Here is a 144,179-nt window from a genome sequence, read left to right as displayed (position 1 = left end):
GCAAAAAATGTTACTAATGTATTGAGTATACAAAAAGATTTATATAGGTATCTGGAATAACAAATGATGCTCTATAATCCATTCAAATTATCTGAAGGAGGTTCAGGGTTCAAGAGTTAGGAGCCATCCCATGTGTCATGAAAAATATCATTGGAGTAGTGTCACTTTTGAAATTCACAATGATTGTCATTATAATTTTAAAAAGTTTAAAGACACCTGTAGGATATTTGGCATAATTCTAACACCTCTCTGGGTGTGTTAACTTTGCATAATGAGATTATGAATTTAAAGAATGCTGCTGTGTTGACCTTTGATGCTGCAGATAATCCTGATAAAATTATCTATGGCCTGAGCTCAGTATTTCCATTTTGGACAAACCTCAGGAATGGCATATTGATTAAGCTAGCCCTTCTTGTCCTGGGAATACTTTTATTCCTGCCCATTGTGTTAAAGCTTGTCTTTAACAATATCAACATGTTGGCAGCAAAAGTACATGGCTTAAACCTGAAAATAGACCCCTAGACAAAGTTATTAAATTAACAGGCTGGCAAGCAAAGGATGGGTAAGATTCTGTACAGAGCCTTCCAATCTAAGACAGAAGTACATTGCCTTTGACAATGTATATTCCATGACAGGTAAGGAAGGCATTCTTGTCAGAACGACAGGCTCAGTCTTGTTAACAAAATAAAAAAAAAGGGGGAGAGGTGGAGAGCCTTTGGGGCTGCTTGGCAAGAAGCTGACATGGGCCAAGGACAAGGAAAGGGGCTGTTTGATAGGAATATGGCACTGACCAAGCACAAGAAGTAGGCTTCAAGCAGGAATCTGACATTAGACTAGACCAAAGAAGTAATTTCAAGTAGGAGTCTAAATCGTAGGCTACAACAAAGAAGTAATCTCAGGCAAGAATCTAATCATGTAACTGGTTTAATGCCTTGCTTTTTCTTTGACTATTTGTGTTTATTGTATTGCTTGTTCCTTGACTATTTGCATCTATTGTATTGCTGGACCCTCAACCTAGAACTGACCTCATTACATGCATGTAATCAAAATGGCATAAAAACATAAAGGAAGAGGGGGTATAGGATAGGGAGTTCTAGGGAGGGAAAATGAGGAAAGGGGATGACATCTGTACTGTAAATAAATAAAATATCTAATAAAAAAAGCAACAAAAACAAAAATCCAACAGAACAAGTAATCAAAGAGTACCAGGTGTCCCTAACTGCTCTGAGCCTCTACAATCAGAGTCATAATATCCCTATTAACACTTTATTCATTTTAACAGAAAAATAGCAAATCCCAGGAAACCATATCTACCCCTCATCCGAGATGATCATGCGGGTGTCAGAAAAGATTCAGTAGATTGCAGAAGTCTGTTTGAATTTCGGTTTCTGGGGTCTCTGTGGGTTCTGAAAAGATCAGGGATGTATCAGGGGAAGACATTGGTAAAAGCACATGGTTTTGTGGGCTGGATAGATGACTCTGTGTTTGACATTGCATTGCTCATGCAGGGAGACTCTAGTCTGTTTCCCAGCACCCACAGTGACTACTCACAACCAACTGTAGCTTGCACTCCAGGAGGATCCAGTACTCTGAGAGCACCTGCACACACATGTCCATGCTCCCCGCATCCCCACATAGACACAGTTAAAAATAAATATTTTTAAACTTGTAATTCTTAGCCCCACCATTTAAAAAACAAAACAAAACAAAAAACCTCTGCTAAAATAAATCCCGAAAAGACCTGGTGACCTGTATTCAAAACAAGAAACTTCCCCCAGAGAATTCTTGGAATTAGCCATGACTAGGAAGTATATCTGCATATTGCAACACTGTGGTCTCCGAGGGTCATCTGCGCACATGTGATATTTAGATGACAAGCACTAATAATAGGAGACTTGGTTGTGTTATAAAGAATATGCTTGGCTTCCTATGGAGCAGCAGATGCTTGGCTGCCTTCAATGCTAATGAGAAGGCTCTTGATTCCATTTGTCTTCTTGATTGGATGGCAGTGGACTATTAAATACAGCAGTTGTTTTGAAATAAGCACCTTTATGCCCTATGAAGGTCAACCCTTTTTCTTGATGTACTTAACTAACCATGTAAAATATTACATCAGCAAGCCTACAAGGCACTTAGAGATATATTCACATTTGCATAATGTCCTCTGTAAGTTAGTCTTTGGTCCTTAAGGGTGTTTAGAATAACTGCATGCAAGAATATACTTAATCCAATCTCATTTCAGCTTTTGCTCTTTTAAGATTTCAAAATTAATAAATCCTCCTGATACTCCAATTACCATGAGCTTTTATAAGCATAACTTTGTAACTTTAACCCATTTATGAACATACCCCACAGGCAAATGTACTAATGAATAGGGAATAACATTAGAAGTTTAAAAGATGGCCTCTTTAGGAAGTAATGTAAGAAAATCCTGTTAGCTGGATCAAGTACAAAAGTGCGATTTCTTAAAAAATAGAAAACCCATTGCAAAATTACATGTAATTACAATAACCAAAGGATAAAAAGTAAGAATAGTTGGAGTACCATGCATTATTTAACTTAGTACATGTTATCACTTGCTTGCATATGGATGAAAGCAGGAAAAAGGAACCGACATGAACTTTCTGCCTGTGGCTAAAGAAATGGTGGCGTTTTGTGCCTGAGTTCCTTGATGCAAATTCCTGACCAAACCTATTGACAAACCTTGATAGGTAGATGATGCTTCTGGCCTTAGTCATTGCCTCCCACAGTCACCTTTACACACACACACACACACACACACACACACACACACACTCACTCACACACACACACACCATTGCCTTTTATTCTAAAGTTTCATTACAGAATAAAGTAAGTATTGGCTGTCACCCCCCAGAGCAGAAGGTAATGCTAAGGTCAGCCTGACAAACAAATGAGATTTCCTCTTTAACCAAGTCAACACTCTAGTCACACAGTATCAACCTAGGCATACTTGTAGATGACTTTCTTTCAACTGAATTATTTTACAGTGATTTCATTCAGTGTGTCACTCTTTTTTGTTTTGTTTTGTTTTTTCAAGACAGGGTTTCTCTGTATAGCCTTGGCTGTCCTGGAACTCACTCTGTAGACCAGGCTGGACTTGAACTCAGAAATCTGCCTGCCTCTGCCTCCCAAGTGCTGGGATTAAAGGTGTGTGCCACCACTGCCCGGCTCAGTGTGTCACTATTAAAAACTGCATTGCAAGGAGGCTTGTTATATACATCTCTGGTTTTCTGGTTAGGATCCTGAGACACAGAGGAGACTCATCACTTATCCAGTCACACAACATCTGCCTAAGCAAAATACAGAATTCAGATTAATGGACAGCGCAGTCTTACATAGTTCACAGAGATCATTATCCCCGTCTTTCCCTCACACACAGAAACACATATACAAACACTCACAAATATACAGTCATTCAGTATATACATACTCACACATATGCACATATACACACATGCACACACTCATGCACACATTCACACTCATACACATTCTCTCTCACACACAAAATACACATATTCACAATTACACACTCACACTTATACTTGAGTATTCACATGCATGCATACTCATACACATGCATTAACCCACATTTACACAATAAATTCACACTGACAAATATATACTCATAGGCTCACAGACATACATGCACACTCCCTCACATAAATTCACATATCCTCATACTCACACACTCACACTCTTAGACACACACACACACGTGTGTGCGCACGCACGCGCACGTGAAATGCAAGAGTTGCCATAAAGAATTCGGAGGGAGAAAAACTGTAAAAAGTAAGAAATGATAGTATTTGACAAGCCGGGTGCACAGAGCAAGAGTTCAGTGTAAAGGTGATTGAGTCCTATGATAGTGAATGTCCGAGCATCAGATGTGTGGCTGAGATCTGTGCTGGCACCCTCTTGTGACCTGCGCAGACACTTGTATACACACATACTGTGATCAGTTAGATGTTTCCAGGAGCCAGGCAGTGGTGGTGCACACCTTTAATCCCAGCACTTGGGAGGCAGAGGCAGGAGGATTTCTGAGTTCCAGGATAGCCTGGTCTACAGAGTGAGTTCCAGGACAGCCAGGGCTACACAGAGAAACCCTGTCTCGAAAAACAAAACAAAACAAAACAAAACAAAACAAAACAAAACAAAACAAAACAAAACACAAAAAAAAAAAAAAAAAAGAAAGAAAGAAAGAAAGAAAGAAAGAAAGAAAGAAAAAAGATGTTTCCAGGTGGAAATAGAGGCTCACTTCTGCACATTGCTCTTGCAGTGGGTGTCAGTTAACATCACTGACAACTGTCTCTGGATGCTCCGTGACAATCAGAAGCTTATACTTTTCCTGTTTGAAGGCAACAGAAATGAGGACAAAATTTTACATTCGGACACCAACTGTAGGGCTGGAGAGATGGCTCAGCAGTTAAGAACCCTGGCTGCTCTTCCAGAGGACCCAGGCTCCATTCCCAGCATCCACATGGTGTTTCACAGCTGTCTGTAACTCCAGTTCTAGGAGATTCTATGTTCTCTTCTGGTCTCCATGCTCTCACACATGTGGTACACAGACATACATGCAGGCACCCTCTTGTGACCTGCGCAGACACTTGTATACACACATACACATTATAAATGTGTATATACACAAAAAATGAATAACTCCTCTAAAAAAGCTAACTGAATATGTGTGTGCATATAGTAAAAAACTAGAAATGGTATAAATGTTCAATAACTGGAAACTTTAGGCAAGAGACAGTGTGCATGTGGTTACATATTTAAAGTCATAGGTAACAGTATGTTTGCATGTGTTTGCTATCTCACATGAAAAAAGAAAGAAAATAAATTTATTAATTAAAATATCTCTAACTCAGAAAGGCTGAGGGAGCTGAAGGGGTTTTCAAACCATAGGAAGACCAACAATATCAACCAACCAGATCCCCCAGAGCTCCCAGGGACTAAACTACCAAACAAAGAGTGTACATGGAGGGACTCATGGCTCCAGCAGTATGTGAAGTAGAGAATGGCCTTGTCAGATATTAATGGGAGGAGAGGCCTTTGGTCCTGGGAAAGCTCGATTCCCCAGTGTAGGGGAATGCCAGGGTAGAGAGGCAGGAGTGGGTAGGTGGATGGGTAGGTGAGCTCCCTCATAGAAGTAGGAGGAGGGAGGTTGGGATAGGGAGTTTTCAAAGGGGAAACCGAGAAAGGGGATAACATTTGAAATGTAAATAAATAAAATATCAAATAAAAAATGCCAAAAAATTTCCTAACTCAATACATTAAATTATAAGCAATGGTTTTGACTTTGAATTACTGTAAAGTTATCATAGAATTAAGCATTTTAATTTCTGATATTTTTCAAATTCTTTGCAACAGGTATATTTCTTGCATAATCAGAAACACTTAAAATTGTCACGCAGATGCTCTTACGCCATTGATGGAGAGATAAAACAGTGGCCAGCATCATCTAGTAAGTGAAGATACAGGCTATGTAAGGCCTCTCATCATAGCATTTTTTTTTAGAGAAAGTAAAAATTTAGAAAGAAAAAAAAACCCACATAGCTATCAGTAGGGGAGTAAATGGATAAATTAGCAATTGTGACAAATCTTATAATAACAATAATAACAACAATAATAGTTGTTATCAAATCACTTATGTGCTTTGAACCTTACATAATAGATAGATCCACTTCAGAGCACTTCAAGCTTGGTAACTTTTCAAGCATCATCATAACTCTTTGAAGTTCTATTTGTGTCAGTCAGGGCTCTCCAGAGCTGCAGAACAAACTCGTATTTGAGAGGACTGGTGAGATCGTCTTAGCTGACCACCCAGGCAGACTGCAGGCTGGGTAGTCAGAGCCCAGTGCTGGGAAGATCAAAATGGAGTGAAGAGGCAGCTGCTCTAGACAGCCATTGGTGCCAGTCCACATTGAACTGCTCAAGAAACTTAGAATCCTGCTCAAAGAAAGTGGACCATCCCTGCTCTTGAATTTACACCTTCCTGTCTGTTTACTAGCTTGCCCTCAGACTGTTGAACAGCACCACCAGTGCCAAGGGGCTGTGTTTCCCGACTTAGCTACCTGACCTAGCCACCAGACACCTTTGGAAACACCCTCGTAGGCACACCTAGCAGTGTGCTTTACTAATTTTCTAGGCATCTCTCAATCCAGGCAAGTTGACTGGATTCACTGTTACAATACTGTTTCCAGCAGAGCAATTGCACACAGGTAATGCTCACTGCATTCGGCTTTTAATTATTTTGCATCAGTGTATTTGCTGGCTGTGTTCATCTTGCTTGTTTTTATAATCAGCGTTTAAAGAGTGAGGTGTTCTGCTGTGGTGATATGGAACCTGTGGTATCCTGTGACACAAGCAAAGCAAAACCACAAGGAGGATGTTAAGAAAAGTCATGATTTGTGCATGTTTAGAAATGTGCTAAGGATCGGGATAAAACTCCCTGGCAGAGCACTTGCCAAGCATGGATAAGGCCTTATTCAATGGCCAGTACTCTGGAAAAATGCTTTAAAGCCACATGTGGTGGACATAGCCTGCAATTCCAGAATTTGAATGACTGAGGCCGTAGGATCTCAAGTTTGAGGCTATCCTGGGCTACATATTGAGTTTTAGGCCAGCCTGGGCTATATAAAAAGATCATGTCTCAGAAAAAAAAAATGCTTACAAAAGCCTTTACAGCTTTTGTGGTGATGCACACCTTTTATCCCAGAGGCAGGTGGATCTCTGTGAGTTCGAGGCCAGCCTGGTCCAGTTTTAGAACATCCAGGGCTTCACAGAGAAACCCTGTCTCAAAAAAAAAAAAAAAAAAAAAAACCCAAAAAACAAAAATCCCCAAAAAACAAAAACACAAACAGCCTTTGCGAATGTGTATACATAGAAAAAAGAGATAAAACCAGTTAACCAAAATTTTGGTCAGGGAGATGAGGGTTGAAATGATACAGAGAAATAAGTTTCACATTTTCCTTTATATACTTTTATAGACTTGAGTAATTAAAATATTATTTTGATGAAATTGTGAGAAACAAAATTAGCTTATCTTTGTGTAAGAATATAAAATATAACTAACCTAGAGAAAGATCATTAAAACGTTTGTTATGATGTCATTTTCCCAACAGTTGCATGAATAATACTCTATTATGTAGATGGGCCACATCATTCTTACCCATTCTTTAGTTGAGGGACATATACGTTGTTTCCAGCTTCTGGCTGTTATGAGTGAAGCTGCTATGAACACAGTTGAGCAAGTGTCCCTGTGGTAGGGTGGAATGTCCTCGAGAAATATGCCCAGAGTGTTATGGCTGGGTCTTGAGGTAGATTGATTCCTAATTTTCTGAGAATCTGTTACATTCATTTCAAAGTGGCTCCCAGTAAAGGGGGACATAGAGCCTGAACTGGCCATCCTCTGTGACCAGACAAGGCCTCAGGTAGAGAAACTGGGACACCAACCCAGCCACAAAACCTCCAACCTCCAGTTTGCCATGCCTGCAGGATGTACTGGGACAAGAGCCTAGCATAATTCTCATCAGAGACACTTCGCCCAGGAACTGATGAGGGCAGACGCAGAGTCCCACAGCCAAATATTAGGTGGAGCTTGGAGGAGTCCTGCAGAGCCAGAGGGATCAGGACACCACAAGAACGTGGCCTACAGAGTCAACTGACAGGACTCATGAGGACTCACAGAGATCAAGGAGCCTGTGTGGGTCTGACCTAGGTCCTCTTCATATATGTTATTGTTTTGTGGAAGCAGGGGCTGACTCTGACTCTTCTGTCTGCCTTTGGGGCCATTTTCCTCCCGCTGGGTTGCTTCATCCAGCCTTGATGTGAGAATTTTACCTGCTCTTTTTGTAGCTTGTTATGCCATATTTGGTTGATGTCCCTGGAAGGCCTGCTCTTTTCTGAGGGGAGGGGAAGTGGGGGTGGATCTGGGGGTAAGGGAGATGGGGAGAGAGGCTGGGGGGAAGGGAGAGCAGAGAAACTGCAGTCAGGATGTAACATATAAAAAAAAGAATAAATATAAAGAAAAAATCTTCCTTGTAAAAGCAAAAATAAAATAAAATAAAATAAAATAAAATAAAATAAAATAAAATAAAATGTTCTTCTAGCTCAGTAAGTGTAGGCACACAATACCAAACCTGATACCTGAGTTTGATATCAGGAGCCCACAGAGTAAAAGGAAAAAACCTACTCCTGGAATGTGTCCTCTGGTCTCTACTCAATAGCACACACTGTATATTCAACATAAACAATTGCAAGGCTTTAGTCTAAAAAACTTTTGTCTAAATAAGTTTGCTTTGAAATGCTGATATTCAACATTTTATGTATTTTAACTATGCAATATACATATAATTTTTGGAGGGTGATTTTTGAAGATACACTGAGTGTAACTTTCATGTTTATTCATTTTGAAGGGCTGGGGAGGTAATTAATTGATAGCGTGCTTGTCTTGTATGCACACAGCTCTGGGCTCAATCCACAGCACCGAGGAATGGTAAAGGCTTGTAATCCCAGCACTCAGGATGTAAAGGTCATCCTCAGTTACATAGAACATGAGACCAGCCTGTGCTACATAACATTTTGTCTCAAAACTTTTTTAATGTTTAGTTTTACTTTGTTACATTTTGCTGAAAATGTGTTCAATTTTCATTATTGAATACAAAAACATTTTATTTTCTAATCTTTAAAATTGCTGTTGTTAAGAGACACAAACACCCATAAACACACACACACACACACACACACACACACACACAAAGATATACATACAGATACACACATAGGCATACATATGTCCACATACATGTGCAAGCGCACACACACATACATGCATGCACACACCTTTATTGCTCACCAACCCACTAACAAAGCATGCAGACATATGCAATTGTGATTAAAGTCAGCTGTCTTTAACATTTTGCCAACTTTCAGTCCCCTGTGAACCATGACTTTGCCCAGACTTTGTGTCATGTTGTATGTATGTATGTATATATGTATGTATGTTATTCTAATGTATTATTTTTCAAGGCAAAAAAGACTGTAATTTATTCAGTAGTTTAATAGGCTTGAATTCTTGCAACAGTGCAATTTTTAGGCTGCAAGTCCTGTGAACCACCACCCTTTTCTCTCCTTTTTGCTTCATCCTCTTAAGGGATACAGACAGCTCTGGATTCAAGAGACATCCAATAGAAGGATCTACTTAGTACATTTGGGATGAGGAGAAAAGAAATGGAAACGATAAGGATAACAACGATCATGGATCTGGTGGCTCTCCCGACTGGAGGGATCTTGGGAGAAGGCGTCTTGTCCTCTCCTCCTGTACAAAACCAGATAGCCATGAGTCACTCTGCTAACCATAAGCCTAAAGGAAATACACATTGAGAATCATCACCATTGTGATTGGAATCTCAGCAAGAAAAGCCCTTGCTTTGATGGTCCCAACAAGCTAGACTCAGCCAGCTGTCATAATACTCCAACTAAAGAGAAAAGTAATGATGAAAGGCAGTAATGAGACAGGAGATTTAATTAATGTGCAGCCTGGGAAGAGGAGCTGATAAAGTGTATGCAAATCTATCTTTAGGTCTTAAACAGAAGGAGAACTGGGGCAAGGAGCAAGAAGTTGAAGTCAAAGTGTGGTCTGGTTGAGCACCATCTCAGATCTTCTTCAGTTCGGTCCTGTGGCCCTTATTGTCTGGAAAGGCAAGCTGCCACTTGGGGAGGGTTGCTCCTTTCCAATCACAGCCTTGTCCTCATTTGAGTGGGTGGAGGAAATTATTTGTTCTGCAACGATCTGCTATCTCTGGAATTTAAAGTGTCTGTAGGTTCTGGAGACCTTTTGGTTCCTTTGGGAGATCTAGAACAGGCCACTGTAAAAACTGACTCTTAACTTTTTGCCTTTGGTCTTGAAGTGGGGAAATGAGCCTGGAGTCCTAGTTTGCTTTTGTTGCTGTGATAGTATACTGATAAAATCAACTTTGGGGTAAAGAATTTATTTGATGTATATAATACAGTACATCACCAAAGGAAGACAAGGCAGAAACTCAAGGCAGGGACCTGGTGACAGGAACTGAAGTAGAGACCACAGAGGAATGCTACTGGTTTGCAGCTAGACTCACATTCAGCTACCTTTTCTTTACAGTACAGGCCTGCAGATTGGCTGCAAAGCATGGAAGAGGCAAGGAGTGTAGGAATCGTTGTCACTGAATAGGAAGTATGTCCCCAGAGTGTCCTGGGAGTGATGCAGGTAAGAACTGGAATTCCTTTCATTGCTATAGTTACCAGACTTGGTATGGTAAGTTGGCATGGTATAAGAATGTGGTATGACACTGAAGGTAGGTAGGTCACTTAGGCCTATGTTTGTATTCATTCCATAATGATGCAAGTGTCTGGTTGTAGTATCAAGTTCCTCCTGATGTTGCAAAGGGCCAGGTTCTCCAGATAGGGAACGGAAAAGAGGATACAGAACATATAAGTCATCCTAGAAAGGCCCCTTCCACCTTCAACATTTCCCGTGGGGTTTTTTCTTTCTTTCATTCTTCTTGGGAGTCTGTCCAGAGCTTGTATTAAATATTTTCTTAGTGGATAAACAGAATTTCAGAATGGCGATCTTTCTAGCCTCTAAAAATTCTAAACCGAAATTTTTTTTTATAGGAATATGTTACATTTTGGATGTGGCATGTCCTTCAGAGATTTTTATGTTAAGGCTTGGTCTTCAGTTTCTGGTACTACTGAAGGCTTCAGGCCCCATCCCTTCCTACTCCATCCTTCTACTTCCTACACATGAAGGAACCCACTTTATTCTACCATACTCCCACCACCATGGTGCTCTGCCTCACCACAGGCCCAGGGGTGACAGAACCAAGGGACCATAGACTAAAACCATGAGCCCAAATAAACATTTCCTTCTTTTAAGTTGACTTCCTCAGGCATTTTGTCATAGCAACAGAAAATCGACTAACACAAAACATTTATAACCTTTCACTTCCCACCCTAGAGGTAGATCTGCAAATCAGTGGTGGATTTTATGGCAGATCAGTGAATCTAGTATTTTATTTATTGTGATTTTTTCTATTATATGTGTATATTTCACATTAAGAATTATTGAAAACATCTCTTTTTACTGCCAAATTGTTTTGTTGGCAACCAAGTCTCAGTTTGGAAGCAGCTGGTTTTTCCCATGCACTAATTCTCTCACCTAGTTAAGAACATCCAAAAAAAAAAAAAAAAAAAAAAAAAAAAGAATGACTCTTTGCATATGTATAACTTAGGAAAACCCTAAAAATGATCTACCAAATATTACTCAGCCTTCCTTGTTTCATTTTACTATTGAAAATGCAAATTTGCATTTCAACCATATCATGGTCTGGATATTTGCCTACAAGTCTATGGGGCTACTCACTGCTCCCATGTTCCAGAGAGGGTGAGATCAAATTCCAAAGCAAAGGCCCTGACACAGACCAAGACCTTGTCATTTTCCATGAGGATATAACCCAACTCTAGAGGTAGCCATGGCTTAATATGCCAGGTTTGAGGATAAGCTTTTTTTCTAAGGTACTGAAGTTTTAATCAACCATTTTCTAGCTCGTAGGCTCCCATATGGCATGGGGTCATTCTGAACATGGGAATGTTTTGACATTGCATATCACTTTTGTTTCTTCCCACAAAGTAAAGCCACAGTGTTCTGTTTGGGAAGCTGCTTTCTGTGGAAGCTACTCCCAAGAGCCTGCTGCTATCTGCTGGCAAAGTGAGCTGAGCCAGTCATGCGTGAGATGTCTCCTGCCTAATGTTTTGGCATGTCATGATCATGCATCGCTAAGTCTTCTGTCAGGAACAAACCAGTTGCCAACATTTGTTGTTTAGGCCTGTTGTTATTAATTGTCCCTCTTCCCCACCCCCAATAGCAATCACCCTGTTGTAAATGGTAAGGGAACCCCAGCATGTCTCTCTTCCCCTTTACTTGCAAGAGTGAAAACAGAAGAGATGTGGACGATGGAAAGTAGGGTGTATGAGACCACTTCCAAAAAAAGTTCATTGACATGAATTCATGCACTTAGAGCTGCTATAGTCTACTCTGGCCCTTTGCAATAAATGGGCAAATAATTTGCAATAAATGAGCAATAAATGGGAAATACTGAGAAAGACTGTACTAGTGGCTTTTCTCCCTGCTTAAGTGTGTCTGGAGACTACCTGAAATATCAAGAAATTTTTAAGTTTCCCCCAGGAGATGTTGATGTGGAATCTAAATTAAGAACCTCTGTCTATAGTTGACATAACATTCCTGCAAAGATCTGCAGTATGTGTGTGTGTTACATATGTGTTCTCTCTCTCTCCCTCTCTCTCTACATATACACATATATGTGTGAGATATATATATGTGTGTGTGTGTGTGTGTGTGTGTATGCTATTTGTGTGTGTGTTTGTGTATGCTTTTATCCTAGTGCTTGAGAGGCAGAGGCAGGAGAATTTCTGTGAATTCAAGGCCAGCCTGATCTACCTAGTGACTTCCTGGACAGCCAGAGCTACCAGTAAGACCCCATCTCAAATATAAATATGAATATAAATAACATAACACACACACACACACACACACACACACACACACACACACACACACACATATATATATATATATATATATTGGTCACATATGGAGGTTGAAGGACAATTAGCAAGAGTCTCTCCTTCCATCCAGGGATCAAACTCAAGACATCAGGCTTGGTAGTAAGTGCCTTTACCCACCAAGTCATCTCACTGGCCCCAAGATCCAAATTTTAATCATGCCCTATTTTTTTTTACTTGGACTCATTGAGCTGTCCCTTCTTAAACATAGTGGGATCATACGACACCACAGCAAACCAGAGCCTCTTAGGTCAGTGGTTCTTATGAGATAGTAAGCTACTCATGTGGTCTCTGCCGATTGCTTTTTTATGTTTCTGGGGGAAATTTTGTGACTACTCCCAAGATGTCCACCTCAGTTCCCAACAAGGCACAGTAGTAACTCAGTATATAGGTCTGTCTTGTTTCTGTTTGTTTCCATGGGTTGTCACACTCAGGGGGGTAAAAGGGTTTCCCAGCATTCTCTCTTTTATGCCAGATGTTGTCCTCACTGTTCTTATTCGAGTCTCCTTGGTTTTAATTGCCCCAAGTGAGAACACGTTATTCTAACTCTAGCCCTTGCTTATCTCTCACCCTACTTTCTCCATCACCATATAAACAAACACAGAAACTTGGCTCAAGAGGACCTATATTACAGGAGCAATTAGAACTATTAACACTGCTCAGGATATCTAAGGTTGGGGATTCCCACCAGATCTCAGATCTTCCTCAGTCTTTCCCAGTGATTCAAAAGGGCGGTGGTGGAATACAACGTTTTTAGACGCAGGAATTCATTACAATGATTTGTTGTTGCTGTTGCAAGGAGGCATTCTGTCTACATTACCTCTGCTATCTCTTCCATCAGCCAAATGGAAAAATTCCACCAGAGATTAATCTTGCCTACACAGCACTTTAAAGATTAAAATGGGCTACATTAAAAGAACCAAAGCTGAGGCATGAGTACGCTCAGGCTGCAGAAGAGGCTCGCCTCGAGTGTCCTCCGCTGTGGTAAAAAGGAGGTCTGGTTGGATTCCAATGAGACCGATGAAACCATTAACTCCTGTCAGCAGATCAGGAAGCTGATCAAAGATGGGCTGATCATCCGGAAGCCCGTGACTGTCCATTCCCGGGCTCGCTGCCGGAAAAACACTTTGGCCCCGACGGAAGGGCAGGCATATGGGCATAGGGAAGAGGAAGGGTACTGCCAATGCTCGGATGCCCCAGAAGGTGACCTGGATGAGAAGGATGAGGATCTATGCCGGCTTCTCAGGAGACAGCAGGAATCTAAGAAGATTGACCGCCCTATGTATCACAGCCTGTACCTGAAGGTCAAAGGGAATGTATTAAAAAACAAGCGGATTCTCATGGAATATATCCACAAACTGAAGGCAGACAAGGCCCGCAAGAAGCTACTGGCTGACCAGGCTGGAGAAGCGCCTCTAGGCCAAGAAGGAAGAGATCATCAAGACTCTGTCCAAGGAGGAAAAGACCAAGAAATAAAGCTAATAAATCGTCCCTCGTGTCTGTACATAGTGGCCCGGCTGTAGCCTCTCAGGGATCAGTCAGTCATTAAAATAAAACAAGCCTGAAAAAAGAGAGAGGAACCAAAGATTTAGATGCAATGAAGAACAGGAAAACTACTAAGAGAAGAGGTGACTGTACCAGAAGGCAAGTATGCTTTGCTAAAAATGAGCGACACAATTACTATAAACTTGACCCCTTGAATATCTATAGCCCACCTGATTTTGAGACTTAACTAAAAATAAAAATTTCAGGCAAAGCTTCTGTGTTCATATGGGACTAGTTTATTTTTTAAAATGAGAAAATTCAAGGTAAGTTAGTCCTTAGGTGACACAGGTGACATATCAGGAGCTCTCTGTCTGTCTCTCTTACACACATACACACACACACACACATACACACACACACATACACAGAGAGAGAGAGAGAAGAGAGAGAGAGAGAAAGAGAGAGAAGAGAGAGAGAGAGAGAGAGAGAGAGAGAGAGAGAGACTAATATTCACATTTAAATATGGCACAGTTGATAATCACACAGAGAAACCAGTCAACATCTGCTTGGGAAGAGAAGACTTTTTCCCCACTTTGGCCTCCACCTTCAGAATGGTTAACAAGTTCAAAGAAAACACTGTCCATAGAAGCATGGATTTTGGACCCTTAGTGACATTTGCAAAGATTCTCAAGTTCTCCAGGACAATCTTGTTTGAGTCAAAAAGCAAGTTTGGGTCAAATTGCAAAGTTAGAGAGAGGGATAGTCTTGAGTTGGCATCATAGTTTGTCTTTCCTGAAATGACTTTTCTATTCTTCAGGGCAACCAAATCTCAATGTTTTGTTAAAGCCTAAGGTTAGAGTCTTCCAAGAAAGCTTTGCTGCTACAATTTATAATGAACAACTCCCCTCTTTTTTAAGTTCTTTGTCTTTCTTTTGGTTTTGGTTTTTGGTTTGTTTGTTTGTCTCCTAACTGTCTTGAAACACACTATGTAGGCCAGGCTGCCTCAAACTCAGAGATCTACCTGCATCTCCTTCTCAAGTACTGAGATTAAATGCATGTGCCACCACACTTGGACTCCCTCTATGTTTGTAAAATTTTAAATAACAAAAATATTTTTAAAAGTTTGTTTGTTTATTATCAATCACAAGTGTAGTTCTTAAAGATAGTAGTTGGTGAAAAAGATGTGCTTGACTGAGGGAGGGAACCAATGCAAGGAGCATCATCAAAGGCAGGAAACACAGAGGCTGGCCCCAACTCCAATAGTATTGGGATGTAACTCATTAGCTAACCAATGCCAATCATTAGGAGATCCCTGAAACTCACCACATTTTCCCTGGAGATGAGTCATCTACAGTTTATGTCTGTCCCTCCCAATGTCTATCCCTCCCAATGTCTACGGGACAGAGATGAGGCGTTGATACTTAAGGACTCCCAGTTCTATTGTTCAAGCTATAATACAGGATGGGGTATCTCAATATTTATTATATTATTATTATTATTATTATTATTATTATTATTATTATTATTCATGCATACATGTAGTGATCACAGGACAAATCTGTAGAATTGACTCTCTCCTCCCAATATTATGTGGGGTCAAGGGATCAGACTCAGGTCTTTAGGATATTGCTGCAAGTACTTTGCCCACAGGATGACCTCTCAGGCATAAAATCAATGTCTTCAGCTCCCTACCTTGGAACAGACAAGCCCAGACAGCTCCCTCCTCCCCTCCCCCCAAACGCCCCTCCTATCAGAAGACTCTCATACAGGGTAATATCATTCATCAGACTTCCAAGATGCAAGCAATGTACTCCTTTCTCAGAGTAGTAAACGAAGAAACAACAAAAACCTTATCAAAACCATCTTTGCATTTCCATTGTTTGGTTATTTGCATAGCTTTCTACTTTTTCTGATTGTTTTCTGCTCAAATTTATCCTTATTTTTTCCTCTTAATGCTAAAGGCTTGAGAAAACACACACACACACACACACACACACACACACACACACACAGTGCCCTTCTCAGGAGACACCACCAGCATAAAAGTTGGAATGTGCTTGGCTTTGCAACCATCCCAGCAAGGCCTTAGAAGACAGGATTTAGTGTTGTGCATCCACAGATATGAAATTAGGCCGACAGAGTCTGGAACTGGGCCTCACTCCACACTGCTAACTTGTAGAGTGCCGGTAGCCAAAAGGGTTTGGAAGAGTTGGCTCTCTCTGCAGATGCTGCCATTCATTTCTGTGGAAACAGGACCACTTAAATCTAATTATGGTTTCTGCTTAAATTAGCAGGACAGATATGACAGCGGTAACTTCTTCAGAGTAACTGGTGGGAGACCTTTAGCTGACACAGCTCACAAAGTAGCTGGCTTGCAGCAAAGTAATGTCAATTTTTAAAAGTAATTTAGAATTCATCTGACTCCATCCACCCACCATTTATGACAGCCAGAGGAAAATATTTAGGGTGAGGAGTGGGGAGGTGGGGTGGGCAGGCGAGTGCCTGCAGTATTCTAGAAGAAATAATAGATTATCTTCTAAAGTGATTTTTATAGAGATTAGGTCGTTTTACATAGTGCCATTACATAGTCACAAATGAGATAGCAGGCATTTGTACCTGGCAGATGAACTTCAAAGCCCTGGCTCTCAACTTTGGCTGCCTGCGAGGATTTTCAATTAACTTTTACCTCGTGTTGGAAACACTGCTGATAGACACTTAAAGAATAGTCTTTAAATTTCACACTGGCATGGTGGCAGTTTTACTGACCCTCCTGGGCAGTCTACTTTATGCCATGGGAACCAAGGTGAGTTGACCATGCTGCAGATGCCCAGAATAGGTCACTGTACAATGCACAGAATTTAATCAGTGCGCGAGGCTGCTTGCAATTGGGAAGTGGGGTCAGATGGCCTTTGGAAGGGGCATCCTGACAAGTGTGAAGTCCAAGGTTTGCAGACTTCACCTCTGAGCTACTCTCTTGTCTGCTACATAGCTCGTGGCTTGTTCTCTTTCAGTTCATCAAATGTCTCCCTTCCACTTACCAAACCCATCAAGATGACAGTCTCAGATTCCATCCCTTGTCTTCACTGCCTGGGCTCCATGACCTTCCCTCTGTTGTGTTCTATTAGCCTGACAGACAGTCCCTCTGATGAAGGCAGTCAGAGGGCCATACATCCCTCCCTGCTCCCATGGCTCACGCTCACCTAGGATAAACCAACTTTGAACTGCAAACAGATACAGCATGGACCTGGGATGACTGTTTCCACTGAACAAAGAGCAATCAGCTTTATTATTTGTGAAAGTAACAACTGAGAATGAAGTTTGGCTATTGAATTTCATAGTATACATTTGATTCTTTACATCATTGGGTTTTATGTATGTGGAGTTATCCAACTTAGAAAAATACCTGAGATACGTGAGGGCTGGTTCTAAAGCTTAGTGGTAAAGTGCTTGCCTAGAGTACATGAGGCCTTGGGTTCAATCACACACACACACACACACACACACACACACACACACACACGTATGTGTGTGTGTGCCTTTAATTTAATATGTGGGTGTTTTGTTATTATTTATAAAATATTATAGTATAACAAATATTTATATTTCTATGAACACTTTATGTAAGGTAGAGATGATGTAAGGCATGAAGAAGGCTGTACTAGGTTATGTGCAAACACTGCTCCTTCATAGAAGAGACCTGAGCAGCCACATTTGGAAGCAATCCTCATGGGACCATACCATGGCTACAGAAGCATACTTAGTTTAGAGTTACAGATACACCATATTCAGAAACCATGTTCATGTTGTATATATTTTTCCCTGAGGAACATATCTCATTTAAAAATTGTGCTTTAGAACAAGGCCCTACAAGTCCCCCCACTAACGCACCCGGGATTCCCAATTGAAAGAAGAAGAAACGGTTTTTCAAAGCATGATTCGAGACATGGAGCCACATGAGGGGGCACCATGGGTGAGAGCTCCTTATGTCCAGATGACTGCCTCCTCCCCTGTTTTCTGTGATTAACGTCCCCATCTGCTCACTGCAGTAAATTTATTTCAAGAAGCTTTCAGACAAGAAGTCAGCAAACCATGGCCCACATGGCTGTCTTTGTAAATAAAGTTTTATTGGAACAGAGCCATGTATGCTCATGTGTGTGTGTGTGTGTGTGTGTGTGTGTGTGTGTGTGTGTACACAAGTTATCTACAGCTCCTGATACAGCACATGAGCTGAGCTGAGTACTTTGGCAGATGCTATGGTTTGAGAAACATATTCCATTTACCATCTGACCTTAGAACACAGCTGCAGGTCCCATTTTAGCTAAATAATATGGACCACAGCTTGCAGTGTGGCCTTTTTTTCTTTTCATGTGTATGAATGTTCATACTTGTGTACATGCACATGTGAAGGCCAGAGGTTGATGTGAGGGATCATCCTCCATCACTCTCTGCCTTAATTTTTGGGGTTCCTCCCCCGTGTAAATTTATTGCAAACCCAATGCACATCTGACCCTGCCCTATGAGTAGAGAAGCCTCTAATTGGGACTTAGCTCTCTCTTCTTAATTTGCATCAGGGTGATAATAAAACCAGGGAAGAACCTTGCCACATGAGAAACTCATTTTTTTTTTCTCAGTGAGTGTCTTAGTTACAAGTTTGGAGAGTTCTGTCTCTATGGTCCGAGTCCTACACTGGCTATTTAAGATTGAAAGTTAGCTCTCTCTGGGAGCAAGAGTCTTCCTGGCGGTTGGAGCTAAAATGTTTATTTACTTATTTTTTTAAGGAGAGAGCCTCATTTGATAAAGACAAGTTCTTGGCTCAGGCAAATTAACTCAATAGTCACCTGTGTCCCCTGACAGTTGCTATCAAACAATGCCATACCTGGGACCTTTTGATGTGGCACATGCATATCTTTATCCACCCAGGGTGAGCCAGTGGCAGTCTCAGTAACAAGCCCCACAATCCTCCTTACTCTTTGAGGCAAGGTCTCCCAGGCAAACCTAGGTAATGTCAACTTGGCTATTCTTGCTAGCAAGTTAATTCCAGGACACCCCTGTCTCTGACTTCTGGAGCTAAAATTCTAGGTGAGCGGCCACATCCTTCCTTGCTTCTGCACCATAGCTACTGTAGTTCCTAAAAGAAGCATGCATTCAGATCTTCCCAGAAGCTGGGAAAGAGAACACATGTGCCGTAAAAAATGCTGAGTAACCCTCTTACCACAGGCCACTTCCTGCAAACATCCTTCATGGTTCTATCATGGAAAGAAACCTTGAACTTAAATGCCAAGACATGTTTACCAGTTAACTTTCCCCAGCAGATACTGAAGTCATGAGATGAAAACATCATTCTTTACTCCCCTCATCTTAGACCAGCCTGAATATGTGTCCACCTGGTTGATTTCAATGAAGACTAATAGGGGGGAAGTAACTCATAGGGTGAATGACAGCACAGTCTCTATTTCTGTGGGGGCAGGGATAAGTGAGTTGGGGAAGACATATCATTAAGAATTCCTTTATCCTTATTGAATCTAGGGATAGAAAGTGACTGACAGAATGCTTGATCAGCATGCTTGAAACTCCGGGTTCAAATCCAGAATTGCTAAGCTGTGTGTGTGTGTGTGTGTGTGTGTGTGTGTGTGTGTGTGTGCGCGCGCGCTACATTCATAATCTTAGCACAAGGCAAGTGGAGGGAGGAGCATTGCATCTTTAATGTCTGCTACATATTGAGTTCAGGGCCATGTGAGATTTAATTTCAAGAAAAAAATGTTATGTGTCTTCAGAGGAAAAATACACTGTGAATTTAAGCAATTGCTTATTTAAATAGCATTTGGCTGGATAATGAGAGAAATCTAAAAGTGGTTTCTGCTTCTCTAAATACAGACAGAAATTAATTTCAAAATATGCACCACTACTCATGAGTTTAAGGAGGATACACAAGTGAACTTCCTGGGCCACACTATACCAACACTGAACCATAGCTTGGAAAGCTAATAAAGAAAGTACCTGGTCCATTCCTATGAGTAAAACTGCTGCTAGCACTGGAGCAATGTAAAGGATCTGTCTTCTTGTGAGTCCTGGTGTCATTTTGCTTATTTTCATTCTCTTTTTGAAAGGTGTCTCTGTTTTTTATTAATGTTAGATGCTTTTCTATGTGGCTGAGGATTGGACCTAGTACTTCATTCATGGCAGGCAAGGGATCCGATCTACCAACCGAGCTACAATTCCTAGACTGCTATTTCTGCACTGGTGCCGGGGAAGGAGAATGAGGCTCCAAGCATCTCTGAATGGAACTGACACACCACCTGGCCATTAGTGCTTCCGGGGACAGAAAAAAACAGTTTTGGGCTGGGCATCCTAACTTGCAACGAGACCTCGTATCTACTGCTGTTGCATTGTGTGATCTCAGGCAAATCATTGACCTCTCTGTGCCTCTATCTTTCATTAGAGAACACACACACACACACACACACACACACACACACACACACGGCCCAATGTATCATGATGTGAAAGCTTCACTGATAAAATGAGGCTGAGGATAATGGTAAAAAAAATTAATTAAAATTAGCATTTTTCTCTTAGGGTATGTGTGCCACTTCTGTTTTATTTAATTAATCAAATATAGATGGAGTATTGTCCTACTCTGAGTGTAGAAGCAGGCTCATTACAGAATGCCCCCAATAATCTAGAGATATCAAGACTGGAAATCCTTTCCCCAGCTTGGTTCTCTGGTGGAGCTGGGGGTAAGGGGGCAAGACTTCAGGAGAAACACTGGGATGCAGAGGGAACTTCCCACATCCCGTCTCTTCCCAGCTGCCTGTCTTCATTGGGTCAAAGAGAGGGCAGGCAATTATCGGGGGAAATTTTGGAATTACTGTTATTGGAGAATAAGCAAGGTGGGCAAAAGGATGGGTGTGGGCTACTCATTTCCCACCCCCCGTGGCTGGGAACAAGCTTGTGGTGCTCGATTTCTTACAGTCTGTGACTCATATCTTAGCCAGTTAGTATTTAAGGCTGCTATGCTGTCATTTTTTAATATCTTGTCTCATTTTAATTTTATTACAATCTTTAACATTTTTCATTGTCTATTCTCATGGTGCAGTGTTACATAAGGACAGTTTCACACAAGCATATCTTGCACATTGAGCAATGGTCTCCTCTTGTATTCCCCACTTTGCCCCACCCCACCCTGCCCCCTTTCATTAATTCCCTTTGTTTCCCTAAACGGTTTCGGTTCTGTTTCATGCCATATGTACATACATGGTCTTTATATACTCGTTTTCACATATGAGAGATGGCATAGTCTCTCTGAGACTCGATGCCATTATTCCCAAGCACATTCATCTTCTTGCAAATGACCTGACTTCATTCTTTATGACAACCTTTCAATTTCTTCAACCCCCAGCATCTAGATTAAGAAAGACTTCCGATGTGGGGGACCATTACTGTCTTCCTGCAAAGTCGTCTGTGGTAAGGAGGCACCAGCGCCATTCCCTTGGAAGGGCTTACTGCCTTGAAGTAGAGCAACTAAACATAGGATGAGCTTAAGAGGAGTTCTTTAGTCCTGGATTTACACAATCCCAGAGTTGAGGAATGTCAAGAAAACAGTTTTTGGCTCATAGGCCTGTGAGTCTCCCATCTTTATCCATTAGAACCTAAGGCATCATCTTTTCAGGTTCAGAATCAACAAAAGGTAAGGACAATGTGCTTTCTGTGCTTCTGTATGTGACTTCTCAGATATTAATATCATAATGGTGATCCTATGGGAAACAAGCCAGGATTAATTACAGTTGGTTCGGAAGTGCTGGCCTGCACAGCTCTCCTGTACAATTCGGAAGCAGAAAGCCACACAACCCACTTAGAGAACATGACCAACAGTTCAGATAGCCACGCCAGTGATAGAAATGGAAATTTCAGCCCTCAGCCCACGGGTGCTGCCCTCCTTCGGGCCACCAATAAGCGTTATGATCAAAGGAGAGGCAATTTAAATTTGTTGGGTAGAATTTTTTTCCTCCAGCCCATGGGCAAGGCTGTTTTATTTGCTTGGCCCTCTCTAGTCCTAAAACTATTTATGGTCAGATATTACCAAATGTGGGGAGAGCTACAGAAAAAATTACATTTCTTTTAACCAAGGGTAGGGGAAATAAGTTAATTTCATGCTATTTCTTGAGGTCAGATAACAAAATGCACATTTACCCAGGAAGAGAAATCACAAGCTTTTCTTTCCAAGGTTGTGAGTCTTGAAAGTAAAAGCCACAGAGTCCAGGTGCTGGGTGAAGCCAAGCTCCAAGAGACCCACAGTTTGAGGGAGAAGCCCAAGGCAGCTATTTCCGCCCTCAGCGCACAAGGCCCAGGCCAGTGAAACTCTTCCTGGCTATTTGGGCTCCCGTAGTCATGCTCGACTGAGGGCTGCTGTGGTGAAACCAACCCTGGGAGACACAAGGTGCTGGGGAAGGCTCTGTTCCACTCTATAGAGAACACTGTTCCTTTCGAGAGAAATGATGGCTGTGAGGTCAGGTGGCACGTGACGGTTAGGAAGGAGCACGTAACTCTTGGGATGGGAGGTCAATTTAGGAGTTTTTATGACGTCAGTTTATGAGAGTCCTAAAGAATCATGTCGTCACCTTACAATGCCCCCCCCCCTCTATTTTTATGCTCATGGGAACAAGATGCTTTACTTGCCCAAGACATAGCAAGTTGGTGGTGAGGTGGGACTGAATAAAAGGTCACCCACCCACCCGAGGTCAGTTCTCTTTTACCTGAACTGCACCCTCTGGTTCAGGAAGGGAAGAAACGAAGTGGCGTTCAGACTAGACATGAGTTTAGTATGTTCGCAGCCATCATCCTGGAGTCCATTTTACCTATGGACTATAGAATTCCAAAGGCTGCCTCATTTTTTTCTACAAATCTTGTCTCTTTTTTCCTCATTAATACCGACAAGGCCAAGAGTTTTGCCCTAAATTCATTAACTTAGAGGCAGACTCTAAGATGAAACCAGGCTTGTGAGTGCAAACAGTTTAAACTTTCTTCAGTACAGTTGATAGTAACCAATGCATACCAAATAAAGCCCTCTTCCCACAAGGGATGACTATACTGACAATGCCTCAAAGAAGTGTCTGAAGGTCATCTCTTCTCCTTCTCCTTCTTCTCCTTCTTCTCCTTCTTCTCCTTCTTCTCCTTCTTCTCCTTCTTCTCCTTCTCCTCCTCCTCCTCTTCCTCCTCCTCCTCCTCCTCCTCCTCCTCCTCCTCCTCTTCCTCCTCCTCTTCCTCCTCCTCCTCCTCTTCCTCCTCTCTCCCTCTCTCTCTCTCTCTCTCTCTCTCTCTCTCTCTCTCTCTCTCTCTCTCTTTCTCTCGTGTGTGTGTGGTGTTGGAGATTGAATTCATAGCTTTGTATACTGTCAAGAATGCATGCCTCCATTGGGGCACCCCAGCCTTTATCATCTGTATTTCTTGTGGAGCCAAAGGAAACTGGTGAGCATGGCTTTCTGGGTAGTTTCCTTGTGAAATAATGATTCTCCCATGTTAGGAACGTCACAATTTCCTGGAAGGCTTGCTCAAGGCAAACTGCTAGGCCCTAGCTCCAGAGCTTCTGGTTCAAGAGTTCTAGGGTGTAGCTACTGGTGACTTAGCATTTAAACAACTTCCCTTGGTGACGTTGATGCCTATGCTGCTGGTCTGAAGATCCCACTCTGAGAACCACTGTCCTGGATGAAGAGTACAAGAGTAGGTTAGTCTTGGGGCAGGAGACAATGAAGAAACATGTTCCCTATTCAGTGTTTCTTTCTTTTTACAGGTTAGAATCCTCACACAATTCTCACAGACAACCGTAAACCCATCAATGGAGCTCTGGTTTACCCAGATGTTGCATTGATTGTATGCACTGGGAGATTCTCACATCCCCAAAGAGCAAGGGATCAAGAAACTGTTCCCTAAGGGCTGAGAGATAGGTGGACCTACAGTTACAATGATGATCCCGAGAGGGAACTCTGGTCTGATACCCAAGGATGGAGACACAAACTCAGCAATCCATCATTTCAATCTGCCTGCTCCAGACCTTGACGCAGAACATCCAATGAAAGGTGTTCCCAGGCGCCAAGATGATGACCTTGAGCTGTGACCTCAGTTGGGCCTCAGGTCAGATCAGCACATCTATTTTAAAGTGGTGCACAAGCCAAGAGCAACTTATACCATCTCCAAATAACCTTTCATTGTCATGCTGCTAACACTGACAAAGCAATTTTACGTGTGTCGCTACTGAAATCTCAGGTCTGTGTTAGAAGCGATATGGTTCCCATTTTACAGATGGGACCCCTGATGTCTCAGGTCTGTGTTAGAAGTGATATGGTTCCCATTTTACAGATGGGACCACTGATGTCTCAGGTCTGTGTTAGAAGTGATATGGTTCCCATTTTACAGATGGGACCACTGATGTCTCAGGTCTGTGTTAGAATCGATATGGTTCCCATTTTACAGATGGGGCATGGACATCGAGTGAGTTTCGTCCCAGGTAGGGAGCTGGCTTCCAAACTAGGCTGAGCTCAATGCACAATGCCACAGTGCCTCTCAGAGGTGGCAGAGCAGAGGTACAGTGAAGCTCTGAGACAGCTCATCAACATTCTTGCCAAATGAAACAACAGAAAAACAGGGGCAAGCTGTTCCCACTAACATGGAGGAGCAAACAAAACAATATAAAGAAAACAAATTTTTTTTAAAAAACAACCATTTGTCCAGTGATTTCCCAGTAACACAGTGAAATGTATTTCCTACGTAAACCATCCCACAGGATCTGTAAGCAGACACCTCGTTCACCAGGACCCATAGATAGACTTTAATCCTCACTTTGGCTGAAGTTTTACTTTAGGGTTAAGGCAGAAAGAACCATTTACTGCAGGAACTAAAATGGCTTTGTTAAAGGTGGTCAGCTTCCAAGACCCAGTGGCGTTAAGAATGCTGGGAGAGAGCTTTAAATATGTATTTATGAAGATGCGTGTCCCTCCTAAGCTCAGTCTCCTCCTTGCCTCTTATCTCCCTCACGTCCTGGGTCAGAGCCAGCCCTAGGCAAAGCTGACAAATAGTTTATTTTCAGCACCTCCCCATCCTAATCTGCACTCCCCCCACTTCCCTATAACCACCCCAGGTGCTTCTCCCTGCTTCCCTTTAGCCAAACTCCATTTTCTGGCCTTTCCAATCAAAACTTGCCCTCCAGAAAGGAGATGATCAAATTTTTCACACTCAAACCGATGGAGCACAACTTGAGCCGCACATTAAAGACACCTTTCATTTAAAAATACACACACACACACACACACACACACACACACACACACGCTCACGCATGCATGCCTGGGTCCAACCCCACCCCCATCCTTGACCAGCTGCCTGAGTCTCTGACAGTGGGTATAGGTATGTAGAGAACAAACCCAACAGAGCAGTACTCCCTGCGTTTCCAACCTGCAGCCGGGGCCGAAAGTCATAGTATGTCCATTTATGGACAGGCTCATTATGCTACCCTTTCTGGAAATACTTGCATTTTAAAAAAAATACCATGATGAAGCCTTAGGCAGGTTATGAGCTTGATGCAGCATAACGGAAGCAGTAAAGCAAGGAATGACCCTTGCATTGAACTTGCTCCCTGGGGAGGGAGATTCCTTTTGCAGGGCTTGGAGGTACTAGCCCGAGTAGCTTTGCCTCAGACTTGTTGTGTAGCTGAAAGTGACTTTGAACTCCTGATCCTCCTGCCTCGGTGATGATGCTGATGACGATGACAATGACTACGATGACCACCACCACCACCACCACCACCACCGTCACCATCATCACCACCACCACCATCACCGTCACCATCACCATCACCATCACCATCACCATCATCATCATCATCAATGAGTTCTGTGGCCCGATTATTGGAACATTCTTCAGACCCTGAATTTGACTTTATCCTAGCCCTCTGTGGCTGGCTTCCCACACACAAAGCGTTGTCTGGCACTTCTGTTGCTAGCACTCATTCCTCTAGTCATTCTGGTTTGACTTTCCTGTTGTCAGACTGTTTTTCTTGAGACCTGACTTAGACAGCTGTCCATGACTTTCAGCCTTTCACTAAGGGAATAAGGGGCCCTGGTGGGGGTTCCAGGGAGTTAGGGAGAAGCTGGTTCTCCCTTTCAGAATGGACCTCAGGGTAGCAGTTTAGTAAATAGATTCAAAGCTGAGGCTGAGGGTTGCTATGATATGTGACTCGTCTTGTGCTGGTGATATCTGTCAGTACTTTTATAATAATATCACTTCACATAGGGGCAGCTACAAGGCAGAAAACGTACACACATGCCTGTGGCACAAGGACATTAGAAACAGTCAAACTGTGGACAGTCTTTCAGATAAAATCTACTCATTTGTTTAAATCTATTTATTCATTTATTTACCTACTTACTTATCTACTTTTATTTTATTTTGAGACAGGGTCACACTGTGTGTCTCTGGCTATCCAGGCTGACCTTGAACTCAAAGAGATCCACCTGCTTCTGTCTCCCGGGTGCTGGGTTTAAAGACATGCACCACCACATCTGGCTTCAGAGAAAATTTAAAAGGAAGAAGAAATTAGCATCCTTGCAAGATTGATCCATTCCTACTAAGTAGATATTAAACTTCTCGTTTCAGCAACCTTTCCAACCAATCCCCTATATAAATCAGGTTTTTACTGATGTCATTAGGGTTGGTTGCTTCTGGGCAGGCTAATATATATATTAGCTTGTGAGTGTGTGTGTGTATCTGTGTGTGTATTGTGAGTATGTGTGTATGTGTGTTATATATGTGTGAGTGCGTATACACACACACACACACACACACACACACACACACGCACACGCCAATAGCATCACTCTTTGTTGGCATTTCCAACATCTAGCACTTACATTCACCCATTCATTCATATAATGCCTGTGAGCTTCTGCTAGAGAAAGAGCAGTGCCTGGTTTTGGTAAACACATGGGTTTAGAATGAGACGGTTTAAGTTTGAATGCCTGCCCTGTGGGTACTGATCATGTGTCTTTAGACAAGTGCTTATTTTTTCCAAGCTTCCGAGTTGCTGCTTCTGTAAAATGTGGATAAAAGTAAGGTCACCGTAAGCAAGAAATTCATTAGAACCCAGAACACAAACGTGGTGAGTCTTCAGCAGGAGCAGGAAAGGTGTGAGATTGTTACTTCTCCGGCAAGTACTATGTGCTAGATGAGTGCTGGGTTCTGACTCCTTCGTGCTTTTATCTCATTAAGACACTCCATTCCTTTATTTATCCATCTGGTTAGCGACTCACTTAGTCAGTAGATCATTTTCTAACATGTGCTAGACTGTGACAGCTCACAGGTGAGAGGAAGGGCAGGCAGTAAGCAAACACTGAAAGTGGAGGTGATGACAGCTGAAGGGGTGCTTGTGAGTGTGTGTGTGTGTGTGTGTGTGCCTATCTGTGTGTGTGTGTATGTGTGAGTGTGTGTGTGTGGTGTGTATGTGTGTTATGTATGTGTGAGTGTGTATGAGTGTGTTGTGTCTGTGTTATGTGTGTGTGTTGTATGCAGAGGGAAATGTTATGAATTTGGAGGATTCAGTGGCTACAGCTTGCAGGCAAAGGTGACACTTAAGACATCTTCAAGGAAGATGATGTGAGAATGTAAGGCAGGGGGAGAGAGTATATCCTTTGGGCAAAGGAAAAGCCATGTGTCTAGTCTGGTTCCTAGTATAAAGGCCATCATTGACTTTTCCCTGGCAGTCTAAGGAGTCTGGATTTAATCCTTGAGCTTAGATTTAGTTCCACCTATCACAGGTCTCAGAAATTCTCATTAAGATTTGATGACTTTTCTACGCAGTTCTTATGAATCAATTGGCCAGAGCTGAGGTAAGTAGCAATTTATAATAGTTAGTCAGCCATTCATGAAAAGGGCCTGAAAGTCTAAAGGCCAAAAGGATATGGACTGATAGCTGGTTTCCAGCAGATATTCTGACATGATTTTCCTGTCAATTGGATTTTTTATATTAGCCTTTAAATAACAAACACACAATTCCCTAAACACCTCCCCACTGCCCGAAGAGCCTTTGGAAATCTTAACAGAAAGCAGCACTGTAAACATTTACTGATCATGTTAGAATAGATTCTAAACAAAAAAGGGTCCGCCGCTTGCTTTTTATAACAGAAAGTTTTGCTCACACAATTGCAAAATACAAAGCAAGCCCGTGGCTCTTTGTCTCACCCAGGTCTTCACTCCAGAGGCTTCCACACAGCTCCCAGAAGCTTCGATGCCTCCTGGGAAGTGTCTTAGCCCTGAAGTCCAGAACCTTGAGATGAAACAAGACAAATATAACAAAGACTGTGTCTGCCACAAGGGCTGCTGTGAACCAGGGATGGCAGCGTTCTCTCTGTTTTAATAGTTTCCAAATGTTCCTGAGATGAATGTGTTCTACTTTAAGAATTTCCCAATTAGAAACCTCAGAATGCAGACAAAACTTTGTCACTCGGGCTTTTCGATACCTCCTCTCATTTCTAAGGCCAGTTTGTTTTATTCAGAAGGATTGAAGAAAGGATAACAAGGACAGTGCAAGGGACTCCAAGAACCATGTCCCTTTCCTACCGTAGAGGGCACCCCTCACTTTGATCTCTCTGCTTGTTTATACCTTAGTTTTGGACTTCTTGATTCTGAGATGACAGTTTAATCATGTGGGCCTTTTAATAAGAGTATTGTCACAGCCGATGAAAACAATAGGCGTACAATGGCTGCACAGTGATCTAGTCTCCAGAAAAGCTTCAGTGGAGATCTCCAGAGGGAACAAAAGGCTTGGGGGCTGTTCAGTAAAATGTCTCAAATGTGCTTCCAACAAACTGCACAAAGGCATCAGTGACAATATTTCAGCCATCAGTAAACAGAATAGTTAAGGTTACATTTTGATAATTATATTAGAAAATCTGACAAACTGCTTCTTTTCTGGTTTAGAAAAAAAATTAAATCACAGGGGGAAAACGTCACTTCCTGGTCACACTCTACACAGCAAGGACCATTTTAATTGTAAATGTGCCTTTCAAGACCTTTAAATTTCAAAAAGACGAGGAGGCCGGATTCTGTGTGCTTACTAATCTGTAAATAGAGCACAGGCCAAGAATCAATTCTGAAATGCGGCATCAATTGCATAGGCTTCCACTTAGTTTTAGTGGAATAAAAGCCCTACTAGATACACAAATAACATCAAACTTACTGGATTAAAGAGCGGCCCCTCATACTCTAAATCATGATTGTCAATCATCACCCGGGATTAAGGGATATATTTTAAAAACCTAAAAGCAAGCGCTTCCTTTTAACTTCTGCCTACTGCGCATTTTGGATTACCGCCCAGAAATAGTATTACTTGAAACAAGACTGCCTCCCTCCTACCATCCATGAGAAGTGCATTGTTCCCAGCTGCGGCGGCCCATCAGCCCGGCACGCGGCTTAACGTGCGTGCTAGCAGAGCCCTTAGGACGCTGCCTGTGTTTAGAACGCAGCTTCCCGTTTCCTAAACCGAGCTGATTTCCAGTTTCGTCGGGGTTTTCCTCAGCATTGCTATGCCTCTACCAGAAAGAAGCAAATTAGTCCGAGAACTAAGACAACCACAAGTTGTAAAGTGGGAGCATCCTTTAAACCCCCGCGGTGGCCAATGAAGCTAGTCTAGATTTATTTAGGTGAATAATTGCCCCGTTTCAGATTTGCTCATTAGCGTTTATCCACTTGGGCTTCTTGTCTTTCAGTAATGGTCTTAGAAAATAGTCTTAGAAAAGTCACGTGCTATAATTAACTCTTCGAATATATAACTATCCAAGGACCTTGGAAAGTTTAAGTTTTTTTCAAATCACAGGAGCTTGGGGGTGGGGGTAGGGGTGGGGAGAGTTAAAACAGGTCCAGTAACTTGTAGGTTGCTTGGATTTCCAGGTGAGAGAAGTCAATTTTTACAAATCAAATCTCTGAATGATCCACAAGACTGGTAACAGATTTCTTCAGTTAGAGGTTGGGGAGGACTCCAAGTCTGGGGGTGTTAGAGCCTTTGCTAGTCTGTGCCATTTTGGTGTTATTTTTAACAAGTAAACATGTTAACATTTGAAGCATAGTAAACATTTGGGGGGATATACTTAGTAATGTAGCTATTTACAATGGGGGGGGGTGTTTGGAGAAAATATCTACTGGTTCTTTAAATAGAAAAAAAAAATCACATTCCAGAACTAATCTCATGAAGAAATAACCTCTTAATAAGATTACTGCAAAAAGTGTTAATCTACGAAAAGTTCAGCACTCTTTTAATTGCAAACAAAACACTGAGTCTCAACCCAACAGGTTGCTTCATTGAATTCATTCTTCCACGCCTGGCAAAGACATTCCAAATTTGAACTTAATTAATATTCCTTCTCTTGGTTTCCATAGTTTCTTTTTAAACAGGAGTAGCAGCAAAAACTGGCAGTAACTTTACCCATATTCTCAATAAGAACCCCCTCTGGCTATCAATATGGGTGAAAAGGGAAATTTTTTCCATATGCAGAGGAGCCTCCATTTTTCGTGTCTTTTGTTTAAAAGCTATGCTGGTGAGATATTTTCCTCTTTCTGACTTAACTCTTTCCTGGATTGTGGTTCCCTCAGGGCTTAGGTGGAGAAGGAATGTTCCAGTATAAATTCCCATTCCTGGATCCAAACAATAGCTTCCTACCCCCTCCCCACAAACCAAATAAAGAGCAGGGGGTCTTCTCTGCTGAGCCTGACAGACCTTCGTCCTGATAGGAACTCAGTGTCACTCGCAAGTCAGTGGCACAGAAGTTCCTTTGTTTGTTTTAACAATGAATGTACATTTCCTTGGTCACTGTAAAAAGGAAATGAATTGGTAAGGGACACGTACGTGAGCAAATGATGTTAGGTCCACTAACGTGGTCAGGTTAGGCAGGCACAGCTAATTCAGCACACTCAATGTATTTCCCCTGAGGATAAGGACTCCTCATGCAGAGTGTATAGAGCCACAGTCACATTGCTGAGCTGAACACCCTCCACAAGCCACAGTGTCTCCAGCAGAATGCTGAAGGATCGTAGCATCATAAACATTTCTGTGCTCACCCCATTTCAGTCCAGAATTCTGTCCATGTCTTTCAGTCATCAAGTTATTGCTCTGATTATTATTATTACCAATAATTAAAACTTCATTGTAGCCTGGAGGTAGTGGTGATTGCCTTTTATCCCAGCACTTGGAAGGCAGAAGCAGGTGGATTTCTGAGTTCAAGGTCAGCCTGGTCTACAGAGTGAGTTCTAGGCTATCCAGGGCTAAATGGAAAAACCTCATCTCAAACAAAACAAAACAAAACAAAACAAACCAACCAACCAACCAACCAAAGGAAAGATCAAAACAACAATCCAAAAAACTTTACTGTAAAGAACATTCAGGTAGAAAACATGAGCCCTGAATGGGAGTTGTAGAGAGTTGTTAGCCACCGTTGTTTTTTATTTTTTTATTTTTTAAGGGTTTATTTATTTATTTATTTATTATATGTAAGTACAGTGTAGCTGTCTTCAGGCACCTCAGAAGAGGGCATCAGATTTCATTACAGATGGTTGTGAGCCACCATGTGGTTGCTGAGATTTGAACTCAGGACCTCCAGAAGAGCAGTCAGTGCTCTTAACCACTGAGCCACCTCACCAGCCCTGTTTTTTATTTTTTAAGTTAGTATTTGAAGCATTGGATTTCATTGTGACATCTTCATGTACGTGTGCATTTCACTCTGTTGTTCTTAGTTTTCATCTAGGGTCTCCATCTCTGGACATCGGCATGTTTCATACTGCTGTTTGGAAGTTGTATGTTCTGACTTACTATATCAATTGTAAGTAAGAGTTCTAAGCTTAGATTTGGCATGAGATACATTTCCTCTGGTTTGCACAAGTCAGGAAAAGAGCACCCACCCCACCGGCTCTCGCAGCCCTTGTTTGGGCTGTTATTTGCATTCATTCCTTACTGGCCCATTGGAAAGTCCACAAGGTCAATGCCCTCTCTGGTTACTTCTCACTGGTTTGGCTGCCATCCAGTCAGGACAATCTGTCATGACCAATGTTGACCTTGTCCAGTGCTACTTTTTATTTAAAATCTCAATAAACTTAGCCAGACACTCATGGTGTGAGTACTGCCTCTGTCTGAATGTGTGTTCCTGTTCTGGCTTTAGAAACACAAGTTCAAGGCATAGCTTATGGAGAATTTCAATACAATGTCTACAGAATACTGAACCAAGTGTAGGCTCTTTTGAGAGCAGGTCCAGGGCAGCCGTGCAGCTCTAATGCACACAGACTCAGTGTGCCATGCCGAGCCCTGGGTTTTAAACCGAAGCCCTTCCTCACTAACTCTCCTTTCTCCCTATGGTCAGATCTAGGATTTTCCTGTGTCTCTTATCATCTTTTTTAAAATATATATTATTTAAAGAGATGTATTTATTTATCTCATGTATGTGAGTACACTGTCACTGTTTTCAGACACACCAGAAGAGGGCATTGGATCCCCATGTCAGATGGTTGTGAGCCACCATGTGGTCGCTGGGAATTGAACTCATGACCTCTGGAAGAGCAGTCAGTGCTCCTCACCACTGAGCCATCTCTCCAGTCCCTCTTATTATCTTTTAATGTATTGCAGAATTTGTTTACTAATTCCATTGCTTTAAGTGGCTGGAACGAAAGCTCAACAGTGTGGCCTACAATGCTTGCTACTTACTAGGTGCCTATTGTTTTTGATGACTGAGAAGATAAAGCCTTCAATTCTGCTTGGGCCTCTACCTGGGGCTCAAACTCCATGGGGTAGAATCTGTAGGGGCTCTTCCCTGGAATTATGCTGCTCTGTCCTCTAAAAAGCGCACAGCAGACACTGGGAGACTTGCCAGTCTGGAATTTGTATTGTTGCCACTTACTGGCTCAGATAATTGGGCACACAGAACCTATAGACAGACTCATATTATCTTCATTGCTCATCGGTGAACCTAAATCAAGCTTTGCAATCTAGTAGCCTATTACTGCAAACTCTGCAGCAGGCTGTGGGGTTGGCCTGGCCCAGCACTCAGGCAACATTAGCATCAACTAACTCTTGAATGTTTTACCTATTTGTTCAGAATTACAGAGCAGCAACACTACCTAAGTGTGACATGTTCGTGTAGGCGTTTTCAGTCTTTACTCAGGCAGTGAAAGGGCCATATTGGTGATGTTCTCTGCTGCACAAGTAAGCATGAAAGGCAGAGATTATTTGAGATCAAACAAATTGAAGTTATGCTAATAAAAACCTGCAGCTGGTTTATATGCAGGGGTTTTGATCTGAGGGGTAGATTGAAATTTTTTTTTTTCATTCTTGCAGGTTTCTGGTGTGTTTGATGAAATGATCTGTTTCTTAGCGGGTGGGGGGATGGTAGATAATTTGGGTTCCTGACAACAGATGATTTCATTACATTTTCAGGCATTTCCTTATGGAGAAAATAACACTGAAGGAGGCTCTAACAGTTCTACTGATCCTGGGAGTGTAAAGTAATCCAAAAGTACAAATCCAGATCATATAATCTGAGCAGCTGGTTTTTTGTTTGCTTGTTTGTTTGTTTGATTGTTTTTGTGTTTGTTTGTTTGTTAAGAAAGGTACCATGGGTACTTAATAGTATAGATGCCAACAGGGAATTTCCCTGTTTGACCCAGGCTCTACCTTTCTTTACTTGTGTGAAATTCCATTGGTTTTCTCCATGCCTCAATTCATTTACACATAAAAAAATCAGCAATATTTGCTGTACAGTTCATGTACAGATTAAAGCAGCATCTACCACAGGTGTGTTCTATGACTGTTAGCGCTTATCATTAGGAGTTCCACAAACATGGGATTGGCTGCGCTGGCCGCTAAAGCATTAGAGAAGTGCTTTCCTATGTGTAGATTTAGATAGAGGCATCAATGTTCCTAGCGACAGTGTTAAAGTAGGCTAACCTTGGACTAGAAACATTCATGTTACCTGTGACTGACCTGCTCCACTTCCAATTATTTTAGGGCAGAAAAGGTCAATGAGCCTTGGCGTCAAGAATGAGGGTGTGGAGCAGGGACAACTTCTTCAAGAGTTGACAGGGAGCAGGAATATTTGAACAGTGTTAAATTGGCTTCAATAGCTAGAGTCTGGTAAAAACATCTCGGGATTGTTGATACTGAGTTTTTGCGGTTCATGAACTTGAGAAAAGTCACTGCAATAGTCAGAGTAAATCATTTGTGGGGCTCAAGTACTAAGCATGCAGTAAGGCTTTATTAACTACTATGACCTTAGTCAGACCTGGTGTTAGAGTTAAGCCATTGTATTATTTTTTAAGTTGCTCATTTTTTTTTTTAGCCCAGCCAATATAAGAAGTAACATATGACAGACTGTTTTGTTGCTCATGGTTTATTGTATAATTCTGTTGTGGGTATTTATAGCATGTTTATATTATTTGAAAAAAGAAAAGGATGGGTCATACATACGTGTGAATTCACGTATATAGAAATTATTATATCTTAACTTCTCATGTTAAATTATGTTAATTATTTAACAAACCCAATAAGCTTACAGTTGTATTATATCCAGAAGGTTTTAAGAATGGGCTTGTGTCTTGTGTGGTATTTTTACCAACACCATTAAGAATTTTGAATTAATAAAGGAAGGAATTACATTTCACTTATTGTTTTAAATAACATTTTTATTAGGATATAACAAACTCAGAAAAGCACATATAAACATACTCTTAAGAAACAGACTAATTCCCTGGGAAACTGCACACCAAGCTGGCCAGGAAAGCATACAGACTGACTACAGTTCCTCACCTCTCTCTTCTGTCTCTTCTGTCTCCAATCCAATCTCCCAGACTCATCCCCTCAGCTCTGTAGCAGACCACCTGCTGTGCCCCTCCTTCCTCTCTCCTTCTCCTTCAACCTTCTCTCAACTCATCCTGCTGTTCAGGCCCTAATTCCAGCAGGGATCCCTGGGAAAACCACCAGCCCAGACTGCCAGAGAAGCAAGTAGGCTAGGGAAGCAGGTAGGAGAGCTTCAGATCCCCACTCTCCCTCCTCTCCTCCATACCCAACACCCACTCTCATCCTCAGCTCTAGAACAGTCTATCTCTTGTAGCCTCTCCTCATTGCCTACCTCCATTCCACAGGGACTAAGCAGATCCTGGTGGCACACCTTGCTTTCATACTTCCTGTGGGCCCCTTTCAGTGTCCACCCCCTTGTAACCCACCCCTATTCCTAAGTGCCAGCTGCCAATACACAGAAACATATTCTATAAGAACTCCCAGTGGCATCACCTTGCAGGATTCTAGAATAATTCACTGCAAGGCAACACACAGCCATCCACAGCCTCCTAAGAACCAGAGAGGGCAACAAAAACCCAGGAACAAAACAGCCACCCAAGAAGGATGAGAACAGACATCAGTATCTAGAACTGTAATGATCCCAAACTCACATGCCTGGATGCCAGTGTAAAAACACAGTAACATCTGGGACAATATGTCCCTACTAGATAGAGCCCAGCGGCCCGACTACATATAGCAGTTGGTCTGATAAGTGTGACGGGGCTGAAGCACAAGATAAGCAGGACTTTAAGCAGTCCTTATCAATATGATAGAGGGCCTTAAAGAGGAAATGAATAAATCCCTGGAAGAAATCTATGGAAACACAAATAAGCAGTGAAAGAGGAAAGGAGTAAAATAGTCCACAACCTGGAAGTAGAAACAGAATCAGTAAGAAAACCCAAACTGGGGGAAATCTGGAAATGAAAAATTTAGGAACCTGAACAACTTAAATTATTCCACAAAACAGAAAGAGAAAGAACATTGCTCAATTTGTTTTATGATGCCACAGTTACCTTGATACCAAATCACATAAAGACCCAAGGAAGATAAAGACCAATTTTGTTATGAACATAGATGCGAAAGTTCTCAATAAAATATTAGCAAACCAAATCCAAGAGCATATTAAAAAAAAAAAAAAAACTATCCAACATGATCAAATAAGCTTCATCCCAGAGATCCAGGGATGATCCAACATTTGTAAATCAATAAATCAGTAACCCACCATATAAATAAACGTAAATATAAAAATCACATGATCACCTCAATAGATGGAGAAAGGCCTTCAACAAAATCCAATACCCTTTCATGATAAAAGTCCTGGAGATATTAGAGATACAGGGAATATACCTCAATATAATAAAGGTGATGTACATTGAGTCCACAGCCAACATCACCTAAACAGAGAGAAAGTCAACCCATTTCCTCTAAAATCAGGAATAAGACAGTGCTGTGTACTCTCTGCATACCTGTTCAATATGGAACTTGATGTCGTAGCAATAAGACAGCTGAAGGAGATCAAGAGGATACAAATTGGAAAGGGAGAAGTCAAGGTGGTCAAAATATATTTATTTGCAAATGATATAATAATATATATAAGTGGCCCCAAAATTTCTATTAGAAAACTTCTACAGTTGACACAAACTTTCAGCAAAGTAGCTGGATACAAAGTTAACTCATAAAACAGTAGCCTTCCTATATAAAATAACAGACCAAGAAAGAAGTCAGGGGAACGACACTTTTCATAAAAGCCTCAAATAATATAAAATATCTTGGGGTAACTTTAACCAAGCAAGTGAATGACATGTATGTTCATGGATTGGTAGGAGTACCACAGTAAAAATGGTTATCCTACCAAAAGCAATCTACAGATTCAACACAATCTTCATCAAAATCCCAACACAATTCTTCACACGATCTTTAAAGGACAATTCTTAGCTTCATATGGAAACACAAAAATACCAAGGATAACTAAAATAATGCTTAGTAAAAGAACTACGGGAAGTATCATCTTTTCCAACCTCAAATTGTACTACAGAGCTATAGTAGTAAAAACATAATGTTATTGCACAGAAACAGACATGTTGATCAGTGGAATCTAATTGAAGACATGGACATAAGTTCCCACACCTATAGACACTTGATTTTTGACAGAGAGGCCAGGAATACACACTGGAAAGAAGACAGCATCTTCAAGTTTTGCCAGTCAAACTGGATGGCTGCATATAGAAGAATCTGAATGGATCCATACCTTATACAAAACTCAACTCTAAATGGATCAAAGACCTCAACATAAAATTGGATGCACTGAGCCTGATAGAAGAGAAAGTGAGAAAACAGCCTTGAGCTCCTGGGCACAGGAAAAGACGTTCTGAACAGAACACCATTAGCACAGGCACTAAGGTCAACAACTTGTAAGTAGGACCTCATGAAACTGAAAAGCTTCTGCAAGGCAAAGGACACCATCATCCAGACAAAGCAGGCACCTACAGAATGGGAGAAGTTTCCCTCCACCCTCAACTACACATCTGACAGAGGGCTAATATTGAAAATTTATAAAGAAATAAAAAACAAAACAAGACAAAAGAGCTGGATACTAAGAAAACAAATAACCCAATTTAAAAAATGGGGTACAGATCTAAATAGAGAATTCTCAGAAGAAATTCAAATGGTTGAGGACACACTTAAAAAATGCTTAACATTCTTTTCCTTTTCTTTTCCTCTTCTCTCTCTCTTTTTCTCTTATTTTGTTTTTGAGAGACAGGTTTCTCTGTATAACTCTGGCTGTCCTGGAATTCACTATGTGGACCCAGGCTGACCTTGAACTCAGAAATCCTCCTGCTTCTGCTGGGATTAAAGTTGTGGGCCACCAATGCCTGGTTTAATACTCTTAGTCAAGAGGGAAATGCAAATCAAAAGTCCTTTGAGATTTTTATCTTATAACTGTCAGAATGGCTAAATTCAGTAACAGAGGTGATAGCCCAAGCTGGCAAGGATATGGAATAAAGGCAACCCTAGTCCACTGATAGGGAAAATGCAAACTTGTGCAGCCACGATGGAAATCAGGGTAGTGGTTCCTCAGGAGGATAGGAATTGATCTACCTCAAGATCCAGCTCTACCACTCTTAGACATATACCCAAAGGATAGGATGCTTCATCCTACCACAGAGACACTTGCTCAACCATGTTCATTGCTACTCTAGTCATAGTAGCCAGAAATTGGAAATAACCTAGATGTCCCTCAGTAGATGAATGGATAAAGAAAATGTGGTGCATTTACAAATGGACTTTTACTCAGTTGCTAAAAAAAATTCATGAAATTTTCAGATAAATATGGATGGAACTAGAAAAAAATTGACCTTGGTGACCCAGAAAGAAAACTATGCTGTGTATTCATTTATATGTGAATATTTGCTGCTAGATTTTTGATGACCAAGCTATAACCTATAGAACCGCAGATGTTTTTCTGGGGGTGGAGGCAGGCAGATTGATCTTTCTAGGAGAAATAGAATAGATAGTTATGAACTGATAAGGTGGGTGGGGACTGGAGTGGAAGGATCAAGCAGGAAGGTGAGGAGAATACAGGGAGAGACAGCTAAAATGAAGGAGCCATTTTAGGGGTAGTTATTATAGCCGAATACAGAAGAAGCTTCCTAAAATACATCATATGTATGTTAAGTGAGCTAGATGAAATCACCAAATAACGGGGAAGACGGAGCCCCAACTGGCTATCTCTTGTCACCCAATGAACCTTCCAGGACTGGGTTTGGGTTACATCTAATTAAATTGTTGGCCAAAGGGGTTCCACAGGAATCCCCAAATAACTCATGCTGTTGCCAAGACTGTAGATTGCTCTCCACAAACTGACAGCAAGACCCTATTTCTGAAGACAACACCTACACAACTCATTGAACACAGAGAAGTTGAGCTGGTGTCCACCTAAGCTTCACCCTATGGATTAATATTATTGGTACTGGAAGGTACTCTGCATACTACCGAAAGAGAAACATTAACACCAAGCCAGCCACAAACCCTTTATCTACAATGATGTCCTGACTGCAAGATATGCTAGTGTAATGGTGGCCACAAAATTGTGGGAGTAACCAACCAATAACTGATTTGACTTAAGGCTCATTCTATGTGATGGAACCCATACCCAATGCTTCTTGGGTAACCAAGATCCTGATACTAGATAGCCCAGGGACCTAGAGTAAAACCAAATAATACTGTTCCATTAATGGAATGTAGCAATAAAATGATTCCTAATCACATTCTTACTCATGGGTCAGTGTCTTGCTCAGCCATCATCTGGGCAGCTTTCTCCTGCAGTGGATGGGAACAAATACAGAGACTCATAGAAGGACAATATGCAGAGTGAGAGACCTTGGGACACCCGTCCTAAATGGGATGTGTCCATAAAATCCTGTTCCCTAAGATCTAAGAGAACACTGAGGAAGAGGAGACAGAAAGAGTGTATGAGCCAGAGGGGATGGATGGAAGATACCAAGAAAACAAGACCTTCTGCACACAACAGGATCGGCACGCATATGTAAGAAACTGAAGTAGTATATACAGTCTCTGTATATACCATATACCATATGTATATGTATATATGAGGTAGTATATACAGACCCAATGGGGTCCTGGAACTCCAAGGAGAAGAGGACATATGCCCCCATCTCTAACTGGGAAGTTATCTCCAATTGATAACCACTTGTAAATGAAAAACTAGTTTCCCCTAAGAGAGTTTCACTGAAGAAACAAATTATTCTTGAGGGTGGGCTACATGCCCAGCAGTAGATGGTCAACAGAAAACAAACTCAATGTCCTTGGCGGATCCTTGTCAGAACTTTCTATTTTCTTTTCAAAAAATAAACTTTTAATATTTTTAAATTTATTTCTCACTTTTTACCCTACATGTCCTTTGTGTGTGTGTGTTGTGTGTGTGTGTGTTGTGTGTGTGTATAAAATGGCTTTTGGTTTTGTTTTTATGGAGATTTTTGAGTGCCAGAGTGTCTCTGAGTCTCTTATCGGTTTGTTTTGGACTCCTTTCCTTCTGTGTTTGCTTTGTCCCATTCCAATGGTTTTATCTTATTTTATTATTATCCCTGAAGTGCCTGTTTGTTTTGTTTGTTTTTGTTTCTGTTTTTGATGGGTGTGTTGCAGAGGTCAGACCATCTGGAGCATACCCCAGGAAAATCACCTTCATGATCAGGGTATCTCTCATGTCTAGTAAGTATGCCTGTTTGTTTTCTAATGAGACAGAGAGGGGCTAGACTCTGATGGGCTGAGAGGTGGGAAGGAATTGAGAGGAGCAGAAGGAAGGAAACCATAAGTAGTGTATATTGTATGAAAAACTCTCTATTTTCAATAAAGAAAAAATAAAGTAAAATGTGGTGGATAGCCCTAGCCTCTTGTTGTCATGGTAACTCCACTCCTGGGAGGGGCTGCGAAGGAGGAGTGAATCTTGTAAACCTTCTGTCCAATCAAATTTGTTAAATAAAGGCTACAGACAGTGATTGGGCAGTAGAAGAGGAGTGGGAGGAGCCAGAGGAGGCAAAGGAGAAGACCAGGGAGCCGTTAAGGAGAGAAGGGGCGGAGTTGGCAGTTGGTCGAAGCAGAGGGCAGTTGGTGGAGAGAGAGAAGACGAAGAAGACCTAGGAAACTGCAAGTTGTTAAGAGCTCTCATAGCCGGGGAATAGTGTAGTTTAATGGTAAATCTGCCCAATCTAGGCATGCAGCATTCATTTGATACTTATTGACTTGTGTCTTTTCTTCTATGGACTTCCAATGGGCGAGAGATTTACCGCAACAGTAAAATGTAAAAGAAAAGCAAGAAATGCATTCACTGTACTGTGTTTCCTTTCATTTATGGACACTAATCTGCCTATTTAAGGACAAGGATGGAACTTTTACATATGCATAGGAAGCTGTAAAAAACAACCTAATCATGATATACCCACCCCCACCAGAGGGGTGTGCCTTCCACTTGCTTCGTATTGCTATAGATGGGAGTTGTCTGGGCTTCTTGATTCTGGATGTGGAATTTCCTATAGGATAAGTCTCTAGTGAGCAGTAAGTTTGAGAACTTTTTTGTTATTTCTGCTATTAAATGCCTTCATTTGTAGTTGTTTCTTTTTTTTTTTTTTTTTTTTTTTTGCTGTTTTCCTATTTGAGTTTTTCTTAAGGATATGTAGATACTCATCATGTTTTGCATATATAAATTTTATTAACTATCACAGGTATTTTTTCCTATTCATCGTCTGCACAGAAAACGATTTTGGATTTTGGATTTAGGAGTGGTGATGGGAGAGACTCACTCATGGAGGCCAAGCAGTTGGAAGACTGGATTTAGATATGAAGGTTCTTGGAAAGTTCTTTTAGGAGTTGAGGTAATGGAAAAGCACAATGAATTCAGAAATATTTCCTTCCCTCCAGATGAAAGGCTCTGTCTAAGCTTATTCCCACATTCTAAAAGATGAAATTCCAGAATTCTATCACAGTAAAATGGATTGCTCAACACTCAAGAATCTTAGTTAAGATTCTGTTAAATGTAGAGACCACTTTAAAATACAGAGCTTGCAGGTCCATCATGGCCCTGTATTCTATTTTCCCTCAAAGTTTTAAAGTCTTAGGCACAGATTTCCTCACTACCATTACTCTTAGATATCTGGTACTTTTGTAATTGGTATTCTTAAAATATTTATCTTCAAATTGCTATTGCTGGTGTAAAATTAATTTCTCATATATTAATTTTGTGCCCAGAAATCTTGTTAGATTTTTAGACTTTCCATGTACACAATCACATTCCCAAACAATGCAATTTTGTTTCTTGTCTTCTTACATTGGCAAAGATCTCCAGTATATTAAACAGAAATGATAGCATATTTTCTTGTCTCATTATTTATTCCAGAAAGTAAGTTTTCTACATTTATCACTATCATAATTCTTGCTACTTTTTGTAACTACTGTAAGGAATTTTTATTCCTAATTTGCTTTTTAAAAAAATGACCTCCCGCCACCCCTTGTCACCTTTGACAGGCAGGAGAGCTGGCCCCAAGATCAGAAGGAAGAGATGACCCTGCCCCTCTTGAGCTGCAGGTCCTGAACTTTTCCCAGGAAACACAGCAGAGCTGGCTCTGAGGACAGGAGCTTTCCTTGCTGGCATGCCCCTTGCTCTTTGCAGCACTTAGGAGAGCTAGCCTTGGTGGTTTGGGTGTGGGAGAGCTAGTGAACTGAGCAACTTAGCTTACCACCTAGGCCCAGATCCAGAGCTTTGAGTTGGCCCACCCTAATGTCTACCCCCATCTATGAACTACTGGAGTGTGAAGGGGCTGGTCCACAGAGCAACAGGCTATCTGAGGAGTCTTGGTGAGGATTCAGTATTGATAATATAGCAGAAGCCATAAGCCTCAAACCAGCCCAAGGACTCACTGCAATGATCATTTCCAAGTAAAGATGTGTGGAAAAAGGGGATACTGTGGGGCACACTACAGTTTCCATGGTGAGATGTTTATTTTTTATTTTTAATTTTTGATTGAGTGAGCTGGAGTGCATGGTGTGACATTCACAAAGGATCGATAAAAAGTAAGGAAAAAAAGGTTGAATAACTGAAAAAAATACTGAATTTCATTAACCTGGTTTTGGTTGTGATTTGAGATGATGTCCACCTTAGTTCAATAAACATAATAGATTTTGAGTTTTTTTTTTTTTTTAATCTGATGTAGATATAATGTAGATTCCTTTTTAGCTATCACTGGGGTTAAATTGCTAGTCCTTTGGGATTTCTTTTCTCCACATGCATTATAGATACTCTGTATTTCTTCTGTTAGTTTTCAGCAGAAAAAGGTTATATTGGCTATATGCTCAGTTTTCTACTACTTGGAAAGTCTGTACAAAGTTGGTATCATTTCTCCTTTTAATATTGGCGGGAACTTTTCAAGGATGTCATTGGAGTCTAAAATCCTTTTTTTTTTTTTTTTGCTTTCGAGACAGGGTTTCTTGGTGTAGCCCTGGCTGTCCTGGAACTCACTCTGTAGACCAGGCTGGCCTCGAACTTAGAAATCCGCCTGCCTCTGCCCCCTGGAGTCTAAATTCTTGATGGATTTGTTTGTTTGCTTAGACAATGTCTTACATTTAAGCGAGGCAGGCCAGGCTGGCTATTGTCTCTGAAATGCATAAACTTTGAATCTGGTTAATTTTGATGTAATGATTCTTACTTCCAAGTTTCTTATATGGTTTAATAAATTTTAACTAAAAAATCAGTTGTGGGTGTGCGTATGTGTGTGTGAGGTACACATGCCACTGTACCCATGTGGAGGTCAGAGTTAGCCCTCTCCTTACTGCACATGGGGTCTGAGGACTGAACCTAGGTTCAGGCTTGGTGACAAGCCTTTTTACCAGCTGAGTCTACCTGCATGTGTTCCACATTTAGGTAAGATGAATGTTTAACATTTACTTAAGATATTTTCCTTCATTGTAACCTTGACCCTTGGATCAGACAGAACTTCACTCTTTATTTCTCAAAAGCATAATTATTTATTTACTTTTGTAAATATCCCATCTAGTGCTACTGTAGTCACAAAGCACACTTTCACATTTTTGAAAACACTGGGTCATGGTTTATTTAGCACATGCAATTTTTAGTTTCCATGTGCACTTGAAACAAACATTTAGTTGTTACATTTGACTTTCAGTGCTTTACAATATCCTTCATGAAAAAAAAATTTAGAATGTCTTCAAGTCACTAGTGAAAATTATAGGCACTAAGCTACTTACTAAATGAAATTTCATGTTAATGAGAGGGTATTTATAATTAATAAATTATTAAAATTATATAAATTATTAAAATAATGTCTAGTCTGCTAATGAGCTTTTGGTTCAAGCTTTTAGAAATCTGAATGAAACCTATTTCATTTCATTGGGTTAATAAAATTCTCACAGCAGATTAGAATATATCTGCACTGTATGGATAACTAGCAGTCCAACTGAAGTAACTCAGTATGTCAAATCACAATCTACGCACTCACAATCCAGCCTGGAAACATGGCGGACAGTGAGTTGTGTAATCACACTTTCCATGTACTGGTGCCAAGGGCTCATTTTGCCGACCTTCCTCAGATGCAACTACTGGGATTATAGCTAAAGTACAGAGCATCAGGTTTGTGTTACAAATCTGGAGTGTCTTTCCAGAATGGACTACCTGAGACCTTGGGAAAAGTAGATGATCTGGGCTTAGAATTAGGAATCAGGATGTCAAACACAATGATACTATCCCATCAGCCCCTACAACAGACAGCAGTGAAATACGAAAATACTGGGGGCACTTATTTTCCTTTTTAAATACAGGAAATCTCAAGCACATATAGAGCTATCAAATGAAATTTCGAAATTCAATCCCTATCAAAGCTACAAAAGCAATGGATTTGTTTTGAACTTTGTTGCTCTGAAAAGTGAAAATTAAAAAGTTTAAATTCTTCACAAAATCTGAACCAGGTTCTGGTGAGAGGTCTGATCTCAGCACACACGGATGTTTTTCCTAAGCCTGTTTCCTAACATCCATAAACGAGACGATAGTTTGGTGTTAATCAAGATATAGAGACAGGAATGACTTCTGATGTCCTTTATTACACATTTCCCACATCCAGGACATCAACACACAGATCCTGCTAGTTTAGTCTTACATTGGCTTCTGAGCCCCAGACCCCTTCACTCCTGTATCACAGCCCAAGTTCAGGTCTTCTCCACCACATTAATGTAGGAGCCTGGTTTCTACTCTTCTTTTCCTGCATATATATTACATTGTTTAAGACCAAGTCCCCTACTTCATCTTTAATGATTTCTTGTTGCTCATATAATAAATCAACTGACCCATCACTGAATAAGCTAACCCAAATCATTCCAGCTTTGTCTTAAAGCACACACCCAGGCGCACTGAACTCTATGCTCAAGGTATCTTTCCATTTGGAAAACAGCAGATTCTACACGTCTAAAGCAGTCACTCTGCTCCTTCCCCTGCCTCAGTTTGTAAAATGCTGCTTGCATTTTAAAAGCCCAGGTTAAACATGGGCACCTCTGCAAACTCTTTCTATGGGTAATATAACCAAGTACTTAAAATGCTGGTCTCATCAGAAATAGAACTTGGCTGTTTGTATTTGAGCTTATCACTTAACATGAAGTTGACCTCAGTACATGAGATCCAGCACTGATAGACTCCTGTCTCACATGAAGTTCATCTGAACATGTGCTTTTTAAGGGCCTACAAAACAACAATTCTATAATCATTTTTTCCTTTGAAATTTATTAGCAAAAATCTTATCTTATCCAGTATTTAAGACCTAAATGTTCATTCACAGCTCCTATGATGTACTTTATCATTAAATAAGCAATTATAGCAGTAAAGAGATATAAGCATGCCGTGCATTTCAAGTCTGAACCCCTTTGGTGCATGTAACATTTTACATGCATTCCAGCGTTACTGTTTCCCTTGGTATACTGCACCCTCTCCCCATGTAGTTGTTTGAGTGGTAAAGTTATGAGTAACTTATTTAGAATTTAAAAATCTTTATGTGGTTTTCTTTGTTTGTTTGTTCTGAGACAGGGTTTCTCTGGCTGTCCTGGAACTCAGTACTTAGACTAGGCTGGCTTTGAATTCAGAAATCTACCTGTCTCTGCCTACCGAGTGCTGGGATTAAAGGCTTGTACGGACAACACTTAATTTACATAATTTCTAAAGTGATCATTTTCATTCTTCCATTTTGGTCCTAAAGTCAATACTCCGTAGCTAAGTAGGATGAGGATACCCTCCTCTGCATAGGAATGGGGAATCCAGTAAGGGGCATTAAAGCTCACAGGGACTGTGTATGACAAAGGGGGAGGGGACACACAGGAGTGTATCCACGTGAATATGAATTTTTAAAATGAGTATATATACATATCCATATGTACTTATGTATATAAACACATAAAATCTCAAGCACCAGACACTGGGAGCAGCAGCATCTCCATTATAAATATACCCGATGCACAAACCCTGGCTTCCAAGAATCAGTTTCCACTAAAACCTAGGACACTGATGTAAGAGCTGGAGCAAGTCTACAGCCACATCACCCTCAAGATACCCAATTACATTTCATCTTGGCAGTGAAGCATGTTTGGGCCTGGTTAGTAAGTACTTGGATAGGAGAGCTAAGACGGATAGGTACAAAATGAATTTGGACAATTCTGTTGTGCTTTTCAAATGATGGGAATGCCAAAAGGGCACACGGGCCAACTTGAAAAGGCTTCCACTGACCAAACCAGAGACAATCCTCACAGACCTTGAATAGAAAATTGGTAATAGATTGAAATTATGATTAAGTCTAAGATACACACAAAGCAACTTCCTACAATGTAATTTTTTAAAGGATGATGGTAGCTTTACACGGTGGAGAGGCTTGTCCCCTTAACAAACAGCTGAACGAGCACTTCGGAAGTGGGTGAGGTAGAGCTGTACGTATATGAGAGGGAGCGCTGAGAAGTATGACTGGGATCTAGCCACGGACAAACAGGAATCTAAACTCAGGGGCACATAGCAGCTAGCCTATAACGCATACAGTATGGAGGGTTGAGAAAGCCAGAGGCTGTAGATGTTCAAGCAAATGAGCTGCAGACAACTTGCAGCTGCGGGGTTTTCGTCTGGATCCTAGAGTAAGACACGACTGAGACAAACCAGTAAACCTACAGTGGGGTCTGAGGATGATAATTAGTTACATGTCAGAGTACACGCCTGAGTGTGAGTGCTGTCTGGTCAGGCAGAATTCTACTGGAAAATGCAAAACAATTGCAAGACAACAGCATCATGGGAGCAACTTACCCTTAAAGGGGACAGGTTTTGTTTTGTACAGGTTTTAATACCCCCTCTTTACACTTGAGCTTATTTCCTAAGTTTCCCATGAAAGAGTAAGAGCAGACAATGAATCAATGTCCTTATTTTTAGAAAGCTGACGAGAGGATTTGACGTAATGTACAAAATTCTACAAACTCATTTTTGCTGTGAATTTGGTTCATGTTCTCCATCTACTGTGAACAAACATGTTTTGGATTTTATGTTCTTAATGTCCTCAGAATTTTCCTCATGGATGACTTTCTGATTCACGTGCACATACAAACACCCATCCTTGCAGTGCATGACAGTAGTGTTCATAAATGTTTTTCAGTAAAGTTATATGAATTATATTTTTTAAATAAAAATGTTATCACTATAAAAATAACATCACCCCCTTGTGGTAAGAATCTGAAAATACATTCTATTGGAGAATCCTAATAGGCACTTAGAGAAAGTTATTATAAAGTATTTTTACACACTTTCCTGTGTGTCCCCTACAAGTGTTTACAAACAATACATGCAGAGGTAGCCTCAGTCTTCTTTAGGTCAGTGCTATGTCTGGATTCCTAGTTGGATATCTTTATTGTAAAAAGCTGCGCATTTGACCCACTGCTACAACAAAAGGCCAGAGTTCAAAGAACAATGGAACCAAGCTAGAAAATGACAGGCAGACACAAAGAACAGCCTCACTGAAGGGCAGCGCCTACTTAAGATGACAGGGGCACCAGGGTTTCGCAGTTCAAAAGTTTACCCTACAATTTGGAAGTCCACCATAGGAAATCAGTTCTTTAGAACAGGTTCTATCCAATCTTTGTCTGGCTAATAGAAAGATATGTATTTTCTCCTAGTATGTAGCAGGCACTAATAAGTCTGTTTTACTGACCTTTTGATTATAAAGTAAGTTAAGTGCTTTCTGGAATGCAAACATAATTCTGGTTTCAGACCTTTAAATTAAAAGCGGCTCAGTTGGATACTGTCTCTTAAACACAGTAATATAAATATTAGTATCCTGACTAAAATGAATTATTGACAGCTTTAACACATGTTGCGCAGTACAAATTAACAAAAAAATACATGTCAGCAGAATAATGTTGACCATATTCTAATCCATTCCATCTGCTCAAATATTAGTGCAAACAATTATTCATTTGGAATGCGTCATTGCTATCCAGCACAAACCTAGCCCTTCCTAATAATGCCTTTCTTCTGAGGTTGTTTGCTTTTTGGAGTATGATGCGATATATTCTTATTTAAATTGGCTTTGTATGGTAAGACAAACGACAACTTTCTAAGCCACTGAGAAAATGAGCAACTGTGTTTAACTGCATGTCCTTTTTGCTCCAAATGAATATTTAATCGTAAGACTGAAAGTTTATTGATACTTACACCAAATAGCAGTGATAAAATATGCAGTGCCTAGTTTAAAATTATAAACTTAGTTAAGCCCAAAGTTATTAGCTCCACTCACCAATGAAAATTCTAATGATTAAAAATTATCAATAAGCTACTTTTTGCCCCACTTTCATTCTAGCCGTAGCTGTGTCAAGACTACTGATGTATTGAACAGCTAACAGAATCAGCAAGCCTGTCATTTAAAGCATTCTATTTTTCAATGTAAAAATACTGATTTCTTTGTACCTTCTAAAGGAGAGTTATTTTCTCCCATGTTATAATGAACTATATGAACACATGCATGTGTGTGTATATACATATTCCTAAATACATAATTATAATCTATTCAGTCTATGTAATGTTACTTGTATGTATGGTTTCAGGGCTGACCAGAATTTGAAAAAAAGCAAGAAGGGGCATATAGGAAGGTTCAGAGGAAAGAAGGGGAAGGGGGAAATTATGTAATTATAATATCAAAAAAATAAAAAATTGTATGAACTATTCTTTCTATTATGAAAATTAAGCAGAAATTATCATGATTATCTAATCTATTCACTATGGGAAATCTGTGATGAGCAGGTTTCCATTAAATACAAACTTAATATTCAATTAAAATTTCATAACTACTTATATAACTTTAAACACCCAATGAGAAAGTATGATCACACACTGAAGACATTTAAGAAAAAAAAAATCTTACAGTAGCTTGATACAGACCTTATATTCCAACCTCATGTTTCACAATGAGGACCAAACACTGGGAGAAAATAAAATTGGGTAAAACTAACAAGGTTATCAAAATAAAAAATATACTTAATGTTACACAAATAAGAAAAATACAACATATATTTAAAAAAAGACATTATTCACTCCCATTATACTAGATATAAGTCTGAGACCATGTCAACTTAGACCTTGAAGGTCTTCTTACCTGTTCTGTGCCTTAGATTTTTCACCTGTCAAATGGAAATAGTAGCACTGAAATGATAAGAGTTACTCTGGGATCAAAAATATATGCGAAGGACTTAGCACAGTACATGAGACTTAAGTCCAATAAATGTAGAACTAATTAATTACCTTGATTATGCATTAAAATTTTAAATTGCTGTGTTTACTTCATGGAAAATTATTTGGTATGATATGCACTGGTCTTTTTCCCAAAATATATAGTAAATTGTAGGATAAGCCTTCTCAAGTAGAATAGTAAAGAAACAAATGTCATTAAATAAACTTGATAAATCAGAGTGCTTTGTATACCAAAGTCTCCATTAGCAATCAAGAGAGTCCAGGGGGCTTCTGAAAAACATTTCATACTCCTTAAAAATCAGTGGGCAATGACAGAATATTTTTGTATAAAAAATATGTTAATCAGGAGATATAAGACTTTCTGGTCACCAACCAGGCATGTATTTGAGTAACTCTTACTCTTGCACCAACAATTTAAGCAAGTCTTAGCCTTATATGACTACTCTGAGGTGCAGTGGCATTTTAGAAGCCAAGATCTCTTCATCTGTATGTGTGCTAATGTAGATACAGGCGCCTCAAGGAATCAGTAAATCCTCTATTTACCAATCAATATTGGTTGGTAATTATTTCACTGTGTATCAGTAAGATAGTATGCAGAAAGTGAAATATTTATAAGGAAAGAAAAATGGAAAGATCAAAGAAAATATAACACAAATTGCCTGCTTTAAACTAGATTTTAATTTAACCTCCTTTAACCTACGTTAGCAGCACTTTTTAAAACAAGAAAGACCCTAGGGACTCACAACAATGGCACTCCTAAGTGAGGCCAGTAACTGTCTTGGAATGGTTACATGGTCATATTCTAAAAATCCATCCACTCAACTATTATCTAATAATTCTTAATAAAGGTTCATCATACACTCTACCGTCTTCTGGAGGGGCCGGTCTTTCCTCTTAGCCTATGGATAAAGACATGTCATGCGCTCTCATCACTTTAATGGAAAGGCTGGTCTTCTTAGTCTTATGTTCATTCAGCATGTCTCATTAAGACACTCAAGTTTAGACAAACAATTTTCAGTATTTTGGAGCACTTTGTAAACTAAATATTGATACCTAAATATTACATGTAGTTCACACAGAACTGTGGAACATTACAAAGATTCTCATTTAAGTTTTGGTAAAAATTATTAAGCTCCACTGTGTCCATTATGTCTAACTAAAAATTCCCATGTATATATAAAAGCATTTTATCTACTGACAACCATTTTTGAGTTATATATTTTGAACTAAATGTTATGATGTCCATATATGTAATATTTTAAAAGTAAAATGCAAAGAATGAATACTGGTTGACACAATGCAACATTTTTATTTCTTTAGAGAAATACCTCATCTATTCTAGCTAGATTTCTAAATCTTGATTACACAGTCATGTTCTTTTCTACTAAAAAAGGGGGAGATCTAAGCTATGAAAAATAAGGAATATTTTAAAGTAAAAATTGTTTATAGAATTCATTATAGATGTCCTTAAAATGTAAAAATATGGTGAAAGAAAAAATAAAAAAAAACAACTGCAGGGAATTTGTTTATTGAGCATGAAAGTTAACACTTCTAAATAAGGTATTCATTTTGAATTTTCTTTGTCCTGTCAGTAGACATAATGGAAAATATTGCACAGAACTCAAGCATGGAAATAATAATTAACAAAAAAATCTAAGCAACAAATAACTGCTTTACATTTTAAAAATTAATCCAAACAAAATAATTTGAAGTGCTTCTCTGATTTGGAAGTCTTAAAATGTTACCTCGTGTTTTATTTGATATTTTTCTTTTCTTTTTCTTTTTCTTTTTTTTTAAAACAAATTGACACTGTACAAAGAGTTCCAATGGCCAGTAAAACTACTGCCTTAAACTGTTGGCTTTAAGTAACAGAGGTATAATTTGAGTTCATATCAGTACTTTCTAAGTGGCAACAGTACAAGCATAGAGCTTTTCTAGTATCGAGAACTTGTTCTGGTTCTCTCTTGTCTGAGGACAGCTATCTGGAAAGCCTCTAAAACTGCCACCATGTCCTGTAAAAGTGACAAAAGTTGTCATGCTCACTGCCCCCCCGCTTACCATTGTAACACTGGGCTAAACAGAAAGTGAAAATTCAGTCAACAGTAAGCTGTATAGTGGTTAGCTCTGGACCTAGGCAGTTTGATAATGGGGATAACTATTCAGTCAGGTTCTCAGAAGAAAAACAGTTCCTCCAAATTAGACCAAAATCCTATACTGAAAGAAAAAAAAAAATGCTATGAATGAAGTGAAGATTACAGTTTACCTGGTTCCTAGAAGGCTATGAACTACATATAACTTAGAATAATGGACGGCATATAACCCTAGTTTGTATTCTCAGAGTAAGTTGATAGGTTTATGAGCAACAGCCTTTCTAAAGTTTTATTTGATATTTTAATTTTTTGTGAGTGATTTATTACGTTGCCATATTAAGCCAATTCAATTAATAATCTCCAAGGAGTCCTAACTTCAGAGATGCCTTGAGACTGGAGAATGAGAATGGAGAAGGACAGACTCTACAGGTCTGAAAAGCAGGCATTGGGTACAAGCTTGCCTCCAAACTTGGAATATATCCTATTCATTATCTACAATCTTAGTGCCTCTTAAAATAGAAGACTCCTGGATGTTTAGCCATCCCATCTCATTCAAGGTTAGTCTTAAAGGGCTGACTACACTAGTGCTAAACATGGTGCTATTTCTCACATACACCGTTTATACTATACATCAATGTTTTTACTCCTGTTAAGAGTATTAAAATAACAAACATGGTCGTTAAAGTCTTCCACCTTAAGTTAAATATAAAAAGGTAGTTTCATTATTTTTGCTAATTAATTGACTTGAAATCTATTTATCAAATAAAAAATAGTAAACTTTAAGTTTTACCCAGAAAGCAGATACATCCTGATCTGTTCCTAGTGTCTACTTAAAATGGTTCACCAACAGTTTAGCTCATGAGATTTTCCTTAGACCAGTACTGCTGCTGTACCTCAGGAAAAGCACATCACTATCTACACAAACAATGCTCAACTGTGATTCTTTTGAGATGTAAGAAGTTCTTTAGGAAAACCTAATAGCTTGATTAATAATCACCAGTGCTGAAAATTTCACTGAAAAACTGCTAAATAAGAAATATAGGTTTACTGCACTTCACCTATTTTTTAATGGAAAACAGGAAGGTAAAATTTCCAAATAGAATACGTTAAAGACCAAGAACCAGAACACTGGTGAATTTCATTCATTCTCTGACACCAACATTTTTCAGGATTATAACAGTCATATAGGTTTATAGAATTTGAAATTTATAAATTAAAGTATAGAATTCAATTTAACAGGGAAAAGATAAAAAATAAAATACAGCTAGAGGTATCCAAATTTCAAATAAAATTCCTGGGTAAGTATGGCTGCTGTTTTTTCCCAGTCATTTTTTCCCATAAAATATTGGCGATGTCATAAGGGATCTCCTGTGCTTCCTATTACCCGGGGTCTTCTGAAAAAATAATCCATTTCCCTTGTAAATTCAACTCAGCTGAAGTGTCGAGCAAGGCGGGCAGATCTATAGTCAGCACGAAGTTGTACGAAGGAGTGGAGTATGTTCTTGTCCAGATTGGCAAGTTGTTCTCCTGAGCAGACTTGCTTTAAATTATCTGGAGCAACGACCAGGAGATTGCAAAGTGCATGCAGAGTATCAAAAAGATGTAATACCATCGGAATCTGAATTGAGAGAGAAGAAAAGGAAGCATTGAACCAAAGCAGTTTATTTCCTATACACTTTGCAAAGTCTTCTCATATCTTGTAATCAGAACTTAATGATATGGGGGAAGTTCCATATGTTAGAATTTTTTAAAGCTTCTAAAGAGCTAACACTTAAAGGTTTCCATAGTTAAAAGTTTTAATCATTAAAAAGATTCATATTACTCAGTGTTCTCAATAATTTGTAATCTGGTACACTAGAACTAATTATCATTAGCATAACACCTTTAAAAATAATTTAAATATTAGGGAAAACTGATTTCAGATAAACATACATGAAAAAGGAGTATTATTTTCTTAATGTGTGATTCAAACATCATTCATCATGGATGTTAAAAGGACCATCTTGATGGAATGTGCTGAAATATGACCTTACCTAAAATAAAGCCCCAAGGGGAAAAATGTTCATATTAAAATGTAACTGGAATAATTCGCTTTTAGGTAGACTATCTTAGAGCTTTCTCCTTATGATGCCAGTGAAATCACACATTTCCAGTTTAGGCTTTTAATGGTATGGCTTCTGTTTCTGATCTTACTTGCAAGCTTAATTATTGTTTGTTTATATGTACCTTGAAGTCTTTGGCACATTTTCTATATTCAGCAACGTCGCAAATTGCAAGCATGCCTCCCATACAGCTATAGGAATATTGCTGAAGATGTTCATAAACAAGCCGATGAAAACGCACTCCAAGTTCCATCAAAACTGTGTCCACATTCTTCCCATCCATGGAATTTTTAATCTTCTCAACTTGTTTTCTTACATAAACACAAACTTTTACACATGCCTGTAAAAATTTTTCTACAGTTATTATACAGATATATATATATATATATATCATCTTAGGAAAAAAAATACAGTTTTTCAATTTCTAAGTACAAGAGAAAAAATGTAAAGCACAATTATGCTGCAGGATGTTTGATCACACTTGAACCTCAAGACTATGAACTGGAAACATGTCTCATGTTGTAGTGCGGCTCAGCCCTAGGACACACCTTTAACCCAAGAGCTTTCTGTTTGCTAGAAGCAAGTAGTTGAGGTGTGGCTCAGTCTTAGCAATCACCTTTAATCTAAGAACTTTTTGTGAGTAAGAGCTAAATAACAGGTTAAGAGGCAGGGCACACAACCAGTTGACAGGGAGTGAACATAGGAAGGAGAAAGGAAGGCACGGAGTTGAACAGTATTTAAAGTGGAGAATGGGAAGGAGCTTTTTCAGCTGAGGAGGAAGGTCAAGTGGGTGCTTTCTGTGCCTCTCTGAGCTAGCAGGGTCTACATTTGGTAAAACTGAACATTAGGTATTTTGTTTTTAAAAACAACACAACCAGGTACACTTGAGTGTACAAGTATTAAGAAAGAAGATAATATATTAGTTCTACTCACATTAGTATACTGAATCAAAACATTGTTTTCATCTTCTGGCTTAAAATCTGTTTTCTTTTGTTCTGCAGCCAAGATATGCTTCATTTGTCCAATCATACAATTTAATGTCCTAAAGATTGAGAACACAATATATATGACTCATTTAACTCACTCAATTTTATCTATGTATTATACTGAATTCAGTTAAATTATTTAATTGCCTATCGTCACTAAATCACTTTGAAATTAACAAACTAGATTTTGGGGAAAAAAATCATTCTGTGACCAACAAACTCCTGGTTTTTATCATTTTTCTCCTTTGAAAAGATCTTATAGCCTAGCACTAATCATTTACTTTACAACTCCTGAGACAAAGCCATGCATAGGAATATTTAGGAAGGTTTTGGAAGAATAAACGCCTCTAAAAGAATGGCTGTGGCAGCTGGCACATTGAATCCCACAGTTAACAGGCAATCTGGAAGACAGTATTGAGACTACAACTGACAATAAAGGAACTGGTTATAAGGCACCAGTAATATCTAACCTATGTGATTCTTCAATAGTGACCAATCACTCAGCTTATGCAAATAAAAAGACTAGACTAATTTAGAGTTAAGGGGCTGCAAGACAGAGTGGTCAAAAGGTAAGTTTCATGTTAAATTAAAGAGACAGACCACATAATTAAGCACAACGATAATGAGGTCAAGTTACAAAATGATAATAGGCCAACAAAAGATGGTGAGATGTAGCAAATCCTTGGTAACTGGGAGCTCTACTAATTCCCATCAATATAAGAACACCAGAATCTCAAAACAGAAACCTGGAAAGTAATTATCCTCAGTAAGAGTTTTAAAATTCATTTAACAGAAGTTACATTTACAAAACCAGTACAATTACTACAATACTTCATAGATAAGGCTGAAGCCATTAAGTGGAAATAGAATCCTAAACACTACAAACCTTTGTTGTTTCAGTGGCACTGAAGAGTGAATGCAGGGTGTCCAACATGCTAACAGTACTCTACCCCTGGACTATACCCCCAGCTGGGCATCACAGTTTTTAAAGCTTGTACATGTATGACGCAGATGAGTGGGGCTTAAAATCTGAATTTGATTTGAAATATATTTAAACATACTGATTTCTAGGGGAAAAAAATCTCTTATAGATAAGAACAGTATGTTAAAGTATCAACTTTATACCAAGAGAATAAAAATCACAAACTTTCTTTTCTAAACACTCTGTCCATGCTGCTATGCAAAGGGGATTCAATAATTTTTAAAAATGCAGGAGATAAAAACAACAGTTAACTTGCCTATCGATGCCAGTGTCCAACTTCATCTCCATCTGCTCAATTATCTCTTTCTTCTTCTGGAGGCATTCAGATAACTTTGGAGAAGAGCTATTGTTTATTACAAAGGGGGAAAAAAAACCCTCCCATTAGTAACCTATTTGACAAGTTTCTGATCTGTGTATTATGTATTCATATTTGTAAATAATACTAGCACCTATTATTTTCATTTGTTCATAAATCCAATAATTACAAAATAAATCATTACTTGCAATTATGTGCATTCATATATCCAACCCATTCAAACTAGAAAAATTAACCCATTAAAAGCCAAGAAAAGATAGACTTGTTACTCTGATCTCTAAGGAAACAGCATTTAACATAATCATGCAGCTTTGAATTCGAAACTAGTTTCCTGTGTACCTAAATACCTGATATAATAGTAATAACTGAAAGTCACAGGTATCACCAGACTCTTACAAATATAATAAGTCTAGCTAATAAAAATGTGAACAGTAGTAAGTAAATCCAGTTACATTTACCTTTTTTAAACAAAAAGACACAAAACCTAATAATCATGGTTGCCTTCTGACTACCTTAAAATGTCCAAAAGACTCAAAATATTAAAGAAAAAACAACACTAAAACTCCTGATTCTCTGCTATGTGCCATAATAGTTCTTTAAAAAGTAAATTAATAAAAACACTTTCTAAGCTAGGCTTGGTGGCTCATGTCTGTAATACCCACCTGAGTTACACAGAAAAAGAATAAACTTCCTTTCAAAGTCTGATTTGGGAATCACAAGTGATCCTTGAGCTTGTTTCTAGTATAGACATGGCATAACACTGTTTATAAAAATCTATCAAACTCATTTGTCTCAACATCTCCTGCATCGATAACAGTGCTAAGAAGACAACTTCATGAAATTTGTTCATATGTATATAATTCTATTTAATTTTCAAATGCCTTAAAAGTTCATATAAATTGATATGACGATATGATCCAAATCCTAATGCTTTATCAAAATATGTTCATCCATATTTCCTATACATCATCACAAGTGCATGCATGTAATTTAACATAACTACATTTGCCCATTCCCTTTCTTCCCTGAAAATCCTATATACCTCTCCTAGCCTCAGCCCTTAAAAGAGAAAAAGGAAAGAAGGGAGGAAGGGAGGGAAGGAGAAAGGGAGGGAAAAAAGGAAAGAAGGGAAGAAAGTAGGAAAGAAAGAAAGAAAAGAAATGAAGAGAAAGAAAAGAAAGAAAAGGAAAGGAAGGAAACTAACATTAATGGACTGTCTCAGACCTGCCAGCTCCTGAATAATGACATACTTATTATTTATTAAAGCTTAGGCCTTAGCTGACTGCCTCCTGATTAGCTTGCATAACCTAATTAATTAACCCATTTGTTCTAGTCCACATTTGCCATGTGGCCCTTTACCTTTTACTCAGTTCCAGTATATGTGACACCGCCTGTGTCTGGCTGGCCAATCTCCTGCCTTTCAATTTTTCCCCAGAGTTCCTACCTCTACCTGAAACTCCACCTTTCATCTCCTCCCCAGCTATAGGCTATCAGCTCTATATTAAACAAATCAGAAGAATGCCTTGGGCGGGTACGGAAGGACAAAAACAAACACAAACATGCAAACATAAAATCTCATGTGAGATTGGGTCTTAGTTATCCAAGCTGACTTAGAAATCATAATGTTGAATAGACTGCCTCAAACTTGAGATCCTCCTGCCTCAGACTCCTGAGTAGATAAGATTACATTTACTACCATGCTTGGTATCTGCTGTGTCTTCCAAAGGATGCAAACTGCTGAGCTGCTCTAAGTTGGAAGGCCCTTTTCACATCAGAGTTCAGATTTTGGTTCATGATAGTTAAAACTTTTCAAATATATCAAAATTAACAGCACAGTGGAAGAGAAAACAAGAATTCAAGGAAGAAAGAAAAGATTTTTATTTCAAACCCCCTGTCCTATTTGATGCTTACATGAAGATGTATTACTTAAAAAAATAATAAAAATATAGTAGTCATTGAATACCAATGAAAATATGACAATGCAACTAACCTTATTAGTGGCATTAGATGATCATTAAACTGTTTGTCAAAAAGATGAAAAATAGTATTGGCCTGTTGTACAACATCCAAAAAATAGAGATTTGCATTCCTAGAATCTGATGATGGAATTCCTAAAATTGGAAGGCATAGGTAAGTGAGAACAACCTTAAAAGAAACTGAGCAAAAGAAAAAAAAAAAAGATTTATATATACCACATAAATAAAAGTAACATCACGTAATAAACCAGCAACAATTCTATAGATTAAACAGCTTAGAGATTCATCCAAAGCTATTTTTATACCCCAAAGCTAATCATCTTCATGATTTGTTGAGATAAAATGGAAAATGAATCAATTAACAAAGTGCCTGGTCTCTACTCCATCCTTCTGTCCCCAAACCTCCTACCACGTTCCATAAATACATTCCAAGTATCTTCCTTAGAACTAGGCCTTCCTTCCTGACAGTCACAATGGTTTCCTTATGGCCTTCTAGCACATTTACCCTCTACCCTACATAGACTCCTGTCAATTACACACTGTGCTCATCTTGTTCTCCACTCTTTCCTCAAAGCTATTTAGAATCTCATCACCCAGAGACTTGTTTCCTCAACATCTCCTAATACTCTGTGGTTATCAACATTCTGACCCCAAAAGATGGAGCTGAGACCCTCTCTGGATCCACTTCCTCCTTTCATAAAGAGAAATGCATGGACTCCAGGATCCTTCCTTGTTTTAGCTCTCAATGCCAGTGTTTCTATCTGAAATCAAGAGAAGACTAAGAAAGCCACCACAGCCTAGAGTTCTTACGACTTAGAGTAGCTTTACAAATGGAAAACAAAAATGTTTTGTAAAAAAGACACAATTGTTGGTAGGAAAATTAAAGGTGCCAACACAAACATACAATAAAAAAACCTGAAGCACATGTAGAAAATACTAATCACCATAAAACGTGGAAATTAAGACAGTATTAGTGGATGTATTTCACTAATAAAATATAAAAAAATGGAGAACTATTTACTAACATATATAAAAACCTGTATATACATACAGGCTTGAAGCAATTTAAGTTGTACAGAATAAGCTCCTTAGAAAAAAGGTACACTAATGAAAATAATTTTAAAATATATATGCATAGTGTGCTTTGACTTGGGACTTTACCTAAAGACAGTAATTTCAGTAAAGAGGAAACTCGACAATGCGACTCCAGTGTGTCTCATCACCAGGCAGAGTTTTACATGGTCGTTAGGAACAATGACCATGAACACTACTGCACTGAACATGCTCATGACTATGAGGAATATTCCCAGTCCAAATGAAATTTTCTTAAACATTTCAAATTCAGAATACTGCTATTAAAATCAATAGGAAAGTTTACATTCTAAATGAACAATAAATTCTTCATGCTTTACTCTTGTTATTTCTAATGAACTTAATTTTATTTGTGTATGTGTGTTAGTCAGAGGACAACATTCAGGAGTCAGTTATCTCCTTCTACCATGGGATCTGGGTACTGAACTCAGGTTGTCAGGCTTGGCAGCAAGTGCCTTTTACTGCTGAGCCATTTTGCTGGCCCTTATTCTTATTCATTATCTTATTCTGTAATCACATTTTAAAATATTTAAATTATTCCAATACAAATGACTACACTAGGTCATTTTCTACCAGCACAGTTCAAATACTTAATGTCAATAGTCTAAGTTAAAATTCACTAACAGACTGTTGCTTATGAAGGTAACAGAGTTAAGTCAGTGACTGATCTACAGCTAAATCTGGTTCATTATTAAAGGTTTCTAGGCTGGTGTTTTACACAGCCAATAGAGACTTTCTGAACTGTATATACTTTCTACATGCTAGAGTATAATGCTGGAGGGTAGGAGGGACTAAACAACTGAGATTCCTATCCTTAAGGACTTATATGTTGTTGTCTCTACTTAAAATATTCTTACTTCAAATATTCCGTTTACTCACCACTTTATTGAGTTCTCTGGTTCATGTGTCTTCTCAGAGGCCTTCTCTGACTACCCTTTCATAAAAAGTTTTGGGGGGCTGGCGAGATGGCTCAGAGAGTAAAGATGCTTGCTGCCAAGCCTGACCACCTGAGTTCGATCCCTGGAACAAACATGGTGGAAAAAGAGAACCAACTCCTGCAAGTTGTCCTCTGACCTCTACATGCGTGAACACACACAAAATAAATGATAAATAATAAAAAAAGAAAAAAAATTCTGCCTGTAAACCCTTTACTCTGCCTCCAGGTTAGTATTCTCTATCCTTTATCCAGTTTTATTTTCCTACACTTCCTAATCATTTGTCTATCATTTTTACAAGAATATGAACTGAGTAATTAGTCATGTAACAAGTATGTGCTAAATGAGTAAGTATTGAGAAGAGACAGACACTAACAAGTCAAATTCAACTCTGGGACAAAGGAGAACTATTCGGCAACAGGAGCACTACTGCATCTCAGGTGACCAGCACAAGTGTCGGAAAGAGGACATCTTAATTGAGGTCAGGTTGAAAAGACAAATGTAAAGAGCTGAGGGAAAGTTTTATGCAATGGACAAATGCCAAGTGCAAAAAGCCTAACAGGAAAACCACGAAGACCAGGGTTATTGGGACAATGTAGGAAATGCAGCATGGTGAGAAACCTGCAGAGGCGCACTATGGATCATATTGTTTTAAGTACTTCGTTTTTATTCCCTCCAAGAGTAATAATCACTTAGCAGTCTCCAATAAGAAAATAATAATTAAGCTGGCTACTGCATAGTAACTTGGGAAGGCAAGGCAAGAATGAACACAGGAACCAGTTAGAAGATGACAATGTTCCAAGTAGGATTGTATCTGTAGAGATTAAACAAAGTAGAAAAACTATATTCGGATGTATACCTACAGTATTTGCTAATGAACTGGCTTATTAGCAATGAAAACAGGAAGGTTGAAGCAGTTTCTGGGTTTAGTAACTAACGACTTCCTTAAAAACCTAAGAGAAGAACACTGTTGGAGGAAGACAGTTTCTTTGCTTTATTATTTTAGGTTACTCAAAAATTACTATATAGTCTACACGCTGGCCTCAAACTCATAGTGACCCCTACCTTGGCATCCTGTATGCTGGGATTACAGGCGTGAACCACCATGCCTGGCTAAAGAATTTCATTTTTGAAATGTTTAATCTAAGACCCCCACTTTACAGGTTACAGGGTCAGGTTATCAACTAGGTTAAGGAGATTGGAAGTCAGGGGATATGTTGTTGCTATACTATAGATATAAAGTAGTAAACCCAAAAGAACAAAGCTGAAAACTTTAATATAAATGTATTCCTTTCCAGATTTATTTTTAAATATTTTTCTCTCTAAACTTTATTACTCAATTCCTAAGCAGAACTATTCTTACCTCTATTTATGCTTCTTGACATTTTATAGCATAGACCATTGTTATAAATTTTGCCAATATATTGTGCTGAGTTACATAGTCTATAGCTTTTCTTTACTGGATGTAAACAATATATAAAAATTATGCTTCTGTTTAGTTTCTAGCACCCTGCACACCCTATTATTAGAGAAGCTCAAAATACATTGTGTTGAACTGACTATATCACATAGACGTCACAGATAAAACAGCATTATGAATATCATTCAACCAAGCAGAACTAAAAGAGTTTAACAAAAAGTGAAATAGAAGTATACTTACCAGCAAGCCCTGTTTCTAAAGCATAATCAATATGCTCAATACATAAAAATTCCACAAGAATGGTAAAAATTCTAAAGGCATTCCTTGGTAAGTCAGAAGGATCAGAAAGCTTTAAAAATAAGCAAAAACAATATTACTCTTCAAGTCTACATTTTTAAAAACCCAACTTTTAATAAAGCCATCTTTTTGTATAGAACACTATTTCAGGTAACAAAATGTTACTGTTCCTATCTCACTATCCACACAATTATAATCCTCTGGATTGTTTGTAACTCTCCTGACCTAGAGCAGTGTTTTTTTCAAATCTAGATTGCAATCTTCAAATAAAACCCAATTATACTTTCAAGAAACACACACATACGGATATGTGTATACTCTGGTAACAATGTAGCATGCATTTTGAATAGCTGAGATCACAGTCAAAGAAATTTGAGAGCTTCTAACTTAGAGAAGGCTGTTCTAGTAAAACTCAAAACAAAAAATATACTTGTGGAATTAGGCTATGAAATCAACTAATATACATAGTAATAAAAAATATAACAAGATCAAATTTAACTCATCATATCCTGGTGGAGTCTTTATAATGTTACTCAATTTCACCAAGTCGTAATAGCCTCATATAAGATGATCTAACATTAACAGCATTTCTCCTTAGTCTTAAGGCTGGAATAAAATAGGAAATTGCAAACTTAATTCACACTAAGCTCACGCTTTTTACTTTGATGTTGCTACTACCAGACTATTTTAAAAAAATGTTAGCAGTTATGCTGAGAAAAATGAATTCTTAAAACATAAATGATTCTCAACTTCTATTAATTGCTTTCTATAATATTTATGAATTGCTTTCTGCCTCTGCCAAAACTTATAGTATTACCCCAACTTTCAGGGTAATACTGTTAGACTTCTTGAATTTTGAAATATTTACAAATATATAATAAGGTCAAGTTTTAATAATAAAATTTATTAATGTTTTATGAATACCTTATATAAATAGCATAAGGACAACTTAATACATTATTTATTTTTACTAAACTTTAAGGCCATGAGTAGAACTTTTCAATGTGCCACTATATTAGTGGTCAAGAAATTTTTATTTTGGAGCATGAAGATTCTTAAGTTTCAAATTAAGGACACTCAATCCTAATGTAACAATATAAGCCTGATGTTTAAACTAAGTTTATAAAGAATTCCTTATGTCATTTTAAAACCCGGGTAATTATACATCCCCACTTGTAAAGACTTCTCAATTGCTACTTTTAATTAACTCCAACTTTTAATTCTTACCAATCTCTCTACTCCTTTTCTTTTGATTCTGATGTTCAATAGGTACTGTTACCTTTATCATAAATCCAAAAAGTCAAGCCCAACTTTTCACCTTTCTCATGCTTATATCCCCAAATCCATGCATAACATATAGAAGAGATAAGCAGAAACTGATTTAAAAAGTATAGAAGACATCAAAGAAGACGACCTGACATTTACAGAATACTTCAGTCACCAATGTGAATACACACATTCTCTCATGTATACAGAAAACCTTAATCAGGCTATATCTTGTAATATAAATCATCTCAGTAAATTTAAAAGGGATTAGCATTATGATGTAAAGTTTTTCCACTGACTACAATGGAATAAAATCCAAAATCATTAACAGAAAGGCATCTAGTATGCCTCCAAATAACACAATTTCATTATCATATTAGGGCCAGAAAAAAAGTCAAAGAGAAATTAATAATATTTTGAAATGAACTAAAACATATTTAAAAACTCAGTTGTCAACTAACACAGTGCTTAAGAGAGAAATGTAGTTAAATGCAAACACTGGAAAAGATCAGCACACTCAGCTTTTACCTAAAAACCAAACCAAGACAAAAACAACCAGGAAAGGGGCAAATAACACCTAAGCAAGTTGAAGGAAGGAAACAATAAAGAACAAAAATCAGAGAAACCCAAGGGGAGGGGGAACTAATGAAACAAAAACATAGTTCTTGGGGAAAAGCAGTAAAACCAATATACCTTGGGGGGCTGGAGAGATGGTTCAGAGGTTAAGAGCACTGACTGCTCTTCCTAGAGGTCCTGAGTTCAATTCTCAGCAACCATATGGTGGCTCACAACTATCTGTAATGGGGTCCGATGCCCTGTTCTGGTGACAGTGACAGTGTACTCACATATAATTATTATATATATATATTTATATATATATATATTTATATATAGTGTACACATATATAAAAATAAATCTTTTTTAAAAAATCAATATACCTTTATCAAGATTTGTTCAGAAAAAAAATCTGTGAAACAAATAACTGATATTGGGAATAAAATAGCTAAATACTACTATAGCTTCCACAAAAACTGGTAAGACAGTAAGAAAGTGTCATAACTTTATTCCAAGTCTTTAAAAGATATAAACTAGGTGGTCAGAGTAGTGTACACTTTTAATCCCAGCACTCAGGAGGCAGAGGGAGGTGGATGCATCTCTAGAAGTTGAGGTCAGCCTGGTCTACACAGTGAGACCCTGTCTGAAAAACAAACAGACAGACAAACAAATGAAGATACAAACTGCCAAAGCTCACTTACAATTAGACTACTTGAACATTTCTGTGTATAATAAATACGCTGAAGTTTTATTTTTAAATCCTTACAAAGAAAACCACAGGCTCAAATCACTTCCCTGGTGAGTTACAGCAAACATTTAAGACAGAGGGCCATCATCTACACTCAGAAACAAATGAAAGGGGAAACAGAAGTACTCTGCTTATCATCCTATGGGTATAGCACTGTCTTCACTATTAAAACATGGCAAACACATCAAAGGTGAGTAGCCTTCATAAACACTGATGCAAAATCTTGTAACAAAATTTAGCATACACGGGCCAGCAAGATTGCTCAGAGCTGAAGAAGCTCACTGCCAAGTCTGATAAAACAAATTCAACTCCTGGGACCGACTTTGAAGAGAGAACCAACTTCCTTGAGTTTTCTGACCTCTAAAAGGTATGCCCACAAACTATAAATAAATTCAATTTTAAAAAGTTTTGTTTTTTAAATTTAGCAACCCTAACATCTGAAATATTAGTTAACCCGATTTTCCCAAATATAACATATAACAAATTCTAACACCAAATTCTTTATTTTGTTGCTTTGCTTATTGTATGATACAGCATCTCCTGTGGCCAAGGCTGGCTTCAGTCAACCTTTGTATCGTGTGGGAGAGCTGAATTCAAGACCTCCCACTCCACTTCCCAAGTACTAGGATCAAATAATACCTAAACTTAATACTACACTTTAATAAACTAGTATAAAAGACTTTGCTCAAACTAAAAGACATTATTTATAATAAACCTATAGTCAGCATCATATTTAGTGATCAAAGACTACATGCTGTACCCTGAATGTCAGGTAAAATGACAAGTGTTTATTCTCTGTACTTCTTTCTATTTCACACAGCCAGAGTAACAGGACACAAGAACAAAATAAAAGTCATCATTTATTTTATAATGAAAAAATATTTATCAGCTCTTCCCAAATACAATTATTGATTCACTAGCAATCCAATCAAAACCAGACTTTTTTCTCCTAGAAACCTAATAGACTTGCATAAAATACAAAGTGAGACCCATGGCATCAGAGGGAGCCCACTCCTAACACTATTAAAGATAGTCTGCTATACTTGCAGACAGGAGTCTGGCATGAATGTCAGTAGAGAGGCTTCACCCAGCAACTGATGGAAACTAATGCAGAGTCAGTGTATATTCTTTGAAAATTTCTAACATCTATATTAATTTATGGGCATTCAAAATGCACAAATATATGCATATAAATAAAATACTACATTTTCCTCAGCTTATGGAGCGATTAAATACTTGATTCCAGTATTTAAGAGCTACAGTGTTCCACCGTAAAACTGTAAGAATCATCACCAGGTCTTTATGATGATTAAATGAGTTAATATAGAACCTTTGAATTGTTTAGTTAGCAGAATATGCTATAAAATACAATACCAAGCAAAGCCTCATTGCTACTACTGCCCAAAGCCAGTATCTATGGATGGAGCCTCTGGACTGGCCAAGCAGAAACCTGCAACAAGACAGATTTGAGCTCAGGCCCACACCACTACCAACTGCAGCTTGGTCCTTGAATAAACTTCTAAGATAATGAATATCAGATCCTTCAGCCACACGTCTCAGGTACAGGTCAGCTTAGGATCAGTAATGGCAACCAAGTGTTTTTAATCATGCTACTACACACCTGAACAACACAATGTGTACAAAGATTTCATCTCCTAAGAGAAGGACAGGAAACTAAACATACAAATTTTCCTTGGAAATGAATGCCAGGCCTACCATGGTAAAAGTTAACAAGAGACACAACGCAGCAGGCCTTCTCTTGAGCCTAGTGCCCACAGTTGGAGCCTTTATACCTGTGCGTACAAGGTGGAAATGACAGTTTGAATAGGTCAGATCTGCAGAGGTCAGAGGCTAGAAACAGACCACAGAACTGGGCAGACCACAAGTATAAGCCTTTGTCTTATCCCTGTGCTATACTCATTTTGATAGACTATGAACTCTGAGTAAGACCAAGTATTATGATTTCTGTGACAGCAAAGACAGACAACTTCATTTGGAGAAAGAAGATAGTGATGAATGCAAGTTATTACTTTGGAGGTATGGACCAGGCTTCCCAGAGCAAGGCTATGGAGTGCTAGGAAAGAACCCTGCAGTGCTGAACAGACCAATAACTGTAGAAACAGTTTTTGGATAAGTAATGGGCCCACCCTGGCTCAGGAGAAAGATGCAAAAACTGCATGACCTACCTTTCTAAGGAGCTCCTAATATCTAGGTCTTTCCTGATATCCTGCCACTGTCAGCTTTAAAGGATGATTATGGATTTGTAACAGACTTGGGCTTGAGGCACTCTCTACTGTTGAAATGATGACAGCTGGGGACCAGAGTTGGTAAAAATCTATTTAGGGTGCCATCTAGTGCTAAAACAGAGACAGTGACGACGGTCTTAGTGAAAATAATACACAGATTATTCTGGAAGAATGAATAGACATAGACACAAGCAAATTACTACAATGGTAATAAACACCTAACCTTTCAACATGGAGGCATTATTGTAGGTCAATAATGCATCCAGAGTTTTCAGAGACCCAATAAAGAACAAAAGTAAGGCACCAGAACCACCCAAAGTATGTGATCTTTCAAGACAGAAAACTCAAAGTAGATGTTTTAAAGAAATTCTAGAAACCTCAAGAAAATATATGCAAATAATTCTGCAATTTGCCAAAGAAAGTTGCAATGATTAAAAAAACAAAACAAAAAGAAATCCTGAAGTTAAAACAATAGTAAGTAGAATGAAAAAGTAATATAAATATAAACATAGACCTATTAATAGACATGTCAAAATAATAAAGCATAAAGAAAGAAGCTGAATAATCAGCCACCACCTTCACTCCCCCAAACAGACAGATAGGAAAAAGAAAAAAAGGAGTCAGACCATCTAAAGCATACAGAACTATGGGAAAGCATTAAAAGAGCTAATATCTGGGCTACGGGGATTCAAGGATAGGAAAGTAAGAAGAGTAGAGAGTTTATACTATAAAAAGTCATAACTAAATTTCAAAGGTTTAAGAAAAGAAGATTCTAAGAGCAACAAGAAAAAAAAAAAAAGAAACAAAATAGCAGGTAACGGGACTGAGAGTACACATCTGCCTTTTGAGGAGACATCTGGCCTTTTCTGTTCCTTTGCAGTAGTGTGTACCTGAGTCCTTTTTGTTTTTTAAACTCTACTCAGTCATTCAATTGTAGAGTGGCAGAAACTTGATACCCACCCACTGACGGGGAAAAAAAAAAAAAAAAATAAAAAAAAAGAAAAAAAACACAAAAGCAACCTGACAACCAAAACCTGCCAACCAGGAATACTATACTCAGCAAAACTAGCTTTTAGAAATGAAGAGGTAAGATATTTTCAGACAAATGCTAAGAATATTTATCACTACCACATTTCTCTCAAAAACAAAACAAAACAAAACAAAAAAACAATCACCAAACATGTTTAAACGGAGTCCTCCAAACTAGAACAATGTGATAACAAGATGAAAAACACCTAAAGGTACTAAACTCCCTGAGAAGAGTTGACACTACAAATAAATTCCAGAAAGCTTTAATACTATAAACATAGTACATAAAACATGTATAACACTTTCATAAAATCTAAAATACAAGAGTAATAACCACACTAAAAGTGAAGTAAGACATTAAACAATTGAAAATGTAGAGAGAAATGTAATGCAGTAGAAAGGTTTTTGTTTTGGTTTTTATTTTGCTCCTATCTTTATAATCAATAGTTAAATTGCTATCGGTTTAAAACAGGCTGTTACAATTGAAAAGCGCTAAGTAACATCATAAATATAAAACATAAACCTATTAATAGACATGTCAAAATAATAAAGCATCAATACATACTAGTATATAAAAATCATTTAATCACAAAGAAAAACTGTAAAAGGGAGAAATTATAAAAAAGCAAACAAAACAAAAACAACAAACAAGCAAAAAACTGGCAGTGTAAAATCTTATCAATCAATGATTATAGTAAATGTAAATGGACTAAATTCTCTGAGTGGAAATTGACTCAACTATGTACTACTTATATAAACAAAAAAATCTAACACATTTTATGTCTAAAGGCAATTGTATAGTATAGAAAGAAAGGGAAAGGATATTACAGAGATGAAATCCAAATGAAAAGCAGGAATCATTTAAATAGGATAAAAGCTAAAAAGTGACAAGGATAAGTCATTATATAATGATAGAACTAATTCAACAAAAGGAATTAATAACTGAAAATACCTAATATTAGAACAATCAGATAGGCAAATATTAACAAGTTTAAAGGGAAAGATATGTTCCAATACAATAAAGTCCCTTAGAGGGGCTTTAATATTTCACTTTTAACAACGGATGGGTTAACCACCAAAAGATAGATTAGCCAATAAAGATTTATCATAATCAAACTGTACAGTAAACCAAATTAACTTAACCAGGCAGTTACAAAACATGCCAATCAAAAGCGATTGCATATATATTCTCAACAGCACATGTAACATTTTTCATTATAGATGATAGGACACAAAACAAATTTGAATAAATTCTTAAAAGTTGAGTATTTTCCTAAATAAAATAAATTAGCTAAAAAAAACTTTGGAAATTCTACAAATACATGGAAATTAAACAACTAAATCAATAAAGAAAATTTTTCTTGGGCTGGAGATACGGCTCAGAGGTTAACAGCACTAGCTGTTCTTCCAAAGGTCCTGAGTTCAATTCCCAGCAACCACATGGTGGCTCACAGCCATTTATAATGAGATCTGGTGCCCTCTTCTGGCTTGTGGGCATACATGCAGGCAGAACACTGTATACATAATAAATAAATTTAAAAAAAAAAAAAGAAAATTTTTCTTGATATATATAATAATGGAAATAATCAGTATCTTGTGGATGAAGCAGTACTGGCAAGAAGTTTACAGTGACAAATAACTATGTTTTAAAAAGCAGACTTATGTCTCAACAAATACAGCTACAATACAATTACTGCACCTTAGGCTCAGGGATGGTTATGGAAGAGGGCAAGAGATTATAAGAGCCAGAGGAACATGGACTTTTAGAAATGTACCATTTCACATTTAGTTATTACTACTTTTGATTTTTAGATTTCAAGTTTGCTATGAGAGTATGTCTCCTAGAAATGTCAGAAGCTATACTCATAAAATCCATTAACAACACATGAGCTGAACAAGGACAACTATATATCTATCTATCTATCTATCTATCTATATATATATATATATATATATATGCTAACATGGGATTGGGGGAGAACTGGAGGCTTCAGCCCTATACAAAAGACTACAGGCAACTAAGAAATGCTGAGGACAACAGGAGAAACAGCTTTCCCCAGGGAATGACATGTCAATTTGATTATGAAAATATACATACAAGTAACATTATATAGACTGAGAAGGTAGTATTCATTAATTTAAGAATATAATAATAATTAATAAGAGGCTATAAATTTAAAAGAGTAAAGAAGGGTAAGGAAAGGGGATGGGGAACAATGTAATTACACTTTAATCTCAAAATAAATAGAAGAACAATTAAAACAAATAGACTAAGAGCTAGGTATGGTCATAAACAGTGTTAATCCCAACACGCAGGAGGCAGAGGGTCTGAATTCCAGGCCAGCTTGGTCAACATAGTGACATAGTGAATTCCAGGCCAACCAGGGCTACAGAATAAGACTCTTCAGAAAAAGGAAAAACAAAAATTTCTATATAAGTAATCAAAGATGAAAAAGTATACATTATAATGGAAACTATAAAAATGCAAAGAATTACAGATTATCATGAATAAAGGTATGTCAACAACTTTGATAGTCTAGAAGAAATGGGTAAATTCTAGGACACATATTATCATAAAGGAGCAGAAAACCTAAACTGATCAGGAATGAGTAATATACTGGATAATAGTAATAGAACAGTGGTGTGACTGTTAGGAAGTAACCAATTGGGTTCTAATGGGATCGAAGCTTGTTCTACATGAGTTCAGGCCTAGTACTGTGAACTTGGTCAAAGGCCTATGGCCAAGGTAACAGACCCTACCTACCCCTTCTAGGTGGCTAAATAAACACATTATTAAACTACCCCTAAAGAGTTACACTATATACATGAATTAGTGTTGCCCCAGGCTTGGCTACAAGAAGTTTCTTTTTGATCTAACAAAAATGTTAATACAAATTAGAGAAGACTAATGGTGTAGGACCATTCAGATGGTGTGGGACATTATGCAGGTACCTACTATTTCTAATCATAGACACAAATAAACTCAGATCAAAGCCTTAAATGTAACCACTAATATTATGAAAATACAAAAAAGACACTAAAAATACTTCATAACATTGGAATGGACAAAAGTTTCTTGAATGAGACTCCCAAAACAAAGGAAACAAAAGTAAAAACAGACAAGATTACATTCAACTATAAAGCTTCTACACAGTATAGGAAACAGCAAAGAATGAAAGAAAATTTACAGGATAAGGAGAAAATATGTGCAGTTATACAATCTAATTATCACAGGTTCATATGGAGAACATATAAGGGACTAACAGTAAAAACATGATCATTTTACTTCAGTTAGGGAGGCAAAAAGACAAAAGGTAACACGCTGGTGAGGATATGGAAAGAGAACATTTCTACACTGTTGGTGGGAATGTAAACAGCTGTTATGAAAAATGGTGTAGAGGCTCCTCAAAAAGTTAAAGGGGGACCCAACATTCCCGCTACTTGGTATACAAAACAGGGAAAGAAATCTGCTTGTTTAAAAAAGAGGGTCCTGCATTCCAATTTTATTGTAATAATATTCACAACAGCCAAAAGACAAAATCTACTTAAGTATCCATTAAATAGTGGATAAAGGAAATATGGTATATATACACACACAAAGGAACAGTTTTCAGCCATACAAAGCCATTAAAATCCTGTTGTTTGCACAATGGGAAGGAACTGGAAGACATGTTAAGTGAGATAAGCCAGTCTCAGAACAACAAATACTGCTTGCTCATATGCCGAATCTAAAGAAGGGAATCTCATGGTCAGTACAACACAGTCAGTAGCGGTTGAGGAGGGAGTGGGATGAGGTAGAGAGTGAACAAAGGCTGTGGAACAGTACTGTTAATTAGGATGACAACAGATTAACAATGTTCTATATACTTTCAAATACTACAAGTCCCTTTAAATGTTAGAATAGATTTTAAATGTTTTTACCGCAAAGAAATGATGACTGTTTGAGAATACAAGTGCTCAGCCTGCTCAGAATACTACTCGATGTACAATTTTATCAAAACTTCATATGGTATCTGTTAGTATATGCAATTTGTACAAACCGTATTAATTAAAAATTAATATTAAAAAATTAGTTGGTCCTAACCAGGAAGTACATTTTTCCATAAATGAGGTAAAACTTGAACTATACCACTACATCTTAAAAATTAATTTATTATTCTTACCCTATGACATCTTTCAAAGGCTTGTTTGGTTTCTTGTAAAAGATTAACTACCACTTCTTGAGAAAGGAAGGTTTCCCCATGAGTATCAATACTTGGCCCCAGTGGTAAGTTGGTACGTTGTCTAATCCTTTCTTTCAAATCTTGAATACTAGTACACCATAAAGACAAATGAAAAAAAGAGGTTACTATAATTAGATTTTAACTGCAAATACTTTCAATCTTAGCATATATCAACAAAAAAGAAAAAAACAAAACCCTAAATGAACCAATAACCAAGAAACTGACTGAAATTCTAATTACAAGTTTTAGTTTTTAAATGACTTTCATCAAAAAAGGGTAAATTTGAAGTGCTCATCTTTGGTTAGTATGTGCACAACTGTGTCTGAGTGCACGTGCCTGTTTGCTCCCTAAAGGCCAGATGACGATGTTAGAAAATCTTGCTTGTTCATTCTTCACCACAGTCCCCCAAGTCAGGGTCTCTTATTGCATCTAGAGCTAGCTAGCACGCTACAGATCCTTTTTCCTGCTCCTGCTCCCTCCTCCCAGTGCTCACATTACAGGCATGTATATAGCTACACCTGGCTTTTTATACAGGTGCTAAGGATTTGGACTCAAGTTCTTATGACTGAATAGCACTCTTACCCACTGAACTATGTCTCCAGCCTCTAAAGTTATGGTCTTTAAAGTCATTTTGCAGCTTCAGAATTTCAGCTCAAGAAGCTATTCTACATAAACAAATAACTACAAGACTACTAAAAGTAGTCTTGCATAAAAACTTAAAAATTTCAGTGTTTTTAAAAACACAACCATTTAAATACATTGCTTATGCTTTCACTCTATTAAACTAAATTTAGTAAGTATTCCCGAGCTTTTCTTAGTAACTAAGGATCACTTGGAACATTTATTATGTAGGTATCGCTTGGTTAAACTATTTTTGCCACTAGAACATATAGCTCAGGCTACTATGCACTCCTTGTTTTAGGCCTTATAATTATTATTTAGGTTTTAGCTTTTTGAAATAAAAAAAAAAATTTGATTTGGCATAAGAACAACTTGAGAACTTTTTAAAAATTTATTAGATATGTATATTTATTAGATATGTGCATGCATGTAGGTGCACAAGGATCAGGGGGCAGCTTTTAGGAGTCAATTCTTCTACCGTGGATTCTGGGAATGGAACCTGGATTATCAAGCCTCATACAGGAAGTAGTTGTACCAGCTAAGCCATGTCACCAGCTTAAGATTTTCAATGCCATTAAGATCTCACCTTTATTTATTATTCTATCCTTTAATCATAACAAGAAAGGCCTTGGTGTTCAAGTGTGGACTCTACTGTCCGCAAGGCATCCTAGACGCTAGTCTTCCTTCTCGGACCTACTGGGTTCCAATCGGGAGACAATCTGGATAACCAAATGTTACCAACTTTACAGCAAACTCTTTTCTTCTCATAAGCAAATTATCTGAGCCTTTAAAGCATAAATTTAATAGTTTTATGTATAAATGACAAAAAAAAAAAAAAAAAAAAAAAAAAAGAGCTCAATTCAGGGCTGCCTAAAATGTAAACTAGCTGCTCTTTTCTTTACAGTTTCAATACAAATGATGTAAATTTTAGTTAATAACTCAGAATAACTTATTCTGTGGAGAAACTGAAAGTACAGGATTCTTTATATTACAAAAATGTTACGTTATTTTTTGATTGAGAAGCATCTGATTTACATTTTAATCATGTTTTTTAGGTCATTCCCACATGTGATTCGAGAGAAGGTTTGATCAATAGCACATAAAACATGAAGAGCTGTTCATAGGAAATCTAATGAAGGCTAATATGTACTACATTTGCCCAAACTGAATGTTGTTAACATTTTCAACTATATTAAATTTTTAGAAACCTACCCTCCTGTGCCAATGGATCTCTTTTGGTGGTTTTTTGAATCATAATAGCGCTGTAGGATCATAGCACTTCTGCTTTTCAAATATCCAATCTCCACTTCAATATAGTTCTCCAGATAGGAAATGAAAATGGATTTGATAAGCTTAGACAAGAAAGTCTGTTTATCAGTACCTAAGTTAAACTCCATCAATTTGCTGGAAAGACCGGTGGTTCTTTTCATGGAAAAGAGAGAGAAAATGATGAATATGTATTTTGGATACAACAATAATGATAAAGATCATATATATTAAAAAAGGGACTTTAATGGTTTATATCAAACCGTTGTTTAAATTAAATCATCATTTCTTAAATGTTGGGAGACTACAAAGTTATATATGAAACAATAGAAAATTACCAATGACATTATAGTCATTAATTGGTATTAATTGGTATAGTCATTAATTGTCATTAAATGGTAGAGATGACCTAGGAAAAAAGACTGTGAAGCAGTGTAGAAATGGCAAGAGTGGAGAGCATCCTAATGTACGCTCTAAAGCCTTCATCTACAAGGTACCCAAACAGACGAATTCTTCTGTCTGTTCATCATTTCTGTCTTTGTCAGTAAGGATGGAACTCTAAAGTTTTTACTTCGCACTGTTAAAGACAGTGCTGATGCTGTTATTACGATGAACTTTCTCCCAAAACAAAGTGGCTGGAGATAAATATAACTGACCTAATTCTTAAAGTAAACACCACCAACAAAACTCTTACAAAAACTAGCCCACAAATTAGAAACAAAATTCTTAAGTCAGTTTAAGCAAGGTCAGTTCAGTAAGACTTCTGCTTGTGTGCAACTCCAATCTATTCAAGAACACTGCTATCTAACAAAGTACTCAAATACTTCCCATTTTCTATTTTAATTAAAAAAAGAGAGAGAAAAAAAATCTGAAATACATTGTTATTGTTTAGTAATTAAAAATATACCTTAAGAAGGCATGGTTGTCTGAGCTGTGCAAACCTAGCCTAGTAAGGAAGAGGCAGGCGAACCTCTCAGTGAATCTCAAGTCAGCCTGATCTACAGTGTGTTTCAGGCTAGTAGGTACAATGAGACTCTGTCTCCAAACAAGTAATGAGATAATAATATACCTTGTATACAGATCATAGAGACTTTTAAGATACTGCTCGGCATCCGATTTCCTACATTCTTCTAACTGATCCTTCACAAAACTCTAAAAGAGAAAAACATTTGGTTAAGCAAATATTAAATTGTATAATTTCTCAGGATCATTGTGTTAAACAAATAAAAGAAACGTCACAAATAGCACAATCTCTCTTGTCTGTGAAGCCTAGAGTTAAGTTTATAAGAGTATATTGTGTGTATGTCATAACACTAGCAAGAAGATAGAGGGGTAGAGATCTTAGGGGAGGTGAGAAATGGAGAAGGTGATAGAATATATGTGGCATGAAAGCCGAGGGCTTATATGAGGAGGAAGGGGCACAGGGTGGTGCACTGGCAGAACAAAGAAGTAGAATGGCACATACGATATGAAGTTGCCATAATGCCACCCATTTCTTGATATGCTAACGTAAAACTTAATTTTAAAACCATCTTGTAGAGGGGCTGCAGAGCTGGTTCAGTGGTGGGTCCTGGTGGCACCACATTAGGAGGCTCACAATCAGCTGAAGGGGAGGGAGTGCCTCTGCTGTCTGTGGGTGCCTGCACTCATCATGCATCAACACGCACACACAACAACTAAAATAATACAAATAAATTTACAAATCTTGTAGGAAAACACACATACATACCCTAAGAACTATTTAATTCATTAGTGTTTAAAGTTACCTGCAGTTTGATTTCAAACACATTCTGAATAAGCTTAGCCAGTACTGCTTCTGGATTACTAAAGATATCTCCAACTTGCTTGTTCACTCGCTGACAGAGTATTGCTGCATCTTCAAATATATCATTTCTCAAGTAAGCACCCTAAACACCAGAGTTATTTTATATTGTTAATGTTATTTTTAAATGGCTTCAAAATACAAATTAGTATAAAATAAAATGTAATAAAGTATACTATAAAATTACCTCCTGGCACTGCTTTATATAGACATCAATACAATGGGAATAACCCTATAAAGAAGAAACAATGTTATCATTGTCTGGTTCTATTATAATAACAATCTCAACAAAAGTGCTATATGTAATTAAACTATGCCTTGTATCCCAGTGAATGATCAACAATCATCAAACATAAATTAAATTAGTGCTAGAGAACAGTCCAGTAACTTAACATAGGTATCTTGTCCTGTTTTCCATGATTAAATTAATAGGAATTTTCAATGAGATTTTTCTTCCCAGTGCAGATTCCAGGAAGACAGCTCCATAATCCACATATTTGTCTTCCACACCTGAGATCTCGCAGATTTCTACTCACTGTGCATCTAGTCTTTGGTTCTTATCTTCCACCAGATATTTAGTCAGGTTTTCTTTTTACTTACAAGTATTTCTGACCAAGAACAATAATACATTAAAAAGCAAGAAGGCTGATGACATGATTTTCTTTCCCCAACTATTTTAAATTCCTTAATATAACATTAAGATCACCATAAAACCCTTAACTATTAAATAACATAGTTATACAATAATTAAGGGTAATTGAGGGACATAGAATAGGAAATCTTCAGAACCCTGAAGCTGATCTTGAGTTAAAAATCTTACCATTTACCTTAAAATGAAGCAGGACTGCTGCCACCTCCCTCATCCGGGAGACCTCCCCTCTCTTCTGGGCACTGGTAAACTCCTGAATCAACTGGCATTCCAAGTCGTGGTATTTACCTAAAAGGAAAAACATCCAACTGCACCAAGACAAGCTAAGTATACAACTTATACACAGCTATCTAAGTCTACAAAGATTACAAAAATTTATAGTGGTTATGGGGCAATCTTCTTTTGGAAGAATTCCAAAAACATGAGATTATAAACAATGACTCCAGCTCATACACAAAAACTTATAAACTGGTAAGAGCTGACAAACTCTTCAGATTATTATGGCCATTTATAATTATTACTTAAACCAAAAGGTGACTACATATTTAAATGAAAGAAAAAGGACATGTCAATTCTGATGGCAAAATATAGGAAAAAAATTCTTTAATCTAAAGCTCTGGAAAGTAATGAGATCTAGAAAAGCTTTTACTAGAGCTCAGGTACTTACTTCTATTATGAATAACAGTTGATTCACTATCAAATTTTATCCTATGATAGTATGTGGCCCTTGATTTAAAACCATATTCTCAAGGCTATTAAAGTTCTTATTTACTATTCGAACCTTGCATTAATTTACAGTGATTAAAAATATTCTTAGGGAATCCAAATACCTATACATGTCCTTATTCTAAGACTTGAAAACACAGGTGGTTGGCTTTCTGCAAAATGGCTTACTAAACAGTTAACACAGGTGAAGCCTAGTAAAATTATAGTGATTTTTTTTTTCTCAGAAGCATGGATATAGCTTAAAACACAACCCAAACACTGGCATCAATCCAGCAGCACTCAGGAGGCAGAGGCAGAGAGATCTCTGCGAGTTCCAGGCCAGCCTGGTCTACATAGTATGTTCCAGGATAGCCAGAGATATACAGTGAGACCCTGTTTCAAGAAAACAAACCGAAAAATACAAACTATAAACATGTAAGGAGTCAAATAACTAAATAAGAATTAAATGCTCCTGTCTCTGCAATTAAAAAAAAAATAAAACTTTTTTCAGAGATATATAACTGAACATTATCTCTGAAAATACATAGTTAAGCTAAATACAGAAACTCTAAAGCTACCTGTTTCTGATTTAAGATATAGAAAACTACATCAACACACATACAAGGTCCTGGAAGAATACAGCAGAAGTTGGGTGTTTTGAGGGAAAATGATACAAACTCTAGGATGGGAAGAATCAATGGTATCATCACCATCGGCTGCTATTTTTTTTTAATACCAGTTTTTTTTTCTTTTAAAAAAAAGTGCTAAATAAATATACTGCACTTACTTGCAATTTTGGATTTTACCTCTGAAAACCTGAAAAGCAGAAAATCAATGATGAGGTCATGACAAAGATAACATGATGTAAGACAATACAAAGTGGGGAGAAACTTGGGGCAGGGATGTATGGGGACTCTGTATTATCTTTCTAACTTTTCTTAAATACAAGACTATCAGAATAGTAAACTGTCATTATAAAAGAAAATATAAAGCTGTGGAAAAGAATACTGAAAGGAAACATGCTAGGTACTGGAATTTGGCAGGTCAAATGAAATTGCTATTTCTCATTTAGGAAATTTATGTGGAATAACCAACTCCTTTGTTAAAGGAAGAGTTCCACTTGAAGCACCAACAACTCAGCCAATCTCAATGCTTGATTTTGCCTTACTTGTTTTAAATTCAATTGGCTATTGTTAAAAATGATCATATATGATAATTCAGTAATCACAAATGATAAAAACCCGAAACAAATTATTCTAAAACTAGGAAAATGAAATAGACTATAAAAGAATTCAGTGATGAGCCTACGAGATAACCATCAATTTTTACAAACTGAAAATCATAATATACACTAAAACATTTGTAATATTATATTAAGCATCAAAGAAAAGTGAGTTTGAAAGATATTATATAATTCATCATATGAGGACAGGAGATTCTAAAAGCAGGTGAAGAAAAAAAATACACTTTTATAGTGCTATACAAAAACATTATAACCAGAGTCAAGGTAGATAACAGAAAGGCCAGAAAGGCTATATTGATCTATATGAATACATTAGATCTAATTAGGATACACACACACACACACACACACACACACACACAACTCTAAGGCTTGGCAGAGAGGCATGCCTAACATGTGAGAGTCTGGATTGATTCGCCAGCATTCAGATGTCTGTGTCTTGTCTCTTTTCTTGTCTCTGTCTCTCTGTCTGTCTCTCGCCCATACACACACACACACACACACACACACACACACACACACACACAGAATAAAGAAGATAAACACAGGCACAAACAATGGTAACAGTCTAGTGGAGAAAACCAAAATGTAAGGCAGACTAGAGAAAACAGCTGATTATTAACATCCCTAATCTTGACCTAGACACTTTATCTATTTAAGCAATGGTCCAACTCTTACTGCTCATCTGTTATGGTACAGGGTTGAGAGTAAAATAAATATGAGAGGTAGTTAACTGTATGCTAGGAAAGTACGGTCAAGTTTTAAGTATAACAATATATATTCACATTGTAGCTGTATCTGAAGACCTTTAAGTATCAACAGAAAACCATGCTCTCTGTTATGTGGAAAGCTAGATTTCTTTCAGACTACCACCTGAAGAGACTGCTTCTTCTAAGATTTCATTAAAGGAATTCAGCATTCCTAGATAAAAGCATGAAGAATATTTCTTTCTCAGTGGACAGCTTTATTTTAGGGTAAAATCTAGTTAGTGATGGCCCCAGGACCTTGCATTTAAAAGAGTGTTCTTAACTTCAATTCTCTAGAATAGGTTCTACAGGTACTCTAAAACTCCATACAGTTATATACAACAATCTGTACACACCTTAATTTTTTGACAAAACTATACAGCTTTCACAAGCTTTTCAAAGATGACCAGAACCCTTAATTTAACCCTGGTCTAGTATTGGAAAAAACAAAAATGAAGTTGGATAGCCAAGCACAGCCAGGTTCTTAAAGTTCCAAACAGGAAAATCAAAATCTCACTTTGTCAACTTAAAAGATCTCCATCAATTTTTTTTTTTCAAAAAGCAAAGAAACACCTTTGCTTCAAGGTTTATCATTACATTACATTGTATCTTGTACAAATGAGGTACTCAATAAATTCTTGTTGCCTCAATGAGCAGGAAAAATACAATTTTATTCCATAAATCATATTGAGAAGTAAGCTCTTGAGATATAAACTTGCCTATCGAAAGGTAACTCCTGGGCAATCAGATGCAGTTTTTGAATGACGTCTGCTGCTTCCTTTATCTATTAAAAATAAGTAAAAGGAACAATAAAAAAAAAAACCTCTTACATTTCAAAATTTAATAGTATAGCTGAAAAGATTAATACCTCCCTACATACAGTTGTAACATCGGGCCCAAACAATTTTCTTTAAAACTCTGTGGGTAATACCATAACAACTCAAAACCTAAGCATGTATCCTTTTGGTACTTAAAACATTGTGATTTTTAAAAATTAATACCATAATTCTTCCCAACAAAATCTGCAGTTCAATTTTACTCTGAACAAATTAAAAATTCTTGTTTGTCAAAAGCAAACTTCGACTAAGTTTATGAGTCAAACAGAAAAACAGAATAGGCAAACTTAAGATTTAGACTATGCTGCTGTATATGTTAAACTGAATGAATACAATGATAACAAATTGGTTACTAACCATATGAACTTATAACACATGCACAAAAAAGCAAAGACAACAGTTTAATATAGTATCTTGAGTGAAATAAAGTACAGAAATGTGAATACAATTTCAAGTATTCATTTTCAAGTTGAACAAAGGAACTTAGGCAAGGTTTCTAAAATTCTTTAAGTGTAGACATTTATGCTTATTTATGAAACAGTACAGGAAAGTCATATAGGAGCCACTTCTTCCTTTAAACTGAAGTTTAGTGCTTTTATTTTGGCACAATTTAATAACTCTTTGTGATGATTCATACTCTTACACATAAAAAGAAGAGTCACATAAGCAAGAAAGAAGGACTAAGAACATTAGTACAGACTTCTCTACATGCTTATGCTATCTCTGGCAAGCGAGCGCTGCAGGACTCGTTCTTGCTTATTCCATGTGACAGTGCACAGTGATATTCCTGCTTCAGACCTCTCCCTGTCTGACTCAGCAGTTACTCAATGTCACCCTAACATGTGAGTACAGGTGTCCTCCAGTCTCACTATCCCCTATGCCATGCAGTCTGACTAGTGATGTCCATTACTTTTCCTCATCAGCATCCTCTTCAGAACACAGCTAATATCCAGCTCTGCTTTCATCAGGGTTTTGTTTGTTCTTACTCCTTTCAGTAAGCATGCTGCTTGGAAACTTTGCTTGATGTAGTAGTAGAAGGACCACACTTCTGTTTTTTAAAAGGTATTTTACTGAATCCTCAGAGCTAATTGTTTGGTAAGAATTGTTTAAAGTATATATAGCCCTCGAGATTTCAATATCACTTAAAATATGCTTCAATAAATACAAAAAGGTACCAAAACAACACGTCATAAACAGTTTACAATTGAGCAGTTTAAAACAGTTTACAATATTTATCAGGTCTTATACACAAAAAAGCACTAAGATACTAGTGTAAGAATAAAGTGTAGCTTAGTTTGTAGAGTGTTTGCCTAGCATGCACAGGCCTTGAGTTCTACCCCCAACATCCTATAAAAACCAGTGTGCTGATGCACACCTGTACCTAGCACCTAAGAGATGAAGGAAGATCAGAAATTCAAAGTCGTCTTTGGCTATGTATAGAATTTGAAGACAGCATACACTACAGGAGAACCTGTCTTAAGAAAGGAAAACAAAACATACATATGTATATACATACATGTAAAGATAGAAATAAACATAAAACATTTTTTAAAGCAAAAATGACAATATCCTTATAAGACTGCAAACTTTGTTTAATGTATGCAGTAAGAATAAGGGAGGGACACACACACACACGAAGACAAGAAGAAAAAAGTAATATGATGTGCTTGGCATTTCATCTACTTCTAATTCCTCCTACAGTCAAGTCTCCCTAGAACTATGTAGGTAACTTTCCTTTTCTTTCCATTGGGAAAATGGCTGGCAAAAATCCTAAAACTGAGATAGCCAGAAATTTACTTGATAATTTTCAATCTAATATCACATATGAATTAGAATTTTATTTATTTACTTAATTTTATGTGTATGACCTTTGCCTGCATGTATGTATGTGTACTACATGTACACTTGGTGGCCACAGAGGTCAGAAAAGGGTGTTAGACTCCCTGGAACTGGAAATATGAATAGTTGTCAACCACCCATGTGGATTCTGGGAACAGAAGCTTTGTCTTCTGCAAGGCAAACTATGTGCTCTCTTAACCACTAAGGCAACTCTTACAACCCCACATATACATTCTTAACATATGCTAGCTGTTACAGTTCCAAGCCAAAAACTGATGACTCTTCATTATTAAACAGTAACCAAGAGACAAAACAAAACAAGACAAGTGGGAAAAGCAGAAAAAAATATAGAGCACACTAGATAAACAACAACAGAAACCAAGATACAAATGAGAGTGAAGCAAAGGAGAAAAATTAACTTAATACTGTGAGTCTCCAATTACAGACCACTTAGTAATCAAGAAAGATATTAACAATGTAAAGGCTATTTTCTTTCAACTAAAACCTAAAGACATTAGTAGACAACAGTAACATCAAAAGCTATGTTTCTGTATGTTTCTTGAGCTTTTTCTTTGGCTCATTTTCCTCTGATTTGCCTTATTGTGGTTTGCTTGTTTTTATTTTATATAGTAATAATAATAATAGCCATTACTATTAGATAAAATAAAAAAATTATTAAATTATTAAATAAAATAATAAAAATAATAAATAAAATAATTAGATGCCTGCTTGTATCATAATGAGTGAGGAAGAAAAGGAGTAGGCTTGAGTATCTAGGAGAATGGGGAGGATCTGGAAGAAGTTGGAGAAAGAAAAACCATAATCAGAATATATTGTATTAAAACAATATTTTCAAAACAACAGGCTAACATATTGGTTAAGATACTTGTATTTTGCTTAGAGCACACAACCCAACAGATATGATCAGAAGTAATTTGAAGAACTGGCCTTTATAGTCAACTGCTTCTATATAAAACAAAATTTTTATTTTTTAAATAGGTACTTTCATGCTGTACTTATTAATATTTAGGAAAAAAAGCTTTAAAATTACAGATCTATCCTGACATGCAATTTACTGTTCAAGTCTATATATACCCTTGAATAAATATAAAACAATACTACCAATATTTAACAAATCCTTAAGCATCATACTTTAATGATATTATCAGGACTATTCTATAATTCTTGAAATTCAATCTTTTGAACGCTGTCTTTTCTTTAGAAGGATTATCTACAGACATGTAACCATTTTTTCTTAACATCTAAAAATTATAAATCCTTTGGCTTTAGAGTCCTATTCACAAAAATACGTTGCTTAATTCAAAACATAGGTCCTTAATACTTAGTTTTTAATATCTTAAAATCTGATGTTCTACACAGTAAATTTGGAATAAATCTGTAAGACTGTATTCAACACATGAGTGGGTAAAAGTACAAGGAGGATACATGATTCATGAGGACACCTTTTCTTCTCATACATTTTGACTTTTTCCCTCTAAAGGGAGGAAAGCAAGGTGCCTTCTCTCAAGATTGTAAAACAACCAACACCATATACCTTTAGATGACAATTAGGTGACTATGTTATGACAAGAATTCCTTTATAGAAAGACATTTCAACTCATCACCACTTTTGGTTAGATTGATCACCTAATAATATAGAACTGTTAAAGACTATATACATTTTATTAATAGTTAAAGAATAAAGAAATGCTTAAAAATGCAAGTACCTCAGCATTTATAAACTAATTATAACTTCATAAAAATGCAAGGCAACTGTGCACAGGTGTGTGCATCCCCCACATACAATAGATCTTTTTAAAAATACAAGGCAAACCAATTAAAATTTGATTATTTCTTTTGGCAATGCTTACCTTTTCAGAATTTGTAAAAACATCAGATTTCAATTCTCCATCTAGAAATTCATTAAAGTATTTCATCAATTTCTGTGCCTCCACCGCACGCTGCCTAGGTGTGTTTACCCCTTCCAACTGGTCTCCAAGGTGACACACTTTGGTAGCTACATAGCTAATGTGCTCATCTAGTTCTTGGAAATGTTGGAAAGCAACCTAGGAATTTGTGCACAGAGAAAATATAATCAGACAATTAAGTTTGTAATATAATACCTATTAAAAGTAAACTACCAGCTCAGGACATTAATGGTAGATCACATACCAACCTCACCAAAACTTATATAAGAGGACCACAAAACAATTCATACTCACTAGCATGACACAATCTAAAAAGTCTTAACTTTTATACCACAGGCAAAAGCCCTAAATGGTTGTGAAGACAATTAAGCATCCAAGGACTAGTTCTGGAGGAGGGCGAGTATGCATGTCAGGAGGTACACGTGCCTATGCAGTGCAGTGTAGAGGTCAGAGGTCAACATCAGGAGCCTTCCTCTACTGCTCCATGTTACATTGTGAGACAGGAACGCTCTGAAATTAGAGAGCTTGCTGCCATTCCAACATAAAAGCTCAAAGGGATCCTGTCTGTTTTTTCCACCTCTTCATCTCATCCCTATTCGTTGCTGGGGTTACAGATACATGCAGACACTGAACCCAGCTTTTTAGGAACTCAGGTTCTCATGCTTGCATAGCAAATACTTTACCCAAGAGCCACCTCTCCAGCTTGTAGAATTGTACTTTTAAAGAACACTTGCTACCAAATTGGAAATATCTTTAAAAATGTATCAGAAGCTTAAAGAGTATATTGATTAAAAAAATTAATATTAAAGATATTTAAAAAGCAATGCTAAGCTAGGTGTGTTGGTATGTGCTATAACTTCAGCACATGGGACACCAAGATAGAAAAACAATGCAAGGGGGTAGCCACTGTGAGCTATATAGCAGACTCTGTCTTAATACTTCCTTCCAAAATGCAGTGACACTAACAGTTGTGATAAAATTGTTCTTTCCAAGTTTTGAAAACAGTATAGGCTATAGCAATTGTTTTACTAAAGCAAAATTGTATTACTTTCAGCATTTTCTTTCCTTTGTCCTACAACACATTAAAAACAATGCAATAAATTCCTTAGATTTGCCAACAGCAGGACAAATGATAACTGCTTATAATTCAATAAGATTCTTTTGTTCTACTCTTTTTTATTGGATATTTTATTATTTACATTTCAGATGTTATTCCCTTTCCCCATTCCCTCCCCCCCCCCCCCCCCATTAACTTCCTATCCCATCCCATCCCTCCTCCTCCTTTTTTTGCTTTTATGCCGTTTAAATTACATGCAAGTATTAAGGTCAGTTCTAGTTAAGGAACTAGCAATACAATAGATGCAAATAGTCCAGGAACAAGCAAGACAATAAACCCAGATAGTCAAAGAACAAGCAGGATAAAAAACAGAGTCCCATGATCACTCGAAAATATGGAACACTTCACGAATTTGCAAGTCATCCTTGTGCAGGGGCCATGCTAATCTTCTCTGTATTGTTCCAACTTTAGTATATGTGCTGCCGAAGTGAGCACTTTTTCTTCTACTCTTAAAGGGGTGGGGAAGCCAAAACATTTATTGAGAACTTGCTTTGCATTAGATAATATTCTAAATATATCACTTATCAATTATATATTGCTATTAATATATTTACTTCTTTAGTTATCACAACCCATTTTACACATAAAAACACAAAGCTTGGAGATGTCAAATTACTTGAAATTATACAATTAGCTTAGTGGTCAGGTTACAATTCAAACTCACGCAGACTGGCTCCCGTTTGTTACCTCAACTATTAATGTTATTTTTTTTTATTACTCAAGGCAAAGCTTTATTAGAAGTATATGGAAACCGTCACCATGATTATTCAAAAACACACTTAACATACATAAATTACTGACTTCTTTAACCAAATACATAAAATGACGTTTTAGCAGAAACAAGCTTGCTAATTCCAAAGAATTTGAAGAACAGCCTCTGAGAGTAAGCAAAGTTCAACAATGTTCTTTAAACTACACTTAACAAAGATAAATTCCAAATTAAACCAAGACAGTCAAAGAGTCAAAGAGATTCTGACATTCAGGTGAATTTCAGGACCTAAGAAGAGCTAAGAAGTCAGCAAGCATATAGCTGAGGGCAGACTAGTGGTTTGATGTTACTGGAAAGTGGACTGAGGAGAGCTGTACACCTGTTTTTCTCACCGTTAGAGTAGAACCCTCACTGAGGCATATCCTAATGACTTTTGTGAAACTACTCAAACCAAATTTCTTGAGGGCAGTGGTTTTCAACTTGCAGTTCACAACCCCTTGGGGGATCATGTATCAGATATCCTACATGTCAAATATTTATATTATGATTCTTAACAATAGCAACATTACAGCTATAAAGTAGCAACAAAGTAATTTTATGGTTGGAGGTCAGCATAGTATTAAAGGGTCACAGCATTAGGAAGGTTAAAAACTACTACTCTAGGGAATAATGTAATCCAGTTCTGGTCTTATTTACGATTAAATAGAATTAAAATGACTATTTAAATATCCATACTAATAAGGTATTTCTCAAAATGCAGGGCTATGGACTAGTCAGTCTTGTGAAAGGTTATTCAATTAAGAAGTGAAACAAGGGTCGAACTCAAGCACCTACCACCCTAACCTGAAAAGGGTAGTGCTGGGATTCTGAACCCATGTGGTAGCATGCCAATGTCAATGCCAATGCCAATGCCAATGCCAATGCCAATGTTGGTGGTAGACAGTAACAATACACTAATATGTTATTCCATAGGACCAGAGAATTAGAAGTTAATATAATTTAACATGACTCTTGAAAGATCTAAAGTCAAAAAGGAATAAAGATACTATACTCTAAGAAAAACGAAAATGTTATTATAGTCTATATAAACTACTCATTTCTTAGCTAAGTATATACCTGGTTGCTTTTCTGGAGCTCTTGTACCTTCTTAGCAAACTCCTTAGCTTCCTTCTGACACTGCTGTTCTAATTTCTCCACTTTCCTTTGAATCCTTTCATCCATTATCTGTAGTTCTTGAATATGATTCACAAATTCTTCTAGTAATCTAGTAGAGGAAAGTAATAGTACAATCAATTTGCCTACTATTAACCATAAGGAACAGACCAGCTTTATGAAGGTTTTAATAAGGCTCCTATGAGATAGGGACCTGCATATTCATTTTCTTTACAGCATCTTGTTGCAATTTCTTTAATGTCATAACTTTCTTTTCACTTTGAACAGGTCACATGACTCAACAATACATAGCATTTTGAAATACAGCCACTTGTTATTGACTGTGCAATGGATTATCTCTAAGGTAAATAAAAACCTCAATAAATCCCCATTAAATATCCAAACAAGCTCTACTTTATTTAAAATTTAAGAACACAAATGTACAACAAAAATTGTATACATTATAGATTTTAGTGACTCTATTTCCCTGATTTACAGCTATTAAAAATAACATAGTTATTATTAATTTGCTTATTCAGAGTCAGGGTTTTGCTATGTATTCTAGGCTAACCTCCAACTCATAACCCAGCCTCAGCCTCTAGAGTACTGAGATTACAGGTATACACTACCATACACAGTCATGTTGTAACTCCAGAAGTATAACCAGCCTTTTCTAATTTAATGCTAAGTGAAAAAAATTAAATTTTTAATAAAGGATAAAATTCTTTTATCTAATCAGCTAATGTGCTTAAGGAAAAACACAATTTCAGACTTCTAATGCTAAGAAACTATTTTTGAGGCAGGAACTGTTAATTAAAATCATTTTATATGAATACTCAAAGGAATCCCAGTACTATTCTAAACACAATTTGTAGTATATTAGAACATTTCTATTCTAAACACAATTTGTAGTACTATATTAGAACATTTCTATTCTAAACACAATTTGTAGTACTATATTAGGACTATGTTTGTTTTTTTTTTTTAAAGTTTACCTTTTAGGATCAAAAGCTTCAGGTCCTCCCCTAGAACCACCTCCCGGAGTTCTCCACACTAGACGTTCAATGTATTCATCAGCCACAAAAGGCTCCTGGTTCACAGAATAAACATATTTTTAAAAGGATTTTGTTCTTATTTAAAACCTTCAATAAATAAAGCCAATTGTTTAAAGAAAAGCAGGGTGCTAAAACACTAGACCAGCATTACTGACGAGCTGGAGGAACCAAACAGAAAATGAGGAAAGGATATAGACGGTAATTTATTAAAAAACAAAACCAACGAAGGTGGCAGGGGTGTGGGGGGTGAGGGGAGAAGAGGCGGTGATGATGGCAGGGTATGGGGGGTGAGGGGAGAAGAGGCGGTGATGAGGGGACATAGCATATCTCTTTATAGCCTTGGCTGGTCTGAAACTTGTCATGACAATTAGGTTGACCTTAAACTCACAGAGATCCTCCTGTCTTTACTGTGCCAAGTGCTGGTGGGATTAAAGACCCATGCCACATGACATCCAGTAACTTATTATCTTTTTAACGTAAGAAGTAGAAATTATATTTTAACTACAGAGCTCAATGAAAGTAAAAAAAGAAAAAAGAAAGTAAGTGAAATTTGCACTTTCATTACTGTCAAAAATGTTAACAAATATAATCTTTTAAGAAGACAGCTGGCAGCTCTTTTGGTAAAATCAATAGTGTTACAAACGCTCAGAGATTTAACCTCATAATTTTATTCTCCACTCACTTGGGAGATTGAGGCAGAATAACAAATTCAAGGCCAGTCTTGGCTGCACAGCAATCCCTGTCTCAAAATTTTAAACAAAAATTAAAAATAAAATAAAATTACAAGGAATTGCATATATAAACAAAAGATTCTGGAGTAACTATGAATTGTGTGTACTACTGAAAACAATTTACATAAATATTTAATGAAACTGTACTTAACAAAGTAGGTAAACTTCGATGAGAAGCTATGTTCTATTAAAAAAATCTCATAAAGCAACATTCAATGAAACGAGAAAACATGTATACACTGATAACAAGCATACAAATTTTCTCAGCAAAAGCATTATTATATTACAACTAGTAAATATGTATGTTAGGCAATGATGCATGCCTGCAATCCAGCACTTTCAAACTCTGAAGGGCAAAGACTTGTGAAAACAGCATTAAAGAATAAGGCCACGAAGTCTTCTAAGACTATTAGCAGGGTTTGTTATCACACTGCAAGTGGATGCCAATCAGTTCAAAGTGCTAAACAAAAAATGGTCAAAGAAACCTATACCCAGCAACATTAGCATTCAAATGCAAAGAGAAATTAAAATGTTTCTAGATTTAAGGGCTGGAGAGATGGCTTAGCCGTTAAGAGCAATGACTGCTCTTCCAGTGGTCCTGAGTTCAATTCCCAACAACCACGTCGTGGCTCACAACGATCTGTAATGGGATCTGATGCCTTCTTCTGGTGTGTCTGAAGACAGCTACAGTGTACTCATATACATAAATAAATCTTTTTAAAAATGTTCCTAGATTTAATAGATAGATAGATAGATAGATAGATAGACAGACAGACAGAGATTAATTAGTGTAATACCACTAGACATGCCCAGAATATAAGGTGAAATAAATAGGCACTAATAACCTAAAATCACATGAAATAAAAGTTCTAATAAAGGTAAGTTAACAGGTAGGTAGTCTAAACAATAACAACTCTGGGTACAACTTGACATTTTGTTTTATACAAAATTTAAGAGATTAATATATTTCAAAGGTTATAAGCTTACGTTTGGGGCATACAATATGTAAAGGTAATTTTGTGATATCAACAATAAATGAGATGAATGTAGAACACGGTTAGTAATTTTATTGAGTTTAAGATGATATAAATTCAAACTAGAGTGTGATAAGAACTCAAACACAAGCTTCATAGTAAAAACAAAATTCTAAAGAATACACACAAAAATAAATGAATGAAGAATTTAAATGTTTCACAACAAATTATTAACTCAACTAAGATAGGCCAGAAATGAAGGGCAAAAGCTATTTGGTTATACAGAAAGCAAACAGCAAATTACAGAAGTTCTTTTACATTCACAGCTACTTTAAGTGTAAGTGTAACTTTCCAGAGATTAGTAGAGGACGAAAAATATGACTTAACTACACACTGTTTAAAAAAGACTCACAGTCAAGGGACGAGAACTGCTATTCCATATAAATACAATCTTAACCAAAAAAGAGAACTTGGAATTTAAAATAGGTTACAAGAGACAATTATACTATAAAGGTTCCAATTACCAAGAAGATACAACAATTATAAACATTTATTACCTAATAAGAAAACACATATAAATATATGAGCAACAATGACTTTGTAGTGATACATTTTAATGAAAATATGTCAACTCAAAAACGCTTAACTTTTGGCAGCCCTCAAAACAAAGCAGTAAAGAGCCTTGAGATCATTTAAGAATCTGCCTTGGATTACCGATACAATCATATTTTACAATCTAAGTTAAACATAGTTTTAATCTTAAATTATGAAGTCTTCTACCCTGACCCAAAGTGAAATATTTGTGCATGTGTGTTGTGGTAATCATTTGCTGAAAGCAGCCAAGAGGTTGGAAGCATCCAATATCCACCATAAATGTTGGAAGCAATCTGGATACAGCTTGATGATGTCTGTTTGCAGTAGTATTTGCTATTCAAGAGTCAGCTGGGGCTGGTAAAGTAACTTCTCTTGTAAAACTCTATGATTTTGTGAAAGTATCTCTAATTCTGCTCACATGCCATGTTTTCTGTGCTTTTCAATAAATACAGAATAAAGCCCCTTATTAGGGACAGGCACAGATTCGGGGACAAAACAGACACAAGGCACAACTTACAAGTAACAGGTAACAGTGACAGAAAGATTACAGATAGGTAGGCCAGTAACCAGACTACAGACACAGGGAGAAAAGCAGAGAATTGAAATTTGGGCTCACTCTTGGTCAAATTAACCCAAGAAGAAGATGCTATTTTTACTCTTTAATAAAACATCCACACAGCTTCTAAGGTTTATTTTTAATGTGTTGTATTGTATTCTCTCAATAATGGCCAGATAAGAGATAAGATAAACAAGGGAACGGAGGACTCAGAACTAGACCTACACTGTAGGTATAAGAAAAGCACCAGTTTAGAGGTGGTACTCTGTCTCTTAAGTTGCAGGATATATTCCAAATTAAAAACCTTTAATTTGCTGGACAATGGTGGCGCACGCCTTTAATCCCGGCGCTTGGGAGGCAGAGGCAGGTGGATTTCTGAGTTCAAGGCCAGCCTGGTCTACAGAGTGAGTTCCAGGACAGTCAGGACTACAGAGAAACCCTGTCTTGAAAAACAAACAAACAAACAAACAAAAAACAAACAAAAAAACCCAAAAAAACCCCAAAAAACAAAAACAAACAAACAAGCCAAAAACCCTTTAATGCTGATCTAATTATTAGGCTTAGGAATAAAAAGTAAAGTACAAACTGCCCTGCCTACTCTATCTGCTAATTTGTTCATGTCTCATGTCTGAAGTGAAAGAAATCATGGTACCAAAGGAAGAATGCTTTTGCCTAAGAAAAAAAAGGAAGTAGGAACTGCATTACATGTGCTGGAAAGATAAGAATGCTCACTGTTCTTCCAGAGGACTTGAGTTCAGTTTAGACTCTGTATCAGGGATCTCACAACTAACTGCCTGTAACTCCAGTTCCAAGCCATCTGATGCTCCCTTCTGGCCTCCATCTTTGTCAGGGGCAATCATCATGGCCCTCAAAAGGAAGCAGAGGTTTTATTACACTAAGGCAGAGACTAGTAGTATCTTGTATGTCACAGAAACAGTTCTGTAGGGAAGATCAATTCCCTCAATCAATAAATGTCACAATAGCCTAAGAAGACTGTATCAACTAGTTTAGACAGTATTATCTAAAAGTAAGATGGAATTAGAATGATCACAGAGAAAAGATATAGGCTCAGATGCAATTTGAAACAACCTACCTACCACAAGGAGACCCAAAATTTGTTCTATTAATAATCTTGTAGTTTTCCTCCATAATGAGACAAAATTAGAATGCTGGAGGATCTACTAATTAAATGAATATGGTATAGAATCTAGTAACACAAGAGTAGCCTATTGTGGATAGTAATCTGCCGGTCCTTCAGCTCTCCCTGAAACAAGGGGCTTGCTTGAGCTGGTAGGAGTGCTTTTACCTGGTAGTGGTCTCAGAGGTCCCCTCAGCTGCTAAGGGCCATTTCACTGAATATATACCTTTCTTAATGTAACGTGATTCCAATTACTGAGAAAGTTGGATAAAGGCATAGACTGTCTGGTCAAAACCAGACAAAGAAACAGGTCATTTTAATTTTGTAATTTCTCACACAGGTGTTACCAACACCACACACTGCCACAGATGTTCTTTTCTCCATATGTCCTATCTTACGTCCTTACCCTACCTCTTTGTCTCAAAGGTACCTCCAAATAAATGTGCTGCATAATAAACTGTCTCAATATTTGCTTTTAAGAGGATACAACCAACAACACTGCCAAAAGATGAAAGCGGCAGAAAGCGGGTGCTGAGAAATGGCTTCCTAGAATTTTATGAAAGGCATTTATATACTGCTGAAGGGATGGAAGTGAAGAGAAAGAAGGAAAAGGGAAATAGAATTTTCTTAAAGGCTTCTGGCCTGAACAACTATGCAGGTACTTTTCATTGAGTTCGAAGAGACCAGGGAAGGAGCTGGGTAAGGAGTAAGAAAACAAGAGTTGGGTTCTGCATGGACCATACTACAGACATGCATTAGGTGTCAGAGTGAGATATCAAGCATGTAGTTAAAAAAAACAGGTTGGCATTGTAGAGAAACAACAGGCCAAGTCCTCCCAAAAGGCTTCTTCACAAAAACAAACGAACAAGCAAACAACCTTTTAGAATTTCATAAGCATAATAAAGGTTTACACATTTTGTTTGGTCATAGTAAATTTTTTTTTTGATTCAGCAAATCTGCAACAAAAGTCAAAGCACCATGCACTACCACATTATATTTAATTCCACATAACTGGCTACTGTGTAAACTGGTTTCACATTCTCTAAATACTAGCAACTGAAAGACAAAGCAAGGCAATTGTGCTCATCCCCAATGAAAACCTTTTGGAAATTATTTCTTCTAATTAAGAATACAAATCCACTGAAACAAGTCCAACCAACTTTAATTTTCCTATATCACTACCTCCAAAACAGATCAATATAATGTGTACAAATGACCCACAAACTCAAAGAAACTAGAGTATTTCCCCCACAATTTAGGTGAAAGAGTAGAAAATTTCAGTCAAGTATTTCTGTATTCTTTTAGGTCAACAAAACTGTAAGTTCAACTACTGCCTGTTGTCTATTTCCCTTACATTTACAATGCTTATTTCTGCCAAGAAACCATTCAAACAGTGCTTCTTTTTATTCAGAAACTTCCCTAAGCAATCTCAATTGAGTTCACATTCTCTGTGAGTTTTAGAGCTCATCTTGAGCCACCTACCCTGACTTCTGTTTCCCCAAACAAATAGCCAGACCCCCATCACCCTTGCAGCTGGCTCCAACTCATGGCACTCCAGCTACCTAACTTAAGGTCATGTACCTTATTCTACAAGATGCCTTCTGCCTATTAACACAACTTCTAGCTTTGAATGTTTCCCAATGCGTTGGAAATGTAATCCCCTATGAAGCAGTGTTGTGAGATGAGTTATAATAGAATGTGTTTAGATCATGAAAACTACCTTCATTCCAGTTATAAAGGAGCTTGAGGCTGTGAGTTCTTTAACCAAATATTACATGCTTACTCTAGTCTCTCTTCTGTCTCCCATCCTTTTTTGCCTTCTACTATGGATGAAGTAAAATGCCTTCTCCAGATGTCAAAACCTTGATATTACAATTCCAAGCACTAAGAAAAAATTAATTTCTTTTAAAATTGGGCAGTGTGTTGTTAAAGCAGTAGCAACAACAACAAACCCAAAAACAAAGCAAACAAAAAGGAGAAAGATAATATACAGCGATTCAAAGCCTGGCTCAGATCTCTGAAGGGCTCTGTTTCTTCTCCACAAGATCACCACCATTTCTTCATTCTTACACCCCTACAAACTGCAATTTATTGTCATTTACTCCTTTTTGTTTTGTGTCCTTTTAATGAGACTGAATGCAGGGATCCAAACGGGTTAGATAAGCCCTCTTCACAGAACTGTACTACCAGCCCATCTCTTACCCTGAGACGATACCTCATTAGGTTGTTCAGGCTGGCCCTGGACTTACTCTGTAGTCCAACCAGGCAGTGAACTTGGAATTTTTCTGCCCATGTCTCCTAAGTAGCTGGGATCACAGTCCTGTGACAGGAGGCCCAGTCTCAGTTACTGTTTTATAACATCCTTTTTCCTATTTATTTTATTCTTTTCTTCATATTAAAGAAAGTAAAGGCAAGCTCTGTCACATGTTGTTCTTGCTTTCCAGCTGTGGTACAATAGAACAATGCTGAACAAATCAAAATACTAGCTACTTGGGGTAAGTGCAAATCCCCTCGAAAGGCTCCTAAAAAATAACCCTGACATCCTGAGATACATACATACACACACACACGTATATGTATATATATGCTATAATATATAATATACAAGATATATTAGAAATATGAGCCTAATCAACAATAACACTGTAAGTGAATGATTTTGTCCTATTTCCATTTGATTCTAATGATATTCTTTATATATTTTCTATAAATTAATAAACTATTAATTTCTGGTTATTTGAAAAGCACTATAAAATCCTTCTCAGACTACAAAAATGAATCTCAAACTAATATGGAAAGGCAGAAAAATAAAGCACATTAATGTACAAAATCAAGACAAACTTCAAAAGGTTTTTTGGAAACTACCTATATAAGATTCAATCTTTAAGAAGGTGTCAATGTTTTAAATGACTCAACAGTGGTAGTTAAAAATGTATCAATTTTTTACATTATATTAAGTAAAATCTTTCCCACGAGAGGATGTGCTTTATTTCTGAAAAAATATCTGATATTTCAGGTTCCAAATAAATAAAGAATCTAATGGTATCTTTTACATGACTGCAGAGAATCACAGAATTCGGTTTAAAATTTTAAAGCAAGAATGTTCTTTAAATATCACCCTAGCTCCACTCTTTCATCTCATCTGATTTCAATTCCAAAAAATGAGAACATCAGAGAAGTTGGCTCCACGTTTGTTTTGTTACTGAGTTTGAATGAACATCTTTTCTGAGTCCTGCCTTTGAGAAGTCTTTCTCTGTGTCTACTGCCATGTGTGTGCTTCCTCTCACTCAATAAATTCATGTCTTCAACTTTCAAATTCATGAAAAGGCACAAACCCATGAGGAAAAGTGTTGTAGGGTGTGACAGATGTTCTTGTAGACACCATAACTATAACCTTCCAGTCATTTTCTACAATTCTCTCTCACTGTAGTTGGCTACCACTCTCTCTAGGATGACTTCTCAGTCTCCTCTGAAAAGCTGAGAGACTCTCAATCTCATTCTCTCTCTCTCTCTTTTTTTTTTTTTTTTTTTAAAAAAACAACTCCTCACATAGCTCAAGTTGATTTCAAACTCACCCTCTTCCTGTTCTGCAACCCCAATTCCAGAAGTATGTGCTACCCTGCCAGGTCCCTCCTTCCTATTAATTAAATTCAAAGTGGCTGCCATCCTTTTAACTATATTCTTCTAAGTAGTTTGTCAAATTTGAGGTAAATCTTCATTCTCTCTATCCTTAGGTAGAAACATAAAGTAATCTTCAAAATAACCTTCTTCTGAAGTAGCAACGATTATTCTCTCAGCCATTCTACAGATTAGAGAACACATGGACAAAGAATAGGTAATTTGCTCAGACCATCCAGCTACTGAGACATATAGTTAGCTGAGAGATGCCATCCATTCCCAAGTCTAAATTATTATCAATATAAAGTAGTAATTTCAAAACTGCTCAAACTAGTTGGGTAGTTTTATTTTTAGGTTTTTGAAAAAGGGTCTCACTCTAGCCAAGTGTATCTTGAACCCCTAATTCTCCTGCCCACTTCCCAAGGCTGGGATTACAGGTATGTGTTACAACACCTGGCTTTAATCTATACATTTTTCCCTCCTTTTTGCAACACTGGGGATTTAACTCAGTGCCTTCTATGAGCTAGTCAAGAACTTAGCTATAACCTCAGTCTTTTTTCCTTTTCATTTTGAGACAAGAATCTAAGTTGTCCCATATGGTCTTGAACTAGCAATCCTGCAGTGGTCTCTAAATTAACTGGGATTACAGACCGTCCATTAGATCCAACCTAACATATACTTAAAAAAACAAAACATATTCCTTCTCTCCTTAACACACACTTAAAATTACCATATCATTTCTTCTCCCTGAAAGAGTCCTATGAGTCTTCTTTGCTGTGGTTAAGATATCTTCAACCACCTCCTTTCCCAAAGTCACACACATAAACTTAACTCCTCAGTAACCAAATTCTCTGTTCTTTTCCAAAATGCCTTCCCAAATCCTGATTTTTCTGTCTCTACTAAATTACTTTAATAATTTTATGTTCTAAGTTAAACAATCAAAAACAGACACTTTTGAAGGACTGCCAAATGACAAGAACAGATATTAATAACAATGACAGACTATCGATAATCCTTATTGAAAGTCATTCTTCACACTAACTTTAAAATCGTATGATTCACTTGAGCCTACTAGGAAAAAGTCAACAGCTCCTTTATACATGATCTACAAAAGTTTTCTTAAAACTTCCTCAAATTCTCCTCTCATGTCAAAAACATGTCCTGAGCCACTACTTTCTACACACACACACACACACACACACACACACACACACACACACACACACACAATGTACTCTCTTCTCATTATTTCTTAAATACCCTTCCCCTTATAAGCTGCAGTTACTCTCCTCCTTGAAGTTTCTACTCATCTATTACCAGCTAACTCACAATACTATTAGTATGTGAAACTTTCCCTAATTACCTCAGGAGAAAGAGTCTGACCTTCCTCTGCACCATGTTCACCAGTTAACTCATCTGTCTACCCTGTCTATCATTTTTTACTTCAAGATTTTTTTTTTCCTTTTATCGAGACAGGGTTTCTCTGTGCAATCCTGTCTGTCCTGGAACTCACTCTGTAGACCAAGCTGGCCTTGAACTCAGAAATCTGCCTGCCTCTGCCTCCCAAGTGCTGGGATTAAAGGCGTGCACCACGGCTGCCTGGCTTACTTCAAGATCTTTTAACCAATAGACTTTTCTGTGGCATGTCTGATGAGACATTCAGTGTTGTTAATTTTAGCCCTTTATCTTGAAGTTGATAGATAGTCAAAAATATTAATTGAATGAATAACTGGCCCTAGTTTTTAACAAAGAACTCTCCTATAGAATGTAACCTACCAAAAGAAATTTGAAGAATCAGTAAGAATGACAGGAGAGACAGTCAACAAAGAAGAGGGAAGTATTTTCAGTAGTACATAGAAAAGAGTAATGCAGGCAGCAGCAGAAAAATTTACCACCCAAGCCATGTTTTAATATGCTGAATATGTCATTAACCCAAACCACCGAGGAATCTCAATTCAGATAGGCCAGCCCGAGTTTATTACTTAAAAACACCACAGACAGATTCCTTTAGAAAGACCTGTCAGCAAGGAATGAAACTAAGAAGGTATTCTGGGTAACTTCCAGGATATACCTTATTGTAATAACTGAGTCACCTATTAATAAATCATTCTGTCAACTGAGGAAAGATTTACAGTTTGATTTTATTGTCAGAAGTTGTCTGTTAAAAAAGGATGAGTCACCAAACCAGTAATAAGATTTTATAAAAAGCAGAGTTAGAAATGAAATTTCATACATTCAAAGCTCAACTTTGTTTCCACTTAAGTTCTCTAATGTGGAAAATGGAAGTACAATTCTATTTAGAAGGACATGAAAACCAGGATACATAAAAACAAAATATCCTTGAATACATCCTGCCCTGTTTTCCCCCAGTTCTCCAGCTGTGACTTAGAATGGGAAGTAGGAGAGAAAGACACTGTCTGACTTAATCTGCAACCCACATTTCTGGCAGCAGCTGCAGGAAATGGCAGCAGACACTGGGGGCCGTTTTCCTTCTCCCCTCTCTATAGTAAAAAAGTCAACTTTTCACTTGGAGAATGAAGGTTTATTCACAAGCAGAGCCTATTGCAGGGTTAGACTCACAGGCATCCAGGGAAAGACAGACTTAATTATACATAACTGGTACTATTTCATTGTAACTATTATGTTTCTAATTTTGATGAAATGGCTACAAAATGACAGGGGTGGGGTCACTACAGTTATGAGACCTATCGGTATGCCTATGTGTTCTACTAATCTTCCAATTACTGTACCATCATTGGCTTTCTCTCCTACAGAACTGCTGCCACTAAGCTAAACAACTTTAACAACTCCACTAAATGACAAGACCTAGAGAACAAAATAGAAATTTCTTCACCCCCTCCCTTCTTCATCCTTGGGAAAGAAAACACATTTTCAAATAAGTTACTGAACACATCTTGGACATAACAGTAGGATAATGTTTTTTCCTGTTAATAAGTAGCTTATCATGAAATGTATTATTTAAAGATCCCAAAACCTGTAAAATGTAAAAATTGAAACAAGGAATTACAGAATTACCGAGTATCTTGACCAAGGATACACAGTAAGTGTTCAGAGTATTAAGACTGTTTCCTTGACCTAGTGTACATGAACAGATAGCAGAATTTTATGATTAATGAAGCTAATATTATATATCTCCAGACATTTACATCTGAGGAACAGCAATAAATTTTTCTTAGGTGTAATTATAACCCTTTGCTCAAACCACTTTCATTACAACTTACAATTTAAGCATGCTATTTCTCTGAACAAATGCAGTATCTATGCTACGGATGACTGCAAGGCAAGGTTCAGTAACAAAAAAAAGTAACAGTGAAAAGTTACATATTTTACAGAAACTATGGCATTTAAAAATTCAAGCCACAGAATCCACTAATGCTCAAACCAAATGGATACAATTTTCACCTATGGTGAAATTCTTAACTGTGAACTGCAGTGTTCTCTACAACTTACACTTCTGTTGCTATGAAGTAATCACGCCCCAAAAGGGGGAGATGGTGCATCCTGCATTTCTCTTCATATCTCTAATTCTATTTTTTTTTTCACTTAGGAGATACTGTTTCATTGTTTTGTAATCCCATCCCATTATCTCAAACCTCACGGCTTCTGACACTGACACACCACAAAATCCAACTGTCAAGTTTAAATATTGAAACACTCAAGAAAAGCACCTGAACGCCCCCACCGCCCCAAGGATCCTCTAACTAGCATTTGGATGGTTTCACAGCAATTAAAAGCAGTCAGTAAGATGTGTCGCTTCCCTTCGGTGGTAAGGCTAAGTAGGCCTTTATTGTCCTAAAAAGAATCCTGCTAGCCTTTTCGACTGTAAGGTGAGCCGGCAGGCACCCCAATGCCGCTTCTAAGCTTGTTGGAACGTCGGCCCGGAGAAGCTCCCCAGAGTCTCAATTCAGGTGCCCCCGCAGCACCGTCCAGAGGATCCGCACAGCAAGACCCGGCTCGCCGGACCTGGGCTCCCCGAGTCGGCCCTGCCCACTGTCCGTCCCGTCGCCAGAACGTCTGGCCGACCTGCCACCCGAGCCGGCCCAGCGTCCCGCCGACACCCGCACCGCTCCCACCCCTCCCCCGCCACCGCCCGCGGAGCCCCGGGACCCACCTCGAAGAGCTCGGCCGTCGTGGCCATGCCGGCCGGCTGAGAGGCTCGCCCCGCGCTCGAGGCCGTCTCCGCTTCACATGCTGCGCCTCAGCGGCGCCGCTCACCCGTCCCAACTCGGCCTACCGCCTCCGGCCCCGGCTTCGCACCGCTGCGGGCTGCCCCGGTCCTCGCACAGCGAAGGCAGCGCGGGAGAGCGGCCATGAAGCGGAGCCTCAGACGCCTGTCAGCTGCCTCCCGGCGCCGCCCGCGCCGCTCCCATTGTCACCGCCTCGCACGCCGGAAGTGGAGCTGCGCGCGCCCGGCGGACTTCGCGGGGCGGGCGAGAGGAGCGTGCGGCAGGCGGGCTGCGGAGGCGCTCGTTTGCGAGCGAGTGATGCACCTTGAGCCTCGCGGGCCGCCATCCCGGAAGTGGGCGATGAGAGTATTCCAGTCCTTTGAGATTCCGGGTGCTGGTTCTTAAGACCTTCTGAGGTGTGTTTTAACCTCCTGGAGGAGCCAGGAGACTTGAGTCACCTCATCCGGAAGAGTGAGCATCTCCGGTGAGCTCGGGCGGCTCAGGGAGAACTCCTACGTTGCCTGGTAGAGTCATCCAGAAGGCGGAGTCTACTCTGGCTGGATGGCGACCTTAGTTTCTGTACTGCCCTGATACTTCGGTAGCTTAACCATGGCCCTGCGGGCAGTGTGGCTCATTCGTCACGAACCTGGAACTTCACTTGGTGGCACCGTCAGATTCTCCAGGTAATTGAAGTCTGGATCCTCAGGCATGATGGGTCCAAGGATAAATCTATGAAGGAGTTTTTATGGTGCCCTAAATCTCAGCTCTCCCAGGAACAGCTAGCTGAGTGCTCTTGGGCAAGTTACTTACTTTCTACGCTTCTCTCACGTTGTTGAGAGGAATGAGTTGCTTGACTCATGTTGCTACTTGTTTTCTAATGTTACTGTTATTGTATCTTCCATTTTTTTATTTTTATTTATTTATTTGGAGACAGGATTCATGTACACCTGGCTATCCTAAAACTTGATATGTAGACCAGGCTGGCCTTGAATTTACAGATACCTGTGTGTCTGCTTCCAGAGTGCTGGGATTAAAGGTGTGGGCCACGATATCCAGCTATATTGTATCTTTAAAATGAATTCCATCTTTTTAAGATTGGTACAAAAATGATTGCTAAAAATCGTTATAGTTTGCAGCTTCTAGTGGGTGAGCAAAATAGAAGGAAGTATGAAAAATTAAATTTCAATCACACTTTCTAGGTGACATGTGATTTGGTCCCACTTGTAGAATTTGCCATATCTTACCAAAATAATTCTATGGAGAGGACTATGCAGTTCTTTATACTAGATATTAACCCCTTTATAAAGTATAGCTGGCTAAGTTCCCCCTCCCCCCAATCTATAGGCTGCTGTCTCGCCACTTTGCTTGTAGTTTTATTTGCTTTGCAGAAATGTTTTTAATTTCATGTGATCCCATTTGTCAGTTCTTGATGTTGTTTCCTGTTCTCAGCAGTATTTCTGAGAAGTCTCAGTGTTAGCTAGTAGCTGTGTGATCTTGGAAAGCAGCAACATACAATACAACTTCCTGCATGATAGAAAGAGAGACCAATTTTAAATCTCTAAGAATGTAAACCAGTAAGTATATTGGTGGTTTTTGTTGCTGTTGAGACAGAGACTCACTGTGTAGTACTGGCTGACCTGGGTGGAATTCACTATGTAGACTGGGCTAACCACAAACTCATAAATATCTTCCTGCCTCTGCTTACCAAGTACTGAGATTAAAGGGATGCAACCATCATGACCCACATTAGTTGTTAGTTTTGCTTAAGTTTAAATAGCATGTGTACCTACTATCTACCATATTGGACAGTGCAGGTCTAAATACTTGGTCTGTATGAATACATGGGTTTCTTTATTTACATTCCTTCATGATAGATCCAAGTTGCCTTTCCCATTCTGAACAGTGCTATCTATGGTAGGCATCCTCAAACAGGGCCTCAGGACATGACTGTACTGACTTGACAAAATACTGACAGATAGCTTCCCTGAATGCTAACACATTCATTAAAAATCAGTGAATTTCTGTACTTCCCTGACTCTTATTCTAATTTTACCAATAAAGGAGATCCAATATCTATTTGTATACCTTTCTGTAACAATATTCATTAGACTCTTGGAATACCTTTTCTGTGAATTACCCTTACTTTCCAAAGATACCATTTTATCCATTCTGTATAATTTTATTTGTTAGATTTAAGTGCATTTGAAGTATGTCTTTGAATATGGTGTTAAGTAGGAATCTCACCTTTTCTCTACACTATTTGAGTTTTCCTAACATTATGTAAACGCTCCTTCATTGACTTACTATTGATGTTTGCTGTATTTCTTCATACAAACATTGATCTGTCTCTGTTCTATTACTTTCTTTTTGTGCCAGTGTTCTGATTTTAGGTGCATGTATTTGTATCTTAACATTGTAATAGAAGTGAGACTTTTGTTAATTGAAAAAGTAAGTTCTCTGAAGAAGTCATGCAGGGCTGAAGAGATGCTGGGTAGTTAAGAACAGGTCCTATTCCCAGCACTCATGTGGACAGCTCACCAGTCACCATTAACTGTAGCCCTGTTAAACCCAACGTCCTTTTCTGGACTCCAAAGCCATCTGCACTCAAATGCACATACCCACCCCCACCCCTCCGCATATATACACGTAATTGAAAAATGACCAAAATATTTTAAAAGACAAGTCGTTAGTTTTAATGCTTTCCCGGTTATGCATATTATATACTTTAGAAGACACATTCAGATATATTTAGGTGAGTTTCACTATGTCTTATGGAGGTAGCAAGTTGGGGTCACATAATTCATCTCTGTGTCACTTTAATTCTGTATTGAATGAATTCCTAGGTTTGTGAAGTTCTACATTTTCAGATTCTGACCACTTGGAGCTGATGCTAAGGCTAATAGATATGAATTAACACATGTTCTATAACGTTTTAGAAAAAGACGTAAAGAAATGTGTGACAGCCCTAGATCTAAGGGACAGCAACAGACCAAAGGAATCTATTCAAGTTGAGCTTGGCAAACTATTGTGTTTACCGGGGTTCCTTAAGGGAGCATGAATGGCTCACAAGAAGACACACACCCCCAAGTCACCTGAGTCAGTTGTTCACCTGTTGTATGGTAGTAGTTGATGTTTTGAGGAGAGAAGGCCTTGAGAGGTTCTTGTCAGGGTCTCAGCTGGCTAATAACTTCTGTCTTAGTCACAATTCATTGCTATGAACAGACACCATGACCAAGGCAACTAACTCTTATAAAGGACAACATTTAACTGGGGCTGGCTTAACAGTTTTAGAAGTTCAGTCCATTAACATCATGGTAGGAAGCATGGCATCATCCAGCCAGACACAATGCTGGAGAAGGAGCTGAGAGTTCTGCATCTTGATCAGACTGCAGGTAGGACAGACTGTCTTCCAGGCAGCTAGGAGGAGGCTCTTAAAGCCCACCCCCACAGTGACACACTTCCTCCAGCAAGACCACACCTCCTAATAATAGTACCACTCCCAATATTCAAACTACACCTCCTAATAGTGCTACTCCCAGTATTCAAACCACCACAGCTACTCTCCTCAACACGGAGCAATGTAACCATTGAAATGATCTAATATTTAAACCAATAAAGACATGGGACGCAGGAGGCTAAACTGAGGTAAAAACCTGCTAGCTCTGGAAGGTAACTTTATTTTTCTAACTAAATAACAAAATATCTATTTAAAAGCCTGTTCCTTAAAATAAACTGCTAGGTCTTTAGAAATCTGTGCCATACTACCCAGCTAGTCCACCTTACTCCTGAGCTCCTCTAAACACAAGAGATCTCCTGCGATCTCTTTCCTAGAATCCTGTTTTACCTGTGTCCAGCCAGCTGCTTCTCTGTTGTTCCCGAAAGCCCTAAGAGAAAATCCATATCTTTTACCAGAGCTCCTTCCATAAAGATTCTTCAAGCTAAGAGAGTGAGACAGAGTAAAGCAAGCTGGCTCTCTATCAAAGGTCCAGTCCCTTATAAAAGAAGTCTCTAGCTCCTCCCCTACACCCTTGGCTTGCTGAACTGAGTCACCATAGTGGGTTGGGTGGGGACCTCCAAGCCTGCTGCCAAATTGTATCTCTTTAGGACACAGCTAACTGCATCTGTCAAACAGTATCTATTTGAGCTTTTCTATTTTGCTAACAATTGGTATGTACAGTAATCAAATATCTCGTAACAAAACAGCCATACTATTGTATATTCTCTATATATATATATACCAAAGAGTAATGACTATCATTTAAGATATAAGATGGCAAAAGAGGGTTTTATGCTTAAGAATTTTATCCTCTAGGTAACTATAAAAATAAGAGGCCACTAATGGTGTACTAGCTAATTTTTCCCCTATTCAATCAGAAAAATACATAAGAATCCAATCATTATAGTACATTATTTTTAATTATTATCAAACATTAGCATCTTATTAGAGAAAACTAATCTAGGTTTTGTTTCAAGACAGGATTCAAGCCTTAAGTGTCCCTATAGCTATGGGTTATAATACCAACCTGAGCTGTTCTTAAGAGGATATTATAATCAAGATAGTTGTATTAAGATCATTTGCCTTCTTATATCTTAAATAATATTGTTATGAACATTATTTTTAAAATTGCTTTGTAGTTACTATCCATTTGTTAGGCTTTTGTTTGTTTTGATGCTGGAAATTGAACCCAATGTTTCATGCATGTTGAATACATACTCTTCTACTGAGATATACCCCTTGACCTACCATTTGTTTCACAAGTAAGAAAATGGGCTTAGATGAGTGTGTGTGTGTGTGTGTGTGTGTGTGTGTGTGTGTGTGTGTCAGGGTTCTCCAGAGGAACAGAAATGATAGAATGAATATATATTATAATGAATATATTATTCATTATATATTTATACACACACATATATACATATAGATAGAGAGAGGGGGAGAAAGGGAGGGAGGGATGGACAGAGGGGGAGGGGGAGAGAGAGAGAGAGAGAAAGAGAGAGAAATGATTTGTTAAAGTGGCTTACAGACTGTGCTCCCACTAGCCCAACAATGGCTGTCTAGCAATGGAAAGTCCAAGAATCCAGTAGTTTAGTCCATGAAGGTGGATTTCTTAGCTGGTCTTCATATACACTGGAATCCCCAAGAAGTAGGTTCCTAATGCCAGTGCAGATATGAAGTTGCCAGTGGGAGTGAAGGGAAGCAGACTAAGAGAAAAAGCAAGCCTCCTCCTTCCGTGTTCTTTGTGTAGACTGCCAGCAGAAGGTGTGGCCCAGATTAAAATTGGATCTTCCCACCTCAAAAAGTTGGATTAGAAATGGGTCTTCTCACTTGAAATGGTTTAATTAAGAAACAAACAAAACAGTCCCTCACAGTTGTACCCAGCCACTTGGGTTTTAGTTAATTCCAGATGTAGTCAAGTTGATAACTAAGAATTGCCATCACAGAGAGTTAACTTATATACTCAAAAACTGAGTAGTTAGTGGGTAACTTTATTCTGGATCTTAAAATAGAAAGGAAAGGAATAAAGAAAAATGTGTTTGTTGAAAGTGAAAAACTATTTAGGAGCTGGTGATTTAGGTCAGTGGTAGAGAGCTTGCTAAGACCTTGGGGTCATGGGAGTGTAATGTCATTAATGGATTCGTATAAATGACTGAAAGTGCCTAAGCATATTTTGTTGTGGGGAAGATAAATTAGTAAATTTACATTCTACTCAGCATGTAAACCATAAAGGATTAATTTGATTTTCTTCTTCTTTTTATTTATCTCAACATATCTTCCAGGGCTAGAGAGATAAGCCATTATTACTAAAATGATCTTTCATATTCTTTCAAGAATTGGTAAGAACTTCAGTACATCTGTTATTTCAATATATAAACTTAGCGTCGTCTCAATAAATGGATCTAAAAGTTTAGAGGGTTAAATATAACCAATTCTTTGTGACTAATCTACTAGGATGGATTTTGTTTTTTTAAGTTTATTATAGATACCTAAAAGAAAAAGGGACTTAATATTGGCTCAAAGTTTGAGGGTACAGTCTCTTGGAATGAAGTCACGGTCCAGGAGCCTGAGGCAGCTGATTCCATTGCTTCTGCAGTCAGAAACCAGAGAGCAATGAGTGCTACTGCCCCACTCTCTTTCCATTTTATTCCATCCACATTTGGGGTGGGGCTTCCAACCTCACCCTAATCCAGAAAGCCCACAGACATACCCTGAGATCTGTTTCTTTACAGACTAAATCCCACTGGGTTGACCATCAGGATTAACCATGACATCAACCAAGAAGGAATCTGAGTTGCTGAAATCTAAAGGTTTTGAATTAGAATCATGTGTTCCACCTATTTTAAAAAATTAAGTAAATTGTGTCCATAATTTTCAGCCATATGTAGTACACTTTATCATTTGAGATAACACACTAAACATGAAATACTTGGCTCCAGTCAGAAGGGAACAGGTTTAATGATTCAGGTTATTTTCTTTGGTAGTGTGTATTATTTATTTGTTGCTTTATGTCTTACTGTCATGACTGTTTGCCTTGTGTTTTAAATCCTTTCAATTCTCTTGTTTTGATTTTACTTGAAAAAATCATTTGTGATGTTTTTGTTCCCCTAATGCAGACGCTATCCAACTGTTGAAAAGCGAGCCAAAATCTTCAATGGAATGAATTATGTTCCTGTACCTGAAGATGGTCCCTTTCTTAAAGCATTACTCTTTCAACTTAGATTATTGGATGATGATAAGGACTTCGTGGAGAGGCGTGATGGCTGTTCACATATCAATAAGACATCCATCTATGGGCTTTCAGTAGGAGGTGAAGAGCTCTGGCCAGTCATTGCTTTCCTGAAGAATGACATGATATATGCAAGTGTTCCATTAGTTGAACAAGCTCTGTCCCCTCGCCCACCTTTAATTAGTATCTGTGGGGTTTCACAAGGCTTGGAACTGCTTTTGGGGGTACAGGATTTTCTTTACTCCAGTCAGAAAAATGACACTGACCTAAACACAAAATTAAGTCAGTTGCCTGACTTGCTTCTACAAGCTTGTCCTTTGGGTACTTTATTGGATGCTAACTTGCAGAATTCACTGAATAGCATTAATTTTGTATCTGTGACTCAGCCGCAAAAACAGCCAGCCTGGAAAGTTGGAACATACAAAGGGAAAGCACAGATTTCTATTTCTATCACTGAAAAAGTAAAATGCATGCAGTATGGTAAACAGGATACAGCAGACACATGGCAAGTTGTTGGAACAGTCACTTGCAAGGTGAGGTTTTCTCCAGGATTTGCTTGGTCATACCATTTAACACTGAAGAACAGTAAATTTTGCAACTTGCACTTTACATTTTTAAATGATATGCTTGTTGCTATCCTTAGCAACAGCCATGACATTTTATGTTACCTTTCTGTATTTCTTACAAATTGTCTACTTAATGACTACTATGTAATGAATCATCCCATCACCCTAAAATAGACATTATCTTCGGAGTTATGTGGGTCCAAACTTTAGGAGCAGCTTAGCTGGAACCTCCAGTGTAGAATCGTCCCAGTGTAGAGTCTCACGAGCCCCCATAGTCAAGATGTTGATCTGAGCTATTGTCATCTGAAGGTATGACTGGGTTGGAATATCTGCTTGCGACATGACGCACTCACATGGCTGACAAGTCAGTGCTGGCTGATGGGACTTTGGTTCCACTCTTCTTGACGTCTCTACCCGCTGCTTAAATGTCCTGACAACTTGATGATTGGCTTCGTTCAGATCAGGACAGGGAGTCGGGTCCACTATTAAAAATAGTGTTTCAGAGAACTTGTGAATTCATCTAACTTGCATTTTTCTAGGAGATGAAGTTGACAAGTCCTCTGACTTTACATCAAATACCAAGAAGGGTTCTTGTTTATTTAAATAACTCAATAATAGAGCCATCATCTGTCTTAAAGTTAGAAAATGTAAGAAAACAGTTGGAAACTTCAATACAGATAACAGTGATTAATGTCAGGTTGAATAATGATCAAAAATCAAAGTCCTCCAATTAAACACAACATGTATGTGTTAATAGTATTCTCAAATATCTTTTTTAGTTTTTTGTATATTTTGGTAACTTAAATGTTTAGTCACTTTAAGTCCTATGAATAAAGTAAATTTTAAGAACAGAATTAGACAGGGAAATTGACTTTTTTGAATTAAAGTAACCTAAAAGTTTTGTGTATGCTAAAAATTTCTGCTGTGCTCAAAACTGCTTTCAAATTATCTATCTTACTAGAAAGAACTACTTTAAGAAGTTTGAAAATCATAAACTGTAATTCCTCACACTTAAAGTAGCTGAGTCTCTTTCTCATGAGCACAGTGAAATAATGAGAGAAGGTCAGGACTTGTTCATCATGGATGTGTTGTGATTAGCATGATGTTTACGTTTCTCTGTTTACTGATAAGTTGACCCTAGGGGAGGGGTTGTTTGTTTTTGTTTTTATGGGAAGTGTAGATAATTCTTATTCTTAGTTCTAGCTCAAATTACCACAATGGAAATCTTTTTTAAATAAACGAGGAGGGACTGGCAAGATGGCTCAGCCAGTAAAGGCACTTACACCAAGGCTGCCCACATGGTGAGAGAACTGACTCTCACAAGTTATCCTATGACCTCCACACATATGCTGTAGTATACATGCTTATTATACACGTACATACATGCATCCTCACACACACTGAAATAAATTTATGTAATTTTCTAAAAAATGTTTTAAAGTGGGGAGGGGGAATGCAGTATACATCAACCTAACACTAAGTGTTTTGCTCATGTTGTCTTTTGCCTCTAAATGTTTTGTGGTCTTCCAAAGTCATATAATTTTGCAAATCTTTTATCATTTTAAAATAAAATAACCTTTTCTGTGCCGTCTGCTTTTGTAGTTCCTAGTTCTGAGGTCCAGATTTGCATATGCCAAACGATTTTTAAAAAGAGTACACAGATCCTGTCTAGCTTGGCAGTCCTCATCCTATACTTACAGTTTTTAAGTGACTAGATAGTGGGAAATTTATTGGAAGTTTGTATAATGGTACCATTTTTTTAATCTCATTGTGAATGATACATTGCTAGGGAAAATTTTAATGAACATAATAATGTTTTAAATTTTAATATCCTTTACTATGAAATATTTGCATATTCTCTCCATAAATAACAAAAGCAAACCTAGATTCTTACTAATATACAAAATACATATTTTAAAATTTTAGTAAGAATAGTTGTCATTTTACCTTTCAAATTTGAAGTTTGATATTTTTGTAATTGTCACAAGAAGAAAAAAAGACCGTCCTAAGCTACTACTTGTATCCCAGCACAGTTCAGTACTGTTGACATGCTTAAATATGAAACAGAAACACTAATGAATTCATACTTGTTAAATTGTACATCAGATTTTACAAAGTGAGATGCCTTAGTGGTTAAGAGCACTAACTAGTCTTGAAGAGGACCAGGGTTTGATTCCCTGCACCCACATCATGGTTCACAACTGTAGTTTTAGTTCAGGGGATCTGACACCTCTTCTGACCTCTATGGGTACATGCATGTGATGTGCAGACATACACTCAGGCAATCACACATACCATAGAATTAAACAGACATTTAAAACATTACAAAGTGAAAGATTTTATATTAATATTGGGGAAAATAAGAAATTAGAAAAGGGTATAAACTGCAAAGCTTTTTAGGATTCCCCTATGAATAGCAGTGGATTTATGAAGACGCACAGAAGCTGCAAGAGGGACACAAACAGAAGCATGAGCAGTTACATGCTGGTGACACGTAGTTTGTGCATGGAGAGGACTGTATAGTGACCAGACCTAAGCATTTGCCTGCTGAGTCCTACTGTTAAATGCCGTGTGTCTAATCAAACAATGCCACTTTTATGGATCAGTTGGTTAGTTGGATCCAGTACTTTACAAAGTAAATCAGGGCTGGAGAGGTAGCTCAGTGAATAACAGTGCTTGCTGCTCTTCAGTGCCCATGCCAGGCAGCTCACTACTAACTGCCTGTAACTCCAACTCCAGGGGATTCATTGTCTTCTGGTCCTGGCTTCCACAGACTCTACTCATTGTACATACCTACACACAGAACACATAAACATAATTAAAAGTAAAATAGGAAGTAAATGTCAAGTTAGAATTAAGGTACAAAGGAAGATCCTGACTATACCCCTCTCACTGCACCCACATTTTACACACACAAGTATGATTTGCTGGTGTCATTTATGAGGTAAAGTTGGTAAACCTCAAGTACCAGAGGAGCTGGGGAATAAGTTTTTTCTTCTGGTTTCGGAAACAAGTCACTCAGTACTTCATTCTGGAGCCTGGAATAGGTAGAGAAAACAAGAGTTCACAGAGAAGTCTGAGAACTGCCATTTCAGCCTCTTGAACCTCAAAACAGGAATTTAGGAGAGTGCTGTGAAAGTACTCAGTCTGGCCCTGGTAGCCTAACAGGAGCTCAAGGAAAGACCTTTAGAGCTGTCTCGCCTGCATTCCCGACCTCCCAAGGATAATGGAATCCCTCATGCTTACCCTACCGTTATCAAATTAACCCAACTCACACAGGGAAGTGTCTACATGCAAAAGTATACCATCCGTAAGACAGCACAATGTAAGGCTTACACATCACAAAATGAGCTAGGTGTGAAGAGTGCAAGCCTTTCTTAGAAACCTTTATTTGTTTGGTGAGTGTGGGTGCACAGTGTCACAATGCACATGTGTGCAGACCAGAGGACAACATGGAGGAGTTGTGGTTCTCTCCTATTAGGTGGGTCCCAGAGTCAAACTCAGACTGCTTGGATTGTTTATAGTACCAAGTGCTTTTACCCACAAAGCTATTACACCAGACTAAGCAAAATACTATTTAGGAGGACAAATACAAGGACTGGCAGGTGTTACGGTGTATATGGAAGTACAAAACAGTATGATTTATTCAGGAAAAATGGAAGCTTTCTGTATATAACAGAATTTGTAAATATACAGAAATACTCAGTATATTTAAGTCAAGGGGTAGAAGATGAGAGTTAGATGGGAATCAAACACTGGAAGGAACCAGTGAATTGTCTGAATCCAGATTCAGCATAACAGAAGTTGAATGACAGTTCATCAATATGCATGGCACTGATGAAGACTGGATGGACTAGGAGAAAGCAAATCGAGATACAGCTACTGAGCTGAAAAGTTGGGAGGGCCTGTGTAAATAAGGTTGCACAGGAGCCTGAGAGAAAACTAGCTTTTATAGGAGCTAAAAGGTGAGCCTTTTAAAAGGTTTGTAAAGGCTCTCTGACCATTGGCTTGATTAACAGGATATCAGATTGTTAATCAGAAGACAGAAGAATGCCTAGAGAGAGAAGTAAATTAGGAGGACTGATTTGAATTCAGTTAAGCCTCAGAAACTGCATCGTTTTAAGATCTTGGTAATACTTGTTTCTTGTGTTACAGTGTGATTTGGAAGGAGTCATGCCAAATGTTACCATCAGCTTGAATCTCCCCACCAATGGGTCTCCACTTCAAGATATTATTGTTCATCCTTGTGTGACTTCTCTGGATTCTGCCATTCTGACCTCTAGTAGCATTGATACAATGGACGATTCTGCATTTAGTGGGCCATATAAATTTCCGTTCACTCCCCCTTTAGAGTCGTTCAACTTATGCCACTACACTTCTCAGGTAAACCGTCCTAGCCTCTTTGTGTGTCTTTTTCTAGTAATTTCAACAAATCTTAAAGTAGATGTTATCTCTCTTTATATGAGGGAAATCTTAGAAAAGCTGAATGACCTGCACAGAATCCTCTGACTGATAGTGGCAAAGCCTGGGTTTGAAGCCAGATTCCTCAAAACCTAACATGTTTCTTACTATAATGTGTCATTTGTCTCTTGTCCTAATTATCAACCAGCATATTAGGAAATCGTATTCAACGTAGATTGACTAGAAGTCATTTATTTTGAGAGGCCAACAGGAATTCTCATTATCATTCAAGAGAAGAAATAGATTTAGGCTACCTGAGAATTAGAACCAAAGTCAAATCCTTCTATTCTGACAGTCTCTGCTGTCTCATCTCTGCTTCTGTCTCTCTGTTGGGTTTCTCTGCTTGTACATGTTCTTACAGCTCTAGGACCTGCATATACGGGAGAACCTCCCGTGTCTTGCTTCAGAAGAACCAGTAAGTGGAACAAGCTTTTAATCCCAGCCCTCAGGAGGCAGAGGCAGGCGAATCTCTATGAGTTCAAGGCCAGCCTGATCTACAAATCAAGTTCCAGGACAGCTGAAACTATACAGAGAAACTCTTTGTTTCCAAAAACCAGAACCAAATAGCAACAACCAAACGATTACCTCACACCAGCACACAGACAGTTTCCTCTTCAATCATTACTGACTAGTTAAGCCATTCCTGAGGAGGGCTTGGAGAGGAGAAACAGCGGTCACGGGATAGGAAAGGAGCAGCCAGAACTGTGGGTAGAACAGTTAGTATTTGTGGAGCACAACCTGTGCTGCAGTTCTGATATCATGATGGAGCAAGAGCAGGAGCAAGTGTGTAAGATAGCTTTCTCATATCTGTTCAGAGAGGCAGAAGACTCCGCCTTCAGGATGAGTGTAGATCCACCATTGTGAAAACAGTGTAGAACAACCCTCTACCTACTGAAGCCATACGTGACTATGATGACTGTCTGTTTTCAGGTTCCTGTCCCACCAATATTGGGTGCTTACCACATGAGTGAAGAAGGAGCACAACTAAACATAACAGCTCATTTAAAACTACATGAAAGTGTGAGAAATAGTTTTGAAATCTGTGAAGCTCACATTCCCTTTTACAACAGGTATCGATAAATAATGTGACACTATAATTGCTGTCCTCTGAGTTTCTCCAAAGTCTACATGTAAATCAGTCTTAACCAACAACAACCTGGCAAGTTAGCCAGTTATAAAGATCCATTCTACTTTTAAAATAGAGTCTGCAGAATAGCTCTTTACAAAGTGTACTTAAATAGTAAAATCGCAATTTTAATGTTATACCCATGCATGTGATAGGAATGTAATCCATATCATTTTATAGTTGTCTCTAAGAATACTAATGTAAAATATATAGTTACTGTACATGTTTATGTGATTTCTGCTGTTTTCTAAGATCTGTATTTATTCATTCTTTTCTACAATTGGAGTACAGATCTGCTTTTATGAGTAAATATAGTAACAAGATTTGACTCCTCTCTTTAAAACCTTGTCTGAGATTTTTTTCTATTTTGTTTTGTTTTGTTTTAAAGAGGTCCAATTACCCATCTGGAATATAAAGCTAGTTTTGGTCAACTTGAAGTATTTCGAGAAAAAAGCTTATTGGTCTGGATTATTGGTGAGCAAGGTTTTGTTTATTAATTTTTTTCTCATTTCTTGTAGAATTTTTTGTTTTAGAATAACTGATTAATGCATTTGTGGTTTTAGGCCAGAAATTCCCCAAATCAATGGAAATTAGTCTTTCAGGAACTGTAACTTTTGGAGCTAAGAGCCATAACAAGCAACCGTTTGATCACATTTGTATTGGAAATACAGCACATATAAAGGTAAATATGTAAAACATTGTGTCAGAGCCGTGGCCTTTCTTTCTAAACTGCATATATATTTGAGTTTTACTGTTTTCCAGCAATTTAAATTTTTTTTGTGCTTTTTGTGTATCTAAGTCTTTTTCAGGAAACATTTGTGGGGGTTATGTTTGTTCTGTGGTGTTTGTTTTGGTTTTTGTTCTTTTTTCTATTTTTGCTGTAAGACAGGATGTCTGCCGTAGCCCAAGCTTGGGTAACCTCCTACTTCAGCCTCTCCTCAACACTGGGATTATAAGCACGAATCAGCACACTTGGCCAGTAGCAGTCATTTTTATGTTTCACTAAATACTTAAAATTTAAGAGAAGTACTTAAGAATAACTTAACATTACAGTTTAAACTACCCAACTCTTAGTTGTCAAATTAGATTTGTGTTCAAAAATAAGATAGAGCCCTTGGTCTCTCGGGCGTTTCCAACAATGTGGTTTAGTGACATATCAGTACTAACTGCTTTTGGTGTCTCAGAAAAAGCATGGGTCCTTCTGGCCAAAGCAGGTGCTGAGGACAAGAGATACATGAAAGTTGACTAATATCTTCATCTGAAAAGAAAGTTAAGGAACAGTAAGATAAGATGCCCAGTGGGTCAAAGCATTAACCTAAGTTCAGTCCCTGGAACTCAGGGTAGAAAGTACCAACTCACAAACATTGTCCTCTGACCTCACCATCCACACATAGCATACATATGCCTGTGTTTACACACTCAGCAACACATAGTACCCATGCTTACATAAACATAATACATATTTTCTAAAGTGACTTAAGAGAGTGAAGTCAACAAGGTTTCAGAAGCCTGTGCTAGAAATGTAAGTTCTTCATAGGAAGGGCAGGTAATTCAGGTTGGAACAGAGAGGGTGTGTGTGCGTCTTTTATTCCGTTGGTAGGTGTTTTAGTTTTTCAAAATGGTTCCCTTATGAGTGTTAGTGTGCAGTGGATGAGGGGAAAGTGCATGGGGGCTGAGGCTGTGTGAGTCTTATTATTCTCTGTTTTATTCTCAACATCTAGTCCAGTGCCTAGTACATAAATATTTTCTGAATGTGTGTATTGATACATGTATTGTGTATATCTGGTAATACCAGCATATCTTATGTAAGTGTCTAACAGGCAGCTAAAACCATAGAATTTGATTCACTTGAGAGAACAGCCAAATATAAGGATTTAGAAGTACCCATGGAAAAGAAAAGGTTGAGGCAAGGAAATGAATAAGATCAGAATAAATAAAAGAGAATAAGGGGAAATTCAGAGGAGTTAATAAGGAAAATTGCAGGAGTAACCAGGAAGGTGACAGGAAAACACAACGCTACGCTCTCAGGGAAGCCAGTGATGAGAGATCTACGAAGGCAGTGGTAATGGGGTCTCTAGTACACTGCTGAGAACTCGTCTTTCTTCTGTGAGCTATGACTTTGTCTACTATTTTGTTTTAAGGATTATTAAAATTCCTACTTTTTTCCCAGAAAAAAATGTGAAATGTTACTACATTGTATGCACATCACAGATAGTTTAAATTTAAATATTTTTCTCTCATTTTACTTAACCAGTTCTAATCTGATTAAAATCTATAGTAAATATGGAAATGAGCCTTGTCTACATAAACTCCAGCACTGGGAATTATAACACTGAAGCAAGCACAAGCTCTTTGCTCTTAATGAATTGCTGTAAGAGAGTCTTACAGTCTAAAAGTTAGTACACTCACATGCACACTCAAAAAATGTGTCAGATCTTACAGCTCAGTGGAATACCTGATGTATACTGTGGGGACCTCATGTCACCAATAGACCCCAGAGCTGTAGGGTTTATTTTAGAAGGGTTTTCTAGATGAGGGCAGGGATAACATGGTAACAGTTCTATAAAAGTTAGACGTTGGTTATCAAGAAATTAAATACAGCAGGCCATTGCCCCGAGCATGAGATAAACTGATGCTTCTTGTCGTGATTGCATTTTTGTACTTTATTAAAGAGCATATACATTCCTCCACTTAAGGAATGTGATTGGGACTTGTGATATGGCTCAGCACTTGCTGAGACTGCTCTTCCTGAGGACTCAGGTTCGATACCCAGCACCCATATGGTGGCTCACAGGCATCTGTACCTACAGTTTCAGGGCATCTAGCTCCCTCTTCTGACCTCTGAGGGCATCAGATACAGACATGCATGCAGGCAAAACACCTATACACATAGAATTTGATTAATGGATTTTAAAAACAGGATCTGAATTTATCGCTGATAGCCTGCTAGGGAGAAAAGACTATGCCATATATCAGACAGTACAGCAGAAAGAGCAGTTCTTAGTTCAGATGCCAGCTCTACTGCAACATACTGAGTACTGATACTTCAACATATTTCACTGTGTTCCACAGTTCACATTGGCGGAGTACTTGGTATGTGTTAAGCACTTACAAAGAACAGAGCTAGTACAGAGGGGGAATGCACACATTTATTATGTGTTTTCATGATTGTAGTTTAGTATTTGTGTATAAACTTTGTGAACTATCAGGTAAAGCTTTAAAAGTGGTGAAAGAAAAAATATGGACATGATATCACCTCAACTGAATATTTCTCTCATTTCCCCAGCTTAATTTTAGGATTGCAGATTATACACTCACTGGATGTTATGCAGATCAGCATTCAGTTCAAGTTTTTGCATCAGGAAAACCAAAAATAAGTGCATGTAAGTCATATAGATTCAAACTAAAGAGTTAAAATGGGGATATGTTGTCACCGCCTAAGGTAAGACTAAAGTGTAATGAAACTTGGAGATAGGAGAAAAATCACGTTTTATAAAAGTTTCTGTGACATGATACACTCCCACATAACCCTTTGTGAACTTTGTGTTGCTACCTATCTTCTGTTTGAATACAGTCTGGGTGATCAGAGTCCAGTTGGTGTGGGCTTTAGTATATAAAGTATATATGGATTTGCCTTGCTCTGGCTTCACTGTCTTACTCTGTGTTTCTTTGGAAAAGCTAATGAACTTCTTAAAGGATTAGTCTCTTAGTTTATAGAGAAGTAATTAGGGAACTGTTTACTGCTCTCAAGGCCATGACACCTGGGAGAATGGAGCCTAAAAATGAGGTTGACTAAAGTTTCATGCAATAGCTGACTTTATCCAAAGCATCAGATGGTTTTTACTCTGAGTGTTAAGAGGAGCCGCACGAATGAAGTGACAATCACAAGGGCAAGCTGCATGTGGTAGTCAAGCCATACATGGCAAAAACCATGCATTTCCATAGAGGCGTACAAACAGTAACAATATCCAGTTGTAATGAACAATCTAAAGTAAACTCACTCCTATTTTGCTACTCATGAGAAGGACATGAAAGCACATTCCAACAACAATTCCATCTTTGTGAAGAAACTGAGATCACAAGACTTTTGTCTTGTTCTCTTATGGTTTTCTCACATGCACTTAGAGTTCCATACAACTCCACTCTTAGACCATGTTCCAGCGGGACCAGCCAGATGGCTCAGTGGATAAAGACGCCAAGCCTGATGGCCTTAGTTCTATCCCTGGGACCCACACAGTGGAAGGAGAGATTTACTCCTGAATGTTGTCCTGTGACACTCATGTACACACACACCCTTTTATATGTAATAAAAATGTTAATGGAGTAGAAATGGCAATATTATGTACCTTATGATTTTTATAAATGATTATATTTATTGAGCATTTAGCTTAATATATAGGTTTGAAAATAAATGTTTATTATTTTAAATTTTCAGTTATATTTAGTAAATGTTATAGCCAGTAAACAGTATTTAGCATCTTCTCTATTTTACCAGTGGGCAGACAATAGGAGATGATTTCCTGCCTTCACTGACTTGGACTGTAAAATGCACTTGTATGCACCAACTACTTTATGTAAAAATAAGTATATATTTTTAGACAAATACATTAGGCGGTGAAAAGCAAAACTTAAAGTTATTTAATTTAGATTAACTACATTCAGGTAGCACAGAAAAGCAGATAGAATGAAGTAGCTAGAGAAAATAGGGGATGTGTCCCTCTTACATAGACAAGAATGTCATAAAACTATATAGGAATAATCCAACTTATAAAAGTTCCCCTCATTAGGTACATTTGTTTGTTGTTTAGTTTGAGCAGTGCTTGAGTTGCAACTCAGGGCCTCATGCATGCTAGGCAGATGGTCTGTCACTGAGCTACAGCATGGTCTCAGACTTAGATTTCAAAAACTAAGGATTAAGGTCCCTAAAAATTGGAAGGATAGGACAAGACCATAATTATACCTGAATGCCTCAGAAGAAATAGAAAACTCTGAACTACAGAATTGTAAGCAGTCTCTGAATGGCAGCACTTCTGTGTAATGGAATCAGAATAAGGCAGTATTCTCTACCTCCATGTTGTTCCTGCGTTTTCTCTAGCGATTTTCTGTTGTTTTGAGATCAACTGATGAAGGCATGTCCATAGTATATACATTCTGAAACTGATGAAGGCATGTCCATAGTATATATATTCTGAAACTGATGAAGGCGTGTCCATAGTATATATATTCTGAAACTGATGAAGGCATGTCCATAATATATATATTCTGGCATTTATTAAGGCATGTTCATAGCATATATGTTCTTTTATGAAAGTGTAATATTAAACAGTCATTATAGTGTCTAAATACAAAGGAATATTTTCGATTATGTATGAGAAATGTTATCTCTTTAGATAATAACTAAAATATATTTGAGTACTTTATTAGTATTTACCAAACATAATTTTAGAAAGCATAGTTAAAACTAGGAAGTTTCTTTGATACACCCTTTTTTTTTTTAATACATTAGTAATATACCTTATTTATTTATTTATTTACTCATTTAGACAAAGTCTCACCAGTGTAGTCCAGGATGGCCTCCAACTCACCATATTATTGCTTCAGATGCTCAAGTACTGGGGATGGTAGATTCATGCTGCCATACCAGCTTCTGCTTGCCCTTTATATAAAAATACTGAATGAAGAGTTCATTTCAGATGAACCACTGCCTGTTCTTCCATCTTTTCAAATCTCCATCTTGCCTCACACTGAAAATATATGGGTTGGTTCTGCAATAGTTTAGTGAAAATGTTTGTTTTAATAGTAGCATCTTTCACCTATGGTGTGCCAGGTATAACTTCTATGTGGTTTATGCATCTTAGTTCATCAAGTCTCACAGCACCTCAAGTGTTAGTATTTCTGTTTTATGACTAGAGATACTGATGGAGCAGAGACAAGATGATGACCATTGAGATAGTAATTGTCATGGCTGAGATTCCAGCACAGGTAGTTGGCCACCAGAGCCTGTCCTTTTAACAGTATGCTGTACTGCCTTCCAATATTATCAAAATAGAAAAAGGAACGTAATGTAGCCTATATTGTGTTCATTTTGAAAAGCATGAAGAAAGGTTCAAAAAGCTGAATTATATAGTCAGCGATATATAGTAATAAAAATGTATATGTGTGGGGAGCCCACAGAAGGCAGCTATCAGCCTTGCAGCCATCTTGAGCCATATACCCTGACAAGAGACTTGTTTACAATAGCCTACAACAGCTGAACACACTCTGATAACATCTTGTTTTAGATACCCAGGATCTTTCCTTGTTTGTGTGAGACTTAAAGGTGTGACTTAAAGGCGTGATTTAGAAGTGAGACTTATAAAAGACAAGAGGCAGACAGAAGAAGGTACCGGTAACTTGGAACAGGGATTGGTACTTGAGACTTGAGATTTGGAACTTGGAACTTGGAAGTGAGATCTTGGAACTGGGAAAGAGACTAGCAACTTAGAACTAGGATAAGGACTTGAGACTTGTTACAGCTGGAACTAGGATAAAGACTTGAGACTTATTACAGCTGGAACTAAGGACTAGGAACAAGAAACTTGGAAAGAGAGAAGAGAGACTGAAGAATAAATGGGATTGAATCACACTCTGCCTGGTCTCCATTCTTCGTGTTCATCCTCACTCTCTTGCTGAACCCCTACCTGCGGACTGGAGCAGCTTGGGGACAGTGCGGGGCTCTAACAATTTAGCCCCCAAGGCTTTTGGCAGTGCAGGTTCCAACATTGACATAGCGGTCTGAGACATTTTGGCCCCCAAGCGTGGGGCAAAGCAGTCCGGGACTTGTATGTTTCCAAGTAAACATAATTTTATCAGTTTTATATCTTATAAAACTTTGGTTCAAAGAGTTTACCATTTGTCCAGAGTTGCAAAGCTGTTAAAACACAGTGCTTAAATTAGAGCCAAACTGTAAGAAACCAGGAAGGCAAGCTCTTCAGAGTCTTGTAAGGAAGATAGATGTTACTCATGCCTCTAACTCTTTGATTTGAATAATGAACACCTCAACTAGAATTTGGGACTTGGTAGAGGTCATAAAGGAAAAACCAAGAAGAAATAGTGAAATATTTTTACTGTTAAAGCAATGGTTCATTAGAAACACAGTTAGAGATGTGGGGAGAATAAACATCTGATATAAATGAGATACTTCGTATAAGTTTCAGTGTGGTTTACTCAGATACTTAGGAGCTTGTTTCATATGACTGTGAGTTGTAATAAAACCTCGGCAGAGTAAAGTAAGTGTTAATATTTCAAAGTTATTGCCATGTCATGACTGCACTCCACAAGTTAAAAAACTAATGGCTTTGTTCTCATATTAGGTTTTTGCTAAGGTTAAACATTTTTATCATTAATTTCTTTTCTTTTTCCTTTTGTAGATCGGAAACTCATTTCTTCTGATTATTACATCTGGAATTCTAAAGCACCTGCTCCAGTAACATATGCATCATTGTTACCATGATTTTTTTTATATTCAAAAGGATTCATATGATGGCTAAATTCTGTAGTAGAATCGTAGTATTTTAATTTTTTACATGTATTCACATAACTTGTGACTAAAAACTTACTTATTTCTTTATGAATACATTCATATCTTACATTTTTAGTCCGATACAGTATGAAAGAATATTTATAAGGCTAACGTCTCTTTTTTTTTTTTTTTTTTTTTTTTTTTTTTTTTTTTTTTTTTTTTGTTACCCTCTGATTTCATGCCAGTATGACTCAGAATATATAAAAGCAGTGATTGGCTTTGCTTAAGACTAGTCTTGGGTCTCCATGCCACACATCCTTCCTGTCCCCTGGCAAGACAGTGTGTCAACCAGAGCCCCTTCAAGTAAGAGTTCAGCCTTCTCCTAGTGCAGGTTCAGGCAGCCATCCTATGGGTTATAGTTGATTTACAAGGAAACTGTATGCTTGTCCAAACCTCAGTACAAACAGTGTGCTATGACTGAATACCCATGGTCTGGTTAAAATCATCATGAATTGTTTCTTTCAAAGCATCCAGTAGGAAATAATGTTCAAATAGTAACCTGCTCTTTATCACATCTCTCCTGCTAGCCAATAAACCTCCATAATTCTATTTGATGTTCTAGAGCTACTGACTTTCTGAGACAGAGTCTCATGAAGCCCAGGCTGGACTGGGTCTCACTGTGTAGCTAAGGATGATCCCTCTTAAGTGCTAGGATTACAGTGTTGTACTACCATATCCAGTGCCCTTCTAGGGATTGAACTCAGGGCTTCATGTTTGCCAGGCAAACACCCTACCAGCTGAGCTATGACCCTAACCCCTCTATGGCTGCTGTAACAAACTTAATAATATACCAGAGTGACTGTTTGAGATGCCAGTAGACTGCAGGCTGCAGTAACTTCAGAAGATGAGTCTAATGGTCTATGATCATTTAGTGTCCTTGGACAAGGCTTTAAAAATAATTTTAGATATTATGGCATTTGTTTAATTAAAATCTGTTAATGAATGAACTCAGATAAACACCCGAGAGCTTTTCTATGGGTGTCATTTAGACTTATTAACATAGCAGTTTTTTCTCTAAGCCTGTCCCTATCATTTTCTTTTTGCTGATTTCTTGATTGCTTCCAAACTGTCTAGCTGTGCTCCGTATCTTCTCCATCTCTACAATTACATGTCATACTCTGTTTTCAGAGCAGTATACTGTTGTCAAATTAAACTTTAAGTGACTATTTTTTAAAAAATCTAAAGATCCTAGGAACTTAACTGATGCCAAATTTAGAAGCCTGAAAAAATATGAATTACAGAATAATATTTAATTAAACTTATTCTGGGTTCTGTTTCTTTTTTGTCTTTTTTTTTTTTCTTTTGAGTCTTTTAAAAAGGTTTAGAGGAAGCTGCTAATTCTTAGAAGTAAAGTTACAGTCATTGAAGGGAAAGTATATATATAAACTTGAAATACAATTTTTAGAGTTATTCCTACTCACTCTAAACCCTACTGCCTTCAGAACATCCTAGAATAAAGTTCTGTTTTCACGGTCCTCCGGAGTAAAGGGAAGAGAGTAGCTGTCTGACCAGGACTTAGCTACCCTGACCTACCCAGAGGGAGGGAGTGATGAAAACTTCTTTTGTGAGAAAACACTATTCTGTAGTGGACTTTTATCACTCTTCAACTGAAAGCTTAATGTTTCACTTTAATTTATTAATGGACCTGTTTGGAAATTTTGATTGTACAAATGCTTAACAAATCAGACTATGGTAGACAAGACACATTTATCGAATGAGCAGGGAAAGATTCAATATGTAATCTTTGAGGCAAACTCTTTATAGACAAATTAGAAAAACCAGTGACCTCTAATTTGACATTTCTAGAAACCTGGGGAAAATCTAGGGGTTACTAGAAAAGCATGGGGGTGATGGGGAGCAATGCCATCTGTTGCCATTCCGTTCTAACACAACACTGGGGAACTCAGGGCCAGCCCACATTTTCATCCATTGAGATCAGCTGGACACACTGATGCTTCTGATTTTGTCTAGAAACCTGTCACTTCAGGATAATTTCTGAAGACAAAGCTTGTTCCCGGTTTGGTAGGTGACCTGTTTAATGTTTTCCCTGTGTCTGGGAACTCCTTAGTGTAATTAGCGACCTTTGAACTCCACAACTAATCCTGAGCTATTTTGTATTCCTTACTCATCTTTAAGGCTGGACCTTTCTTTTCTTCAGAGTCCACTGCCACAATTAAAGAAGAAACAGCTGCATTTCAAAGGGATTCCGATTCCAGAAGCTTAATCGTGATTGACATGTTCTTATTCTAAGCTATAAGACACTCTAAGAGTCCTTTCTTTGGTTAAAACTTCAATCATTTTCTAAAAAATTATCTCACTATGGATTTTATTCATTTTCTTTGATAGCTATTCTTTGCATTTTTTTTTTAACTTGAAAGGTGCTTTGCATGTGCAGTGAATATGAGTGTCGACTTCCAGTGAGAGCTTTGCACGTTGTCAGACCTGCTCTAGACGCAGTGGTGCTAAATTCACGTTTAGTGACACAATATGATTATGAAATATGATACCTGTGTTGTAATTATTCTTACTCAACCCAAAGGGTTAAAAAATTGTTTCAAATATCTGAGAATGAACTCTAGAAAAGATGGATCATGATTTAAGTAAAGCCTGTTCTCCACTTTTTTACTAAGCAGTGTTTTAAAGCGCACACTATAGCAGCTAGTCATTGGGGATGTTTTATACAATTAAATAATGGAACCTGCCAACTCGGAAGAAAATTGGCTCCTTGGGCATCCTTGGAGCATTTAATTTTATTTAAACCTTAGCCCATCTCAGAATCATTTTCTTTCATGCCATCTCAGTATCTCTACTCTTAAAATATTGTGGTCTTAGATCTCTTGTGCTATGTTAACAGCAGACCAGCAGACGTTCTGGGCATAGTAAACATTGCTAATTTTGTTGTTGTTATTGTTACCATATTTAAAAACCTTAACAATCATTCATAGATTCTCACATTACCCCTGGGAGGTAGATAGGTGGGGTTCCCACCCAAAACCTCTGCATGGACTGCCCCCTCACGGAAGTTGTCTCTAAGACAAAGGTCAAAAAAGGGATGTTAATAAACAGTCCTCAGGTTTAAGGGACTTTTTAGGATTACATCTTAAATTCCAACAAATCAGATTTAGGAGTTGCTGAAAGTGAAATTGATCCATCCCTCATCCAAACTTTGGAATACTTTCCTGTTCTGACATCGCTGAGATAGTTAGCTGTATTATCAGATTAGAAACCATTGTACCAGGCTGCTGAAAGGAAAAGGAGGCAAAAAGCTAAACATGGGATGAATTCTGAACCTTTTAACCTGGCTGAAGTATGCTGGTTGCTGTTATGCAAATACCTTCAATCCTCTGCTAAGTTCCGTGGAAATCATTTTCTTGAATGACAGGTTGATTCAGCAAGGATTCGGTCGCTGATTAATCCCCCTTTGATCTAGGGTATTTCCCTTAACCACCAGTTACCTCGTTCTGACAAAGTGCAACTGAGATTAGGGAGATCACTAGAACACTCCCAGCCTGTGCGTCTATTCTCTATAACCTTTTAAAGCAAGGGCCAAGAATGCAATTTAGTCTCAGTTTTTGAAGATGTAAAGTCTTGTCTGCTAAGTTAGAAAGTCAATTGAATACCAAATGAAGTGTATTTCTTACGTAAAAGAACAAACATTTCTTTTTTGCTCTGCCTAACAATGATATTAAGAATCATGGGCTTTGAAAAGAGAAAAAACAAAGGCTACCTTCCAAATACAACTTCGTGTTTTGTTTCCTGTGCATGTTTACTGCTCCCCAGATAACCCAAGAATCAAAGGAGTGGCTACAGTTATGCCAAGAAAACACTTGTGTTTCATGAGCCTGCAGTGTCTTCTTGTCTCTCCAGCAGAACTGGAAAACACGTTGCATAGCACAGAATTCCAGTTAGGGAAACATGCAGCAGGCAATCTTGTTAGCTTTTCTTTCCTTGAAGAAGTAGCGCCTCATAGTCTCATTAAATAATAACTACATTCATTCCCCATACTTGATAGTCATTCTGTTAAGTATTTCTGCCTTTTGCTTTATCTTTTCTCCCATATATTTAAACTTTGAAATAGTCTGTGCAGTTTAAGAAAAACAATTCAGGATTCAGGTATGTTTAATACTATTTTTCAAAGAAGTCACTTTTTAAAACTATTACCAATATTAGTATTTATTTTGCAAGATGTCAAAGATTTATTCAAGTATACTTCATGACCTATAAAATATAAAGATACATAATATACACACAATTATTTGTAAGAATTTGTTTTTAATTATCAAATTTTTATTAATAATTCACTTTAAATAAGAAACATAAAATGTTATATAATTGTTCATTATTCTAGTAGCAATCTATAATAAAACTTAATGTTCAAATGATTTCTTATGCTTTTTTTACTCAAATCTTCTGCAATTTTGTAATTTATAAATAAAAATAACTCGAAGAAACATACATAAATTTGTGACATAGTAGCCTCCTGTAGTCCCAATTTAACCATTAGTTTTCACATATTTTGGGGGATCAGAAAAAATGTAGATGATGCTGTTAAAGGGCAAGAGTCCATGGTTATGTTGCTAAGAAACATATGTTTTTAGTAGTTACCTGCCCCATGTAATAAATAGGCAATAAAGTATTCACTATTTTAAAATAGGCCATTATGGAATATGCATATATGCAACATAGGTATCTGTGTGTTTCTGAAGTGTATTCCATGCCTGTTCTACTGAGTTTACCTGTGAGTTATTCCAGCATTGTTTCAGGGGAAGAAAAATATTGTGACATCTCTTCAGATATGTCTGCAAGCATCGTTAGTTCATAATAATGAAGAAATTCATTAAAATGAAAATTGCTAAAAGTCTTATGAGATTGGTCGTAGAAAATGGTTAAAAATCCTCAAGAGCTGCTGGCTTTCTACCAGCCTTTCTTTCTCTTCACCACCTACATTATTGATGTAACACATTGTCCATTGATATCCTGGAGAAGGACTGTGGCATAACTTACTCACTAGCTTCCCATCTGGGAAGCATGATACGCTGAGGTCTGGGTTGATTTTTCTTAGACCCTGGATACTTTGTGTAATTGACATCAGTGTGTGTTAGTATATGATGCTCCAGCCTTAACAGATGTTGAATGCCCAGGAATAGAAAGATGGGTTTTTCTATTAGGAAGTAAAATTATGAAAACTATGTTTTCTTTAAATGTCCTTTTTTAGATGATAGTTTTTTTTTCAAAAAGAAAATTGGTTTTGATAAATACTGGTAATGAAGATGATGATTTTAAAAATCAAAAAATTGTTAAACCTTAAAGTTTTTAACATTTTCTTCAAGGGACTTGAGTGCCCTCTGCAGGTTATAACAGTAACTGCAGTATATGCAGTAAATACCCTTCATTTTTCTCTATTTTAAAAGCACCTGCTTACTTCAAATCTCAACAAAAAGAAAGTGATTCTATTTATATTGTTAACTATTAATTATCAGTGATTAAAGTATGAAATTCCTTTCATTGTTGCATTTAATACAAGGAATTTCACACCAGTGAACTTGGCAGAATTTTTTTCTAGGACTCTAGAAGCTGGACCTATAGTAGCACACATTTCCTCACTGAAAGAAAATATGGGGAGGATTAAAATATATCTCAAATAATTTGAGATGAGCTCTATTTCCCCATTAATCTTGTTAAAAGCATACATTTGAAATATCAAGCCTTGATTTTTCAGTTTGTGTCAAGATTACATGAATTTTAGGATTTACAACCATTAAATAATAAAGTTTAAACAATGAATAAATTGAAAGTCATATACGTGATCTAGTTGGGGGTGATGTCATTTTAAGGTTTGTAAAAGAACCCAGTAGACCTTGCTTTGGTATTGTTTATTCTGTAGGTTTTCCTGGTACTGTTTATTTCTGTAGGTATTCTGAGGGCTGAAGTCTACACCGTGTGGAATACTCGAGCCCCTCACTTTACTGTATACTTTCCTTCTTTTGGACTGGCAGAGTCATCTCTACCATACAGTCCATCTGTGTGTGACAATGTATAGTTGAGGTGCTACTGGCCCTTCTGGTTCAATTAACTTAGTGAAGCTGCTGGTGAAGCTAACTGTGAGAACAAGAGAAATAACTCACTGAAATTTATTGAAACAGATTGGGGAGATGCGTCAAGGAGTGTAATGATTCTGATTATCCACCTTGAAAAGCAAATTACAACGGGCAGATGAGTATTGAAAATTCTTTCAGCGCTCTGCTGTTGCTACTCTGCCAGTCTGTGCTCTGAGGCAAAGGAAACACACTGCTTGGGGTTGACAAAGGAGGCATCATTAAAGTGGACGTTTACATTGTGTTTATTGGAGTGTTCAAAGTATATGTGTTGCCTCTCCAAGCAGCTTGCTGCTCTTCGGAGGATTAAAACTGCATGGCTGATAGTAAAAACTACATTGTACAGACAAATGGCTTTTAAACAGAATAACATTTTTGCTTGTTTTGGAGGGGATTGCCTCAAAAGTGTATCCCATTCAGGGTGTGGGGCCTCCATTTGCTCATACACAATCTCTGTACTTCCAAATCCTTTTTATGTGACTTTCCTCTCAAACTAGATGCTTAAGTAATTATTTTATTTTATTTTTATTTTATTTTTTTTTATTTTTATTTTGAGACAGGGTTTCTCTGTGTAGCCCTGGCTGCCCTGGAACTCACTCTGTAGACCAGGATTTTATTTCTTAATACACCCAAAATAGTAAGCGATTTTGAAATTACTGACATGCTGTCCAGTTGAGTAGTGTGTTCTGGACAGCTACCTGAGCTACCTCCAGATTAGTGTGGGGCTCTTGGGGACTACATTTATCTTGCTCTCCCTCATACAAATGAAGTTAAGGATGGAAGAGACACTGTATAACATGCCAACTTGACATTTGAAAGTCTAATAATAGTATTTGTACCAGTAAAATGGGAAAGTTTGGCAAAAATACAGCAAGTTCAGTTAATCTTTTCTGTCAGTTTTTGAAACAGGGCTTCTCTGTAGCATTAGCTGTTCTGGAACTTGCTCTGGAGACCAAGCTGGCTTCAGACTCAGAGATCTGCCTGCCTCTGCCTCCCAAGTGCTGGGATTAAAGGTTTGCAACACCACTGGTGCCCAACATTACTGATTTTTCTAATACAAGCAATATAATTACTTTTCACTTGTAGAAATAGTATATTTCATTAGGATTAAAGGGGTTGAGGTCTGAGATAGCTCAATCAGTGAAAATTACCTGCTGCACAAGCTTGAGGACCTAAATAGAATCCCCAGCACCCACAAGACAAGCTAAGGAGTCATGGCTTGTGCTTGTAATCCCAGGGCCAGAGAGGCAGACACAGGCCGATCGCTGGAGCGCATTAGCCAGCCTGAGTAGGAAGTCCCACATCCCAGTGAAGAGTCAGAAAACCAGGTAGACGGATCCTGAAGAACAACACACGAATGAATGTGTACGTGTGCACACACACAAAATTAAAGCACTGTAATTCCCTGCATCCTTTAGGTGGTGGTGATGGCAAGTTCGTTATATAATCCCTTGTAAAGTGACTAAATTCTGATGGACTATTAGATTCATCAGGACAGATTGTCAATGTCTTATTTCATTCACTATTTCTGTAACACGTGGAACATCCTACATTTATTATTTCAGGGCTTAGAATCAGTGAAAATCATTTTTCTGTAATTTTTATGAATCTAAAATAAAGCAGGTTCCAGTCCTCTAACACAGCTTTTGCCAAGACTTAAGTTTAGTTACAGCTGCAGCCCTTCAACGGTAATGGCTTTGCTTCAGTGAACCTCAGAAATTCCATTCTGGAACTTAACTCTACAAGAAACAGCTTTGTAGGCTGCTCACTGTTTCCCAGAGGCAAACCTGATTTGATTTGATAGAATATGATCGGAGTCACCCCTTCCATAAAGCCACAGCTTTCATTCAACCCTGTATAGCAATGAAACTGAGTTGCTGACTTATGTGATTATTCTCTTCCCTGCGTGTGTGTGTGTGTGTGTGTGTATTGCTAAAGATGGAATACAGAGCCTTGCTCACATGCTAAGCCATTATTCTACTATTCCCAGCCCCCACTGATATTTTAAACATTTCTTTTAACTATAAGACCAGGGTGGTAAAGAGAGAATAGTCCTTGAAGTCACAAAGGCTTGATTTCAAATCCTAATGCTGCTCTTTACAAGCTGGGTGGTCCTGGAAAAGTTATTTAACCTTTGTTGTCTTTGGTTTCTTGTTTCTTGAGGTCACTGTGAACACTAAATGACACCAAGTTCGAGGTGCATAAGTATTCATGCCCATTCCTGTCTAAAGATTTGTAACAGCCTTTCCATGGTCCTGTCTGTTTTTAAATGTCCATGGTTTTGAATGTGCAGCTGTATGTTACATTGCAGGAATACCTAGTCAGTTGCATCTAGTCAGGGCCTTAGAGTCAAGAGAACCACTGTAAAACAGTGGGTGTGGAAGTTTTGGAAAGTTTCATTATGAATCATAGAACAACTTTTGCTCAAAATTCACATATAAGAAAAATATTTTATGAAAAGCAAGGTTGAGCAAAAGTAAAATTTGCCCACAGGAAACTGAACATTCAGTCATAAGCCATGTCTGCTCATGGAGCCATGGAGCTCAGTTGATTTCTGGAGCTCTTTCCAGTGTTTATACTAAAGTGTCATTCATAGTAAATTCTTATGAGTAGAAGTCACTGTGATAAGATGAATCACTGATTAAGTATGAATTGGCTCTCTGGTAGAGATGACTATATTGTGGATGTTCCGTCACATTTATTATGCCATCCTGTGCCCAAAGGAAAAAAAATAATATTAGACTAAAGGTTTGCTTTCTCACAACTTACAAATGCTTCAAAGTACCAATGGCTGCCTCTTGGATCTTTGATAATGCAAACGTTTAAAGAGACCTAATTGACAAATGTTTGTCAGATGTCTGTCATTAAGGAATTACTTGAGTTATAAAATTAGCTTCCAAACCCCTGTATGTATGTATGTATGTATGTATGTATGTATGTATGTATGTTTGTTTGTTTGTTTCAGAACAAGGGTGTTTATGCTAAAGAGAAAATAGTAATAATAAAAAAGAGACTGAGGTTAGAGAGATGGCTCAGTGGTTAAGAGAACTGACTGCTCTTCTAAAGGATCCAGGTTCAGTTCCCAGCACCCATGGGGCAGCTCACAACCAACTGTAGCTCCAGTTCCAGGGGATCTGCCTCTTTCTTCTGGCCTCCAAAGGTATCAATCAGGTATGCTCACAGCACACAAATACGCAGGCAAAGCACCCAAATGTCAGCAAATAAGTGAGATTTTTTAAAAGAGATTTTAATTTGTACAAGACACAAAAGAAAAAGAGGACCTCTTTGGGAAGAGGAAAGAGACCAGTGGAAGGAGCGGGAGGCAAATAAGGGGTTGACTGGAGTGCACAATATGTGCCTGAAAACGTCCGATGAAAACCCATTGCTTTGTACAGTGAATGTATTCTAATAATTTTTAAAACAATATTGGCAAAATCCCTAATAAAGGAATTTTTTTTTCCTCTAATTCTGTCAACCCTTTTGCCCATACGAGTTCTATGCTGTGCAGCCATGGATTTTGGTGGCAGAAGACACAATCCTGTATGTACAACAGTATCTCTATCTCAGTGTCAGGCTCAACTGACTTCAGAAAGTGGGAAAGGGAACAACTGGATGCTGAGGCTCAGGCAGGATGTCAGGAACTTCTGCAGACCACCCCAGTCCTGTCAGGCTGCTTTGAACATCAGGTCTTGTCCAGGAGAGCCCTGTGCCCATAACGCAGGCACGCATGCCAGTTGTCAGTGCCCAAGAAATGTACATTTTTTGGTAGTTATTTCTTTTTCTTTGTTTATTTGTGGTTTTGAGTTTTGTAATTTTGTTTTTGTTTGCTTGCTTTGGCTTTCTTTTGAGACAGGGACTCACTATGTAGCTCTGGCTTTCCTGGAATTCACTGTGCAGACCAGGCTGGACTAGAACTCACAGAGATCTACACCACTCCTACCAGTGTAATTTTTTGTCATGGTTATCTCTGCCAGACACTCTGGTACATTTCCAGTTCTAAAAATTACTTCTGCTAATCTTAAAAAAATAAATTCATAGAAAGAAAAATGTTGGGGCTGGAGAGATGGCTCAGTGGTTAAGAGCACTGACTGTTCTTCCAAAGGTCCCAGCAACCACATGGTGGCTCACAACCACCTGTAATGGAATCTGATGCCCTCTTCTGGTGTGTCTGAAGACAGCTTCAGTGTACACACATAAAAGAAATAATTCTTAAAAAAGAAAAAAAAAAGAAAAAAGAAAGAAAGAAGAAAGAAAGAAAGAAAGAAAGAAAGAAAGAAAGAAAGAAAACTTGAATAACAGTTGAATAATAACCACTCAGGTCTTAATATATCTAATATAGATGTTGAAACTCAGGATACAAAAATGTAACCTAAGGCCTTCATAGAACTCAAAGACTGGTGCTTAGGGAATTTATAATGGAGGGAGCTACCATGCTGCCTAAGATTTATAGTGACACTTGAAGAGTTAACAAGCATCATAGTGAAGGATGTACTCTGATAAATTAGGCTGAGCACAATTCCAAACACCATTTTTCTTTGAGCAGACCTTGGGCCTACGGTCCTGGATTTCATAATAGTATATGTTGTAACGTGTACAGATGAAATGAGATTGCACTGTTCATAGCCTGAGCTGCAAATCACATAATTTTTACATTCCACATATTTTTGATAATGTTCTAGTAAACTAGGGAAAGGCCAAATGTCGAATCTATATTGCAGCACATAGAATGTATATCAATGGCAAATAAACTAATAAACGCACAGACACAGAAAACGAACCCAGGTTGGCTGCAGTGACTTTTGTACAGTCAAAGCTCTTAGAAGGTTAAAGCAGGGGAAATGAGTTTAGGGCTAGCTGGGGCTACATAACAGGTGCAAAAGATGGAGGGAAAAGTGAAGGAGAGGGTGTGGGGAGAAAGGAGCCACACCTGTATCCTCATAACTGATAAATCTCTCTGCTTTAGTAACTAGGAAGCTGAGAGCTGAAGTTCTCGCCTTTATTAAGGGTATGAAGAGTCCTCTCTCCGAATGCAGTTAGCAGCTTTTAGAAATTGTTTTCACTGTACTGTTCTGACTTCTCATCTGTCTGTCTCAATATATTTTGTCCCATTGTATTCTGTTGTGCTACACTCTCTTCCTGGTCCCATTACTGTTGCAAATAATGGCATGAATCCACCATTCACTAAGGATCTAGGCACAATTTAAGAGAGAAGAGATAGAGAAATGCAAAATTCATGACAGAATTGTCATGAAGTTTCCTGTCAGATATCTGATTATGTTTCATTCTTGCCCAAACACTCGTTATTCATCAATCAGGCCTTCATGTCAGATGTCACTAGAATCTGTCTATTAAAAGAGAGAGTGACTGGGGAGACCTGAGTTCCATCTCCAGCACCTATATGACATAAAGTCAGGTGTGGTGGCTCACACTCATGTGCCCTGCAATTTGCTGGCCTCCTGAGGTCTCCACATAATAGGACAAGTTCATACATGTAAAAAAAAAACTTTAAAAAATTAAGAGTTGGGGGGATGGTGGTACACATTTTCAATCCCAGCACTTTGGAGACAGAGGCAGGCTGATCTCTGAATGCTAGGCCAGCTTGGTCTACAGAGTGAGATCTAGAACAGCCAGAGTTATATAGGAAACCCATTCCCCTTCTCCCCACCCCATTCCCCCCAAAAAACAGTAACAACTGCAACTGCAAAGTTGTATGTTTTCAAACACATGTCTTTCAAATTTGTCTTCTCTAGATAAAATTCCAATGAGGTTCCCCATAAAAGTACAAGCCTCTGAAGCTCTCAAGCCTCTGCACAAGCCTCTGAAGCTACTTTGGAAGCAGAGGGGAGACAGTGAGCCTTATAACTTCCTCTTTTAAAAAAATATTTATTTTGTGAAGGTGTGTACACATGTGAGGTCGAAGGGCAGCTTATAGTGGTCATTTCTCTCCTGTTATATTGGTCCTGGGGGTCGAACTCGGATTGTCTGGCTTGGTGACAAGCATCTTCACCTACTTCAGGAGCCCTTCAGCCAGCCTTCGTTGGTTGGTTTTAAATGAATCTCAACAATAGGTGCACCTGGTACATAATAATCCCATATGTTACTAGAAGCCAAAATATTTTCAGTATCAGAGTTTTAGGTTCTGTTTAACAGGGCCTAAAGATAAATTCTAAAAATGAAAATAGTAGTTTGGGGATCTTTTAAATAAACTATCCATTTTGACAGGAAAATTACAGCAATTGTTCCTGGAGTGTATAGCTGAGAGGTGAGACGGCTCAAAACAAGAGAAAATAAAGCGTGTTTTCACATGTTTTCATATTCTGATTAGAATGCTCTATCAAGAGAAACTAAGAATCATTATGTTTCATGGCCCATTCTTACAAAAAGTCCTGTGGATATCTGTATTTCATGTGAAATGTTTCCTGGCTTCTTACTTCAATTATTTTTGGCTGTTCACCCACAAATGGTGTCAGGCTGACATAGCTAACCTCTTGACTCACAAGGGGTGTGCATTTCCCTGTTTGCTGTATTGCTTTTTTGTGCTAGCCTGCTGCTTCTGTGACAAGACTAGTTTGAGCACACAAAAGGAAAATTAATATTGTATGTTACTGTTATGGTTGTTCTTGGCTGTCACCTCGACTGTATCTGGCATTAAGTAAAACCGAAGCAGCTGGGCACACTAGTGAAGGATTTTTCTTGATTGGATCATATGAAGTGGGAAGACCCACCTTAAATCTGGGCCACACCCAGATTCTGGTGGCAGCCTATATAATGAACATGGAAGAAGGAGCCTTTTGCTTTTTGCCTCCCCTCGTTGGCAAGTTCATCTATCCTACTACTGAGGCATTTCTTCCCTGGCAGTAGAAACTGTTTGTTCAGGATTCCAGTGTTTACTGAAGAGCAGCTGAGACATCCAGCCCTTTCATCAGGAGACAGCCATTGTTGGACTAGCTGGACCACGGCCTGTGAACCACTCTAACAGGTCCCCTTACATACACGACCATTTAAGCAGTAAAGGCAACGTAATTACAATAATAAGAATTATCTTTTAATGGAGTTTAAAAATGGAAGTGAAATGGGTCTTATATAACTCAATGACTTAGTAATCATGTAAACATCAAATCAAGGTGTAGAGCATAGTTGCTAAATAGCAACTAGTTAATAAATATCCATCTCTCACGAATAGAGTCTAGAGTTCAGTACCAGCAGTGAGCGTACAGAAGTGGCCTATGGGAGATAATGGTCATCACCTCCACAAAACCAAAGGTTTCTTAGTAGTTAATGGCTAAAGGGACAAGACTGAAATCCAGAAAAGGATTGAGGAGAACAAAGACTGTCTTCTGTTAAATGTGTCTGTTGCGGTGTTTATGGTGACCACATGCCATCCCCACCACTCAAGATGCTGAAGCAGGATTGCCAAAAACTCAAAGCCAGCCTCAGGTAGTGAGTTTTGAGATAGCCTTGGCTACAGAACAAGATCCTGCCACCAACCAAACCAAAACCCAAACTACACTAGTATCAACAGGTACTGCAGAATAAGGAAATAAGGAAATATGCCAGCCTTTGTAATTCACATAAATGTGTCTTGGCAACAGGAGGATTTATACCTAATATCAGCCCATTATAATAATATGTAATAAACAATTATGAGAATTTTAATAAAATCAAAACATCTTGCAGGACATCAGGACCACTTAGATACCTGAACAACAGCACTGATGAAACAGTGTTCTCCTGAGCTATGTTTTCATTTAAAACAAATGGTTACCTTTGCCTGCTGCACTCTCCAAGGATAGTAGAAGACATGGTGTCTAAGATAAACTCCCACTACTCGAAGGCATTGTACCTCCCGTGATGGATTGTCTCACAATTGTCACGACAGCTGCATACAGTAACCTAGAAGAAACTCTGGTTCTGCTTCCTCATCTTTAAAATTAGACACTACCTAAAATGTTGTGTCAAATATGCTATTTAAAGGTGAAATCATATAGCAGTATGGAGATTAAAAAAAAAAAGGAAACAACCTTCAACACTGCTCAGATGTCTCAGATGTTGATGTCTCCTCTTTCTTTCTTTCTTTCTTTTTTTTTTTTTTTTTTTTTTTTTTTTTTTTTTTTTTTTTTTTTTTTTTTTTTTTTTGAGACAGTGTTTCTCTGTACAGCCCTGGCTATCCTGGAACTAGCTCTGTAGACCAGGCTGCCCTTGAACTCAGAAATCTGCTTGCTTCTGCCTCCCAAGTGCCAGGACTAAAGGTGTGCACCACCACTGCCAAGCCTAATGTCTCCTAAAAGGAGTATCACAGCAGAGTCTCTGTGTGGAGAGTCAACTGGTAATTCTCCAAGCTACAACATGTGCAGGATTCAGTGCTTACTGAAGGATAAATGATTAGAATTGATTAAGTTGGAGGTAGTTTGGAGGAGGATTGTTTTTCGACTGGCATTGTTTATAACTTCTGGCACAGCAAAACACAGCCAACTACCTGAGCATAGCAGTTCTCACCTTTATACCTAGCATTTGGGATGCAGAAGATCTCTGTTTGATGTCAGCCTTGTCTACATTGACACTGGGTGAAAGGCCATCTATAGCTGTACAGTGAGACACTGTTTTGAAACAGAAAAGAAAGGAATAGGGAAGCAAAAAAAAAAAAAAAAGTAAGGAAGAAAGTGGAGAGAAGGAAGAAAAATGGAAGGAAAGGGGGAAAAGGAGGCAGGCAGGAAGAAAAAGCTGCCAACTTATGGTCATTTGATTATTGTGTTTAACTTCCTGGCAGATGTGTCCTCTACATCAAGAAGGGATTGCCCTGAATCTACACATAACTGACTTTCATCTCTGCCCCCAAACATGGCTTGTATAGTATAGTTTGGTGCCAGGTATATCCACCAGCAAAAGCAGAAGTATGCTGGGCTCATCCCCATCCTTGTGTGTTCACCAGCATCCACCGGGTGCAAAGCAGATCCAAGGGTGTTCCAATCACTGAAGTAACAATTGCCCGATAATGGTGCAGATGCTTCCCACTGCTGTTATGCAGCACGATTAGCTGCAGGTTGAATCTCACTGTTAACACTACAGAGACTTGTTTACTCATCTAATGCAGAGAAAACTCAGCTGTCCTTAAGTGGCCCTCAGCATTAGTTCAGTCTTAATATCCAGTCTTCTCTTTCCCCAGGGCTCTCAGCAGTTCTGTACTCCAGAATTTCTGGGATTCCACCAAAGTTTCTGTATCCCTAGTAAAGAATCAGGAACCCTTCACATCTATCATTCAGAGGATTTGCTTTGTAAATAGGATTGTAGAGTGGGTGTCTTAGGTTTTCTATTGCTGCAATGAAACACCATGACCAAAAAACTAGTTGAGGATGAAAGGGTGTATTCAGCTTACACTTCCACATTGATGTTCATCACCAAAGAAAGTCAGGACAAGAACTCAGACAGGGCAGGAACTTGGAGGCAGGAGCTGATGCAGAGGCCATGGAGGGTTGCTGCTTACTGGCTTGCTCACCTTGGCTTGCTGAACCTGCTTTCTTATAGAACCCAGGACCACCAGTCCAGTGATGGCACCACCAACAATGGGCTGGACTTCTCTCCATTCATCACTAATTGAGAAGATGTCTTACAGCTGGATCTTATAGAGATATTTCTTCAACTGAGTCTCCTTCCTCTCCAATGACTCCAGCTTGTATCAAGTTGACAGAAAAACAGCCAGTACCATCAGTAAAGCTGTGATAACAAGCCCAGGGACAAAACCTTTGAGAATGAGGGTATTCTATATTGGGGTGGAAGTGTTCTATACTGGGGTCTAGGGTCTCTATGCTACTTCTGTACACCACATCTCTGAGACCCTGTCCATCCTGCTCACACGGCCCATCCTGATAAGGGAGCAATGGAAGATATTTCCTATAATTATAGATGGGGAATGAGGCCTCATGAGTTTAAGGCAGCTTCTGTCTTGATAAGCATAGACTATCGCATCTTTTTAATGAATGGCAGGTTCTCTATCTAGAACTAAAATACAAAACCCCAGATTCAAATAACAAGAGAAGGTACGTCACCTCTGCCAATTCTGGGGTTACCCTAGACCCTAGTATAGAACACTTCCACCCCAATATAGAATACCTTCATTCTCAAAAGTTTTGTCACTGGGCTTGTTATCACAGCCTTACTGACTGTACTGGCTGGTTTTGTGTCAACTTGACACAAGCTGGAATCATTGAAGAGGAAGGAGACTCAGTTGAGGAAATAGCTCTATAAGATCCAGCTGTAAGACATTTTCTCTACTACTGATCAATGGTAAAGAGCCAAACCTATTGTGGGTGGTGCCATCCCTAGCCTGGTTGTCTTGGGTTCTATAAGAAAGCAGGTTGAGCAAGACAGGGTGAGCAAGTCAGTAAGCAACACTCTTCCATAGCCTCTGCATCAGCTTGCATATGCCAGAAGAGTGCATGAGATCCCATTAATAGATGGTTGTGAACTGGCTAGTGGTTGCTGCAAATTGAATTCAGGACCTCTGGAAGAGCAGCTAGTCATCTCTCCAGCCTGATAAAATCAAACATACTTTAAAGCAACTGCTGTAATTTTACAAAACACCAGAAATCCTAAATTTCAGTAGTGAACCTACTTTCTGAAATGGGAAAGTCCACAGGGCTAAAGGTTAATGGTAGTTGAAGCAGTGCACTTTGGGTAAGACCACTTCTCAACAGGTCAAAGTCCTGATAAGCTTAGTTTTCTGTTTCCTTCAGCAGTCAGTAAGTATGACTGGAAGTCAGAAATTGGAAGTTTATAACCATGAACTGCCTGGGAGAAGGCCTTCAGGAAACAGTGAGAGTGTTTTTGATCCTATGAGGTACTGACACATGGACCAGCCCTGATCCTGAGTTACTAAGGTCAATTGTCACCCTGCAGGGTATGGGGTACAAAATGGAAAGAGGGATGCATTAGGTGGCAGCATTGGGCTGCTTCTTTAAAAAAACAAGCAAACTACATTTGTACTTGTTGTGTATGTGTGTTTTTGTATGTGTGTGTACATGTTTGTATATGTGTTTGTATGTGTTTACATGCTTGTGCAAGTGTTTGTATGTGTGCACATGTTTGTATGTGTGGTTTTGTGTGTGTTTGGGTGCATGTATGTTTGCATGGGTGTGTTTATGTATGTGCACATGCAACAGTGCTCATACAGATGTCACAAACACTACCAGAAGGAGTTGGTTCTTTCCATTCACCATGTGGGTCCTGGGAATCAAATCCAGGTACTCAGCTTGTCAGCAGACATTATCATCTGCTGAGCCATCTCACCAGCCACACTAGGCTATGTCTAAGAATTGTCCTCTTGGGTAAGCAGAACATGCACTTTCAAACAGCCCCTCAGCTCAGCCATGAGAGACAACAGCAGTAATGAATTAAGAAAACCATCAGGATTCTGGTCATGTGGGTAAAGAAGCTGAGTCAGACGTTTCTCGAGTTTAGATAACAGAATGTCGGGAATGTGGGTATGCATTATTCTCCCATATTTATAAGAATATTTATTGATTCCTTATACAGCAGTTCATACACATAACATGCTCAAATAGCATAATATCATTTACTTGTCTTTAAAGATTTATTTTTATTATTTTAGCTGTACAAGTGTTTACCAGCATGCATGTATGTGCACCATGTGTGTGCCTGGTACCCTTGGAAGTCAGAAAAAGGTCTCAAAGTCACATGATTTGCAAACTGCCATGTCAGTGCTGGGAACTGAACCCAGGTTCTCAGTAAGAGAAACAAGTGCTCTTAACCACTGAGCCAGCTTCTCAGCCCCCATTCATTGCTCTTAAAATTAAGAGGAAACCAAGTAACTTACATATTCAATGCCACTCCAAGTTTTAAGTCGGCCCTAGCACTGAGCAGATCCTGGGGCAGAAGCTCTGCACCCAATCTCACAAAACCCAGAGGAAGCGGGCCTCCCAGGAGCTCTAACCCAGGCAGTATCTTAGGTAATGAGACAGCAACACCCACTTCAAACATGGAGTAACTGGGACCCACGAGGACCCAGGAATTCACTCCTGGCCCAGAGCCTTGGTTCCTTCCAGTCTGGTCCTGAGCACTGAGCAGATCTTGGGCCTCAGCTCTAACCCCAGTAGTAACACCCACCCCACACAGTTCTGATACAACCAAGATAATAGGAAAGACAGGCTCCAATCAGAGACAGGGCAGGTAGCACTAAGGAAATCCAGATAGTGAAAGGCAAGCACAAGAACATAAGCATCAGCAACCCAGGGTACTTGGAATCATCAGACCCTAGTTCTCCCACACTAGAAAGTCCTGAATTACCCATATCACCAGGAAAACAAGATTCAGATTTAAAATCATTTCTAATGATGATGATAGAGGAGTTTAAGAAAGACATAAATAATACTCTCAAAAAAAAAAATGAGGAGAACACAGGTGAACAGGTAGAAGCCCTTAAAGAGGAAACAAAAAATCCCTTAAAGAATTCCAAGAGAACACAACCAAACAGGTGAAGGAATTGAACAAAAACATTCAGGACATAAAAATGGAAGTAGAAACAATAAAAAAATCACAAAGGGAAACTACCCTGGAGATAGAAAACCTAGAAAAACAATCAGGAGTCATAGACACAAGCATCACCAATAGAATACTAAGAGATAGAAGAGAGAATCTCAGGTGCAGAAGATACCATAGAAAATATTGACACAACTGTTAAAGGAAACACAAAATGCAAAAAGTTCTTAACACAAAACATCTAGGAAATCCAGGACACAATGAGAAGACCAAACCTAAGGATAAAAGGTATAGAAAAGAGTGAAGATTCCCAACTTAAAGGGCCAATAAATATCTTCAACAAAATTATAGAAGAAAACTTCCCTAACCTAAAGAACGAGATGCTCATAAACATACAAGAAGCCTAAAAAACCCCAAATAGACTAGACCAGAAAATAAATACCTCCTGTCACATAATAATCAAAACACCAAGTGCACAAAACAAAGAAAGAATATTAAATGCAGTAAGGGAAAAAGGCCAAGTAACATATAAAGGCAGACCTATCAGAATTACACCAGACTTCTCACCAGATACTATAAAAGCAAGAATATCCTGGACAGATGCCATACAAACCCTAAGAGACCACAAATGCCAGACCAGACTACTATATCCAGCAAAACTCTCAATTACCATAGATGGAGAAAACAAGATATTCCATGACAAAACCAAATTTACACAATATCTTTCCACAAACTCAGCACTACAAATGCTAATAGCAGGAAATCTCCTATATGAGGAGGGAAATTATACCCTAGAAAGAGCAAGAAAGTAATCCTCTTCCAACAAATCCAAAAGAAAATAGCCACACAAAGATAATTACACCTCTAATAATAAGAATAACAGGAAGCAACAATCACTGTTCCTTAATTGCTCTTAACATCAATGGACTCAATTCCTCAATTAAAAAAAAATAGGCTAATGGACTGGATATATAAATGGGACCCAGCATTTTGCTGCATACAGGAAACCCACCTCAGTGACAAAGACAGACACTACCTTAGAGTAAAAGGCTGGAAAACAATTTTTCAAGCAAATGGTCCTAAGAAACAAGCTGGAGTAGCCATTCTAAAACCTCCAGCCTGAGAACACAAAGGGAGGGACTACTCATGGCTCCACCTGTATAGGTAGTTGAGGGTGGTCTTGTCAGGCATCAGTGGAAGTGGAGAGCCTTGGTGCCTGAAAGTTTGGAATCCCTAGTTTTGGGAAATTAGAGAGCAGGGAGGTGGGAATGGGAGGATGGTGGGGGCACACACTCTTAGTAATTGGAGGAGGGGATATGGGATAAGGGGTTTTGGGGGAAATGGGAGAGGAGATAACATTGAAAGGTAAATAAATAAAATATCCAATTTAAAAAAAAAACAGATAATGGGTCTGGCAATTGTAGTTGAGCAGTCGAGACTTTTTACCAACAGTTTATTAAGGGGATTTTGTATAATCCTCAAGGACAAAGTATTGTGGAAGAGGCCCATGGAAATTTAAAAAGATTGGTGAGACATACTGTTGCTGAGACAAAGAATGATGCTGACCTGTGAGCTTGCTGAGTGCCCTGACAAGGGAGACTGGGGAGCTGTATTGGACATATGTTCCTGACCCACCTTTGCTTGACTATACCCCAGATGGGACAAGCTGCCTTGCCTCAAGTTTTTAGGCCTTGTGGGATAGAGAATCAAAAAGAGAAATTATGTCTCTTGTATTCTTCTTAAAGGTGCCCAGCTATTAGGATTCAATCATGTACTGGTCTAGAAATCAATCCAATATGAGAAATAACAGTCTACTTTTGGAAGACTGGATCTGGACTTTGTCAGAGACATATGTGGAAGCTAGCTGTAGCTCACTATGTTAGGATAGCAAGAGATAATGAGGAGACAGGATCTGGATTTCAAACAAGGGTTAGTGCATGTTTTAAGACTCTTTTAATTGTCAAGCTAAATTGGTTTTGTCTCTTCTACAGCATTTATTGTAAGTTGCATTGACTGTATAATTTCCAATTATGTTAGTGTGTTAAAAACCTGGCATGTCTGTTACAGGGGTCTATCAACCAGCTTTCATCTCACTACCTTGAGTATTAGAAAACCTTGATTCTCTGAAAAAAAAAAAAAAAAAAGCTTGAAAGTGCTGGAAGAAGTGAGTTAGGCTTTAATCAGAAACAAGAGGGTAGCAGGCTTGATTATTGCTGGTATAACAGCTTTAATTCCATTAATAGCTAGCACCACTGCTTCTGCAATAGCATTGACACAGGAGTTAAGACAACTATTTTTGTTAACCATCTAGCAAAAAAAAATGTTACTAATATATTGAGTATACAAAAAGATTTATGTATGTATCTGGAACAACAAATGATGCTCTATAACCCATTCAAATTATCTGAAGGAGGTTCAGGGTTCAAGAGTTAGGAGCCATCTCAAGTGTCCTGACAAATATCATTGGAGTAGTGTCACCTTTGAAATTCACAATGATTGTCATTATAATTTTAAAAAGTTTAAAGACACCTGTAGGATATTTGGCATAATTCTAACACCTCTCTGGGTGTGTTAACTTTGCATAGTGAGATTATGAATTTAAAGAATGCTGCTCTGTTGACCTTTGATGCTGCAGATAATGCCAATAAAGTTATCCATGGCCTGAGCTCAGTATTTCCATTTTGGACAAACCTCAGGAATGGCATATATAGCTTGATCAGGCTAGCCCTTCTTGTTTTGGGAATACTTTTATTCCTGCCCATCGTGTTAAAGCTTATCTTTAACAACATCAACATGCTGGCAGCCAAAGTACATGGCTAAAACCTGAAAATGGACCCCCAGAAAGAGTTATTAAATTAACAGGCTGGCAAGCCAAGGACAGGTAAGATTCTACACAGATCCTTACCAACCTAAGACAGAAATGCATTGCCTTTGATAATGCATATTCTATGACAAGTAAAGAAGCCATTCTTGGCAGAATGACCTAAGACAGGCTGTCTTGTTAATGAAATAAAAAAGGGGGAGAGGTGGAGAGCCTTTGGGGCTGCTTGGCAAGAAGCTGACATGGGCCAAGGACAAGGAAAGGGGCTGCTTGGCAGGAATATGACATTGGCCAAGGACAAGGAAGTAGGCTTCAAGCAGGAATCTGACATTAGACTAGAACAAAGAAGTAATTTCAGGTAGGAGTCTAAATCTTAGGCTACAACACAGAAGTAATCTCAAGCAGGAATCTAAATATTAGGCCAGAACAAAGAAGTAATTTCAGACAGGATTCTACATTTTAGGCTACAACAAGGAAGTAGGCTTTAGACATGAAAATGATCTTGGGCTAGGATAGGGAAGTAGGCTCAGATACTTTGGTCATCCTGATAAGCCTTTAGAAACAGTGATCACAGGAGTGTTCATGTAACTGGGTTTAATGCCTTGCTTTTTCTTTGACTATTTGTGTTTATTGCATCTATTGTGTTGCTAGACCCTCAACCTAGAACTGACCTTAATATGTGCATGTAATCAAAATGGTATAAAAGCATAATGGAAGAGGGGATATAGTATAGGGGGTTCTAGGGAGGGGAAATGGGGAAAGGGGATGACATCTGTATTGTAAATAAATAAAATATCCAGTAAAAAAAAAAATGGGAAAAAAGAGAGCTAGGCAGGCTCAAACCAGGCACATTTATGTCATTTTGTATCTGTAGACTTTGCAAACTGGTTAGCCTATTGTAGCCTCATTATGTAACTTTGTGAAATGAGCAACTAAATCGATATTTTGTTGTTCAACTTCCTAAATCTATTTATTTGTTTATTTATTTAAAAAACCCAAAAATTTAAGTCCTGGTCTCCAGAAGGACATCTTGCTAATCATTAAACTAGTGTTTAATGTATGCCGCACAAATGCAGTGTGTTTGGGTAATTCTGTGCCTAGAGAGCTAAAAGAGGCGGGTGCCATAGACAGCTCAGCAGTTCCTATGGCTAATGCTATGTACTGTCTTCTTAATCCTCAAATAACACCCAAAAGTTTATTCTTCCAGGAGGGCCATTGTACAAAAGAGAAAGCGTGGGGCTGGGAAAGGGTAAATGCTACAGCTAGCCTGTGTACCTGCGTTGGGAAGCCGCCTTTCTTCTGCCTCTGACACAACACCTAGTAAGCAGACAAACCTAGCTCACTGGTATTTGCAAAGCGAAGCCTCACATCTACTCTTTGCCTGGGTGACCCTCCTAATACACACAACACTGAACTACGTTGTCCCAGTTGGTCTGCAGCCATCTTTGCTCTAGTGAGGAAATGTGGCCATAGCTTCCCATCTTTCCTTCTTAACCCTCCCTACCTTTCCCAGTCGGTAGCATCCCACCCATGCGTGCTTCCCAGCAACCCTGATAAGGATGCCTCTTAGTCACCTTGAGTCCCTCCATTTCCACAAACAACACCAACAAAAAAATTATTCACTCAAATTTCAAAGTCGATTTATGTTGGTGAGACCTACGTAAATGTGAGTCTTTGAAATGTCTCCCTTGGGGACAGGGCTGTGGGTTGTAGAGGTTAATTGTCAGAAAGTTTAATTGTTACTCTGCAACTCCAGGTTTCTCATGTGCTGGGCACACCATAGGTGCTAATAGTGAGGAAATCTGACTGCAACTCTGCCGCTCTCTTCATTAAGCTAATGGAACATTTTCCTCTCATTTTCTCCCCAGGGCGGCTGTAGGAGTACAGCCTTATAATTGTTGCTCTTACTGTAATTGGAGGTGGTGGGAGGACCTATAATCTTATTGTCTTTTCTGTGTGGTTGTAGTTTATTTATGACCTATTGATAATTCTCAGCCAGCAGCAGAAAACTCAGTGAGCTCTGCATTAGCATTTCCTCCCAGGAGAGCGACTACTCAACAAAGACTGTTATTAGCCAAAAAGAACACCTACCAGGGATGGCCCACCATACCAAATATAAACTCCCTTCCTGCAGAGATTGACCCTTCTAGGTATCATGGGTTGGTTTTTTTTTTTTTTTTTTTTTTTTTTTTACAACTAGAACTTCTAAAGCCTTAATCTGTACCCTTATTTAGAGGTGAAAGCTAAGCTTCACCAACCATTTTGAGAGGCTCTTTATAGCTACCATACACTTCCCTCCAAGTGATGGGAGTTGTATTTAGCCATTGAATGTGTTGGAGTATTATAAACAAGGGGGAAGAAACCATCATCAGTCTTCACTCCCTGGCCTGGGCTGCTGCCTTGTGCTGAGTACAGGTTGGAGCCAGCAAGCCCTTCCCCCAAAAGTGCAGTGTGATACTCTGAAGTGCAAACACTGGTATTTCAATGTTTCTCAATGAACAAGTCCACGTACCATCATTGGCAAGCTGTAGTGTTTTGGTTTGTTTGTTTGTTTGTTTGTTTTCCCAGAGCATTGAATATTTTCTGAAAACTTTCCACAATCCATATGTGTTATATTTGTTAGGTGAAGACAGTTTATACGTTGAAGATTTTTCTGGTTAAAGTAATTCCCATTTGTGTACTGCCTTTTAATTTTGGACAAGAACATTTCTTCTGAGCTGCATACACAAAGCTCACAGGTGTAAAACCTTTCCTTGGCTCCCATCAGACTGTACCATTGTGTTCCTGCCTCATCCTGGACACTGACGATGGGTAGTATGTGTATTGGTTTTGTTGTGGGATCTTCCTGGAATAATAAGTATTCCCGCATTGAGGAGAGCAGAAGAGAGGAGGTTTCATCATTGTTAGGCTGAAGCCAGAACAGTTCTTGAGAGGCTTCAGTACTGGGTCTGGTTTGTATACTCTAAATCACAAGGTGGGTTAGGGGATCAGGGGAAACAAGCAGGAGTTTAGAGAAATTATATGCGGCAGTCAACAGCAGGTTGTTAGGGCCAATGATCATTGCTTCAGCCATTTCTCCAGGCCATTCTGAAGTAGCAAGTGACCGTATGCTTGGCAAACAGGCAGTACAGGCAGTGCTTTAAGTAAATCACTAAATAAATCTACAAATCAGTATCTAATTAATTGGCCTGTTCTACCTCATTCTACTTTATTTTTGTGACACCTCGATCAAATGCCCTCCAGGAGTGACTTAAAAGAAGAAAGGTTCGTTTGACTCACAGTTGCAGTCAGTCCCTTAGGTGGGGAAAGGATGG

General features: G+C 38.2%; 2 protein-coding genes, 1 non-coding gene and 1 pseudogene across 6 annotated transcripts; 2 read left to right on the top strand and 2 right to left on the bottom strand.

Annotated features, from left to right (window-relative positions):
• The first annotated feature begins 13,580 nt into the window (after positions 1–13,580).
• LOC117705893 (large ribosomal subunit protein eL19 pseudogene) lies at positions 13,581–14,898 on the top strand (annotated as a pseudogene).
• Positions 14,899–50,783: 35,885 nt separating this feature from the next.
• On the bottom strand, positions 50,784–99,261 carry Exoc5 (exocyst complex component 5). The gene is made up of 18 exons (XM_034499036.2): positions 98,967–99,261; positions 87,164–87,258; positions 86,133–86,280; positions 83,134–83,328; positions 79,307–79,371; positions 77,386–77,414; positions 76,072–76,181; positions 75,432–75,476; positions 75,189–75,329; positions 74,492–74,574; positions 73,369–73,578; positions 71,476–71,623; positions 61,411–61,519; positions 57,738–57,858; positions 55,688–55,774; positions 54,397–54,505; positions 53,588–53,803; positions 50,784–52,979 (listed from the first exon to the last, which is right to left on the bottom strand). The coding sequence occupies exons 1-18, from the start codon at positions 98,991–98,993 to the stop codon at positions 52,791–52,793; spliced, it is 2,127 nt and encodes a 708-aa protein (XP_034354927.1). The 5' UTR covers positions 98,994–99,261; the 3' UTR covers positions 50,784–52,790.
• On the bottom strand, positions 84,636–84,742 carry LOC117706479 (U6 spliceosomal RNA). The gene has a single exon (XR_004606564.1). It is a non-coding gene; the product is annotated as a U6 spliceosomal RNA (small nuclear RNA).
• A 22-nt stretch (positions 99,262–99,283) lies between the features above and the next one.
• Ap5m1 (adaptor related protein complex 5 subunit mu 1) lies at positions 99,284–120,734 on the top strand. Of its 4 annotated transcripts, none has more exons than XM_076931134.1 (9): positions 99,361–99,704; positions 104,797–104,853; positions 105,631–106,276; positions 110,465–110,692; positions 111,701–111,840; positions 112,285–112,370; positions 112,460–112,578; positions 115,183–115,279; positions 119,306–120,734. In XM_076931134.1, exons 3-9 carry the CDS (start codon positions 105,674–105,676, stop codon positions 119,386–119,388), a joined length of 1,356 nt encoding a protein of 451 aa, XP_076787249.1. In that variant the 5' UTR covers positions 99,361–99,704; positions 104,797–104,853; positions 105,631–105,673; the 3' UTR covers positions 119,389–120,734. The 4 variants fall into 4 exon arrangements, with proteins under 4 accessions (XP_034354928.1, XP_076787249.1, XP_076787251.1 ...); XM_076931136.1 differs by lacking the exon at positions 104,797–104,853 and adding an exon at positions 100,474–100,595; XM_076931135.1 differs by lacking the exon at positions 104,797–104,853 and adding an exon at positions 100,471–100,595.
• The last annotated feature ends 23,445 nt before the right edge of the window (positions 120,735–144,179 follow it).

This window comes from Arvicanthis niloticus, chromosome 3, assembly GCF_011762505.2.
Source record: "Arvicanthis niloticus isolate mArvNil1 chromosome 3, mArvNil1.pat.X, whole genome shotgun sequence".
NCBI classification, from domain to species: Eukaryota; Metazoa; Chordata; class Mammalia; order Rodentia; family Muridae; genus Arvicanthis; species Arvicanthis niloticus.
This window is presented reverse-complemented; position numbering and strand designations above follow the sequence as displayed.

Coding starts and splice junctions, on each gene's coding strand:
- Exoc5 (XM_034499036.2), bottom strand. CDS start 98,993: ATGGCCACGACGGCCGAGCTCTTCGAG. Junction 76,182..77,385: donor GGTAAAATCCAAAATTGCAA/GTAAGTGCAGTA, acceptor TTTTCCTTTTAG/GTAAATACCACGACTTGGAA. Junction 75,330..75,431: donor ATATAAAGCAGTGCCAGGAG/GTAATTTTATAG, acceptor TCTGGTGTTTAG/GGTGCTTACTTGAGAAATGA.
- Ap5m1 (XM_034499037.2), top strand. CDS start 99,631: ATGGCCCTGCGGGCAGTGTGGCTCATTCGTCACGAACCTGGAACTTCA. Junction 106,277..110,464: donor TTGGAACAGTCACTTGCAAG/GTGAGGTTTTCT, acceptor CTTGTGTTACAG/TGTGATTTGGAAGGAGTCAT. Junction 115,280..119,305: donor AAAACCAAAAATAAGTGCAT/GTAAGTCATATA, acceptor TTCCTTTTGTAG/ATCGGAAACTCATTTCTTCT.